This window comes from Bombina bombina, chromosome 8, assembly GCF_027579735.1.
Source record: "Bombina bombina isolate aBomBom1 chromosome 8, aBomBom1.pri, whole genome shotgun sequence".
NCBI classification, from domain to species: Eukaryota; Metazoa; Chordata; class Amphibia; order Anura; family Bombinatoridae; genus Bombina; species Bombina bombina.
Genome location: NC_069506.1, coordinates 257,290,788 through 257,434,966, shown reverse-complemented (window position 1 = coordinate 257,434,966; position 144,179 = coordinate 257,290,788).

Here is a 144,179-nt window from a genome sequence, read left to right as displayed (position 1 = left end):
ATCAGCCATTCCAATGAGCAGTCCTCATCAAAATCTCTAGCTAAGTTGATTTTGATGGGTGTAGGCAATGCTTCAAAAAATAAATTTACAAATTCTGAGCCATCAAATCTGGGATTATCTTCAGCCATACTGTACGCATTTTTCAATACAGAAAGGAATTCGACTGGACTCTGATTTGCACGACACTTTAAACCATATACCGCTATTTTCGCGGCAGTTTTAGTGCGATATTGCCCGAATTCTTTTCTACATTGTTGTTTTACCCCATTCCAGGAATGAATATTCATATCCTTTAGTGAAACAAAGAATTTGTGATGCTTACTGTCAAATACCCAAGGCAGAAATTCAATTTTCAATTTCTCACTTGTAACATTCATTATAGCTAACGCATTTTCAAAAGCCTGTAAATGATCAATTACAGATGTTGTTCCCTTATTGGAGAATATAGGTACTGCGCGTTGTACGAAGGTGATTATTTTATGGGAATCATAGACTTTATCAGACTTATTTTGGGATTCTCTGTTAGAGTTTCCCTCCCCCGCATCAGCTGCGCTACAGCTGTCCTCTGGATTTACATCCTGAGGGGATTGTCTATTTGGGAAATCTACTTCTGACCCGTTAGGGGTCATTTGTCTATGTTGTTCTATATATTTTCGTACCTCGTCCCTTACGCGTTCGCTAAAGGAGTTAGCATTATCTGTATTATTCTCATTGCTAATATAGGGGTTTTCATTATGGCGATATGACCTTTTTAAATCGCTTAATTCTCTCTGGCTTTGCGCAAGCTGTTTATTTAAATCTTGTATCTGCGCGATTAAGTCCATATTGTGCTTATCTAAGGTGGCTAGGTTTTGGGCAAATTCATCCATTTTATTTTTGGCTATTTTTAAACCCTCTTCGCGTCTGCGCGAGGAACGAATACTATTTTCTAGCTCCTGTATTTGCAATCGTTTGTCTGTGACACAAAACGACATTTCGTCAATTATGCATATTAAAAGGGGCCAGGATTTTAGTATTAGTTCATCTCGCTTTTTGGGAGCTTCGCATTGATTAATCATTAATAATTCCTGGAAGAATTCATTCTCTTCATTCCACATATTATTATTAACGGTAATATTTTTAGCCCTAGTTTCAAGCATATCCATAAAATCATTTAATTCACCCGCAATATTAAACTTCCCTTTAAGGTAACTTAAGATATCTTTCTTAAGGACCTGACCTTTAGTAATAGGTATGGTTATGGGACCAATTTCATTGCTATGTATAGAATTAAATGAGTCACTTCTGGCTACGGACATTATTATATTGGTTTAGTACTTAGTTAAACTAAAACGCTAATACAATTTTTGCCAATAAAAAGAGAGAAGGAAAATTTTTATATTTCAAAAAAAAAAAAAATATTATTAATTTTGAAATATGAAAAATTAATATTCCAAAATATGAGAAACTAATATTTTTGATTAACTTTGAAAATATGAAAAATCAATATTTTTGATTAATTTTGAAATATGAAAAATTAATATTTTTATTAATTTTTCAAAATTAATCTTTAATAATATTTCAAGATATTAATGTCAATCTCGAAATATGAAAATTAATATTTCAACTTTTCAAAAAAAAATTATATCTTCAAAATATTAATATCGAAATATGAATTTTTTTTTTTTTTTTTTTTTTCTCTTTTATAATAATTTCTATTTACTTACAAATATATTATATCAATTATGATGGAATATTAATAAATCTCAGCAGTGCCTCCAATTATTATGTCAGTATATTTATGAAAATCTTAGCAGTGCTATCCAAATAATATATATATAAGTTTATGGCAGGGTTATAAACACAATACAAAGAAATAGAAACCCTTATCAACCATGCACCTACTAGACCATACAATTAATATAAATATCTGAATTCTTTTATTTAGTTAATATCCATAAACATATTGAACTATATTTGCAGTAAAAGGAAATTAAATAAAAGTTTATATGCGTTAAAACCAACTCTTAAGATATGCTATCCTTCTTACAAAACCCAGAAAAATATACCTTCACAATTCAGCCTTATTTATTTAACACAATGGGACTAAAAACCTTTAACATCCAAGCAATACAATTCTAAACAGTGTTTATAAAACAATAGGATAAAATATATATTCTGCTATTTAACTGCAATTTATCCTAATACAAAATTAACCGACAATATCAGAACTTGTATAGTTGAGTTACTTAGCCAATTCAGACACAGATTTGAACAATACCTAGGCTTATAACTACCAATTTAAAATACAATATACTTCACCAATTTTGAACCAATTCATAGCGGTCTTTAGGTCATCTCATTTGAAAGAAGGTTTTTGCACAAATCAAGGATAAGTTTTAAGCTCCTTGCTGAAGTGAACTTTTTTTTTTCAGGTATATCGCAGCCAAAATCAGATCACTAATTTTCAACAAGTTACAGACAACTCTCCCTTGTGCATTCAACACTCCCATTATATAATCATTGATGACATCATGTGGGTGGCACTACGGGAGCTGACCTTCCCATTGGTTATCTGGGAAGTCTAAATCGGATTGGCCCTTGGAAATTTCATTTTTAACAGCCAGAAAGAACCTTCTGGCTGTAGTTCTCGCAACATAACACCAGGTGGCAGCATACAGTACAACATAGCAATACAATACAGCATTTCTGACATTTTTAAGCAAGTTAATTTTTTTTTTTTTTTTTATAAAATGGTTATTTAATCAGATTACACTCTCTGCATTAATCATATATAACCCCAATTACAGATGGTTAATATTAGGTTATTTTTTTTTTGATTATTCTGATACCAAATATGTTATATTATTAACATTTTATTATATCAAGGCAATTTAATACTGCTAATTAGTAGCTTAAAATGCATTACAATTTTATCGGTATCCTGGCATTTATATGTGAATAATAGCTTATTTTTAATTCAGTATTGTACTGTATTCCAAGTGAATCCTGTCTATGTAGATCTGAAATAAGAAAATAAATGTTAATAATCACTTCTCTTCAGGTCCATAAACATCTATTCATGTTTTTAAACACACAGAGGCTAAGTAAGATCTTTTATGTTTTCAAAACATATAAATATATATACACATATATATATATACACACATATATATATATATATATATACACACATACATGCACATTCACTTCTATGTAGATTTGAGATTATCTGTCTGATAAATATAAGCAAAAACAGAGGTTATTACACATTTTTGACTGACTAAAACAGTTACCTCCCAAGCTTAGCAAATACCCATGTAATAATAATATAGAATTTAGACAATTTCCCAAATTTCTATATTTAATACATTCTGGGGCATGTATTTAAACAGAGAGAGAAAAAAAATGTTTATTTGCTGTCTGCTTACGTGAACTTCCAGAGTCACACCTTAGCATTTGTCTGTGTTTTCCAAGGCCTTTATTGCTCCACATGGGGTCAATCCATGAGGAGTTGTAAGAGTCTTTAAAACAGCATATTTCCTGTTTAGCCAGCAGTGCAGATGTGTATTTGATTTTATTTGTGTCACCTTCCCCCAAGAGGGGTTTTTGCAGTAAGTCTTCAAATAGAGATTCAGTGAGATAGAACTGTTGTATCACACGTGTCAAATTCCAAAGGGGTCCTTGAACACATTCTTTTCTCACCTCACCAAATGTTCTGAGGTTATAAAATCTGCATATATAGTCAAATGAATAGGGTCACTGAGCTATTTCCTTTAGAAAAGAAATGTTTGTGTTTCAAAAAGGCTCTACTGATCGTCAATCCTGATAGACGTGTATTAGAAGCTGTGTTCAACAAACTCATGTTTAATTAATCCTGAGTTCTCATCTAACATATACAGTGTATAAAATATACATATATATATATATATATATATATATATATATATATATATATGTACACATATGTAATATTCATCATAATATTCATATACTCTGACACTATATATGCTTTTCAGCAAAGGATATCAAGAAAATTAAACAGATTAGATAATAGAAGTAAATTAGAAAGTTGTTTAAAATGACATGCTCTTTCTAAATCATGAAAGAAAAAATTTGGGTTTCATGCCAATGTATTTATGTTGTGTTTGGTGCACTTTTTTTTTTTTTTTTAACTTTTACTCTGTACCCTAGATCTACATTCACACAAAGCCGACGCAAGCTAATTTTGTTTGTGCTTGACTGAATGTGTTTACTTTCAACTTCTAATATGCGCGTAAGTTAGAGCGGTCTTGATATTGCTTATTGTGACTCGAGCTAGCAATAGCGTGCCACTTGTAATCCAGCCTTAAAGTGAAAGTAAATCCTAGCGTTTTACAAACACTAGGATTTACTATTGAAGCAAATAAAGGGGGACTTTCATTCATGAAGTATAAGATACTTCATGTAGAAAGCTCCTTTATTTGTTTCAATCGATCACCGTTTTTTAGCTGCTACAGCAGCCCATGGATAAAAAAAATTTTTGCTAAAAGGTGACGTTTTCACCTCTTAGCCAATAGCCGTGCAGTAAATTCAGCTCCCATGGGCGCCAAGGCGGATTTACTGCACGGCTATTGGCTAAGAGGTCAAAACGTCACCTCTTAGCAAAAAATGTTTTAGCCATGGGCTGCTGTAGCAACTAAAAACGGTGATCGATTGAAACAAATAAAGGAGCTAACTACATGAAGTATCTTATATTTCATAAATTAAAGTCCCCTTTATTTGTTTCAATAGTAAATCCTAGCGTTTGTAAAACGCTAGGATTTACTTTCACTTTAAGCATTTTCTTACTGAAGCTGCATATCCCTTTAACTTTTAAGCAGGGTCAATGAGCATGTGTTTAAAGGGACATTATACACTATTTTTTTCTTTGCATAAATGTTTTGTAGATGATCTATTTATATAGCCCATAAAGTTTTTTTGTTTTTTTTAAATGTATAGTTTTGCTTATTTTTAAATAACATTGCTCTAATTTTCAAACTCCTAACCAAGCCCCAAAGTTTTTTGAGAATACCGTCAGCTACCTTCTCCAGCTTGCTCCTGTTTGTGTAAAGGGTCTTTTCATATGCAAATGAAGGGGGAGGGGGAGTGTCTTATTTCCCACTTGCAGTGGGCTTTCCAACTACTTTTTCAACAGAGCTAAACTGAGAGCTTCTAAGTAAGTTTTTAAACGGTTTTATACTGGATTTTTATATCAGTATATGTGCATCTTATTCTTTATAGTAGTATCTATTACATGCAGCAGTTATATGAAAATGAGTGTATACTGTCCCTTTAATGCCATTTTAGCCTATAAACCTACAAATTTAACAGAGGGGTTGATACAAATTCCTTTAGAAAAAAGGTGTCTAAGGATTTTCAGAAGAAAACCATCTTTAATGACTATGAGGATTTTTTATAGATAAATAATTAGATAACTGTTATTAAAAGATTGTAACCAACTCTATAGGAAGATATAGGTAGTCTGTAGTTTACAACAGGGTTTCTGAGCCAAGCAAATCATAGCTACTACAGCATTATCTCCTAGACCCAGAGAATGCAGTACACTATGACTTAGGTAAAATGATCCTCAGCACATTTCTCTCTACCAGTTCGGATCCTGTATATTACAAGATGTATTTTGCTATAATTTTCCCTTGCTAATTTCAATCTCCAAAGCCATCAAAGCTCTGTGCTTTCGCTGAGTAAATTTAGCTATCATGTTCTAGGCAGGTAGTTCATTTTAATTATTTGCCTGCAGGAGAATATCACAGACTTGTAAAATATTTAATTTTGTAATTAAGCGGCACCATATTATAACAGGATTCAGGGCTTATTCTAACTTTTGTAATATATTCTAATAGTGCCACCCTTTTATGAAAACTAGCACTAACATTAATGTTGATTATGGATATGCAATTGTTGTTTTAACAAGACCTGAAGGGACATAATACTCAAACAATTTCTAAATGTATTACAGAATTTTGCCTTTTGAAAAATGGATGTTCCTGTTCTGAATAAATCTTTTTTGTATGTGGGAGGTGTTCCTGACAGCCTGTGAGAAGTAGAATCCCAGTACATAATTATGCACTTACTGTTAGTTTGTCTTTAAAGGGACACTGAACCCAAATTTATTCTTTCTTGATTTAGAAAGAGCATGCAATTGTAAGCAACTTTCTAATTTACTCCTATTATCAATTTTTCTTTGTTCACTTGCTATCTTTATTTGAAAACGAATGCATCTAAGCTTGTTTTTTTGGTTCAGTACTCTGGACGGCACTTTTTTATGGGTGGATGAATTTATCCACCAATCAGCAAGAATAACGCAGGTTATTCACCAAAAATGGGCCAGCATCTAAACTTACATTATTGCATTTCAAATAAAGATACCAAGAGAATGAAGAAAATTTGATAATAAGAGTAAATGAGAAAGTTGCTTAAAATTGCATGCTCCATATGAATCACGAAAGAAAAAAAATTGGGTTCAGTGTCCCTTTAAATATAAACACTTAAAGGGACACTCAAGTCAAAATTAAACTTTCATGATTCAGATAGAGCATGCAATTTTAAATAACTTTCTAATTTACTTCCATTAAGAAAATGTGCACAGTCTTTTTAAATGTACACTTTTTGAGACACCAGATCCTACTGAGGATGTGAAAGAATTCACAGAATATACATATATGCATTTGTGATTGGCTGATGGCTGTCACATGATACTAGAGGAGTGGCTATAGACATAACTTTGTCAGAAAAAATTTGTCAGAAAAAAAACTACTACTCATTTGAAGTTCAGACCCTTGTTCCCGCGTGAGCCTTCAGGCTTGCAGGAAACAGCAGTTATGAAGCGGTGGTCTAAAGAACGCTGCTCCATAACTTGCCCGCTGCCTCTGAGGCTGCGGTGTTCATTCTGCCCAATCCTATACAATTGGGCTGATTGACACCCCTGCTAGCGGCCGATTGGCCGTGAATCTGCAGGGGGCAGGATTTCACAAGCAGTTCTGGTATCAAGACAATGCTATTGCATTGTCTTGTTATCGTGCATTTGTTGAGTATGCAAATCTACTTTATTTACTGATCCTTTAAAGTGATGGTCAGCTTTAATTTTCTACAATGAAGCTTGTAGCTTCTTGATTAAAATAAAGTTGTTTCAGTCATTGATTTTTTTAATAACACATATTAATATGTTTATTAAGCATGTTAGTTGCTAACCTCTGTCTTTGTTCCTCCGCCCGTAGCCAAATTGTATTTTTTTTTTCTGACTTTTTTTTCCCAAACCAATCAAAATGCAGGCCTGTTGGCATCACGTACTGTATCAAGTACACCCCATAGCTGAATAGTGCATGTGCTTGTTCCTCTGAATCTTGGCATACTCCATGCTCATACATCGGAGCAGATATAGTTTGATTGCGCATGCGTATGGGAGAGGATAAAACATAATTTATGCTTACCTGATAAATTCCTTTCTTCTGTTGTGTGATCAGTCCACGGGTCATCATTACTTCTGGGATATAACTCCTCCCCAACAGGAAATGCAAGAGGATTCACCCAGCAGAGCTGCATATAGCTCCTCCCCTCTACGTCAGTCCCAGTCATTCGACCAAGAATCAACGAGAAAGGAGTAACCAAGGGTGAAGTGGTGACTGGAGTATAATTTAAAAGATATTTACCTGCCTTAAAACAGGGCGGGCCGTGGACTGATCACACAACAGAAGAAAGGAATTTATCAGGTAAGCATAAATTATGTTTTCTTCTGTTATGTGTGATCAGTCCACGGGTCATCATTACTTCTGGGATACCAATACCAAAGCAAAAGTACACGGATGACGGGAGGGATAGGCAGGCTCATTATACAGAAGGAACCACTGCCTGAAGAACCTTTCTCCCAAAAATAGCCTCCGAAGAAGCAAAAGTGTCAAATTTGTAAAATTTGGAAAAAGTATGAAGCGAAGACCAAGTTGCAGCCTTGCAAATCTGTTCAACAGAGGCCTCATTCTTAAAGGCCCAAGTGGAAGCCACAGCTCTAGTTGAGTGAGCTGTAATTCTTTCAGGAGGCTGCTGTCCAGCAGTCTCATAGGCTAAACGTATTATGCTACGAAGCCAAAAAGAGAGAGAGGTAGCAGAAGCTTTTTGACCTCTCCTCTGTCCAGAATAAACGACAAACAGGGAAGAAGTTTGGCGAAAATCTTTAGTTGCCTGCAAGTAGAACTTGAGGGCACGAACTACATCCAGATTGTGTAGAAGACGTTCCTTCTTTGAAGAAGGATTTGGACACAAGGATGGAACAACAATCTCTTGATTGATATTCCTGTTAGTGACTACCTTAGGTAAGAACCCAGGTTTAGTACGCAGAACTACCTTGTCTGAGTGAAAAATCAGATAAGGAGAATCACAATGTAAGGCTGATAACTCAGAGACTCTTCGAGCCGAGGAAATAGCCATTAAAAACAGAACTTTCCAAGATAACAATTTTATATCAATGGAATGAAGGGGTTCAAACGGAACACCCTGTAAAACGTTAAGAACTAAGTTTAAACTCCATGGCGGAGCAACAGCTTTAAACACAGGCTTGATCCTAGCTAAAGCCTGACAAAAGGCCTGGACGTCTGGATTTTCTGACAGACGCCTGTGTAACAAGATGGACAGAGCTGAAATCTGTCCCTTTAATGAACTAGCTGATAAACCCTTTTCTAAACCTTCTTGTAGAAAGGACAATATCCTAGCGATCCTAACCTTACTCCAGGAGTAACCTTTGGATTCGCACCAGTATAGGTATTTACGCCATATTTTATGGTAAATCCTTCTGGTAACAGGCTTCCTAGCCTGTATCAGGGTATCAATAACCGACTCAGAAAAACCACGTTTTGATAAAATCAAGCGTTCAATTTCCAAGCAGTCAGCTTCAGAGAAGTTAGATTTCGATGTTTGAATGGACCCTGTATCAGAAGGTCCTGTCTTAGAGGTAGAGACCAAGGCGGACAGGATGACATGTCCACTAGATCTGCATACCAAGTCCTGCGTGGCCATGCAGGCGCTATTAGAATCACTGATGCTCTCTCCTGTTTGATTTTGGCAATCAATCGAGGAAGCAGCGGGAAGGGTGGAAACACATAAGCCATCCCGAAGTTCCAAGGTGCTGTCAAAGCATCTATCAGAACCGCTCCCGGATCCCTGGATCTGGACCCGTAGAGAGGAAGTTTGGCGTTCTGGCGAGACGCCATGAGATCTATCTCTGGTTTGCCCCAACGTCGAAGTATTTGGGCAAAGACCTCCGGATGAAGTTCCCACTCCCCCGGATGAAAAGTCTGGCGACTCAAGAAATCCGCCTCCCAGTTCTCCACTCCCGGGATGTGGATTGCTGACAAGTGGCAAGAGTGAGACTCTGCCCAGCGAATTATCTTTGATACCTCCATCATTGCTAGGGAGCTTCTTGTCCCTCCCTGATGGTTGATGTAAGCTACAGTCGTGATGTTGTCCGACTGAAACCTGATGAACCCCCGAGTTGTTAATTGGGGCCAAGCCAGAAGGGCATTGAGAACTGCTCTCAATTCCAGGATGTTTATTGGAAGGAGACTCTCCTCCTGATTCCATAGTCCCTGAGCCTTCAGAGAATTCCAGACAGCGCCCCAACCTAGTAGGCTGGCGTCTGTTGTTACAATTGTCCAGTCTGGCCTGCTGAATGGCATCCCCCTGGACAGGTGTGGCCGATAAAGCCACCATAGAAGAGAATTTCTGGTCTCTTGATTCAGATTCAGAGTAGGGGACAAATCTGAGTAATCCCCATTCCACTGACTTAGCATGCACAATTGCAGCGGTCTGAGGTGTAGGCGTGCAAAAGGTACTATGTCCATTGCCGCTACCATTAAGCCGATCACCTCCATGCATTGAGCCACTGACGGGTGTTGAATGGAATGAAGGACACGGCATGCATTTTGAAGCTTTGTTAACCTGTCTTCTGTCAGGTAAATCTTCATTTCTACAGAATCTATAAGAGTCCCCAAGAATGGAACTCTTGTGAGAGGAAAAAGAGAACTCTTCTTTTCGTTCACTTTCCATCCATGCGACCTTAGAAATGCCAGAACTAACTCTGTATGAGACTTGGCAGTTTGAAAGCTTGAAGCTTGTATTAGAATGTCGTCTAGGTACGGAGCTACCGAAATCCCTCGCGGTCTTAGTACCGCCAGAAGGGCACCCAGAACCTTTGTGAAGATTCTTGGAGCCGTAGCCAATCCGAATGGAAGAGCTACAAACTGGTAGTGCCTGTCTAAGAAGGCAAACCTTAGATACCGGTGATGATCCTTGTGAATCGGTATGTGAAGGTAAGCATCTTTTAAATCCACTGTGGTCATGTACTGACCCTTTTGGATCATGGGTAAGATTGTCCGAATAGTTTCCATTTTGAACGAAGGAACTCTTAGGAATTTGTTTAGAATCTTTAAATCTAAGATTGGCCTGAAAGTTCCCTCTTTTTTGGGAACCACAAACAGGTTTGAGTAGAACCCTTGTCCTTGTTCCGACCGCGGAACCGGATGGATCACTCCCATTAATAACAGATCTTGTACACAGCGTAGAAACGCTTCTTTCTTTATCTGGTTTGTTGACAACCTTGACAGATGAAATCTCCCTCTTGGGGGAGATAATTTGAAGTCTAGAAGGTATCCCTGAGATATGATCTCTAGCGCCCAGGGATCCTGAACATCTCTTGCCCAGGCCTGGGCGAAGAGAGAAAGTCTGCCCCCCACTAGATCCGGTCCCGGATCGGGGGCTCTCGGTTCATGCTGTCTTTGGGGCAGCAGCAGGTTTCCTGGCCTGCTTGCTCTTGTTCCAGGACTGGTTAGGCTTCCAGCCTTGCCTGTAACGAGCAACAGCTCCCTCCTGTTTTGGTGCAGTGGAGGTTGATGCTGCTCCTGTTTTGAAATTCCGAAAGGGACGAAAATTAGACTGTCTAGCCTTAGCTTTGGCTTTGTCTTGAGGTAGGGCGTGGCCCTTACCTCCTGTAATGTCAGCGATAATTTCTTTCAAACCGGGCCCAAATAAAGACTGCCCCTTGAAAGGTATATTAAGTAATTTGGACTTAGAAGTAACATCAGCTGACCAGGATTTTAGCCACAGCGCCCTACGTGCCTGTATGGCGAATCTTGAGTTCTTAGCCGTAAGTTTGGTTAAATGTACTACGGCCTCCGAAATGAATGAATTAGCTAGTTTAAGGACTCTAAGCCTGTCCGTAATGTCGTCTAGCGTAGATGAACTAAGGTTCTCTTCCAGAGACTCAATCCAAAATGCTGCCGCAGCCGTAATCGGCGCGATACATGCAAGGGGTTGCAATATAAAACCTTGTTGAACAAACATTTTCTTAAGGTAACCCTCTAATTTTTTATCCATTGGATCTGAAAAAGCACAGCTATCCTCCACCGGGATAGTGGTACGCTTAGCTAAAGTAGAAACTGCTCCCTCCACCTTAGGGACCGTTTGCCATAAGTCCCGAGTGGTGGTGTCTATTGGAAACATCTTTCTAAATATTGGAGGGGGTGAGAACGGCACACCGGGTCTATCCCACTCCTTAGTAACAATTTCAGTTAGTCTCTTAGGTATAGGAAAAACGTCAGTACTCGCCGGTACCGCAAAGTATTTATCCAACCTACACAGTTTCTCTGGTATTGCAATGGTGTTACAATCATTGAGAGCTGCTAAGACCTCCCCTAGTAATACACGGAGGTTCTCCAATTTAAATTTAAAATTTGAAATATCTGAATCCAATCTGTTTGGATCAGAACCGTCACCTACAGAATGAAGCTCTCCGTCCTCATGCTCTGCAAGCTGTGACGCAGTATCAGACATGGCCCTAGTATTGTCAGCGCACTCTGTTCTCACCCCAGAGTGATCACGCTTGCCTCTTAGTTCTGGTAATTTAGACAAAACTTCAGTCATAACAGTAGCCATATCTTGTAATGTTATCTGTAATGGCCGCCCAGATGTACTAGGCGCCATAATATCACGCACCTCCCGGGCGGGAGATGCAGGTACTGCCGCGTGAGGCGAGTTAGTCGGCATAACTCTCCCCTCGCTGTTTGGTGAAATTTGTTCAAATTGTACAGATTGACTTTTATTTAAAGTAGCATCAATACAGTTAGTACATAAATTTCTATTGGGCTCCACCTTGGCATTGGAACAAATGACACAGATATCTTCCTCTGAGTCAGACATGGTTAACACACTAGCAATAAACTTGCAACTTGGTTATAATCTTTTTTAGCAAAAACGTACTGTGCCTCAAAGAGGTACTAAACGATTAAATGACAGTTGAAATAATGAACTGAAAAAACAGTTATAGCATCAAACTTTAAAACAACACAACTTTTAGCAAAGGTTTGTTCCCATTAGAAAAATAACAATAATTAAATTTGACATAAAAATTACAGAGCAACGTTTTTATTCACAGTCAATATAAAAATTCTCACAGCTCTGCTGAGAGAATCTACCTCCCTCCAAAGAAGTTTGAAGACCCCTGAGATCTGTCAGAGATGAACCGGATCATGCAGGAAATATAAGAGTAACTGACTGGAATTTTTTGATGCGTAGCAAAGAGCGCCAAAAACGGCCCCTCCCCCTCACACACAGCAGTGAAGAGAAACGAAACTGTCACAATTAAAACCAAACAACTGCCAAGTGGAAAATAATGCCCAAATATTTATTCACTCAGTACCTCAGAAATGTAAACGATTCTACATTCCAGCAAAAACGTTTAACATGATAAATACTTATTAAAAGGATTAGTGACTTTTAACAGAGTAGTTCCGGTGAAATACCATCCCCAGAATACTGAAGTGTATACATACATGTCATTATAACGGTATGGCAGGATTTTCTCATCAATTCCATTCAGAAAATAAAAACTGCTACATACCTCAATGCAGATTCATCTGCCCGCTGTCCCCTGATCTGAAGCTTTTACCTCCCTCAGATGGCCGAGAACAGCAATATGATCTTAACTACTCCGGTTAAAATCATAGTAAAAAACTCTGGTAGATTCTTCCTCAAACTCTGCCAGAGAAGTAATAACACGCTCCGGTGCTATTGTAAAATAACAAACTTTTGATTGAAGTCATAAAAACTAAGTATAATCACCATAGTCCTCTCACACATCCTATCTAGTCGTTGGGTGCAAGAGAATGACTGGGACTGACGTAGAGGGGAGGAGCTATATGCAGCTCTGCTGGGTGAATCCTCTTGCATTTCCTGTTGGGGAGGAGTTATATCCCAGAAGTAATGATGACCCGTGGACTGATCACACATAACAGAAGAAAGTGCTATTGCGCTTGCATTGCTTAATCCGGCACGTGAACACACAATCATCACTACATAGAGAGCGGGTGGGACTGCTCTCTACGCCACAAATAATACATTAAATGATATAAAATCTACTAATGAATATTTTTCAAAAAGGTAGCGGTTTTACTTGGCATATCAAGCATTAATGAAATGTGTGTAGTAAACAGGATTAATTTACCATCAATTTAATAGAAATAATTACTCTTTTTTTTTACACAATAAGTTATTTTAATACTTTTAATTATTGCTATTTTATATAGATGCTAGAAACAAAATCAAGTAATGTCCCTTTAAGTACAGTATTACTGTTGAAACCTTCATACACTTTAAAATGATATAGCAAAGCAATACAGAAAAAACATGATTGTACACAATAGATTGTTAGTCAAACAACACTGTAAATAAGGCGTGTACTTTTAGAAAACACCATTTTAAAAAGACATCATATACCAGCATTCAACACTCTCATTTTGTTAGCATAATTTACAAAATTTTGCAACTCAAGAGCAGTTTAGGGATAAACCTCTTGAAAAGCCTGAAGGAATCCATGTTCCTGGTCCCCTTTGCTGTGTCCAGTTAGTGTGCTCTGGTATTACAAATGATGGGGAGAATATTGCAGGCTAAAGGTCACCATTCTTAAAGTACATAAGCCCCCCACATTTTTCTTTCATGATTCAGATAGAACATACAATTTTACACAACTTTTTAATGTACTTCTATTATCAATCTTTCTTAGTTTTCTTGTTGTCCTTTGTTGAAAAGTAGGACGGTAAGTTCAGGAGCGTGCACGTGTCTGCAGGACTATATGGCAATAGTTTTGTAACAGTTATACATTAGCAAGAGCACTAGATCGCAGCACTATTTCCTGTCATTTAGAGCTCCAAACGTGCACTCTACCTATCTAGATATCTTCATCAACAAAACAATAACATGAGAACAAAGCAAATTTGATAATAGAAGTCAATTCACAACTTTTTATAACTGTTTTCTCTATCTGAATCATGAAAGACAATTTTGGGGATTCATGTCCCTTTGAGAATGATATTCTGAGGTATTTTACAGCAAAGAGGCAAACTGAATAATGAGTTTAAGTTTAAATATTTATGTAGATATATAGGTAAAGATTTTTATTTTTCATGAAATAATCATATTTATAGAAATATATATTGAAAAATAAAAAGAGCATTTTCTTCTATGTGAAGAATATAGTAATGTTAAAGGGACAGTCAACACTTCCGTTAACATGATTTGGTATTGAAAATAAAAAACGAAGACCTGCCTGCACTATACGCGCGTGCAATTTCTGTCCGAGGACTGGATTCTGATTTGCTTATCAGTTGAAGAAGAAGGCAGCTACGTAACGGTGGGGGGAGTTCGGCTGCCATATTTACCGGGTATTAGAGTAGTTAGCGACGCTGATTAGGACAGGCGGCCTTCAAGGTCTAAGAAATTAGCATATGAACCTCCTAAGTTAAGCTTTCAACTAAGAATACCAAGAGAACAAAGAAAAATTGGTGATAAAAGTAAATTGGAAAATTGTTTAAAATTACATGCCCTATCTGAATCATGAAAGTTTTTTTTGGACTAGACTGTCCCTTTAAAGATTCACACAGAACATGCAATTTTAAAAAAAGCTTTTTAATTTACTTCTATCAAAGTTGCCATGTTCTCTTGGTATCCTTTGTTGAAAAGTAAATCTAGAAAGGCTAATAGGAGCTCAGGAGCGTGCACGTGTCTTTAACAGTCTTTGGCAGCAGTGTTTGTAACTATGTCTAACATTGCTGTAAACAATGTTGCAAACACTGCTGTCAAATGGCTGAAGACACGTGCACGCTCCTGAATTTACCAAGGAATATTCTGTAAGTAAGGATACCAAGAGAACTAAGCAATATCGATAAAAGAAGTAAAATAGAAAGTTGATTACAATTTAATGATCTGTCTGATGAATTTAAAGGGACAGTATACACAAGTTTTCATATAACTGCATGTAATAGACATAACGAAGAATATGCACAGATACTGATCTAAAAATCCAGTGTAAAAGCTTATACAAACTTACTTAGAAGCTCCATGTTTAGAACTGTTGCTGAGGTTAGGCTGGGACAAACAGTAAAAGGTGCTGGGGAAACAGGAATAGCAAGACACTCCCCCCACCCCCCTCCCTACATAGAAAAAGACAGATTATACAAACAGGAACCACCGGAATCGGTAGACATCAGTATATATCTAAAACTTTGGGGCTTTGTAAAACTTAGTACTGAAAACCAGTACAATAATATAAAAAATAGGCAAAACTGGATAATCTACAAAACATTTATGCAAAGAAAAATCTTTAAGTTTAATTTTGACTTTCATGTCCCTTTAAATATTTTGCTGGTTTTATGTTCGGACATGGGTATAAACAAGAATTGTGGCTTTGTTGTACTTTTCAATCTTGTGAACTGTCCTACCCACTCAGACAGCCAGTGCCTTAATGACATATTTATATTTAAATGCAATTCCTGATTGAAGTGCTTTTTAAGAAGGTGAATCATATTATAGGCATTGTGCTGAAGTATCAGATACGTTACTTCAATATGAAAGCATTGATGAAAATTTATATTTATCACATCATTAGTTGTCTAAGGATTATACTTGCTTCCAAAACTGTAAATGTTTATTGAGTCAATGAATTTCTTATCTGAAGTAGAGAGTTCCAATTTCTCCTAAAAAAATAGGTTCTTCTTCTAGTTAAATGTAGATAACACAATTTGTTTGTAAATTAGATTGCAAGCTCCTTGGAGCAATAATTTGCTGACCATGAGTGCCTATGTATATTCATTATTTTATCATGATATGAACTTCATAATCCTGTGTGATACATTGGACGCATTGTGGCATGGATAATATAATCTCACAGGCTGCTGCTATGTACACCTCCTGAGGCTTACCCTGTTTCATTATACGTGTGGGGGAGCAGTGAAAAAAGGAACCTCTGCTGAGGGCCTGCGGCACAGGAATGTCATATGCGTAATGTTAGGTAGATGTGATGTCCCTGCAGCAATCAACGGCTCACAGTCGTCTGTATAATGAGCGCAGCTTCTGAATGCAGGAATAATGAAGGCATCAACTGCTGGAGAAACTCTGAACATTATAAGATAAAACGTGAACCATGAAAATAGGCTCAATACTTAGATCATTTAAGTTTATAACAGTAATTTTTAAATTTATCAACTGCTGATATTGGCTAGAAGGGGCATTGCTAGGGGCTAAAGCCCTGAGTGTTCTCCAGTATTGTCCTTTATTGGCCTTAATTGCCCTTACTGATTATTGATTGACTGATTGACTGTCTAGTATTTGTGTCAATATTTCAATGTGTGTGTATATATAAATATATATATATATATATATATATATATATATATATATATATATATATACTGCATATGTGTGTGTGTGTATGTGTGTGTTTGTAAGTATATATATATATATATATATATATATATATATATATATATATATATATGTGTGTGTGTGTGTGTGTGTGTGTGTGTTGTGGTAAGGTCACTGGAAGAACAGTCTCAATGACGTGGTAACTGCATTTTCAAACTGTTTTATTCAGAGAAAAAAAGTATTTTAACATAACAGGGGCACTGTCTCTTTAAATACAGCAACTTAAAAGCAGCCAGCAAAACAAAGCACACAAATAAAAACAAGAAAAAAGACAGATGCGCCACATGGCCCAATATTGTTTGTTCCACACGATGTGTATAGTATACATGTACAAGATGAAACTCACATGCCTAAAAGCACTCCAAATAGTGCCGTGGGAGCAGTCTGGGATCTATAACAGTCACCCAGCAGACCGACCTCTTGGGTGGAGAAGGATAATCTGTAGTATAGAGATACAAAAAAGACACAAGGTGCCTATATGGCCTAGTACAGTTTGGACCCAGGAATAAGTGGTATGTGTAGTGTGAAATATACTCACATTTGGTGTTGCATCTCCAATGATGCTAATCAAGCAGGAAGGGATCAATACAGTCACCCAACAGACTATAACAAGGCAGACAGCAATTGGCAAAGTCCCAGGATGTCCAGTAGGCCAGATAAATATAAATATATGTTGAACTAATAGTGCTAATACTGTCTTTTATACTATATCTTGTCTAAATTGGGCTCTGATTTGACCCAGATAATATATAGATATCCTATTCGAATATTTCTGTTTACTGTACAAATTGTATACATTTACAGTATATCCACTCTAGGGCGCCCCCTATCTAGTAGAATTACACAAATAAAAAGCCTACTTCCTGTCAGGAGCCTAACTATACATATAATTTCCCTTACTAATGATAAACTGGTCAGCTAACCAGAACCCAGTTTAGAACTTTATAGAAATGGCATAAGTAAAGTACAAAACAAATCAAAACAAGTTTATCTCACCAGTGTGTCTCTTTACAGGCAGTTCGCCATGCTAACGATTCTCCAGCCTCTCTTTCACTTTGGAAAACAGCCTGCTCCTTCCACAATACATGATAGTACATTTCAAAGCATTAGCAATCATGATAATTGTTATGTAATAATCTTGAAACAAATATCTTCTGTTACTTCACAGGATATTATATATATTTATACATAAAAAAAGAAAACCTCAACATTTTCCACATAGTATTAAACTCAAATAAACATTAGGGGGGGGGCTGAACGAGGAGGGGAAGAGAGAAAAAAAAGGGGGGGGAAGGGAAATTTTCTTATACTTTTCTTAATATTGGAGGAACCCAGAAGAGTTTTCAGATGTAGTCATATGTTGTTTCTATATCTCCTAATAAAGTCTAGCCACTTACTTTCAAATCTATGTTGTTGGTTTATTCAGTGGTTAGCACTATTGAGTTGTTCTATTAGATATTGAGAGTGGAGAAAGAATGTTAGGTTATTAATTGTTGGCTCCCTTGTAGTTTTCCAATTTTTCAAAATGAGTTATCTCCCTCCTAAGATTACTGTATTAATAAAGTCAATATTAGGGACATATTCCTCAAAATCTCTCAGATCCAACAAAAAATAATATGTTGTACCTTTAACACTATCTGAGTAGTCAGTAGCCTGTTCATCCAAAACTGTACCCGCTGCCAGAATTGCTGAATCTTCGAGCAACTCCATAACATGTAGACCAGATCGGCTGTAGAAGAACTGCAACGTGGGCAAAGATTTAACGAGTTCCTAAACCATCTATTTAGACTAGCCAGAGGTATATGCATACGGTTTAGGATTTTGAAAAGCGATTCTCGCCATGAGGCAGATAGGGTAGCGTGTTCTACTGCAATTATACTCTGTTTTATTTGATATACTTCCAATGTTTGTATATCTTTATTCAATTTTGTGCATATATCCAATAGGTTCGATTCTCCAGCCTCCAATAACACCAACCTGTACCAAAAGCTAATTGAGTGTTTACCTGCCTTGTAAAGAGCAAGCCCCATTTTAATGCCCAAGTGCATCCACTCCTTATTAAGATTTTTAATAGTCTCATTGTACCAGTGCTGCACTTGTAAATATGCGTAAAATTCTGTATTTTTAAGTTAAAATTGGTTTCTAAGGGCTGCAAATGTGCACACCCGAGTAGATTCCGGGTCCTTAAATTGAGATAGGTATTGAAGGCCTAACGAGGCCCATCTATTAAATGTTTTATTCTTGACGCCCGAAGTAAAGCAAGGGTTCCCTGAAATGGTAACTAGATTCGAAATTAGCGGATTATCGTTCATATTACTCCGGATGGACTGCCAAGCTTTAATGATATAAAGCATTGTGATCTTACGCGGTAGTTCCTTAATAGGACAATGCAATAAAGACTTCAGACTATATGGAGAGACCAATTTTTGTTCTATTTCAAGAGAGGCAACATGGCTCCCCTCAGTGAGCCAGTCCATGGCTACCTTTGCTAAACAAATTTTATTGTAGATAGAGAGGTTGGGGAGTGCTAAGCCCCCACATTGTCTGAGGTGTGACAGTTTCTGTAGGGCTATACGTTTTTTACCTGTACCCCAAATAAACAATCTAATAGACTTATCCAAACATTTAAGATCAAATTTGGTTAGAAAAATAGGAATGTTTTGCATTATATATAGCAATCTAGGTAGTGCAATCATTTTTATCAGATTGATTTTTGCCGTCAGTGATAGAGGGAATTGTGCCCAATTTCTAAGCTCTATTTGAATTTTGTTTAGAAGTGAGGAATAATTCAAAGAATACCATTCTGCCGGATTTGTGCTAATTTTAATACCTAGATATGTGATGTACTGATCCGCCACTTTAAAAGGTGGAGTGTAATCAACATTTACTGTTCTTTTCAACCATAAAAGATCTGATTTTGTTATGTTTATTTTGTAACCCGAGAATGATCCAAATTTAGCAATTAATTCTAAATTAATAGGGATCTCTGCTTCAGGTTTGTTGAGAAATAGCAGCAGATCATCTGCATATAAAAGTAACTTAAGATATTTATCTCCTAACAAGATCCATTCTAAATGTTGCTTCAGCAAGGCTGCCAGTGGTTCGATCGCCAAATTAAAGAGTAAAGGTGAAACCGGGCAACCTTGCCTTGTACCTGTCAAGATTTGAAAGGTTTCTGTAGGTAACCCATTTACCAACAATACTGAGGATGCATTGACATATAAGGCTTTAATACAATTTAAAAAATGGCCTCTAAAACCAAATTGTCCAATTGTAAAAAATAAATGGTCCCAGGTGATCGAGTCAAACCCCTTTTGGGCGTCTAATGATAGAATCGCAGGGTCTGATCGTCCATTTATCTTTTCTGAGCGAAAAAAGTCTAGGAGAAGTAAAATGTTACGAATACTAGCGGCTGGATTCCTATGTAGCATAAAGCCGATCTGGTCCACATGTATTAAAGAGTCGAGAGTTTGTTTAAGTCGGTTTGCTAGGATTGCTGTAAATATTTTGTAGTCTGCGTTAGGCAATGATATAGGATAATATGAATCAATTATTTCTGGGTCTTTATCTTTTTTTGGAATAAGTACAATTTTGGATGCTGCAAAATAGGCAGAGGGCACTTTACTGTTGCACAAATATTCGTTAAATAGCTTTACTAGCGCTAGATTAATCTCCTCTCTAAGAATTTTATAAAATTCAGCAGGGAGCATATTAGGGCCAGCCGCCTTGTCCAATTTAAGTTTGTCTATAGCTTGACTAACTTCTGTAAGGGTTATAAGTAAATTTAATTTATCTGCCTCACCTATAGGTAGTTTTGGGAGCGAGATTTTTTTCCAAAACCAATCTTTATTTTGTACATCTATCTGTGGAGCTGAGTATAATTTTTTTTTTAAATTAACAAAACCCTTTTTGATTGCCTCTGCCTCAGTAACTCTGATACCATCCACTATGATGGTTTTAATAGTTTTATGTGATTTATATACTTTTACGCAGTTAGCTAAGAGCTTACCTTTCTTACTGCCATGTCTATAGAAATTAGTTCTTTGATACAGGTCTTGACTAGTAGCTTTCTGCAGACTAAATGAATCCCACTCCTGTTTTGCTTTAATATATTTCTGCCAATTGCTCTGCGTGGATGTTGTTATATAGGTATTATATGAGTTTCTAAGACAGTTAGATAGTTCAGATTCCCTTAGACGCATTCTTGCCCTAAGCCTACATGCATATTTCTTGATTTCCCCTCTAATCACAACTTTGGCTGCTTCCCAAAAGATCTCTGGTTTATGACTGTACGAGGAGTTTTGGATTACATATTCATGCCATCTATCAGTAACAAGTTTCCTAAAATTAGGATTGTTGTATAAGTATTGTGGGAAAGAATAGCCTTTGTTTGGTTCATGTATATTGTTATCTAAGCCAAGCTCCAGTGAAATAGGGGCGTGGTCTGAGATAGTAAAATCACCTATTTGTGTTTTCAACCCAGATCTGAACAATCTATCTGAGCCAAGAAAGAAGTTGATGCGTGAAAATGATCTATATTGTTTAGATTCATATGTGAATGCGCAGGAATTAGGATATAAATGTCGCCATAAGTCCCTAATCTTAAGTACACTACAGAACGATTTGAGAATCCTTGCTGCTTTTTGAGAAACTTTGATAATTCTTTGCTTTGTGGTCTGTAGCCTGTCAATATTATTGAAAACCATATTAAAGTCACCAGCTACTACCATATTGGTATCCGTATATTCAAACAATTTTGTCTTCAAAGTTTCCCAAAAAGATTCATCCACTTTATTTGGCCCATATACATTACACATTGTAAAGAAAAGATGACCCACTTTTATTTTGAGAATAATAAAACGCTCATCTGGGTCTATCTCCTGTGAAATAATTTGACATTTTAACCCTTTTCTAATAAGAATTGCTACACCTCTTTTTCGAAATGCACATGGGGTAAATATCACTTCTTGAACCCAGTTAACTTGCAATTTTTTATGTTCTCTTTCTGAAAGGTGGGTTTCTTGCAAAAAAATAATGTTGGCCTTATATTTTTTAAGATGTGTTAAGATTCTTTTCCTTTTCATTGGGCTAGAAATACCCCCCCACATTTCAAGATACCACCTTCAATTGTGACATTTTAATTTAGGTAAGGTTAGCATAATATACATACATAAGAGGGGAAAAGAGAGAAAAGAAGGGAAAAAAAAATAAAAATAAAGGGAAACATTTCCCCTCCGCTCAATGCCCCCCCTCCCTCCCACCCAACACTGAACATGCTATACCATTGACTATGGATACATTTATTATAGCTGTTTTTCATGTAGTATATTAGGAAAAGACAGAGAAATACAAAAAGGAAACAAACATGAAAAGTAAAGCCACATCCCAACATTGTATAAAATAAAGGGAAGGGCCCAGAATCCTATTACCCATTTCCCTATCCGCTACCTAATGATCTTCTTCGTATTTATCTACAAATCTCTTAGCCTCTTGGGGTGTTCCTAGCACAATTAACTCACTATCAACATATAGTTTAATTTTCGCTGGGTATATTAATGTCTGATTTGTTTATATTTAAACAATTCATCTCTGGCCTAGGGGTCTGTATTAGTGTCCAAACTATTTCTTGACCTCCTGTCTTTCGTCTTCACTGGCATTATGTGAGATTTAGGTGATAGGAAATTGTCCATTAATTATATTCATATAGGTGTGGAAAAAAAATGGTGAAGTGCTAGAGTGAGGAAAGAGAAAAAAAAAAAAAAGAAAGGGGGTGCTACACAGGTACTACGATAATTATAGGGGATGTGAGGTGCAGGGGAATGAGTGTATTAGGGGGAAACCCCATGCAGGAACATCAATGTCAGCTAGGGCGAAACCAGGGAAAGTTAAACTCCACTTAATCAACAAACCTCAGGTTCAGAGATTGACAGGCAAAATAAGTGTAAATATCCTCTCAAATTAATAAACAGTTTTCTATCAAAAGACTTGCTACTTAGAGTCCAAAAAATTATAGTTTTTAGTGTATACCCAAGAAGATATCTTATTAAGGTGTCCCATAAAATATAAATTGCTTAGGTGCTTCATTCAGCACCGATCGCTTATTTGAAATTAGGACCAATGCGCCCACTTAATAATTGAAACCTCAATATGTCAATAATGTAAACCTAACCTGAGCCAGTAGGGCTTGTCCCAGAAATTGACCTACTAAATTGAAGTTATATACAGAATTTTCGTTAATCAGTGATAAGAAAATATAACTTAATTTGTATATATATCCCCTTATAATGTACTATGTATAGCCCCTAATGGGGTGAAGCTAAAGTGTTGTTCAGACTCTAGCTAATCAACAAGATAGTTAATGCACTATCTATATACTAAGGGGCTACAGTTATAGCCATATTACAATCAAACAGTGACTTAACTGAGCTATAGTCTTAATGTATGTAACTATTTGGCTACACCTACACAGTTTTTAAATTTATACGCAAAAAAAAGGGATTTTTTCTTTTCTCTTTTTGTTATTTTTAGCCCGTTAATACTTAATTATTGCATTATATATTTCTGCTGTTGCGTCATTTGATGCAATTTAAAAATCAAGTTTAATAGTATCCTAGGGCCTAAGTCACTGTTTTCATATACACATCATAAACGTACAGTGATAGCAAGATAATGAAAGGACCAACCCTTTTTCTATTGGATTGTGGTCAAAGTACCCAGGCATTACCATGAACCCAACATTGTTAAACCGTACCAAACAGGGTCTTCTGAATCTACTTAAAGCATAACATTTAACATACCAATCCTATATATGCTGTATGTAAGCTTTTAGGTAACAGAGAGAAAGTAAAGCATTTACGACCTTGTATCATAGTATACTATACTAATCTTAGACCAGACTTTTGTAACCTTTCAGTTGTTCTTTTGATCCAGTCCTGTGACCATAAATGCCTTATTAATAATTTTAACAATAATGTTCTAGGCATCTGTGTAGCCGATAGTCCATGGCCAGGTGGGAAGCTTTCAGCTGCTCCCTTGTGTTGTCTTCAGACAACAAAACCCCTAAACAGGGCCACTTTTCTGCTATTTTACACCTGTAACAGTCCCAGACACAGACACAGTTATGCCCCAAGTTATTCTATCATGCATACAAGCCGACCCCGCTGTTCAGAACCTGGATGCTGATTTTTCCTTTTAGGGGTGCTACTACATTTAACTTTTTTTTTTTTTTTTGAAATATTTTTTTATTGAGGTAATGGAAAATAATCACAAAACAGAGAACAGAAAATGTGTCCAGGCACGGATCATAAACATGAATAATAGTCAAGCATTTCTCATACAGAAATTAAACTGAAACTAAAGCATTAAGGTGCTAGTATTACAATTATTAATGTCACTATATTCAAACAAGAGCAGTGTCAGACGTATATAGATGAGAGCCATTATTAAATGATACATCAGGTTCAATAAACATATAATAGCTACTTACATGAATTAGCACATTAATCCTGAAACCAAGAACAAAAAAAAAAAAAAAATGCTAGAAAGTTTATGGTGACGGGTGTCTGGAACACATAACGAGAAAACCTCAGTTTTTTATATAGTTTATCAACTGATCCCTACCCTGGTGGAAAGGGTACTCAATAAAACAAATAACGGTATGGTGTAGGGAGTTAGCTTTTGTCTGGCCTCTCTTGGGCCAGTGTGTATATGGGGGAAATTCAGCGGGCAAGAACCGCTCGGTATAAGGGGGGGGTAATAATAAGGGGGGGGGTGGAGCCTTTAGGGATGGCTATAAAGTATAACAAAGTTGTCAAAAATGTTAAGTTTGCTAGTGTTGGTATATGCAATCTTGAAAATCTTCTAAGTAGAGTACTCTAAGATAAACCAACCTGGAGCAGATCAAACAGAGTATAGTCTTATATATATATAAGGGAAAATTTTGACCCATAGCAGAGTTAGCCCTCAGTTGGGTTAGGTGATGAGAAGCTTAGGATGGCACGGTAACCTTAATATACATGTCCCTACATCTTATGCACTACAGCTTAACCAATATACGGAGTTATCACTAATATTCTCCACTTAAGGGTTCTAACAATGCAAATACTGTAGTAGGACTGTGAGGGAGCTTCCTAGTATGTACAAAGAGGGAGTAGTTATAGAGAATATTAGATATTCCACAGAAGCAATGTTTACATAAGGCTATAACTGTATCATAGAATACATATCCAAAGTTTGAGATAGATGGCAAGTAATTTTACCCTAAGATAATCCTGATAACTACATGGCATGTTTAAACATAAATTGTAAGTAGTCCTGCAGGGATAAACAGTCACAATAAACTGTGCTGGGCAAGTTAATTTATATGGGAGATACAGTAAGTAGACCATGTCACTGTAGATAACGTAGTGGTGTCAAAGCAGGGGTGAGTTATACAGCCACCTTCACAGTAGGAGAACCTGAGAGTATCCAGTAATATTGCTGAATGGACATGTGATAGGTTAAAGTTAACATAAGGGCATAACTTAAGACTATAGGTACCTTTCCTATTATCAAATCTGCTTTCTAACCTCGACCGGCATCAGTTTTCAGGTACATAGGAGTTATGGAGCAAAGTAAACTTGAGAGCTCTGATACATCCAGAATGGAACATTAAAATACAGTATAATGCGAAAGAGACTAAAAGCTGAATGCAATAGGCCAACATAAGTCCAGCGTCTGATAGAAAATGTATGGTATAGTTCAACCACTGGTGCAAGACAAAGAAAAAAAAAACAAATAAGTGAAATAGGAAATTATGTTTAAATTAACAGAATGATTATAAGCCCATGACCATGTGTCTCATATACACTAGCTGGAGCAATATAAATGTTTATCAGTAATACTCCCCACTTAGGATACTATTTCATGTCTGTATAGTTCAATATAGTGTGTAAATAGAGTTGCTCACAAATAAAAAACAGTCATCATAGAAATACAGATAAACCTAGTATATATGTAGAAGCAACTATTCTTTGAGATATTCGTACAAGTAAACTATTCTACTCTATAGGAACTGCATTAAGGGAAGTAAAAAAGGTTGACAAATAGTAGGTTGGGAATAAAAAAACTAGGGTATATAGTCTATGACCCATGAGCGAGCCAGCATAGCACAAATGAAGGTTTCCAGAATAGATGAAATGAAACCGTGATATTCCATATAATGCAATGAGGCACAGAGACATAAGAATCATATAGTGTTGTGCTACACAGAGGGATAGTATGGCTTGACTTCTAAAGCTTAGTATAGTTAAGGGAGTGATACTGGGATAAAGTAGAAAGTATAAGATATGTTGTATATTTATGAATTTATAAGAGTAAACTTGTGGGGCCATTGTAATTTATGTTTTATGTGAGGGCTGCTAAATTGAGTCACTACGTATGTGAATACCTACTACCTCACTAGCTTAAGGTTGAAGATAAGTAGCCATGGGGGAGATTATCAATCTCCAAATATAGAATTTTTAGGGGAGCAAGACATATTTAACAGATAGTAATGGAGCAATACCTGATTAGTACTAGAAATTGTAAATAACAGTGATCATTAGTAACTAGCATGTCTATGTCTTTAATAGCTTGTCAAAAACTCTATGTGCATGTAGATCATATTGTTAAAAATAAAAAGAATGAACACGATATAACATTAGTGAATCTTGACATAAAACTCAGCAAGTATGTCTCCAGAGTGACAATAATCAAGCCCACATTAGATTTCTGCATTTGTCTGAGAAAATCTCTACCACTCTGGCAGTAGGGGTCAGCGAATCTTATGTGCAGCCCGGTCATTACTTTCCTTGGGATCGTTGTTTTATTGTAGGCTATGAACATAAGCGCTATAGATCAAGGGAGTTCACTAAGTCTGAAACAGATATAGGAATAACATAGATCTTACGCTAGCCAGAGGAATTCTGATGTCTGTGTCACCAGTTTTAGACTGTGTCACTAGTCTTTTGTTAACTAGATGAATATATATAAAAAACACAACAAACAGGTAAAAACTAATATATCTTTAAAGGTTGCCTTTAGACCTGCATGTTCTTGTCTGTACCGCGACACACTGGAGGAGTGGTACTTAGCCGCTACCCGATCCCAGCTCTTATGGAATCTAACTCGTAGCTGTGAAAGTAAGAGACAGATTTAGAGTGATGGCGCCGATAGTGAGGTTTCATCTTCGCAAACACCCCGTCTTTTGCGGGCACGGGAATAATGCTGGAAACCCTCCTGTCGTCTCTGTGTTATGGCGATCCGATCGTCTACCTTCCTTGTTTTATTGTTGTTGCTAGGATATGTTGCTAGGATATGGCAGAGGGTCCAGTGTGCTGTCTTGTATGGCGGCCAAAAGAGAGTCAGTGTGAGGTCCGCTCCTTTGTGTCTCAGCATCAGAATCAACTGTGTGACATAGATTTCCGAGGTTTTTCTTAGCTGGTGTGACCTGTAGCTCGATTTCTGTCTTTCCTGTCCTCAATAGACAGGACAGATTTGAATTTTCTGTGGAAGAGAGGACACCCGCATCTGTCTGTGGCTGCGTATCGTGTAAGGCAGCAGTTGCTCTCTCCGCCATTTTGGGCGTACAAAGCTCTTCGCTCCAGCTCGGGTTTCTAATTATATGAGTAAGATTAGCAAATTGTCTGTCCATTCGCTGTTCCAGCTTTATGAGGAGCAATAGTATCTGGTTGATCCCCTTCATAATGGAGTTTGTATGCTAGCGTTACCCTGAATAGGAAGAGTAGGTCCGAAGTAGGTGCTTAAAGCCGTAGTCGGCCAGGCCAGCTTCGTAAAGGAGAGTTATATCGGGTTTCTTTCCATCAATTTTATTCAAAAGTTCAATCCCTATGATCCCAGCAGTCCATGTCCTGTGCTGCTGTATAGATTTTGGCAAAAATCTCAGTAAAGAGAAAGTATAATACGGTTATATGCAGGAGCTATTAGAAAACGTGTCTGTCCTCAAGAACAGCTAGCTCCGCCCCCCACTACATTTAAATTTAAACAGTCACACACCAGCTTCTGACCACCTTATTGGCCTTTTAATTGATTTTATGCAGACACGGTTTTATTGCAAAAGAGGCAATATACGGTCTCAAGTTCTATGGCTTCATGTTCACGCTATCAGATGTATTCATTCACAACCTGTATGGCCGTTTTTTAGGGCCCTCCTGTACTCCACACACTCAACTATTTTGTTAGAAATCAACGTGGCCAAATACTGGTCCCAGGACACAGACATCCTCAAATTTGTTCTCTCAGCTTACCTTCACCCCGAAACCAGGTCAGGGACTTACGTTCCAACAAGCAGGGGACCAAAGCTTCCCAGGGCACTGTAACAGGTAGCTATGCGGCTCCAGACTTTTTCCGTTGCTTCCCACTATCATGCAATGCTTCTTAATGCGCCAAAAGAGAGCTGCCTTCGATTGGGACTTCCCCGACCACGCTCCGCCTTCTCCTAAGACGGTCACGTCCCGGGCCGTACAATCATTGTTTTCTCAGGTAGGCTCTCACTGTATATTTCCCCGACTTTGCCCAGATCCAAGCAAAACTTTTGGTAGTAAGGCGGAGGCAAGGCGGCCTCTAGAACCTTAGGGCTTCCTCATGCCGTATGGAAGATGTCTCACATCGGGCCAGGCTGGAGTAGAAAATCTCTAGCCTATGGCTGTTAGCATTTGGCGTGTTTGAAATCGCCACAGTCAGGTGAGCGTGGAGTGCGCTGCAGCTACACTTCATTACTCCTCCTACCGGAAGCCCTCTTCCGCCTGCTCCTTGAGAGACATACTGTTCCTATATAGCTGCTTATAAAGGCCTGAGCTAACTTAATAGGGAGCAGCCATGAAACTGACCCAAGAGATTTAACTCTTTAGTTGCAGGGGAAAACTGCTCTCTCTAAGCGCCTGCTAATGTACATACCTTCTCTCACCCTGTCACATATCCCCCTCCCCACTGGAACACTGTGGGGTAAAGCAGCCATAGCTGTAAGCACATGCACCCTGGATAGTGCGCCAGCATTACTATGTAACAGGCCAGCCCAGTGTTTTACCACAAGACTAAAGGGCTAAAGAGAAAAGAACCACCTTGTGATCCTTGAATTGCGGTCCCTGTTGTTGTGCATCCACCTCAACGGGGCATGGTCCGTGATCAGGGTAAAGTGCCTGCCCAGTAAATAATACCTAAGAGTTTCAGTAGCCCACTTGATTGCTAAACATTCCTTTTCTATTGTAGAATAGCGCTGCTCACGGGTTAAAAGTTTCCTACTTAGATAAAGAACTGGATGTTCCTCCTTGTCTATGTATTGTGAGAGTACAGCCCCCAACTCAATCTCAGAGACAACCGGTTACAAAAAGAATTCTTTGTTTAAATCTGGAGCCATGAGGTTAGGTTGTTGACAAAGTGCGGAGCGAAGATCTGCAAAAGATTCCTCAGCCTTGCTGTTCCATCTCACTGTACCAGGACTTTTTGCTTTAGTAAGATCAGTGAGAGGAGCAGCCCTTGTTGCAAAGTGAGAAATAAATCATCGGTAATAACCGACAATTCCTAAGAAAGCTCAAACCTGTTTTTTCCTGAGTGGCCTAGGCCATCTCTGTATCGCTCCTATCTTGTCTACTTGGGGTTTCACAACTCCCCTACCAACAATATAACCTAAGTATTTAGCCTCAGCCAAGCCAATGGTACACTTCAATGGATTGACCGTTGGCCCAGCCTTTCTAAGGGTTTCAATTACAGCCTCTACTTTTTGTAGATGAGAATCCCAATCTGGACTGTGTATTATGATGTCATCCAAATGTGCAGCAGCATATTGTGCATGAGGTCTGAGTAACTTATCCATCAATCATTGAAATGTTGCTGGAGCTCCATGCAAGCCAAAGGGCATCACTTTATAGTGAAACAAGCCATCTGCAGTAGCAAAGGCTGTTTTCTCTCTAGAGCGCTCAGATAACGGTATCTGTCAATAACTTTTAGTGAGGGACAAAGTTTAGAGAAATCTGGCCTTGGCTAGTCTTTCTACAAGCTCATCTACCCGCGGCATAGGGTAAGCATTAAACTTTGATATCTCATTTAGCTTTCTGAAATCGTTGCAGAACCTAATAGAGCCATCAGGTTTGGGTACTAACACCATTGGGCTAGACCAGTTACTGTGAGACTCCTCAATCACCCCAAGCACAATCATTTTTCTAACTTCTGCCTTTACAGCTTCCCTTCAGGCTTCAGGTATTCTATATGGTTTTACCTTAAATGTTATTCCAGGCTCTGTGATTATGTCATGGGTGATTTCACTAGTTCTACCTAGCATAGGTGAAAAGACATCCCTATTCCTTTCTATCATTTCTTTAGCTTCCTCTGCTGGGGAAATTCTTACGGAAGGTTCTATGTGCATGGAGTCAACTATTGTCTTTTCCATTACAGCTATACAAGCCTCTCTGTCTCTCTATGATTTTAGAAGATTAACATGGAAGATTTGTTCTTTCCTACGGTGCTCAGGCTGTCTAACTTTGTAATTCACAGGGCTTAACTTTTCTATAATTTCATAGGGACCTTGCCAACGAGCCAGAAGCTTACTCTCAGCTGTTGGGACTAAAACCATTACTCGATCACCTGCCTGAAACTGTCTCTGTGTAGCACTCTGATCATAGTTAAGTTTTTGAGTACCCTGAGTTTTCTCCATATGCTGGCGGACAAGGGGAACAACATGAGCCATGTACTCCTGTATCTGCTCTATGTGCTGTTACATATTGTTTCCTGGGACCCCTTGTTCTTCCCAAGTCTCTTTAAGAATGTCTAACATACCCCTAGGATGTCTGCCATACAAAAGTTCAAATGGGGAGAAGCCTGTTGAACTTTGCGGAATCTCCCAGATTGCAAACAACAAATAGGGAAGAAGTATGTCCCAATCCTTACCATACCTGTTAACAACCTTCCTTAACATTGACTTAAGGGTGCGGTTAAATCTTTCTACTATATATGTATACTGAAGGTTTTAAAGCCTGTATCTTAAACAATTGACATAGCTCCCTCATTAGGCATGAGACAAAAAGGTGTCCCTTGGTCAGTGAGTATTTCTTTTGCAATGCCCACCAGTGAAAACACTTGTACCAATTCTTTAGCTATATTCTTAGCAGTAGCTTTACGTAGTGGTATGGCTTTGGGATATTGAGTGGTGTAGTCTAGAATAACCAAAATATACTGGTGACCTCCAGCTGATTTCTCAAAGGGACCTACAAGGTCCATGCCTATCCTTTCAAAGGGAACATCAACAATTGGGAGAGGTATAAGTGGGGCCCTTAGTTTTGGCTTTGGGTATGACAGCTGACATTCTGGACAAGAGGCACAATATTGCTTTATTTCCTCATACACCCCAGGCCAAAAGAATCTTCTAAGGACCCGTTCCTGTGTTTTTTCCACTCCCAAGTATCCTTCCCCCCAAAAAAGATGTGAATGGACAAAATATAGTACCTTCCTAGCATAAGATGACAGTACTACACGCTGCTAAATCTCCTGACCCTCTTCTGAGGTTACTCTGTATAGAAAGTCATTCTTGAGGATGAAATATGGATATGAACTCTTTGTTTGGCCCTCCACTAGTACTCCATTTATTTCTATCCCTCTACTCCTTGCATTTTGTAATAATGGATCATTTGCCTGGTCACGCACAAAGCTAACATTAGAAATATCCCAAATACAGGAGTCGCTCTCACATGTCACCCTTTCTTTATCAGTTACAGGTTGTTGATGTACTTCTAATATCTCTGACTCGGTACACTGGGTTGCCAAACCTTTGCTAGAACGTTTTCCCCTTTCATTTAATAAAACTTCAGGTAAAGCTTTATTAAATTTATACCGGCAATGCAGGCATTCCCTTTTGGTTTTACCTCTTTTTGGATGGGTTACAAACAACTCAGGATGGGTAAAGGGAAAAATTTAATAGGTGCTTTTGTCCTCTAAATCACGTTTTGTTTTTTCCTGTTTTGAGTATTAGGGAATAGAACTCAGGAAAATGTCTTCCTATGACCAATGGATATGGCAACCAAGGTACAACCACTGCTGAGATTTTTACTTCTCTACCCATAACAAAAACCTCTATTTTAGCAGTGTGGTATTGTACAGTACACCCATGAATACATAACACCCCCATTGTTTTATGTTTTCTCAGTTGAGAAGGCTCAATCAATTATCCTTACACCAAGATCAGAGCACTGCCAGAGTCCACCAATGCATTAGTGTCTTTATTATTTAAACCGACTGAAACTTTGAAAGTATGATAGGCATATAAGTCCACAAAAGTCTGACGTTTTTTTCCCTAGTCCACACTGCATTAGTTCTGTGTGTATGTGTGTGTGTATATATACACAGTATATATATATATATATATATATATATATATATATATATATATATATATATATATATATATATAAAATAACAAGAGTATTGCATTGAGCAATGATTCTTTTTTATTGGACTAACTATACATTTATAAGATGACAAGCTTTTGGAAGAATGTCTTCCTTTTTCAAGTCTGAAGCACGAGGGTCAGTATTGCTTCAGACTTGAAAAAGGAAGACATTTTTCCGAAAGCTTGTCATCTTACAAATGTATAGTTAGCCCAATAAAAAAGTATCATTGCTCAATGCGAGTCTGCAGGGGGCAGCATTGCACAAGCAGCTCGCAAGAGCTGCTGGTGCAATGCTGAATATGGAGAACGTATTGATCTCCGCATTCAGAGATGTCTGTCGGACCTGATTTGCACTGTCATCAGGTCCGGACAGACATTTCATAAATAGGCCTCAATATATCTCATGGTAAAGCAGACAAGGGAGAACCTAATGAGGGTAAAATATAGAAATAAGAAGAGGTAATAAGATTTTGTCATGGGCTATAGCTCCAGGTATTTTTAAAACCTAACAACACCCCTGCCGGAAAAAAAAAATGAGTTCATATTGTTTTATATAAATGAACGCAGACAAATTAATGTAAAAATATGCTATATATTTAATTACAAATGGAGTTGGCAACATAATGCTATATACAGAATCCTTATAAAAAGCATAAAATTGCAAATAGTGAAATATCACTATGTATTATATGAATTGACTTTGCCAGGGTATTGCCACTTGTTACCATATTGTAAATCTCAAATATGCCAAAAAATGGAATACTGCAGAAAACATTTTCAAATTCATAACATTTTGCTCTTCGAAAGCATTGAAAATAAATATACCATATAATCTTCAGAATCAAGAATTAAGCAACACTTGCCCTTGCTCAGTATTAAAAATACCTTGTATGAAATGTTTTATTAGATTAATGTAGACCCACATTAATCTAATAAAACATTTCATACAAGGTATTTTTAATAATGAGCAAGGGCTTCATTACCATAGAGGATTGTGGGTATTGACACCAGGGTCATTTTACAAGTTAACTTATGGAAAGATAAATATTGGGGTTGTCAGTAGTAAAGATTGGAGTGAGAGTCTCACCTCTTTTTGGATTACTACATAGATAGATGATAGATAGATAGATAGATAGATAGATAGATAGATAGATAGATAGATAGATAGACAGAGAGAGAGGGCGATATATATATATATCTTACTACCTGTAAGGTAACAATGGCCGGTGCAGAGTCTCCAAACACACTCCAAAGAAATAACTTGCACCTGGTTTCTTCAATAAGGATATTACCACTTTATTCACATATTGTGGTACACGTCACACCCAAAAACATCAATATCTTTTTGGGTGTGAAGTGTACCACAATATGTGAATAAAGTGGTAATATCCTTATTGAAGAAACCGGGAGCAAGTTATTTCTTTGGAGTATATATATATATATATATATATATATATTGATAATAGATAGATAGATAGATAGATAGATAGATAGATAGATAGATAGATAGATAGATAGATAGATAGATAGATAGATAGATATAGATAGATAAACAGACAGATGGAGATAGAGAGAGACATAGATAGATAGATAGATAAACAGACAGAGAAAGAGATAGATAGATGATAGATTGATCGATCGATCGATAGATAGATGATAGATAGATAGATAGATAGATAGATAGATAGATAGATAGATAGATCGATAGATGATAGATAGATAGATAGATAGATGATACATAGATAAACAGATAGATAGATGATAGATAGAGAAACATAGATAGATAGACATTTGTTAATTTAGGTTTTTGCTTAAATGCAGAAAAGTTGGAAAATGTCTAGATTTATGTGAGCACTCAAATCCACAAAAATAAATAAATAGATAGCTTATATATATTCATTGCAGTAGACATAGAACGTAATGAGTTAAGTGGCTAAAATGCTGTGATTTGATACCCATAGCAAGCATTGTTCGTCTTTGGAAAGCAACTGATCACAGAAGACAGCTAAAGCCTCCCCTAAAGAGACAGAAATGACACTTCTTTAGTCCAGACAAAGCATGCAATTGTAAGTTTCTTTAAAGTTACTTCTATTATAAAAAATTTACTTATTTCTCTTGGTAAATCCATGCAGTGAGGTCAGAGGCAAGTGAGGCACTAGATATGATATGCCCGAGAAGCCAATATATGAACCATAGAGGTAGCTTAAATTGACGATTAAATTAGCAGGTTGCATAAGGTTGCATACAAAGCCCCCCTGCAATAAAATGATGCCCCCAGCACCCCTGCAAAAAATGATGCCCCCAGCAATAAAATGATGTCCCCAGCAATAAAATGATGCCCCCAGCCCCCCTTCAATAAAATAATGTCCCCAGCAATAAAATGATGCCCCCAGCAATAAAATATGCCACCAGCACCCCTGCAAAAAAATGATGCCCCCAGCACCCCTTCAATGAAATTATGCCCCCAAGCACTGCTGCAATAAAATGATGCCCCCAGCTCCCCTGCAATAAAATGATGCTTCCAGCAATAAAATGATGCCCTGAGCACCCCCTGCAATAAATGATGCCCACAGCAATAAAAATCAAGCCCCCAGGCCAGCCCCCCTGCAATAAAATGATGTCCCCAGCCCTCCTGCAATAAAATTATACCTCCAGCCATAAATGATTCCTCAGCCCACCTGCAATAAAATGAAGCCCCCAGGCCAGCCTCCTGCAATAAAATAATGCCTCAAGCCCCCCTGCAATAAAATGATGCCCCAGCCCCCCTGCAATAAATGATGCCACCAGCCCCACTGCAATAAATGATTCCCCCAGCAATAAAATGAAGCCCCCAGGCCAGCTCCCTGCAATAAAATGATGCCCCAAGCCCCCCTGCAATAAAAATGATGCCCCCAGCAATAAAATGATACCCCCAGCCCCCTGCAATAAAATGATGTCCCCAGCAATAAAATGATGCCCCCAGCCCCCCTTCAATAAAATAATGTCCCCAGCAATAAAATGATGCCGCCAGCACCCCTGCAAAAAAATGATGCCCCCAGCACCCCTTCAATGAAATTATGCCCCCAAGCCCCGCTGCAATAAAATGATGCCCCCAGCACCCCTGCAATAAAATGATGCTTCCAGCAATAAAATGATGCCCTAAGCACCCCCTGCAATAAATGATGCCCACAGCAATAAAATCAAGCCCCCAGGCCAGCCCCCTGTAATAAAATGATGCCCCCAGCCCTCCTGCAATAAAATTATGCCTCCAGCTATAAATGATGCCTCAACCCACCTGCAATAAAATGAAGCCCCCAGGACAGCCCCTGCAATAAAATAATGCCTCAAGCCCCCCTGCAATAAAATGATGCCCCAGCCCCCCTGCAATAAATGATGCCACCAGCCCCACTGCAATAAATGATTCCCCCAGCAATAAAATGAAGCCCCCAGGCAGGGCCGCCACTAGAAATTGTGGGGCCCCTGACTTAACCATTGATCAGGGCCCCCCCTTTGACATGTGCAATTTTTGACCAAGTGACTTAAACGTATATGCACTTTATTCTTAAAGTGTCAGTAAACCTAAAAAATAATGTTATATAATTCTGCACATAGTGCAGAATTATATAACTTTATTTTAGTGCTATAGTTCTGAATATCTTTTTGTAAAGGAAGATGAAAACTAAATGATGACAACAGCATGCAGTGGCTGAAAGGAAGGGCCCTGAACTGCCTAAACAATAATTTAAAGGTTAAATGTTGGATTGGTGACTTCCGGAAAGGTCTTATTAGTCTCAAAGTCTGTAAAAAGATGTGAATAATCAGTAGTAAGGTCAAAATGTCCTAAAAAGGAACAGACAGCTGCAGAAATTAAGAGATCACTTTTTAAAGAACCATATTTTTTAATGTGTAAACAAAAATAATTCAGTGAATTCAAAATTGTACATTAATGATCTGGGTAGATGGCTAGATGAAAAAAGTACTTTTAAAAGGTTGACATATGTTTGTGTTTCCCCCATTTTCCCCAACCAAGAGCACGACTTCAAATATTGTGTACAAATGTTCCCATCTGTCAGATGTACTTATGGATTTTGAAAATGCTGTACTCTATATGGTCTTGGGGAAACCATAAGCTGTGGTACTCATACCATTAGATCTGGTTAAATGCAGGATTTAGGCTTGTTGGTATGTATTTCAAAATTAAAGGGCCACTAAACCCAAAATCTTTCTTTCATGTGTCAGATAGAGAATAGAAATTTAAACAACATTACAATTTACTTCCATTATTTATTTTGCTTCATTTTTTAAATATCCTTAGTTGAAGAAAAAGCAATGCACATGGTGAGCCAATCACACGAGGCTTCTATGTGCAGCAACCAATCAGCAGCTAGTGAGCATATCTAGATATGCTTTTCATCAAAGAATATCAAGAGAATAAAACAAATTAGATAATATAAGTAAATTAGAAAGATGTTTAAAATTGCATTCTCTTTCTAAATCATGAAAGAAAAAATGTGGGTGGCATGTCCCTTTAAGTCAGCTGTAGTGTAAACAGAACAGTTTTAAGTTAACCTGTCTCATTTCAAACACTGAGCAATCTTAGTCTGAGAGTATAACATTTTATGCAGATGTAAAAATCTTAGATAAAATGCAAATGCTATATATATTTGCCAAAAGGGCACCTACCATTTGTATATTGAGGAGGAAACATTTCTGCATGGTTTTAAACATAGAATTTCTACAGCATTGTCAAATAATCATAAATACACTGCTGCTAAAAAAATGTTTTATGGACCCCTGGCCCCACCATACAACTACTACCACACTGAAGTTACAATCTGGAATTGCACAAAGAAATAAAAAACACTTGCTAAGTAAATTCTACCTGATCTGCCGTCTGACTCAGGCACACACTGTACAAACAAAGTGCCAAGTCTGCCTCACCCTGTGGTTTAGTGCACACTCAGAAATCCTCTCAAATGCTAATACTTTACTCCTTTTATTAACATTTCCCCTGCTCAATTAGCACTCTGCTGTAGTACCCACTGGTGGCTGCCAATATGTAAAAAAAAAAATTTTTATTTTTTTTTAGTTCTTGCCTCATGGGCCCCCCCTGGCCCATTGGGCCCCTGACAGGAGTCACCCCTGTCACCCCCTGATGGCGGCCCTGCCCCCAGGCCAGCTCCCTGCAATAAAATGATGCCCCAGCACCCCTGCAAAAAAAAGTATACCCACAGCACCACTGCAAAAAAAATGATGCACCAGCAATAAAATCCCCCCCCCCACGCCACGACCCGCGCCACCCCCACCCCTGCGACCCCCCCCCCCCCCCCCAAAAAAAAAATAATAATTAATTTTTAAAGAAAATTTTATTAAAACAAAACCTGACCTGGCTGTCTGAAGTTGGGCTTCCTGTGGGACCGTCAAATGCATCACCACCGGCACAGAGATAGTTCCGCCCCTGCTGCTACTCCTCATTGCTGTGCCACTGCTGCCTGTTGAAGCTTTTTCTGCTTCTCACAAGCCAGTGCGCCACACATGTGACTTCTCACCTCACCTCTCTCAGTTCCTGGTTAAAAAAAAATGGCGGCAAAAATATATTTAAAAAAAAAATTGGCAGCAAAAAAAAAATATTTTTAATAATTCTAAGGGCCTGGCTGTAACGGGGTCTGGGTCAGTCAGTCAGATGGTCATCAGAGAGTCAGTGACTGTGACAGTCAAAGTCAAAGCCCCTACCCGGCCTAGGCCACCTCCTCCTACCGGACCAGTATAATAAGCTGCCTTAGACTATTAAGTAGTGGCCGCCTCCTCTGATGTTTAAGTGTGACTTACTTGTGTGTCAGCTGATTGGCTCCTCAGTCAGGGCAGGGCCAGGGGGCAGCAGCTCAGCAATCCGGGCCGGATCACTGCTAACTTGATGGCTGTGACTCAGTCAGTGACAGTCCCAAACACAAACAGGCAGGAGTGAGTGTCACTGACTGTGTAGTTCCCGCCAAACTGGTGCTTCTTTGCGCATGCGCAGTGCAGAAGGGAGTCAAACAACTCTGGTCAGTAAGTTCTCCTGGTGCTGTCACTCACCAGGAGAAAAATACATGACCGGTGTTGATTGGCTCCCAGGGAAAATACGAGGCCTCATGAGAGATGCCTCTTTAATAGTTTTTTAAGCTGCTCTGTTGCTGCAAATCACCACCGGGTGGTGCAGCAGAGCGGCTAGTCATAAAAATCTATATTAAAATATTGTGCAATAGAGAAAAAGCAGAACTCACTGTCTCTATTGCGCAATATTATAGATTTGGAAATTTAAAAAAAAAAATTAACTTTTTTTTTAAAATAAAATTATATATATTTTTTTTTCATTTGTCCCAAATGGCAGGTGTGGCAGTGCCTCACCTGCCTCCTATGAGTGCACGTCACCCTTTGTTGAAAAGCATACCTAGGTAGGCACAGAAGCAACAATGCATTGCCAGGAGCAAGCTGAAGAATGGTGGCTACATATTTATGGGTTTCTTGTTATTGGCTCATCAAATTTGTTCAGCTAGGTCCCAGTTGTGTATTGCTGCTATGGAGCTCACAAAGACTATTGGCTTAATCCCTCTGCAGATGTTAAAAATGGGTAAATTCAAGCAATAGTGCAATCATAAAATGGTCTCCCAGATTCAGTCCTCAGCATCCTTGTCCCATCTGTGGAGTTCTGCAAGTGCTTGTTTTGTTGGGAACCTAAGTTGCATAATGTGCTTTTTCTGGGTTCTCTAGGAAGTTTGGGACAAGCTCAATTTTATACAAAAACAAGAGACATTTTAAAAATGTCCATTTAAACACAACTAGCCTAATTAACAAGATGAAGCTACCATTTCTTCTAATGTCGGATAGCCACAAATCCTGGCCAATTAGTGTTTCCCTGAGAGAAAAAGTTTAATGACTACTGTCCTACATCCTTATAAGTTACAAGCATGTTTATGAACCAGATATATGATTTACTCTTCAAAAAAAGAGGTAATAGCTTTCCTAGGTATGAAAATATGATCCTGTATTCAATGGAGTCTATCACTTCTAGAATTGTAACCCTTATCCATCAATGTAATTAATATATGTCATAAGCAGACATATATCCTGTTAAATGGGCATTGTATACTAGATTTTTCTTTGCATAAATGTTTTGTAGATGATCCATTAATATAGCCCATCTTGGAGTGTTTTTTTAACAATGTATAGTTTTGCTTGTTTTTAAATAACATTGTGCTGATTTTCAGACACCTAACCAAGCCCCAAAAGATTAGATGTATACTGATTTCTAAAGACTCCTGGTTCTGTAATGGGTTTTTCATATGCAGGGGGAATGTTTGCCTGTTCCTGCTTTCCTAGCCCCTTTCAGTTTAAACTGGGAGCTTATACATACATTTTTAAAAGGTTTTAGACTAGATTTTTATATCACTATCTGTGCATATTATTCTTTATAGTAGTGTCTATTACATGCAGTTATATGAAAATTGGTTTATAGTGTCCTTTATTACATAAAGGTTATCAAGCAATATTTTCAGTAGCATTTCAAAATACAGGCTGGAATTCTATTTTCAAACAGTCATTGTGTATTTAGTAGAAAATGATTGGCCCACAGGATACAATGAATCAGTGAACGAATATAAGCAACATTTTTGGCAGTGAAATGTACAATTTATATTGTTGAATTCATATTTGGAACACAGGTGAAAACTCTAATCCAGGTGTATAATGAGATTAATTAACAATGATGATTAAATAAAGGATTAACAAATGCTCACAGATGTGTTCGCTCTTTAAATAAACAAACATTGCCCACTCTAAATCATAGCTCATTTATTCATCAGGAAATTGCTTATGTAACATTTATCATGTTTAAATGAAATGGAAAAAAAACATAGCATTAATATTATTGTAATTTATTTATAGATATTTTTTTTTTCATTCGTCTGTAACAAAGTCTGGAACCGAACTTCCGAGTATTAGGGGATATGAGACTGACAGACTGTGAGACTGACAGAGCTTTGGGATCTGAGATCAAGACATAGGACGCATTCTGAAAACAACATTCAAGGTTGAAGGTTGTTGGGGGGGTTTTTGTCACTGTTTGAAGACTGAGGCATTGTACGTTTTTGACAGACAGAACAGGGACTAGTATAGACATTTTTTGCAAACCACAAAAAATTGGGAGATTGTAGTTTTATGTGCAGCTGTTTTTTTAAGAAACCAGCAGTATAAAATTCCATTTCAAAACTATAATTCTATTAAACTTTTCGGGGGGGGGGGGGGGGGTATGGTAATACAAAAGAGACCAGATCCAGTGAAAAGGCTATAGTCAGCTAGGCACACTGAACTTGTAGGAACAGGTCTTGCATGGGTGAAGTTGGGAGTATAATATACCCCACTCTTGGGAAAACACAATTGCATATTCTCATTCGCCCTATCCCAACATGAAAATATTAATATTTCAAATTCCAATGTTCTGCACATAACAAAATATGTTATTTCTACATATATCTAATGTTTTTTTGGTACAATATATATCTATACCCTGCGCTTCTCTCTCTCCTTCGATATACTGTATATATATGATTGTTTATAGGTATAGCTATATACAGATATATAAATAAATATCTATTTAGCATAAATATGTTTTTACATGTTTTCATCTACTTAAAGGTAAAGTGCTCCAATGCACTTCTATATAGGTCTTTATATGTGTACATATATGATATATATTTATATGTGTATATATGTCTGTAAATATATATATATATATATATATATATATATATATATATATACATACATACATATCCATCTTTAGACACTTTAGACATGTATGTCTATGTTAAAGCCCTTTGGCTGCCTTTATTTTTCTAACACCTGAGATCTCATATATTAGATTGCTTATAACTTTTGTGTGCAATATTGTTTTTAATATTTTTTATTAGATGGTGTTATTTTAAGTGTAAGTGTACTTTGTAATATGTTTTTTATGTGTTTTGTGGTTTGAATTGTTCTCCAATCAGTGCTCTAGATACAACAAAAGTGTCATGTGGGGACATTGCTGATTGGAGAACAGTTCAAATCGTTAGCTCATAAAAAAAATTGACTTTTAAAGAGGGTGGCGGAGCTTGGGGTATTTAAATTTCATATCTATATTAAAAAGTAAGTTTTAATGCATCATCTTTACAACTGATTAATTAAACTCCATCTAAAATATCACTAACATTCCAGATCTGTTTTTATAAAGGGCTAAGTTTACCATCACTTTAAAAAAACTGTAAAATAAGAAGGATTTTTAAATCAAATTAAATTGTTTAGAAATGTGTTTGAATAGTATCACAAGATACTACATGATAGCAAATGGAATACACTTTAATGGAACTAAAGCAAATATTGTGTATATCTGGATATAATGGAACTACAGAAGACAAAGAATTATTGTTCCACAATTGTTTTATCCAATAAAATTTGGTTTCCAGTAGACCAAAAGTAATTTTCTCTTAAGCTTAAAACCTGGAATAGATCATTACACCAAGCTTGGTAAGGGTTTTACAAAGCACAACTAAGATGTAGAACAGGATATGTAGAAAGGTTCATTTTTCATTTAAAAACAGCAAAGCTTAGAGCAATATTGCTAAGGAAAGTGACAACTCACGCAGACGTTTCTATGATGTTTTAAAATTTATATTAAAGTCATTTTTTATACAGTGTTTATCAGAAATTAAATATTACATAAAAAAAAAATACTTTAAAGGCAGGTGAAATTGTCATTTTGCAAATCTAGATTTGACCACAAATTCTCCCCATAAAAATCCCTTGAGTGTGTTTACACTTTTCTATAGCCATTTTGAGGACAGACAAACATGAGGCTGTGTGATCTATGTGATAATTATGTGGCTAGGTCAGGCAATCTGTAGAATACTTAAAGGGATAGTCTAGTCAAAATTAAACTTTCATGATTCAGATAGTGCATTCCATTTTAAGCAACATTCTAATTTACTCCTATTATCAATTTTTCTTTGTTATCTTGGTATCTTTATTTTAAAAAGCAAGAATGTAAGCTTATGAGCTGGCCTATTTTTGGTGCAGCACCTGGGTAGCGCTTGCTGATTGGTGTCTAAATGTAGCAACCAATCAGCAAGCGCTACCCAGGGTGCTGAACCAAAAATGGTCCGGGTCCTAAGCTTACATTCCAGCATTTTCAAATAAAGATACCAATATGCTTTATCTTAATCATAAAAGTTTAATTTTGACTAGACTGTCCCTTTAAATTAATATTAAAATGTAGATATATTTTTTACAATTATATTAGTTGTCTAAATATTGAAAATATTTTGTATGAATTGATATTCAATGTATGAAATGGCGGAGGATAGGGATTTCACAGATGCGCAATTCCATTTTAGCTCTGTGCCGCATATTTGTGAGAGCGTTAGCCTTAAAAAGCAGCGTTAAGGGGTCCTAACGCTGCTTTTTAATGCCCGCTGGTATTTAGAGTTTGGTAGGTACAGGTGTACCGCTCACTTTTCTTCCGCAACTTTTGGTTACCGCAAATCCCCTTACGTCAATTGCGTATCCTATCTTTTCTATGGGACTTGCCTAACTTGGAAGAAGTGAGCAGTACAGCCTCTACCTCCAAGTCTCCTACCGCATAAAAAAGTCAGTAATTAATAGTTTTATGGGCTAACGCTGGAACATAAAGCTCTTAACTACAGTGCTACAAAGTACACTAACACCCATAAACTACCTATGAACCCCTAAACCGAGGCCCCCCCCACATCGCAAACACTATAATAAAAAATGTTAACCCCTAATCTGCCGACCGGACACCACCGCCACCTACATTATAGCTATGAACCCCTAATCTGCACCCCCCAACGACGAAGCCACCTACCTACACTTATTAACCCCTAATCTGCCGACCGGACATCGCCGCCACTATAATAAATGTATTAACCCCTAATCCTCCGCACTCCCGCCTCGCAAAAAATATAATAAATTTAATTAACTTTTTTTTATTAAATTATATTAACCCCTAATCTGCCTTCTTGAATACCTCTGGCGCGGAACATCCAGATTGACTGATTACATCAGCCAATCGGATTTTTCCTACCTTAATTCCGATTGGTTGATAGAATCCTATCAGCCAATCGGAATCGAGGGACGCCATCTTGGATGACGTCATTTAAAGGACCAGTCATTCGTCAGGTAGTCGTCGGTAGAGCTGGATGTTCCACGCCGGAGGTCTTCAAGATGGAGCCGCTCATCGCCGGAAGGATGAAGATAGAAGATTCCGCTTGGATGAGGACTTCTGCTGGATGGAGGACCTCTTCTGCCCCGATCGGATGTAGACTTCTGCCCGGCTGGAGTACCACTTGTGCCCGCATCGGATGAAGAGTTCGGCCCGGTTGGGTGAAGACGGCTCAAGGTAGGGTGATCTTCAATGGGGTAGTGTTAGCTTTATTTAAGGGGGGATCGGGTGGGTTTTAGAGTAGGGGTGTGTGGGTGGTGGGTTGTAATTTTTTTTTTGTATTTTTTTTTTACAGGTTAAAGAGCTGATTACTTTGGGGCAATGCCCCACAAAAAGACATTTTAAGGGCTGGTAAAAGAGCTGATTACTATTGTAATTTAGTATAGGGTAGGGAATTTTATTATTTTGGGGGGCTTTTTTATTTTATTAGGGGGCTTAGATTAAGTGTAATTAGTTTAAAATTCTTGTAATATTTTTTTATTTTTTGTAATTTAGTGTTTGTTTTTTTTGTACTCTAGTTTAGTTTATGTAACTGTATTTTAGTTTAGATAATTGTAGGTAATTTATTTAATTCATTTATTGATAGTGTAGTGTTAGGTGTAATTGTAACTTAGGTTAGGATTTATTTTACAGGTAATTTTGTACTTATTTTAACTAGGTAGCTATTAAATAGTTATTAACTATTTAATAGCTATTGTACCTAGTTAAAATAAATACAAAGTTGCATGTAAAATAAATATAAATCCTAAAATAGCTACAATGTAACTATTAGTTATATTGTAGCTATATTAGGGTTTATTTTATAGGTAAGTATTTAGTTTTAAATAGGATTAATTTATTTAACTATAGTAAATTTATTTAGATTTATTTAAATTATATTTAATTTAGGGGGGTGTTAGGGTTAAGGTTAGACTTAGGTTTAGGGGTTAATAACTTTATTATAGTAGCGGCGACGTTGGGGGCAGCAGATTAGGGGTTAATAAGTGTAGGTAGGTGGGGGCGACGTTGGGGGGAAGATTAGGGGTTAATAAATATAATATAGGTGTTGGTGACATTGGGGAGGGGCAGATTAGGGGTTAATAAATATAATGTAGGTGTCGGCGATTTAGGGACAGCAGATTAGGGGTTAATAATAAAATGCAGGTGTCAGCGATAGCGGGGGCGGCAGATTAGGGGTTAATAAGTTTAAGGTTAGGGGTGTTTAGACTCAGGGTTTATGTTAGGGTGTTAGGTGTAGACTTATAAAGTGTTTCCCCATAGGAAACAATGGGGCTGCGTTAAGAGCTGAACGCTGCTTTTTTCGTGCACAAGCATGTTTTTCCAGCTTAGCGCTACCGTAAGCAGCATTGGTATTGAGGGTTGAAGTGGAGCTAAATTTGGCTCAACGCTCACTTTTCTGAGGCTAACGCAGCCATTCAGAAAATTCATAATACCAGCGTTGGCTTAAAGGTGCGCTGGAAAAAAAAGGAGCATTAGAGCCGCGGCTTTTTACCGACAAAACTCTAAATCTAGGCGAAAGTTTCTATAAAGTTATGGGTGCCACTATGTTTAAATTTAAAGGGACACTGTAGTCAAATATTCACTCGTGTTCTAACAATAGTATACCAATAAATAATAACTTTTTTAAAGTACATCCTATTTCAAATCTTTGTCGTTTGCAATATATCAGTTTAATAATTTTCACCTTTTTCCAAACCCACGTATTTATACTCCCTAACTGTATTCCAATCCTGGAGGACAACTCCAGTTGGAACATGGCGACTAACGGACACAATGCGCATGCGCGACTACACGCAACATCATCGGCAACGTCACAGTCTTAGGGCTAAGAAGACACTCTCTGTTGATCCAGCTTCAGATGAGTATGCTGTGCAGTGTGCGCATGCGTTATTTTCTTTGCTGGCGGTGATGTCGGCTTCTATGCCGCAATATGCGCATGCGATACTAATAGAAAACGATTGCGCATGCGTTTAATGACGAAATTATATTTTAATTACATGTTAATACTGGGGATACGATTGGCCAGAATGTTATTGCTTAGACTGCCCACATTTGAGGGCTGGTTAACGTGACGTCAGTGACATGAAATAAAAGTTTATTTTTCGGCTAAAGGGAGCTTCGTTTTTGAAAATGAAAAGGTAGATTTTATTTAATTTATAATTGCAATGTTTAATGTTGGGTGAGTTTTGCCTAAGAAAAGCTAAAGACAGTAATCCTTTAAGTTTTCTATTTACCTTTCTCTTCTGCTGAGGACACTTAGGGATAGATATAAATCAGTTAATACAATTACGTTTATTAACGAGGCTGTGTGGAAACACTAATAGAGACTTACTTTAACAATCCTATTCTTCACACAGCCTTCTTTGCACATCCTCTTTTATTGCCTGCTTTATATCTGATTCCCAATCTTTCCTCAGCAGGAGAGATAGATTAACAGAAAAATTAAGTTTAAACATGGTGGCATCAATTACTTTATATAAACTCAGTGGAATTTAGAAAACCAACATTTTTAAGTTATATTACTGGAAAGGGGGCAAAATAAATAATGAAAATGTATTGCTACACATTACTAAATATTTTATATTGCAATATCATACTGTTTAAATGTTCCTTTAAAGAGACATTACACACTGTGAGAATGTTAATTTAGTAACACATTTATAACTGTCTCTTAATGGCCTCAACAAATCACATAAGAAAAATGACTTTAAACCTAGGTAGAACAAGAAGGCATCTATTATTTATAGAAACTAAAACAAGGTATCTGAATCATGACATGAAGAATAATTTTGACTTCTATATTCCTTTACATATGTAGGGTAAGCCTCAGGATATTTGGGGGGTGTAAAAGGCACAATGTGCAGGGGCAAATTATATGACAAGAGGGTAGATTTTGATCTATCAGAACACAGAGCTGAATAGTAGGTCTATAAAGTGTTGTGTAAAGTAATTTCCTATGTACCTAACAGTGAGTAGTAATAACGCTAAACATCATTCCTTCACAGACTTGCCATAAAGTTCTGAATATCTGTTGCTACAAAATCCCTCCCTTTTGCCTGTAATACTGTAAATCGAGTTTCTTCCTTTCCTTCCCCATTACACGCTTGGTGTATCTTAGAAATTGCTTTCACTCTTGTGAGACTAGCTGGATATTGTAATAGGAAAGGGAACTTGTGATTAGCTATAAAACTACTGGAGGTTTCCTCTGTGTTCTGTATCCCATACAGCATTTCTCTACATCCAAATGTGACAACTTTACTACTGTATTTATAAGATTGTTTTTGTATTTTTATATGACCATTACACTATTTCCTGACATACACTTGTTTATCATTTATAGTTTTAATTAAATATTATGTCTTTTACCTTCTGTCATTCCTGTGGCTATAAATTGTGGGTTCTATTATATTATACATATTTATATGTGGTCTATGCTATCCTTATTTTAGGTCAGTGCTTCCTAACCTCTGAGTATCTTAGGTGTGATTTTATAGGGAATTACATTATTTTCAATTGCTTATTTAGATTTTAGAGGTGCAATGTTGTCATATTTGTTCTCACTAGATAAAGCTTTAGGGCCTGCTTAAGAATGACTTGAAAATACTTACGCACAAGCGATATCGGGTTTATTGCGGCTGTTTGTGCGCGTCGGATGTATCACTTGAATTTAACAAATGAAATCAAACGTCTTCGATTGAGCGTAATTGAATTTAAAACGTGTCAGGATAGCGCAACCTCAGAGCTCTGGTTAACTGTTTTGCAAAATGAAAAAGTGTCACAAAACACATAAAAAATAAATGTAAAAGTACATTTACACTAATAATAACACTATCTAATAAATATTATTTTTTTTAAATATTGCACAAAAAGTTATAAGGGCTTAAAGCTATGAGGTCTCAGGTGTTAGAAAAAAAGGACTGCAAAGGGCTTTAGCATAGAGATACATACATATACATGTCTAAATATGCGTGTGTATGTATTTTACAGACATACTGTATATATACATGTTAACACATAAATACATAAGTACACACACACACATATATATATATATATATATATATATGTATATATATATATATATATATACAATATATACAGTAATGCCAAAAAATATTGGCACCCCTGCATTGCTGTCAGATAAACACTTCGCTCAGAAAATTGTTGCAATTACAAATGTTTAGGCATTCTCATGTTTATTTCTTTTGTTTGTATTGGTATGATACAAAAAAGTGGACTTAAAAAAAAATCCAAATCTGACACATTCCACGCAAAACTCCAAAAATGGACTGGACAAAATTATTGGCACCTTCTAAAAATTGTAAAAAATTGATCAAAGATTGCAACGAAGGATTGTTCGAATGGTGGATTAAGAACCTCAATCAACTTCCAGAAAAATTCAAGCTGACCTTCAGACACAGGGTAAAAATGCGTCAGCTCGCACTATACGTTGCCATCTCAATGAAAAGGGATGCTATGGTAGGAGACCCAGGAGGACTCCACTGCTGACACAGAACCATAAAAAAGCAAGATTGGAGTTTGCCAAAACTTACCAGAGGAAGCCAAAATCCTTTTCAGAGAATGTGCTGTGGACATGCGAAACAGAATTACAGCTTTTTGTTAAAGCCCATCATTCTACTGTTTTCAGAAAAAGAAATGAGGCTTCTAAAGAAAAGAAATACCAAACATCATGGAGGTTCACTGATGTTTTGGGGTTGCTTTGCTGCTTCAGGCACTGGATGTCTTGACTGTGTACATGGCATTATGAAATCTGAAGACTACCAAAGAATTCTGTGGTGCAATGTAGGGCCCAGTGGCAGAAAGTTGGGTCTACATCAGAGGACATGGGTCTTACAGCAGGACAATGACCCAAAGCACACGTCAAAAAGCACCCAGAAATGGTTTAAGACAAAGCACTGGAGAGTACTGAACTAGCCAGCAATGAGTCCAGATCTCAATCCCATAGAGCACCTGTAGAGAGATTTCAAAACAACAGTGTGGATAAGGAACCATTCCAATCTGAGAGACCTGGAGCAGTTGGCGAAAGAAGAGCAGTCCAAAATTCCAGTAGAGAGGTGTAAGAAACTCATTGATGGTTAAAGAAAGCAATTTATTTCAGTTATTTTTTCCAAGGGATGTGCTACCAAATATTAAATTTAGGGTGCCAATAATTTTGTCCAGTCCATTTTTGGAGTACTGTGTGAAATGTGTCCGATTTGGCTTTTTTTTCTCCACTTTTTTGTGTCATACCAATACAAACAAAAGAATAAACATGAGAGTGCCTAAACATTTGCAATTGCAACAATTTTCTGTACGAAGTGGTGCATTATCTGACAGAAATGCAGAGGTGCCAATATTTTTGCACATGACTGTATATATATATATATATATATATATATATATATATATATTCAGCCCTTTTCAGTCAAGTAGATCAAGTAGATGAAGACATGTTAAAGCATATTTATGCCATTTTCATTTTTAATAAAATGTTATACTGTGTATTTACTGTAAATATTTCCCATTCCAATGTTCTGCATATAGCAGAATATGTTTTTAAATATATATTACTATATATTTCTGTATGTATCTATACCTATAAGCGCACAGCTACACAAACGGTCCGTAAGGATGTTGAAATGCAGCCCTAGTAATATTCTCCTGGATGAACCAAGGCTGAAGCACAACAGGGAAGCAGCAAGCAGCAAGGAAATAGCTTTGCTCGCCACTCATTGAATGTGGGTCTGTATTCACTAAGGTAATCTAACCTGCAACCGAGGAATGGGATAAGGAGAAATGATGCAGGCAACACAGTGAAGCGTCAAGAACTAGTATGTATTGGAGCCAAGAAGCATCTATCCTGTGAGTACAGTATGGTACTGTTTACCATCTCGGGTTGGTGAATTATTAATACGGCACAGTAAGTGAGTGAGTATTATTCTTTGAATTATCTTAATGGAAGCAGTGATGAACCAGGAATGGCTTGGAAAAAAGGATTGTGAATCAGTTATAAGGAAATATCAATGGAAAAGAAGGGCTGAGTCCATCATAAGTTTGATTCCAGTATTTGTTTTGGATTTGAGCCAAAAAGTAAAGCGGTGTGCTCCCTACAGTCTGATTCGCTTTGTGCATGTGCACATGCACTTCATCAGAGTAATCTTAATGGAATCAGTGGTGAACCAGGAATGCCTTGGAAAGGAGGGTTGTGAATCAATTATACGGAAACCCTGATTTAGACTTTCCCATTATACTGATATCTTGATACATGAGCTTTATATTTGCTTCTTGGAAGCTATTTATATGGAGCTCCATTTAATATGTTGTTAACCTTTTCATCCTTAAAAGACCATATGAACTGCTACATCTGATTTTTGATGGACGGCTTATATGAGTTATTTTGAATCAATTAAAACAAATGTTAGCACGATCTGCACTAGTGCCCTGTTGAAAGTCCTACTGTTTTTTTTAATTGTTACATTAAGATTTTGTGCCAGAGATATATATTGTAACAAAATACCATCAGATATATGTAGAAATATGTATTTATGAATAAATATAACATATTCTGCCATATGAAGAACATTGGAATGGGAAATATTAATATTTTCATGTCAGGTTAGCGCATGAAAATATGCGATCGAGTTTTTTTCCCACTTTTCTTGCTTCATTGATTTCTATGGGGGAATACATTAACACAGTTGTGACATTCTAACTTTGTCTTTTTGCGCGCATCAAGGTAGCACAGGTTAGCGCGCAAGCAAAAACTTTTTACTTTCAACTTGAAATACTAGCGCTACCTGACGCATGCAAAAAGCTTACTTCTAAAGGAGTTAGTGCAAGAGCAGGAGCGATAAATACTGCAGTACTCTTAATCTGGCCCTTAGATAGCAAAAACTCTTAGCTGTGTTAAACAGGCCCTCAGATGTAATGTTTTTTTCCTCTTTTTTTCTTGATAATTATTTATTCCTGGAGTTTTAGGACTCAGATGGATGTCAAAGTATTCTTGTATAATAACTTCTTTATCTTCCTTTATTTTCATGTCTTAGATATTTTTTTGTTTGCCTCTTCTAATGTATCCAATGACTTGTTAATATGGCTGTCTAAATGTTGGTAATAAACACCACTTTTAATTTGCTTTCAACCTTTTTCATGTCTATTGGTAAATCTTCCCCATTCTTTTCACTATATTGTATCAGTAATTTTGCAGAACACTCCTCTGAGGTACTCTCCTATTCTGTAAGCCCTACTGATTGAGTTAAAATAGGAACCTTTTTTAATTTATTTATTAATGAACATTTTGGTATTAATAATCCTTTTAAATACCTTTCTAGTCCCAGTATGACTACCCATTTCAGCATGTATAATCTAATGAGTTTTTCAATATTCCTAAAAAGAGCTTTGGGAAATATCTTCTGTATCTGTTATAATATCTCCTTCATCTAGAGAAATTGTTCTGATTATTTGATTAGGATAAAATATCTACCAAACACTCTTTATGATATTATTATCCCTCGTAGTGTTTTGTATATAGGCTTAGCTACTTTCAAAGCTCTTGAGATAACAGATAGCTCTCAGATACCTGTTTTAATAGTCTACCCATAGGAACAAGGGTAATTGTGTCCAAAGTCTTATACAAACAGATTTAGAGGCCTTCTATAAATCAGTTCAGTCCCTTCTTTAATGTAGCCAGGCACCACAAGAAAACTTTGTATGAGACAATTGTACGAAATGATTACCCTTCATTTAGGAACAGGTAATAAAATCAAGACATATACCCAAGTGATCTGATCAATAAAAAATATGTTATATTGTGTACGGAAACTAAAACATTGTTACATGAGTTGTGTAAAGGAAAATTAACATATAAAATATGAAACTTGTAAAATAATATATACAACTATATACCATAAACAAAAATATTTATATGATACCTTAAAATACAACACTTCAATAAGAGTCCAATATATAAATACTAATACTAAACCAATATCTTTTGTGGTCTCGCTATCTGATGGGCAAATTCTCCCAGACTTTCTAGTAGTGGACTTGTCTCTCAATTCCTCTTGTGCAAGATCCTCTGATGATCTTCCTAGACTGATGCCCTCCCAAGGTTCCACTCTGCACTGTCCAGGATTGCTTCTCCTCAAGCATCCCTGTCTCCACATCCACCAGAACCACTGCCTCTCCAAAGTTCCATTCTCAGCAGCCTATATAAAACTAGTTTTTGCTATATTTATGTAAAACTGGTTTGACCAGACCCTTTTTCAGGTAATCCAGGATGTGTTTTGGGGTACCTTGCAGTTTAATAGCTAACCATATACTTGTAAAATTAAATTCTCACAGGATTGTGAGACCAACAGTATATATTTACATTTCTAACATAAGTACCCATTGTTTGACTTACTTTCTAGCATATGAAGGTACATAAATAAATTGAATACATAACTATCAAAACCAATGTTAAACTATTTCATAAATGTTAAAAAAAAAATTACACAATGTAGGGAGATTTGGGGGTGTACACAAGAGAAAAAAAGCTTTTATAAGGTAGTATTTAGCATTTAGTTCAATGTCAAAATTTCCCTCCTGTACATTCCAAGGTGTTGTGTTCACTTGAGTTCACCTCAAGCAAATATGAAGTATATAAAGCTCATAAATCCAAATACAATGGGCTAGATTACAAGTGACACACTAAAGTAAGAATGGGTCGGAATAAGCAATTTTACAGCCACGCTAACTTGCGCATGTATTACAAGAGGAAAGTAAATACTTTTGCTTGAGCTTAAAGTAAATCAGAGCGTGTCAGGAAGACATAGGGGCCTATTTAACAAAGGTCTGTCTGACCTGATCCTACAGTGCGGATCAGGTCCGACAGACCTCGCTATATGCGGAGAGCAATACACTCTCCGTATTCAGCATTACACCAGTAGCTTTTGTGAGCTGCTGGTGCAACACCGCCCCCTGCAGATTCGTGGCAGCAGGGGGGTGTCAATCAACCCGATCGTACTCAATCAGGTTGAATTGCGGCGATGTCTGTCCGCCTGCTCAGAGTGGTCTTTAGACCATTGCTTCATAACTGGTGTTTCTGGCGAGCCTGCAGGCTTGCCAGAAACACGGGCCCTCAAGCTCCATCCGGAGCTTGATAAATGGACCCCCTAGTGTAAAGTGTAATAGCTAAAATAAATGTGCACTAAGCACAGCATAAATATATTAAAATAAAGTGTTACACTTATATATACACTACCTGATAACAAATTATTCATAATTATTAATACATTTTTTAATAAGGGTTAAAAGGTATATGTTATATTACATGGTATTTGACTGGAAAGGGCTATATTGTGTGTGTGTGTGTATATATATATATATATATATATACAGTATATCACAAAAGTGAGTACACCCCACACATTTTTGTAAATATTTTATTATATCTTTTCATGTGACAACACTGAAGAAATGACACTTTGCTACAATGTAAAGTAGTGAGTGTACAACCTGTATAACAGTGTACATTTGCTGTCCCCTCAAAATAACTCAACACACAACCATTAATGTCTAAACCGTTGGCAACAAAAGTAAGTACACCCCTAAGTGGATATGTTAAAATTGGGCCCAGAGTATCAATATTTTGTGTGGCCATCATTATTTTCCAGCACTGCCTTAACCCTCTTGGGCATGGAGTTCACCAGAGCTTCACAGGTTGCCACTGCAGTCCTCTTCCACTCCTCCATGATGACATCACGGAGCTGGTGGATGTTAGAGACCTTGCGCTCCCCCACCTTCCATTTGAGGATGCCCCACAGATGCTCAATAGGGTTTAGGTCTGGAGACATGCTTGGCCAGTCCATCACTTTTACCCTCAGCTTTTGTAGCAAGGCAGTGGTCATCTTGGAGGTGTGTTTGGGGTCGTTATTATGTTGGAATACTGCCCTGCAGTCCAGTCTCTGAAGGGAGGGGATCATGCTCTGCTTCAGTATGTCACAGTACATGTTGGAATTCATGGTTCCCTCAATGAACTGTAGCTCTCCAGTGCCAGCCGCACTCATGCAGGCCCAGACCATGACACTCCCACCACCATGCTTGACTGTAGGCAACACACACTTGTCTTTGTACTCCTCACCTGGTAGCCGCCACACACGCTTGACACCATCTGAACCGAATAAGTTTATTTTAGTCTCATCGGACCATAGGGCATGGTTCCAGTAATCCATGCCCTTAGTCTGCTTGTCTTCAGCAAACTGTTTGAGGACTTTCTTGTGCATCATCTTTAGAAGAGGCTTCCTTCTGGGACGACAGCCATGCAGACCAATTTGATGCAGTGTGCAGCGTATGGTCTGCGCACTGACAGGCTTAAGCCCCCACCCCTTCAACCTCTGCAGTAATGCTGGTAGCACTGATACGTCTATTTCCCAAAGACAACCTCTGGATATGACGCTGAGCACATTCACTCAACTTCTTTGGTCGACCATGGCGAAGCTTGTTCTGAGTGGAACCTGTTCTGTGAAACCGCTGTATGGCCTTGCCCACCATGCAGCTTGATTCCACCACTGCTAGGGCACTCCTAGCTGAGCAGAGGATTTGGGTGACCTTTCCTAGCGGGTTCATTTCCGCCACTTACGGTACTGAGGATCAAGAGACGCAGAGATCGGGGGACTGTGTGTTTGCTTCTATACCGAAAATTAACAGTTCTTTGCAGACATCAGAAATTTGCTCTACAGATTAAAGGGACATGAAACCCAAATTTTTGGTTTCATGATTTAGAAAGAGCATGCCATTTTAAACAACTTTAAAATTTACTTCTGTTGTCTAATTTGCTTCATTCTATTCATATCCATTTTTTTTTAAATGCATATCTAAATAGGCTCAGTAGCTGCTGATTGGTGGCTTCACATAGATGCCTCATGTGGTTGGGTCAGCCTGGTGCATAACTATTTCTTCAACAAAGGATATCTAAAGAACCTTGGTTTGGAATGGTGGTTTCTTGATTAAACTACTAGACCTTTTCTTGCCATGCCACAAGACTGTGTGATCTCCCCCGAGAAATGAGGCCCAACTTCATGGCTATTCTGATGCATTTCCTGTGTTTTGGATAATTTTAAAATGTTGATTTGATTATGCTCAGGATTACTCAGAATTCTGCCATAAAGGCAAAGTCTTAAATAATTAAAATGTGACCTTTCCATTTTCCACCAAAACTGTGTCTTTATTCAAGGGGCAATTGAACTATGGTGGGTTAAGTTGGATTGGTTAAGAGTTATAAGAGCATATAAATGAGCCAGTGGGTAGTGGTGGCTATATTGGGTTACAATGGGACTGTATACATGATTAGGTAATATAAAGTAAATAAATGTCTTATAATTATCATATGATAATGGAACGTTTCCCCTGACAAGAGCTTGAAAATGGTGATTCAGTTCCTAGAGGCAAAGTAATGCTGAAAAACAATGGTGTCCTGTTGCCCTTCTGCCACTTTTTCTCCACTTAATTGTTTTTGTTCTGCTGTACTGCTTCATCTATGTAAATATTTGTCCACGAGTAAGCTTCAAACATCAGAGCTTTTTTTTCAAGTAATTTTCCTGTTTTTCTTATCAGATATTTACACACACACATATATATCATATATATGTGTGTGTGTGTATATATATATATATATATATATATATAGAGAGAGAGAGAGAGAGAGAGAGAGAGAGAGAGAGAGAGAAAGAGAGAGAGAGAGAGAGAGCCAAGATGAGCACTCTCACTTCAAACTTCAACAGCCAGGGTGCTAGTAGGTAATAGATATATGTGGCAAGAAACTTGCACTCACTGGACTTTTTTTAAACACCAAAATGTAATGTACATTAAATTTTGGTGTTTAAAAAAAGTCCAGTGAGTGCAAGTTTCTTGCCACATATATATATTGTTAAAAGAATTAGAAAAAGATATAAGAAAAGAGAAGTTGCAGACGGAAAAACCAAGAAACGTAGCCAATCTTATCCAGCACTAGGGCAGAATGTAACAATTTGAACTCATTCCTAAGGGTCTAAGTGTATCAATAACACAAGGTCAACAAACAGTTATATGCAATAGTTACCAACCAGTAAGATTGATATTTAATTCATAAATGTTAAATGAATATAACACATTGGCCCTACTTAGAAATCACACATCATACAATATATAATAAACAAGTGTATATTAAACACAAATTATGTGTGCATATAATTATAAAGTCCTAATCGGATGGGGATCCCCAGAACTGTTATGAATGAAGAAAACAGCTTACAAAAGCCAAATATTATGTTGTCCCATTCATAAATGAATTGTAGTGGCTTGAAATTCTAGTGCACTTTCTTATATCATTATTTGTCAGATCAAGGTTAAGAATTGGTGTCCCCATATATTCATGGTGGGTTTTATGCAGGCTGTAGGATAGATATCCCCAGGAAAAGTTCTTAGGCAAAGGACGGAGTCAGTTACAGGGAGCCAGGTTCACTAATCCATTTCAAGGAGATTATCCGATCAGTGAACCTTGCTCCAATTTAGATTTGTCCCTATAGGGTTGATTGTATACTTGCTGGGTCTTGGATTGTGTGGGTTCTTTTAAATTGTAAATTTCTAGTTTAACATTTTTTAAATTCTCAAAATGATGTGGGAGAATATATTGGTCCTCTTATGATAATAATAAGCCTTATATATAAAGGATTCAAATTTGGATTGTTTTTATAAGATTTTATATTAATTTATAGATTAGTAATATAGTATATCTTACATATATGTTGTTTGTATATGCCATATTAAGGTTTTGCATATAAATTGCTGATAAGTACATTTTTTGTATAAATATGGGGGAATAATTTTGATAATATTAGCGCAGATGATTACCAGAAATTGGAGCGGCACATATAGAAATCTAAGGAAGTTTAATATGACAAATCTGGCATCCGTGGTAACCAGTAACTAAGTCTGGTCAGGACGTGCATAAGTCATGTGACCGATTCAACTTCCGTTACTCGTGGGATACCGCCCCCTTCTGCATACGTATCGGCGCCTCCAGCTGTGGCATTTAAACAGACTTGGGCGATGCTGTAAGAATACCTCTGACGAAGAAGGGAATTTTTATTTATTGATACTCCTTCAAAACGCGAAAGGTTTTAGGGGCAACTGACCTCACCTGGTTGGGACTTTTTAGATGTCTATTATTTCAGTTTGATACTGTGTACATTGACTGCTAGGAGGAGAATACTGCCTTGTACATATCTCATATTGTTGAGGTTGAATAGTGTGAGTTGAATAACCCTCCTTTTTATTCTGTATTCATTTCAATAAATGGTATAACGCTATGAGAATCTCTTGGCTTGTGCTTCTGTCTCCCTACCAGTGATACTATTTCTTAACACGGAAGGATATTTGGAGCACGGATGTTTCTGCCTGAAAGTGTCTGAAACCGCAAGTCACGGAATCAAAGAGGTTTTCGTTTATAGACATCTTTCACTATACTCTGGGAGGTTCCAGACTGATACGATCTACTTACCTCATATCGATTGAGGGTTCTTGAAGTAAGTGTACATCTGGTTGGGAATGAGGAGATCCCACCTTGGCTTGTCACTTGTTTTTGGACTGTTTTTCATATACACATTGCTTATAAACTTTTTTTTTTTTTTAATATATTTTTATTGAGGGTCTTTCGAGAATATAACAAAAAAAATGATTACATTACACAAATTACAAAATACCTTTGCACTAGTAAAAGGTTATATAAAGGTAATAACAACAATAATTCACTTTTGCACTGATACATCTTAACACGAATAGGACATCCTCACTTAAGATACAGTACAGATTGGTAGTTTGAGATCTTCATTTTATATTAATTACTCGGTTATAATCAGCTTAATATATAAACAAACATTCAGCTCCTTCGTTAAATTAAAAGATACAGTAGGCCTTTAGTAAAAATTCTGTAATATAAGCTCTATATCTACACAGCAAACTTGTATGACATACATTAGAATGACTGTACAGCTTCTATACCACGAATTCCAAAGAAGCGTTAACTTAGAATGTGCCTTTATGATTTAAATGGGACAACAAAATCTGGCAGGCCGTGAAGTTTTGGAGAGGCCGAATATTTATTATTATTAGTATAGAATCTTAAAACAAACTAAAATTTGAGCACATAGAAGTAGGGGTAGTAGAGGGGGATAGTCAGCGGGTAAGCACCGCTTAAAGTTTAGGAGTATAAATATAGCTATAATTCTAAAATATATAATCTGATGGTTAAGTAATTGGAGCCGTCTGAGGGGGGGCGGACAGCTCGCTTTTACATGAAATAGTAATGAAGAGAGTTAGAAGGCACTTTAAAGAGGGAGGTGAGTGCAAAAAAGGGGAAGAAAGGTAGGATGAACAGTAGCAATAAAGGAGAGGGGAACAAGGCCAAGGAGATAAAGCAAACGATTGGGTAAGCAAAAATAACTTAACAACTAATAGATACATAGAAAGGAGACAGGACTGTCCCCAATTCGGTAACGATTAACAGTAAGTAAACCGTAAAGAAGCTGCTAAAGAAAGTGCAGCTTAATAATTAATAACAAGGCTAACAAAACATAAAGTACTTAATGTACACCTTGATAAAGTATTTTCTAGGATCTCCAACCTCTGTTATTTCAGTCACTAAAATATCACTTCCTTCTTCCTCGTATTAGGTCCATAGAGAGAGCAAATGACTGTTGGTGGTACTCTATATATGGAAGTCTATTAGCCTATTCCTACATAATTCTATGTTACGCTGAAACACTATGACATACATCTATTTTATATAGTTAGAAACATACGCTTTTAGATATTTGTAGATTGTGTACAATGGAGGATCATATAGCCATTAATCCTACTCTTATCCTTACATCTGTGTAATAGTATAGCTTAATGCTGTGCAGTGGGACTGTTCTAGAATAGCAGTGCATAATTAATTCCCACGGTAGCACAGTACATGGCAAGGTTCGGTGTTGGTGGTAGATAAAATGGTTAAGATGCAATTATTGTTAATCTCACACTGACATAAATGCTATAAGATCATGATAAGATTGCCCAGGTACGCCTAATATTGAATAGGAAATAAGCTATATTACATATATCTGCTTTGATCCATATATCTGCCTGTAGGCTATGCTCTTTTTCGGCCTTTGTAGTTTAGCCAAAACTGGGGGCCACACATCCATTGACCCCAATCTTGTCATACCTACGGGACAGAGAAACATTATGGGAATTAAAAATAGAGAAAGGGGAGTTGACTATTAAGTTTTGTGTGTAATATAGTTTACTCTCTGTTTCCTAGGGTAAGTCAGATCGACCAGATGAAGTTGCGAAGCAATAGTAGTGACACATTACTGATTTTGATTAGTACACATAGTAATAAGATACATGTCAAGGTTATATTCAGATGATATATAAATGAGTTGGCATAAAACTAGGGTTAGGCTGTAATTGTCAAAAAGTAACAGGAATGTATATATATCATTTGCTTAAGTATACCCATTATTGCATAATAAATAGAAGTTATTGCATAGTAGTTATATAGTCCACCAGTCAATGTTCAATCTGTAAGGAGGAAAGAAGACAACCTAAAAAGAGAAGTACGTAGAACAAAAAGGATACGTGGAGCAGATGGCTGATTCTCCGGACATCAAGGATACAGGCTTGCATATGCATTGCAAGGGACATGGTGCACAATTATACAGTTAGCTGTTCAGAGGTCCTGTTGGTTGACGTTGCGCCTCTTAGAAGCAGGAGACGAATGTCTTGGTTTTGGAGTCCATTCGGAGGCGGCTATCCTGAGAGAAGTAGAGTTCAATTGTGAAGAGGCTTGAGTGATGATCTCTCGCTGGAGAGGTACTGTATCCCGCTGAACAGAGGGCTCAGTAGAAGCAATTTGCAGCAATTTCAAATTACTTAACAACTCCATTCCTTGTTGTAGGTTGGTTATGGTGTAAGATATGTCCTCATGCTGGAAGAAAAGTTTCACAGGAAACCCCCACCTATACTTAATTGAATGCTTGCGTAGACATTGGGTTATAGGTTGGAAAGATCTTCTCTTAGCTAATTTATGGGTTGATAAGTCTGGGAAGAATAGCACCTCTTTGTAGGGATCTGGCAAGTCTTTATTAGTGAAGGCCGCTTTCAGTAGTTTTTCCTTATAGGTTTAATAGTTGAGTCTGACGATGACATCCCTTGGCTGAGCTTGGTTGGAATTCCTGGGCCTGATTGCTCTGTGAGCTCTGTCTATTTTAGCCTCGGGGTCTTGAGGATTGCTTAGAAGGATCCCAAATAGATCAGAGAGGTATGTAGGGAGGTCGGCAGCAGCTATACTTTCAGGTATTCCCCTGAGTCTCACGTTGTTGCGCCTTGACCTGTCTTCAAGGTCAGCTAGTTTCATCTCAAGGTCTGAAATCAACTCTGCAAGAGTTTGGGAATATGCGAGGAGATTAGAATGATCTGTTAGTAGGTCTTCGTGCTTGCGTTCCAGATTATCGGTCCTCTCTCCCAACGTGGAGATATCTCTTTTAAGGTCAGCAACTGAGGTTCTAATTTCCTGCTTCAAAGAAGAATGGTGTGAGTCCATTTCTCTTGTAAGGTGTATCCAGTCCACGGACACCCACAGCAGAGCTGTAATATAGCTCCTCCCCTAACTGTCATAGCCAGTCATTCTCTTGCAACTCTCAACAAGCTAGGATGTTGTAGGAGAGAGTGGTTAAATATAGTTAGTTTATTTTCTTCAATCAAAAGTTTGTTATTTTTAAATAGTACCGGAGTTGTGCTATTTTATCTCTGGCAGTAAATAGAAGAAGAATCTGCCTGAGGTTTCTATGATCTTAGCAGGTTGTAACTAAGATCCATTGCTATTCTCACATATTTCTGAGGGGATTACACAGATGAGGTAACTTAAGCGAGAGAATGGCGTGCAGTTTATTCTGCTATCAGGTATGTGCAGTTATAATTTTTTCTAGAGATGGAAAACACTAGAAAATGCTGCTGATACCGGATTAATGTAAGTTAAGCCTGAATACAGTGATTTAATAACGACTGGTATCATGCTTACTCCCAGGGGTAATACCCTTATGATATTGCAATATAAACGTTTGCTGGCATGTTTAATCGTTTTTATATATGCATTGGTGATAAAACTTTATTGGGGCCTAGTTTTTTCCACATGGCTGGCTTAAATTTTGACTAGAAACAGTTTTACTGAGGCTTTCCACTGTTATAGTATAAAAGTTACAGTTGGTGCAGTTAAAATTACAAACTGTGACATCCAGCTTCCCTCAGGAGTCCCCTGTATGCTATAGGACATCTCTAAAGGGCTCAAAAAAAACAAAAAAAAACAAAAAAACAAAAAAACACGTCTATTTCGTTTTTTTGATCCGTTTTTTGAACTAAGGAGTTAATCATCCATTTACAAGTGGATGCAATGCTCTGCTTGCCTATTACATACACTGTAAAAATTTCGTTTGATTTACTGCATTTTTTCACTGTTTTTCAAATTCTGACAAAATTTGTTTCACTTAAAGGCACAGTACCGTTTTTTATATTTGCTTGTTAACTTGATTTAAAGTGTTTTCCAAGCTTGCTAGTCTCATTGCTAGTCTGTATAAACATGTCTGACATAGAAGAAACTCCTTGTTCATTATGTTTAAAAGCCATGGTGGAACCCCCTCTTAGAATGTGTACCAAATGTACTGATTTCCTTTTATGCAATAAAGATCATATTCTGTTTTTAAAAAAAATTATCACCAGAGGAATCTGACGAGGGGAAAGTTATGCCGACTAACTCTCCCCACGTGTCAGACCCTTTGACTCCCGCCCAAGGGACTCACGCTCACATGGCGCCAAGTACATCTAGGGCGCCCATAGCGTTTACTTTACAAGACATGGTGGCAGTCATGGATAATACACTGTCAGCGGTATTAGCCAGACTACCTGAACTTAGAGGTTAGCGAGATAGCTCTGGGGTGAGACAAAATGCAGAGCATACTGACGCTTTAAGAACCATGTCTGATACTGCCTCACAATATGCAGAAGCTGAGGAAGGAGAGCTTCAGTCAGTGGGTGATGTTAATGACTCAGGAAAGATACCTGATTCTAATATTTCTACATTTAAATTTAAGCTTGAACACCTCCGAGTGTTACTTAGGGAGGTTTTAGCTGCTCTGAATGACTGTGATACCATTGCAGTGCCAGAGAAATTTTGTAGACTAGATAAATGCTTTGCAGTGCCGGTGTGTACTGATGTTTTTCCAATACCTAAAAGGTTTACAGAAATTATTAATAAGGAATGGGATAGACCAGGTGTGCCGTTCTCTTCCCCTCCTATTTTTAGAAAAATGTTTTCCAATAGACGCCACCACACGGGACTTATGGCAGACAGTCCCTAAGGTGGAGGGAGCAGTTTATACTCTAGCAAAGCGTACTACTATCCCTGTCGAGGACATTTGTGCTTTTTTAGAGCCAATGGATAAAAAATTAGAAGGTTACCTTAAGAAAATATTTATTCAACAAGGTTTTATCCTACAGCCCATTGCATGCATTGCCCCTGTCACTGCTGCTGCGGCGTACTGGTTTGAGTCTCTGGAAGAGGCTTTACAGGTAGAGACTCCATTGGATGACATACTTGGCAAACTTAGAGCACTTAAGCTAGCCAATTATTTTATTTCTGATGCCATTGTTCATTTGAATAAACTAACGGCTAAGAATTCTGGTTTTGCTATACAGGCGCGCAGAGCGCTATGGCTTAAATCATGGTCAGCTGATGTGACTTTAAAATCTAAGCTACTTAACATTCCCTTCAAGGGGCAGACCCTATTCGGGCCTGGTTTGAAGGAGATTATTGCTGATATCACGGGAGGAAAAGGTTGTGCCCTTCCTCAGGACAGGTCCAAATCTAGGGCCAAACAGTCTAATTTTCGTGCCTTTCGAAACTTCAAGGCAGGTGCGGCATCAACTTCCTCTAATAATAAACAAGAGGGAACTTTTGCTCAATCCAAGACGGTCTGGAGACCAAACCAGACCTGGAAAAAAGGTAAGCAGGTCAAAAAGCCTGCTGCTGCCTATAAGACAGCATGAAGGAACGACCCCCTATCCTGTAACGGATCTAGTAGGGGGCAGACTTTCACTCTTCGCCCAGGCGTGGGCAAGAGATGTTCAGGATCCCTGGGCGTTGGAAATTATATCCCAGGGATATCTTTTGGACTTCAAAGCTTCCCCCCCAAAAGGGAGATTTCACCTTTCACAATTATCTGCAAACCAGATAAAGAGTGAGGCATTCTTACACTGTGTACGAGACCTCCTAGTTATGGGAGTGATCCATCCAGTTCCAAAGGAGGAACAGGAACAGGGTTTTTACTCAAATCTGTTTGTGGTTCCCAAAAAAGAGGGAACCTTCAGACCGATTTTGGATCTAAAGATCTTAAACAAATTCCTCAAAGTTCCGTTGTTCAAGATGGAAACTATTCGTACCATCCTACCACTGATCAAGGGGGTCAATATATGACTACAGTGGATCTAAAGGATGCTTATCTTCACATTCCGATACACAAAGATCATCATCGGTTTCTCAGGTTTGCCTTTCAAGACAGGCATTACCAGTTGTAGCTCTTCCCTTTGGATTAGCTACAGCCCCAAGAATCTTTACAAAGGTTCTAGGGTCGCTTTTGGCGGTCCTAAGGCCGCGGGGCATAGCAGTAGCCCCTTATTTAGACGACATCCTGATACAGGCGTCAAACTTCCAAATTGCCAAGTCTCATACGGATGTAGTACTGGCATTTCTGAGGTCGCATGGGTGGAAAGTGAACGAGGAAAAGTGTTCTCTATCCCCACTCACAAGAGTTTCCTTTCTAGGGACTCTGATAGATTCTGTAGAAATGAAAATTTACCTTGACGGAGTCCAGGTTATCAAAGCTTCTAAATTCCTGTCGGCTTCTTCATTCCATTCCGCGCCCTTTGGTGGCTCAGTGTATGGAAGTAATCGGCTTAATGGTAGCGGCAATGGACATAGTGCCGTTTGCACGCTTACATCTCAGACCGCTGCAACTATGCAGGCTCAGTCAGTGGAGCGGGGATTACACAGACTTGGCCCCTCAACTGAATCTGGACCAAGAGACCAGGGATCCTCTTCCCTGGTGGCTATCTCGGGTCCATCTGTCCAAAGGTATGACCTTCGCAGGCCAGATTGGACTATTGTAACAACAAATGCCAGCCTTCTAGGTTGGGGTGCAGTCTGGAACTCCCTGAAGGCTCAGGGATCGTGGACTCAGGAGGAGTCTCTCCTTCCAATAAATATTCTGGAACTAAGAGCGATATTCAAGGCTCTTCAGGTTTGGCCTCAGTTAGCAACTCTGAGGTACATCAGATTTCAGTCGGTCAACATCACGACTGTAGCTTACATCAACCATCAAGGGGGAACAAGAAGTTCCCTAGAGATGTTAGAAGTTTCAAAAATAATTCACTGGGCAGAGATTCACTCTTGCCACCTATCAGCTATCCATATCCCAGGTGTAGAGCACTGGGAGGCGGATTTTCTAAGTCGTCAGACTTTTCATCCGGGAGAGTGGGAACTCCATCCGGAGGTATTTGCACAACTGATTCTCCGTTGGGGCAAACCAGAACTGGATCTCATGGTGTCTCGCCAGAACGCCAAGCTTCCGTGTTACGGATCTAGGTCCAGGGATCCCAAGGCGACACTGATAGATACTCTAGCAGCGCCCTGGTCTTTCAACCTGGCTTATGTGTTTCCACCGTTTCCTCTGCTCCCTCGACTGATTGCCAAGATCAAGCAGGAGAGAGCATCGGTGATTCTGATAGCACCTGCGTGGCCATGCAGGACCTGGTATGCAGATCTAGTGGACATGTCATCCTTTCCACCATGGTCTCTGCCTCTGAGACAGGACCTTCTACTTCAGGGTCCTTTCAACCATCCAAATCTAATTTCTCTGAGGCTGACTGCCTGGAGATTGAATGCTTTATTTTATCAAAGCGTGGCTTCTCCGAGTCAGTTATTGATACCTTAATACAGGCACAAAAGCCTGTCACCAGGAGAATTTACCATAAGGTATGGCGTAGATATCTTTATTGGTGTGAATCCAAGGGTTACTCATGGAGTAAGGTCAGGATTCCTAGGATTTTATCTTTTCTCCAAGAATGTTTGGAAAAAGGATTGTCAGCTAGTTTCTTAAAGAGACAGATTTTTGCTCTGTCTATTCATTTGCACTAGCGTCTGGCAGATGTTCCAGACGTTCAGGCATTTTGTCAGGCTTTAGTTTGAATCAAGCCTGTGTTTAAACCTGTTGCTCCACCATGGAGCTTAAACTTGGTTCTTAAGGTTCTTCAAGGAGTTCCGTTTGAACCTCTTCATTCCATAGATATCAAACTTTTATCTTGGAAAGTTCTTTTTTTTTTTTTTTTTTGGTAGCTATTTCCTTGGCTCGTAGAGTCTCTGAGCTATCTGCCTTACAATGTGATTCTCCTTATCTGATTTTTCATACGGATAAGGTAGTCCTGCGTACCAAACCTGGGTTCTTACCTAAGGTGGTATCTAACAAGAATATCAATCAAGAGATTGTGGTTCCATCCTTGTGTTACACAATCTGGACGTGGTCTGTGCTTTAAAGTTTTACTTACAAGCTACTAAAGATTTTCGTCAAACATCTGCTTTGTTTGTTGTCTACTCTGGACAGAGGAGAGGTCAAAAGGCTTTGGCAACCTCTTTTTCTTTTTGGCTAAGAAGCTTAATCCGCTTAGCCTATGAGACTGCTGGACAGCAGCCTCCTGAAAGGATTACAGCTCGTTCCACTAGAGCTGTGGCTTCCACTTGGGCCTTTAAAAATGAGGCTTCTGTTGAACAGATTTGCAAGGCGGCGACTTGGTCTTCGCTTCATACTTTTTCAAAATTTTACAAATTTGATACTTTTGCTTCTTCGGAGGCTATATTTGGGAGAAAGGTTTTACAGGCAGTGGTTCCTTCCATTTAAGTTCCTGCCTTGTCCCTCCCTTCATCCGTTTACTTTAGCTTTGGTATTGGTATCCCACAAGTAATGGATGATCCGTGGACTGGATACACCTTACAAGAGAAAACACAATTTATGCTTACCTGATAAATTTATTTCTCTTGTGGTGTATCCAGTCCACGGCCCGCCCTGTCATTTTAAGGCAGGTAATTTTTAAATTTAAACTACAGTAACCACTACACCCTATGGTTCCTCCTTTCTCGGCTTGTTTTCGGTCGAATGACTGGCTATGACAGTTAGGGGAGGAGCTATATTACAGCTCTGCTGTGGGTGTCCTCTTGCAACTTCCTGTTGGGAATGAGAATATCCCACAAGTAATGGATGATCCGTGGACTGGATACACTACAAGAGAAATAAATGTATCAGGTAAGCATAAATTGTGTTTTTAGCAGAGAGGGAGTTAATGAGGGGCTTGAGAAAGGCATCTTCAGAACTGCAGGTAACATTTTTACCTAAAGGGTGCGTTCCCTCTTCCCTTTGCTCAGATTGAGAGTCTCTGGAATCATCGTCTGACATATCTCTCTCTACCAACAATTTACTATGAAAGTGGTCTGCCACAGTCCATTTAGTGCCTACATTATGTTTGTTATTATTTTTCTTTCTGTTTGAGTGCGACATATTTTACTGCTACCACCTCTCAAGCTGCCCGCTATGTGTCACCAAAAATCTTTACAATCCTGCTTCTTATAGTATGAATGAATTGGGGTGAGGTCCTACCTCCAATTTAATGTCTTAGCCTCTCATTCTGGGGTAAGGGTCAACACAGTAGAGAAAAAGAGGAGACTCACTTCTCAAGTAAATTACAATGGATTTGCCTATGCACCACTTCTCGGGGAGGCTGCCCTCACAGGGCGATCACGGAAAAAGGCACTTTGGGTATGACCCACTGCCACAAAGGACAGCAGGAAAAGGGAGAGAAGGGTGCACTGCAAATAAACTTAGACCATGACAGAGTGTTTGTGCAATACTGTTAATATCTACACAGTGCAGTGAGTAAGTGCTTGTTTACTAACTTACAGGAGGATGCAGTGGATAATACAATGTTACATAGCAATAAGTTCTGTAATGAAACTTAAGTGAAACTGACGAAGAGGGAGTGAAGACTTTCACTGTATTAGTAGAGCTCCTCTGATATCTTCAAAGTACTGCAGTTAAGGGCCTTTTTGCCAAGTAACAGAAAGATATAGTTGCCAGTGCCACAGCGATTAGTGATACATTCCACAGTTCATATTAAAGTCAATAGATGAACACTGCAATCTCAGAGACTCTGTGTTTCAAATTGAGGTCATATATGTGCAGTATTTTATCCCATTTGTCTGTAAGTAAGTTGCAATTGTTCAGGCAGAAGCCTTAATTATAACAAATATAGGAGAGAAGCCAGACCCCAAGGTGTTAACTTAGAGATGGAGCCTTTAAATGAATGCTGAAATTCCCCTGACAGTCCAGCTCACCAAAAATGTGTTTCTAAGCAGAGTGTAATGACAACAAGCCCAAACCTGCAGTTTTATATTGAAATAAAAGCAAAACAAAATTGGCTTAGAGAAACTAGTGTCCCAAAACAATATAAGGGTGCTTAGGTAGATAGAGCAGGGACCGGTATGTTGTGGGCTATTCTTATAGTGAAGGATTGTGCAACTGCTAGTATAGCTCCGATCTATTCAGGTGAAATGATGCCTATATTAGAGAGGGCAAATTGTGGAGCAGATCGGCATGGTTGTGTCTTACCCTCCTCTCTGTATGTTGAATGGAAGTCGGCACTGGTTTACTTCTCCTAGGGCCCAGCAGCATATCACCGGTCTAGGCCGCAAAATGGCGATGGTTCGCGCCAAAATGAGTGGCGCAGTGCTATGTCCTTGCCTCTCTGAGGGGCCCCTGTGAGAGCCGGCAAAAACTGGGCTGGGACCGGACTGATCCCCAATTCGATCTGCTCCACAGAAGACAAGGTAGGTCCTAGAACAAGGGTAATCCCTCAGGGGAGTAGCTCTGCACCACTGTACTTAGGCAAACTGTTGTGCGACACTAAGCTGCTGCTCCGGAGCGGAGCTCCGACCCTCCGGGCAGCAGTGATGTGCAATCAAGGGGATGGATAAAGTTTAGTCCGGAGATTAGTATTAATTGTGGTAGCCTGAACTCAGTAAGCTTTTACCTCCAGTTACTGCAAGGCACCGCAGCCGTAACTGAACCGGGTCTGACAAAAGCCCGCCTGCTTTTCCTCCTTCTTACTGTTAGAGTAGCGTGATCTCTCACAGTCACAGTAGTACTATCTGTCAGCAAATGTTCTTATGTGGAATAAATTAATATATTCACAGTAAGGTATGCACCTTATATAAACTAAATTAATCTTAATAGGAGAGAGCTCCCTCAATGTGCGTCTCTCTAGTTTGCTGGCTAGCTCCGCCCCCTGCTTATAAACTTTTTACTGAACTTTTATTTGATTTTATTTAGCGCTATCCCTATTCTTGTTGTTGTTTTTATATATACATATATGTATACATCCTTCTCAGTAAACATACTTTATATTTCATATATATAAGTATGAGTGTAAAATTTTATTTAAATATATTCTGCATGTGTTTTGTTAGACTTTTATTCTAGCACTATAATTTTACTGCACTAGAGCGCAGTGGTCACGATATCTATTGAAGATATAAGGCTAAAGGAATGTCGGCTGCACTAAACTTTCTGTGGTTATTCTGTTTTATCATGGATCTGTAATACCAGATTGTGCGCTAATCCTAGCACTGTCCAGCGATATTGATAGCGCACACTACATTATCAATAAGCTCCACTTTCTCTCCTTTAATTTGTTCCTAATGACCCATTTTACCTGCGGGAGTGTATTAAATTGTTTACAAAATAGCTCCTTAGCCTTTATATTGGCATTTTAAATAGCTGATTTAGCCTGTAGTATCTCTAACTATACTGAAAGTTTCTATACCTAGGTATACGCTATTGAGAAGCTATGTAAACACAGCCAGCAGAAGAAATTACACTCACAGTGGGAGGTGGAAGAGATAAAGCTCTAAAATGTTCATTTTTGTTATATGTTTTTTGGTTAGCCAAACTGGGTCTGTTTTCTATAGAAAAAATGCGCTTGAGAGGTGACATGATTACTTTATATAAATACATTCAAGGCCCATATACAGAGATGGCAGAAGCTCTGTTTAGTCCAAGAAATTTGTTTGTGACAAGAGGTTACAATTTAAGGCTGGTTGGAAAGGAGATTTAATTTCCTATAAAGGAAACATTTTTTCACTGTAAGAGCAATACAATTGTGGAACTCATTGCCAAAGGAGGTAGTGAATGTTAATAACTTAGATACATTTAAATATGGTTTGGAAACATATTTTACCTTTAATGGGATTAATTTAAGCTCAACTAGAGCTTTTTTGTAAGTATATCTGTCTTTTTTTCAACCTCATCTAATATGTTACTATGTATATTATTAATTGTTCTTTCTAAGTATTGTAGAGAGACAGAGACAAGAAAGGGAAGCATTTGAGTGATAAGATAATGAGATCTTATCTGTCTGCAAGTGTAGCCTATTTTGATGGGCTGTGGTTTGAAAGAGTGAATCCAGCTTTTATTTTGCAAAAAAAGAAGCATAAATGAGCAAATTATCATACATTGTATACACTGCAGCTAGAATAGCAAGTCATGGGGAACATATTCAGGGAAAAACAATTTTACAGTAAGCTGTCCCTTTAATATTAACATATATTTGCAAATCATTATACTGTTTGTGGTGGCTGTTTTAGTAGCACATAGAAGGTGGTAATTATTTTGTATTTCTTTTTATAAATAGCAACCATTTTAACCTCCTATTTAAGGGTTTTAGTAGGGATGGGTGAATATTTTGCAACATTAAAAAAATTAGAAAGATTTTAACACATTTATTAATTTCAAAATTTTGAATGTTTGTACAACATGCTAACATTCATTCAATGTAATAGTATTTCTAATGCTATTAATAAATTCAATATTTGATTTAAACTTTTCTAATTTTAATATTTCATAATTCAAGTCGAATTATCAATATATACGAAATAGAAAATTTTTAATCTATATATTTGAATCTATTATGTATCAATTTACTAAATTCCCTACTACATGAACTATAGAACTTCTGAATAGTATTTGTTAAATTGAATGATACATTCGAAAATTACTGTAAATATTGAATCTAATTATGAACTTTAAAAAATGAAGGTAACATTCAAAAACCGGAAATAACATTTGATTACCGAATTTTAGTGTCTTTTTTGTTCAAAACAAATATCCACAGGACTATTTGATCTACCAAGCAAATTGCATTTTCACCACATTCGTCCATCCTTAGTTTTTAGGTCTTGTTAGGCCTTTTATGAATTGTTGAATCCCCCTCTATGATGGTTTATTTGTTTTTTGCACACACATTATTAATTATCCCCCACAATGCTACCATGCACCGTACTTTTTAAATTTGATCTATCTAAAGCGACATTGAATTCGAAATGAAACTTTCATGATTCAGATGGAGTTTTTAAAAAATATACCTTTATATTGTCTTGAGAACTATATGACAGCAGTGCATGCAGTAATATTTGTAACAATATTATAATTTAGTGTTCATCTTAGGAAAGGTGCTGCATTTCAACATAAGATACTATGAGAAAGAGAAAAGGGTAAATTAAATAATAAATGTTATTTAAAATTGTATTTTCTATCTCAGTCATGGAAGCTTCATTTAGGCTTCTATGTCCTTAAAGACTATTGATTTTCTATGTGCTGTTAATCCCTTAAATTGATATTCTCAAAGATGCAGTTAGAACTCCCACGATATTTATGCTGGGTATCTTTTTCTTTGTGTTCTTCAAAATTTTCACTAGATATTTGCTCCCAGTAGAGTTGATTAATATTGGCAATGCCCTTTAAATTCTGTAGGAAGTTTTTTTTTTTAGGAATAGAAGATGAGAATATTTCTTTGCAGGTGTTCTTGGCTGCCATTCAGGAACATTCATAACCTCTTTTTTGTACTTCAGGCTGTGGATGAACTAGTTTCAAGTATAGTGTCAGCAGACACACTTCCTCCTCCGTTAGGTGGTTAATCATCAACACTCTCCCAAGGCTTAGCTGTTCTAGAAATCTGCAGAGGTTAATGATACATCACCCTCAAAGTGCCACAGGCCATTAAATGTAGATTTATTATTTATTCTTATCAAAGTCACATTTGTATTATTTTGTTCAGAAGCAATACTTTAAGCTGGATAAATACATAATCAATAACTTCTGCTACATCTGTGATGAACAGCAATGTGTTTTAGACTTATAACTAGAGCATGGATTTTATCTTAGATTTGGGTACATGAATAAATATGAACAAGCTATGCAGGCTGTTGACACTCAGACGTTTCCTTTTAGGGTTATGTATGATCCATGTTGAGTTTTACCAGCTAATCATGGCTATTTTCTTTTTCTTCAGGATAACTCTAACATTACTATATGCACAGGTATAACTAGATAACACTGCAGCCTGGGGTCGAATTTGATCTATGGTGCCCTCAATTTATGTTAAGGAAAGTAGAGTTTATTTGTCTTGCTTTAGTTGCTAAAATTCATAGCTCAGACTGATGGTGGAAAATAAGTAACATGATGCCGCTGCTTGGCAATAAATAGACTCAAAGGTGAGTGCATCGGTGTGAAGAATATAGGACCAAATGTAGACTCCCCTATGCACTACTCTTATGCTTATATTTTATAAACGATGCTAGTGGATGAATTAATACAGCCACCCAAATTATGGTAATTTGAAAAGAACATTGGGGTTGATCATCTATCGGCTGATTTGTTTTAGATTTTCTACATTTTTTTATTTCAAGGCGATAACAATGACAAGATTTTAGGTTTTTCTCTTAGACAAAAGTGTTTATGGTTAGCTGAAAATAGGAGTCAAAATCTCAATCTTTCAAAAGGTTTTCAATATAATTTTACACTTATGGAATTCGACAACTACAGCATTTTGTAGAACCTCGGCATGCAATGTTCTTAAAGTAATAAAAATTGTGCAAGGACAAACTTGATACACAGATATGTTTTTTTCAGTTTTGCCAAAATGTTTGCAATTTTCATCGCAATAGGGTAGGTTAAACCTCATCATTTAGCAAGTTTACAATTTACAGTGTAAGAACTGTTAAAATCTTTTTCTAGAAGAGGAAATAAGGTGCAGATACTTTTTTTCTAATAGAATTTTTTTTCAGTGTTCTTCCTGATTTCTGATGGAAATCTTGCTAAACTGGAAAACTGTGCTTTCTCAATCAATGATTAGAATTAACGGAAAAATATAAAAAAAAAATTAAATATTTAAAGTGTCAATATAATCATTGATGTTATTAGGAGCAGATATTGTAAAGATTGTGATCAACACATTTGTGTGTCATGGACCTGCCCGGAATTTAACCTGGGACTCCTGATCTCTGCGCCATCAGAGGGCTTTAACTTGTGCTGATGCTTCCCGGAGACCTGTTGCTTGCACTGGTTGTGCTCTTTACCGCCACCTGCAGGCAGTAACCTGGTAAGCACTGCTATAAAAGGCAGCCTCACAGACCACTCCCTGCCCTGTTATTGTGGTTCTGTTAGTGCATCTGAACTTGCCTGAGTTTTTTCTCTCTGCAGAGGGTATCTGCCAAGTGCCAGTCTCCAGCTACTGCACTCAAGCTCTGCAGAGGGTATCTGTCAAGTTCCTGTACCCAGTTCCTCTACCCAAGCTCTACAGAGGGTATTTGCCAAGTGCCAGTCTCCAGTTCCTGCTTCCAAGTGCTGCAGAGTGTACCTGCCACATACCAGTATCCAGTTATTGTACTTAAACTCTGCAGTGGGTGTCCACCCAGCTTCTGTGTCCTATTCCAGTCTTCGGCCTCAAGTGGGCATTCCAGTCTTCGGCCTCAAGTGGGCATTTCAGTCTTCAGCCTCAAGTGGCCATTCCTGTCTCGGCCTAAAGTGGGCATTTCAGTCTCAACCTTATAGAGGACATTCCTGTTTCTGGCCCTATTGTGGGCATTCCTGTCTTCAGCCACAAGTGGCACTATGGTCTTGGCCTTAGAATGGACATTCCTGTCCCTTGCCCTATAGTGGGCATTACCTCCGATTTCAGTTTTGGAGTGGGTAACCAGCTCACCTATCCTGCTTCCAGTATTCGATCCTTTAGTGTCCTGTACAATTAACTTGCATTGACTGTCAGTTTCTTCAGCTATGCCTAAAAGGGGTAGTTCCATTAAGAAGTCCATCTCACTGGCCCCTTTTACTGCATAAGACAGCACTAAGTCTGACACCTCTAAACCGCTGAACCAGATCCTATGAGCATGACAGTTAGGTTACAGAACATAGAACATATATAAGTGCCATAAATACTTGAAAGATTATAGGCAGATTGGGGTTGGTGTTAGTTATTAAAACAGTGCACCTTGAACATAAAATGAGGAACTTGTTTACGGCAACAGAGGAACAGCTGGACATCAGCTTAAACTTAAAGGAACACTAAAGTCAAAATTAAACTTTCATAATTCAGATGATCAGGGGTTTTAGGAGACTTTCCAATTAGCTTCAATTATCAATTTTTTTCACACTATTTTTATATACACACTTTCTGGGACACCAGCTCCTACTAAGCATGTGCACAAGTTCACAGTGTATACATATACTTGTCTGTGATTGGCTGGTGGCTTTCACATGATACAGGGGGCCAGCAATCGGGGAAAATACATTTGTAAGAGAAAATCTACTGCTTATTTGAAAATGAGTACGCGTTAATGCATTTTATTTTTATTCTGCACTTGTTAGTTACGCAATTCTACAGTATTTAATGGTCTTTTAAATAAAATTAAAGTCACAAATATATATATATTTTTCTTACATCTTTTATTCACTCATGGAGAAATTTAAAATTTGCTTGTTAATGAAAAGCTGTCCACTCTCTACTATCTATTTTTTCTGGGGAACACATTCATGGCAACAACTTAAACTACAAGCCAGCAGAGGAACAAAAAAGATCTATTTAAAATCTATATATTTATGAGGTCAGGATTGACAAGAACAGAAGTAAAGCTTACATACTGATTGGCTGACATAGGAACCAATCAACTGACAAGGAGTGTAAATAACACGTTTTTCCCACCTTCAGAGTATCGGTTTTAATCACATAAATGTATCAGCTATTTTTTTTGTTCTATGCATTATTATTTTTTATTATTTTTTTGGCTGTTTGTTTATCGTCTGTGGACGAATGTAACAAATAATGAAAATGTGTTGTGTTTATCCATTCATCTAAATCCAAATGCACATATCTAATAAATAGTCACAACAAATAGCTTGCTCATGTGATTACACATGAATCCAAAGTCATTTGTAACATTTTCAAAAGTAAAAAGTGCCCTACTGCAAACAGCTTGTTTCTGGAACAGTAAAAATCTAATTCTTCTTTTCATTATTAAATGTATTTGCATTATTGTTGAGAAAGCTGATTACTGACTGCAACTGATTGATGAGTTTCTCTGTTGACTGCACTCTGGAAACTAATTAGTGGACTTCTTCACAGATAAAGTTTCAGTTTGTTTTGCAGAACTATTGCAGTGTCGCTTTGTAGCCCAGACAAGCCCACATCAGAAAGCTAATTTACACGTCCTCTGCTTCGTGCCACTCATCCAAATCCCTCAATGTATAAATTCACCGCTGAAAGAATCAAGGGACTGGCATTTTATTTCCCATCAGAATACAACTCTTCAGCTCAGACTACAGACACCAATTAGTAGTTGATAAGGACACAAAGCTGTGTGGGAATAAAACCTATTGATAATTAGCACCAAAGAATGCATTTCCCATTTCAATTACCATGTGTTAGCCAGACTCAAGTGGGCACTAGCTAATCATTCCCTGGCATTTGTGTATAAATCTTAGGAACTGTAGATCTTCACAATGCTTCACAACTATAGACATCAGGTATATTGTGTAGGTTTTAGAATAATCTGTCACTTTGCGTTTCATATAATATAACTTGCAACACATCAATTAAAGGCAAAACATGTAAGAACTTGGTGAATCAATCAAATTTTTTTAGTGATAAAACAAATCTCTAATGTTTAAAATAGATATTTTAAACAGGTACTTACATGAAAAGGCCTTTTTTGGAACTTTTCTGTTGAAAAGGCATTTGAGGCTGAAGACATATAACACACTACCATTTTGTATTATGATCATTTGAGAAATTCAAAAACCAATTCAGGGCTAGATTACGAGTGGCGCGCTAACTGTTGCCGCAAGCAAAAAGGGCTTTATTGTGGCTCTTAGCGCATGTTGGAAGTAGCGTGCATATTACAGGTTGAAAGTAAACACGTTTGCTTGAGCAACAGTTTTATTGGTTTAGCAGGAATATTAAAGTAGGACTTTTATTAATCATCCAGTTAAAGAGACAGACAAGTCCAAAAAAAACTTTCATGATTTAAATAGGGAATTTAATTTTAAAAATGTTTCCAATTTACTTTGATCACCAATTTTGCTTTGTTCTGTCGGTATTCTTAGTTGAAAGCTAAATCTGTTGGCGCTCTACAAATACCTGATAATAATAATAATAATAATAATAATAATAAGCCTAGGAGGTTTATATGCTAATTTCTTAGACCTTGAAGACTGCATTTTAATCTGAATGCATTTTGACCACTAGAGGGCATTAGTTCATGTGTTTCATATAGATAACATTGAGCTCATGCACGTGAAGTTACCCTGGAGTGATCACTGATTGGCTAAAATGCAAGTCTGTCAAAAGAACTGAAATAAGGGGGCAGTTTGCAGAGGCTTAGATACAAGGTAATCACAGAGGTAAAAAGTGTATTTCTATAACAGTGTTGGTTATGCAAAACTGGGGAATGGGTAATAAAGGGATTATCTTTCTTTTTAAACAACAAAAATTCTGGTGTTGACTGTCCCTTTAAATAGAAAAAATATGCATTATACTTTATTAGGCAATATTCAATTTTTTATAGATGAATTTATATTTTCAAATATCCCCTTTTCCTTTTGCTGCCATATTTACAAATGATCATCAGTCTATACAGTGAGAATATGAAGCCAAACAACAAGTTATGCTTTCACAAGGTAATTATTTGGGTAAACAGAAAATATATGTTCCTGGTGCTTGGTGATTGCTTTTGCTTATATTTAATAAAAGTGCCCTCTTTAATGATCCTTTCTTTTTCTGACTACATATTGATGGTGTAATAAAATATGACAGACAAGGTTGGGGAAAAAAATGACAGAAATCCATCAACTTCAACAATTTCACATCTCCAACGATCCATGATTTTACACCAAAACATTTGTCAATTACTCATATAGGAAACTATTTGTCATGCTGGATCTCATATCCAGGAATGTTTCAGCTGAATGTGCATCTAACAATATTTTTTCCATTAACTCTGCCGTCAATTTCAGTGATCTCCTGTTTAAATGCATTTACCATTTTCTTTTTAATGAGGGTGGAACCTTTATCTTCTAACCACAAGAGGAAAATACCTTTATAATGTATTTAATATCAATATCTTGATAATCAGAGGAAAATAACATTTGTTAACAAAGAAGTTTGAATTCTCACTACAAAGCCAAAAGCCAAAATCCAGACAAATCCTGTGTTTATGTCCTCAATTACAAAATTAAACCCTATTCCCCAGCTACATGTATCTTTGCATAGTATAGTTGTCCATAGGGACACATAAAATAGTTTTGTAATTTTATTTAAGTGATATCATTAGCCCAGTCACTAACTGGTTTTGTATTTAAAGGGACACTGTACTGGAAAATTGGTTTCTTCTTAATGTGTTCTCAGTTACCTGTTATACCAGATGCAGAATTTAAAATGTATGGGGAATTGTTCATTTGGGTACATTTTTGTATATGTAATAGCTATTTCTGCTAACTGAAATCACAACCTAATACAATGAGCTGATCATATAGGGAGAGAAATACCTTTGTATGTTATCTAATTATTTTCACAAAGTCCTCTTTTTTTTATTATTACTGTCACTCAAAGGCCAATACTTAGTAAGTAACAGCGCCACGGTGGTAGCATTATTTTATCTAAACATTCTTGTTTACATGTTTTTTTTGTATCCTGTACTTAAGTTCAGAAATATTGTGTATAGGTTGGATACAATTGACAAAATCAACTATTTCAAATGAGAAAATAAAGGTGAAGGATATATTTGTAAACAATGTAATACACTCCAGTAGGTAAAATGGATAATTAGGAACACATTAAAAAGAAGAAAATATTAGAGTACACTGTCCCCTTTTAATGATAATTTAAAGGGACACTAAATTAATTTCAACTGATTCCTTTACAAATTAACTATATAATACCTCTTTAAATATAATTCAAGTTCACAGTATTTTATAAGTAATGTATTTAAAACTTCTCTATCGCAGGTTCCCACATTTCCCCAATGTCTGCAGTCCTTTATTATAATCAGCAGTGAGCAGTTCAGCGCACCTGAATTCAAGGTACTGCAGCGCATGCGCAGTATCCATGTGCAAGCTTTCAGAACCGTTAATTGGGGCAGTTGGTTGCCTTCTCTGCTGCTGAACTGCCCACTTGCTGATTGTAGTAAAATAAAAAACGTGTGCAGAAGGACATGATGTAGAGAAAGGGTAGAGGTAAACTAAATATAAAATAATTACATTTTGAATTATATTTAAAGATGTTTTATATATTTAATTTGCAAATGACTATATTTAAATTAATTTATGTATAACCTTTATTATCCCTTTAAGCTTTAACACTAATTATAGTTTTTTTTAATTATTAACATGCACGTAGCTATATCTATCTATCTATCTATCTATCTATCTATCTATAACAGTGTTTCTTAATTCCATGACCCCTAATAGATCAGATTTTCATGATATCTGAACTAGAGCACATGTGAAATAATCAGCTGATCAGTTACTATGGCTACCAACCTAGGATCAACCATCAGCTGATTATTTCACATGTGATATCATGAAAATCTGACCTGTTAGGGGTCCAAGGACTGGAATTGATTGAGTAACACTGATCTATACGAACACCCACACACACATACATATATACAATTAAAGGGACATATGACCAATAATTTTACTATTGTGATTCAAATAGCACATATAATTTTAAACAACTTTCCCATTTTCTTCTAATATCAAATTTACTTTATTTGCTTGGTATCCTTTATTGAAGGAGCAGCACTGCACTACTGGGAGATACATGAATACCTGGTAAGCAACAGGCATATATATGTGCCACCAATCAGCAGCTAGCTCCCAGTAGTGCATTGGTGCTCCTGAGCCTAGTCTCTTTATTGTAAAATTAGTATCTCTGCCTCTGCTAGTGAGCTGAACAGGGGCATTCCATGGGTGTAGCTGACATTTCTCCTCCATATTCTGTAAACATTTTCCCGCTGCAGTTATCAACTGAAAGGTGGCAGTATTGTATCAAAAACACATGTATATACATTATATCAGATATTTAAACAAACTCAAAATGTAAATAAGTGCGCCCTTCACTGTCAAGTCAAAATTTGTCATTCAAGTAGGACATGCAATTTTAAACAAATTTCCAATTTACTTTTATCATCAAATCTGCTTTATTCTCTTGGTATTCTATTTTGAAAGCTATTCCAATCAGCCAATAGAATGCAAGCTCAATCATATTGGCTGATTGGATCAGCCAAAAGGATGAAAGCTCAATCCTATTGGCTGATTGCAACAGCCAATAGGATTTTTTCCCCCTTAATTCCTATTGGCTGATAGAATTTTATCAGCCAATTGGAAGGTAAGGGACGCCATCATAGTTGACGTCATTTAAAGGGAAACTTCATTCTTCAGCGAACATCATAAGAAGAGGATGCTCTGCGCCGGATGTCTTGAAGATGGACCCGCAGTTTAGTGTAGGCTAGGGTTTTTTTATTTTGTGGGGCTATTAGATTAGGAGTAATTCGTTTTTATTTTTGATAAATTATTTTTTATTTTGTATAATTTAGTGTTTATTTTATTTTGTAATTTAGATAATTGTATTTTGTTAATTTAATTTATTTCATTTTATTGTAATGTTAGGTGTTAGTGTAACTCAGGTTAGGTTTTATTTTACGGTAAATTTGTATTTATTTAAACTAGGTTGCTAGTAAATAGTTAATAACTATTTACTAACTAGTCTACCTAGTTAAAATAAATACAAACTTACCTGTGAAATAAAAATAAAACCTAAGATAGCTACAATATAACAGTTATATTGAAGCTAGCTTATGGCTAGATTTGGAGTTTTGTCGGTAACGACCTGAAAAGCTAAAGCCGGCTTTTTTCTGGCCGCACCATAAAAATAACTCTGGTATTGAGAGTCCACATAAAGGCTGCGTTAGGCTCCAAAAAAGGAGCGTAGAGCATATTTAACGGAGCTTCAACTCTCGATACGAGAGTTGCTTACGCAAGCAGCCAGCCTCAAAAACGTGCTTGTGCACGATTCCCCCATAGGAAACAATGGGGCTGTTTGAGCTGAAAAAAAACCTAACACCTGCAAAAAAGCCGCGTTCAGCTCCTAACGCAGCCCCATTGTTTGCTATGCGGAAACACTTCCTACGTCTGCACCTAACACTCTAACATGTACCCCGAGTCTAAACACCCCTAACCTTACACTTATTAACCCTTAATCTGTTGCCCCCGCTATCGCTGACCCCTGCATATTATTATTAACCCCTAATCTGCCGCTCCGTAAACCGCTGCTACTTACATTATCCCTATGTACCCCTAATCTGCTGCCCTCACCTCGCCGACCCCTATATTATATTTATTAACCCCTAATCTGCCCCCCACAACGTCGCCTCCACCTGCCTACACTTATTAACCCCTAATCTGCCTAGCGGACCTGAGCGCTACTATAATAAAGTTATTAACCCCTAATCCGCCTCACTAACCCTATAATAAATAGTATTAACCCCTAATCTGCCCTCCCTAACATCGCCAACACCTAACTTCAATTATTAACCCCTAATCTGCCGACTGGAGCTCACCGCTATTCTAATAAATGTATTAACCCCTAAAGCTAAGTCTAACCCTAACACTAACACCCCCCTAAGTTAAATATAGTTTACATCTAACGAAATTAATTATCTCTTATTAAATAAATTATTCCTATTTAAAGCTAAACACTTACCTGTAAAATAAATCCTAATATAGCTACAATATAAATTATAATTACATTGTAGCTATTTTAGGATTAATATTTATTTTACAGGCAACTTTGTAATTATTTTAACCATGTACAATAGCTATTAAATAGTTAAGAACTATTTAATAGTTACCTAGTTAAAATAATTACAAAATTACCTGTAAAATAAATCCTAACCTAAGTTAGAATTAAACCTAACACTACACTATCAATAAATAAATTAAATACAATTCCTACAAATAACTACAATGAAATAAACTAACTAAAGTACAAAAAATAAAAAAGAACTAAGTTACAAAAAATAAAAAAATATTTACAAACATAAGAAAAATATTATAACAATTTTAAACTAATTACACCTACTCTAAGCCCCCTAATAAAATAACAAAGACCCCCAAAATAAAAAATGCCCTACCCTATTCTAAATTACTAAAGTTCAAAGCTCTTTTACCTTACCAGCCCTGAACAGGGCCCTTTGCGGGGCATGCCCCAAGAAGTTCAGCTCTTTTGCCTGTAAAAAAAAACATACAATACCCCCCCCCCCCCAACATTACAACCCACCACCCACATACCCCTAATCTAACCCAAACCCCCCTTAAATAAACCTAACACTAAGCCCCTGAAGATCATCCTACCTTGTCTTCACCTCACCAGGTATCACCGATCCGTCCTGGCTCCAAAATCTTCATCCAACCCAAGCGGGGGCTGGCGATCCATCATCCGGTGGCTGAAGAGGTCCAGAAGAGGCTCCAAAGTCTTCATCCTATCCGGGAAGAAGAGGCGATCTGGACCGGCAACCATCTTGATCCAAGCGGCATCTTCTATCTTCATCCGATGACGACCGGCTCCATCCTGAAGACCTCCACCGCGGACCCATCTTCTTCCGGCGACGTCCAACTGAAGAATGATGGTTCCTTTAAGGGACGTCATCCAAGATGGCGTCCCTCGAATTCCGATTGGCTGATAGTTGGACGTCGCTGGAAGAAGATGGGTCCACGGTGGAGGTCTTCAGGATGGAGCCGGTCGTCATCGGATGAAGATAGAAGATGCTGCTTGGATCAAGATGGTTGCCGGTCCGGATCACCTCTTCTTCCCGGATAGGATGAAGACTTCCTGGACCTCTTCAGCCACCGGATGATGGATCGCCAGCCCCCGCTTGGGTTGGATGAAGATTTTGGAGCCAGGATGGATCGGTGATACCTGGTGAGGTGAAGACAAGGTAGGATGATCTTCAGGGGCTTAGTGTTAGGTTTATTTAAGGGGGGTTTGGGTTAGATTAGGGGTATGTGGGTGGTGGGTTGTAATGTTGGGGGGGTATTGTATGTTTTTTTTTACAGGCAAAAGAGCTGAACTTCTTGGGGCATGCCCCGCAAAGGGCCCTGTTCAGGGCTGGTAAGGTAAAAGAGCTTTGAACTTTAGTAATTTAGAATAGGGTAGGGCATTTTTTATTTTGGGGGTCTTTGTTATTTTATTAGGGGGCTTAGAGTAGGTGTAATTAGTTTAAAAATGTTGTAATATTTTTCTTATGTTTGTAAATATTTTTTTATTTTTGGTAACTTAGTTCTTTTTTATTTTTTGTACTTTAGTTAGTTTATTTCATTGTAGTTATTTGTAGATATTGTATTTAATTAATGTATTGATAGTGTAGTGTTAAGTTTAATTGTAGGTAATTATAGGTATTTTATTTAATTAATTTAATGATAGTATAGTGTTAGGTTTAATTGTAACTTAGGTTAGGATTTATTTTACAGGTAATTTTGTAATTTTTTTAACTAGGTAGCTATTAAATAGTTCTTAACTATTTAATAGCTATTGTACCTGGTTAAAATAATTACAAAGTTGCCTGTAAAATAAATATTAATCCTAAAATAGCTACAATGTAATTATAATTTATATTGTAGCTATATTAGGATTTATTTTACAGGTAAGTATTTAGCTTTAAATAGGAATAATTTATTTAATAAGAGTTAATTTATTTCGTTAGATTAAAATTATATTTAACTTAGGGGGGTGTTAGTGTTAGGGTTAGACTTAGCTTTAGGGGTTAATACATTTATTAGAATAGCGGTGAGCTCCGGTCGGCAGATTAGGGGTTAATAATTGAAGTTAGGTGTCGGCGATGTTAGGGAGGGCAGATTAGGGGTTAATACTATTTATTATAGGGTTAGTGAGGTGGATTAGGGGTTAATAACTTTATTATAGTAGCGGTGCGGTCCGCCCGGCAGATTAGGGGTTAATAAGTGTAGGCAGGTAGAGGCGACGTTGAGGGGGGCAGATTAGGGGTTAATAAATATAATATAGGGGTCGGCGGTGTTAGGGGCAGCAGATTAGGGGTACATAGCTATAATGTAGGTGGCGGTGGTGTACGGAGCGGCAGATTAGGGGTTAATAATAATATGCAGGGGTCAGCAATAGCGGGGATGGCAGATTAGGGGTTAATACATATAATATAGGGGTCGGCGGTGTTAGGGGCAGCAGATTAGGGGTACATAAGTATAACGTAGGTGGCGGTCGGCAGATTAGGGGTTAAAAATTTGAATCGAGTGGCGGCGATGTGGGGGGCCTCGGTTTAGGGGTACATAGGTAGTTTATGGGTGTTAGTGTACTTTAGAGTACAGTAGTTAAGAGCTTTATGAACCGGCGTTAGCCCAAAAAGCTCTTAACTACTGACTTTTTTCTGCGGCTGGAGTTTTGTCGTTAGATTTCTAACGCTCACTTCAGACACGACTCTAAATACCGGAGTTAGAAAGATCCCATTGAAAACATAGGATACAAAATTGACGTAAGGGGATCTGCGGTATGGAAAAGTCGCGGCTGAAAAGTGAGCGTTAGACCCTTTTTTGAGTGACTCCAAATACCGGAGTTAGCCTAAAACCAGCGTTAGGAGCCTCTAACGCTGGTTTTCACGGCTAACGCCAAACTCCAAATCTAGCCGTTAGGGTTTATTTTACAGGTAAGTATTTATTTTTAAATAGGAATTATTTAGTTATTAATAGTAAGTTTTATTTCTAATTATTTAAATTATGTTAAAGTTAGGGGTTGTTAGGGTTACGTTAGGGGTTAATATATTTATTTAGTGTTAGTGATGTGGGAGGCCAGAGGTTTAGGGGTTAATAACTTTAGTACATTGGGGCAGCAGATTAGGGGTTAATAAGTGAAGGTAGATGGCGTCGACATTGGGGGCGGCAGATTAGGGGTTAATAAGTGTAGGTATGTGGGGGCAACATTGGGGGCGGCAGATTAGGGGTTAATAAGTGTAGGTAGGTGGTGGCGATGTTAGGAGCAGCAGATTAGGGATGTTTAGATTTGGGGTTATGTTAGGGTGTTAGGTTTAAACATGCATTTTCTTTCCCCATAGACATCAATGGGGCTGCGTTACGGAGCTTTTGTTTCCGCGCTCGCAGGTGTTAGGCTTCTTTTTTGCCAGCTCTCCCCATTGATGTCTATGGGGAAATTGTGCACGAGCACGTCTAAACACCACTTGTATTTGGGTGCGGTATGGAGCTCAACGCAACCATATCGCCCGCACAAGCCGTTTTTTTGCAAACCTGTAATAGCAGCGCTATGAAAGGTGAGCGGTGAAAATAACGTAGAAGTAATTAGCGAGCCAGCCATAATGCAAAACTCGTAATCTGTCTGACTGTTAGTTATGCACAACTGGGGATTGGGTAATAACAGGGATTATCAATCTTTTTAAATAATAAAAAATAGTCAAGTGAGCTGTCCCTTTAAGTAATCTTTTCTTTTTTTTTTTTGCTTTTTTCTGACTGTGTAAGTTTAATAATGTGTAGTTTCATTTACAGTATACTGAGTATAAACACATTTACAGAGACATTTTTTTGCATCATGTAACATTTATATGAGTGGTTTTCTTGCCATAAAGATTCATGTAAAACAAAACGACGAACCATACTCAAATTGACAGTTGTGCAAAGAGTGGTAAGAATGTCAGAAAGGATTGAGAAAAAAATGATTCAAATTAATACTAAGTAGTGCTCTTGAAATACCACAAATCTATGTTAGGAATAAAGCTTAACTTTTTTATTTTCAAAATGTAAAACATTTCTATGTGTGACAAAGAATATCCACCTGAATAGTTTGGGAAGTTTGACCAGACGGTTAATGAAGGAACATGAAAGTGATTACAACATCTTTAGAATTGTAAAATTACAGTTTATTGATTTATTTTCATTTAGCAAATTAATGCATTTGATAGAAACAACTAATTTAAAATATGCCAGGGATCTGGAAGTCAAAATTTATCTTTGATGATTCATTGAGCTTACAATTTAAAAAAAAATCAAATTTACTGCCTGTATGTGTATGACGACATATATAAGCATTCTATGGGGACGCCAATCCAATGCTGTTCTCTCAGATCCCCGCACTGCAGGCTGTGGTTTGTTATGGTACAGTGAGCGGCACTACCAATGCTTCATGAGAGTGCCCATGATGTAGCCACACATATTATAATGGTTTATTTTGTATCTGCAGGTATTGCTGGGAAAAATAAACATCATTTGTGTGGATAACTCTCTAAGATATGAATTACAAAAGTTTTATGCGAACAGCAAAAAAAGGCTTAGCAGCAAAGGGATTAAAACGTAGCTCCTTTCCATGAAAGCATAGGCACAGGAGTGTGTAACAATATTTGTAAAAATGTTATACAATGGGAACGCTCCAGAGCTTGACTTAGTATGCTCTCATTGTAAGGAGATAATGATGCTTACATCATTTTATATAAAAAAAGGAACGTTGAAAGTTTAATAAAAGTGTATGCCCTGACTGAGTCATGAAAGTTTAATTTTAATTTTGATTTTCATGTCCTTTAAAAATGTCTCACCTAAAAAGGCTTTACTAGATCCCCTCTAGTTCTCTATTGCCTATATGAGTTAATTATTAATTAAGATATATCAGTTTTGCACCTGTGAGTATAGATTAGCCTAAATATCAATAGATAAGCCACATAAGAGATGCGAGATCAGAACAGAAACACCTGACCTTGGCAATTAAGATGCCATTATGCACTTAAATGTAGTTTCGCAGGTTTTGGTTATACAGAGTGAAGCTACTATGACCCATACCAGATGTTAGATCAGAACAGAAACACCTAACCTAGGCAACAAAGATACCATTATGTGCTAAAATATAGTTGGTAGGTTCTAATTACACAGACTGAAGCTATTATGATTACTGTGATCCTTCACCATTTTCTCTCGCATTTATGATTGAAAGATATTGTTTTGATCAGATAAAGTTTTTACATGACCTTCAGGACAGCACACTGAACCATTAATATCTCATTTTTCTCTCCTTGACATCTGCACTTTTAATCATTTACGGTTAAACCCTATACAGGAACACCTTTTTCTTCTTTCCTCATGACCTATAGAATGATACTAATTTATACAGTTACACCTCGATAAATATACATAGAATTGACCCTGCTTATCAGGGAAGTGATGCACATTACTGTTTCTCTTTCCCCCTCCCCCCCCCCCCCCTGCTTACAGACTTTGCCTCGGCCCGAACCCCATCTCCTCTCTCCTCTCTCCGATTTTCAGTTTTTCTTTCTCTTATTTCTTACTCTTTTGGACATTGGTTAATGCAGTCGTAGGACTGTATCTCTCCACCCCCCCCAAGGGTAACACCATAGCTTACCGAAAGTAAGCACAAGAACACAGATTCAATCGCACTCAATAAGTGACCTACTTTTCATATTTTCATAACTTATAAACAGACGATAACCACCAGCCCACACTCATTACTGCTCTCAGACTACTAACAACGGCTATTTAACTTCCCTTCTTCCTCCTTCCTCACCCTTTAGATCCCCCCCCCCCTTTTTTTTTTTTTTTTTTTTTTTCGCGATGAACCCTGGTCTTAAATTTGTCTCCCTCAACACGAAGGGACTTAACTCGCCAGAGAAGCGAAGCATGGTACAAACTTACTTAAGGAAGCTCCAGTGTGATGTTTCCTTCCTTCAGGAGACGCATTGGTCTTCAACTAATACTCCAATATTGAAATCTAGACACTTTCCGGTGGTCCTTAATTCGACCTACCATGAAAAAACCAGAGGTGTCTCAATTTGCATCAGTGCAAGAGTTGCATTTCAACCACAACATATAGAAATGGATCCAGAAGGGAGGTTTCTTTTGGTGGTTTGCAAACTGAATTCACACCTCTTCACTCTAGTAAACTTGTATGCCCCTAACCAAGGTCAGATAACCTTCCTCCGCACAATGCTGCATCTTATCGATGGCCTGAAGCAAGGCACATTAATTCTAGGAGGAGATTTTAATCTAGTCTGGGACCCCCATACGGACAAAAAACTCCCGAAAGATAGAGTTTTAGACAACTACTCTAGATCTACAGCTCCTAAATTTCAAAACCTGATATACCAGTCTGAGCTCTATGATGTGTGGAGGGCATGTCACCCTGACTCACGAGATTACACGTATTTTTCTCCCCCTCACCGATCATACTCGAGATTGGACTACTTCTTTGTCGACTCCTGGTCTATGAACAACATCACAAACTCTAGCATATGCAGCTGTCCATGGTCAGATCATGACGCTGTTACAATGTCTATTGACATTGAGAGATCCGCACTGGCTAGACCGTCATGGAGGCTCCCGAGGTTTCTCTGGGAGGACATCTCTTTTGTCACAGAATTGGTCGACAAGGTCGAGGAATTTTTAGGCACTAACAGACCCAATCAGACTTCGCACCAAATCAGGTGGGCAGCATTAAAGGCGTACATCAGGGGATTCTGTATTGCAAAGGCATCGAATATCAAAAAAAAATGGGGGGCCCCGCTAGGCAAGCTCACTTGCGACCTACGGGCGAAAGAAAGGCAAAACAAACTAATGCCTACAGCTAGCCTATCCACTGAGATTTTGAATTTGAAATCACAGATTAAAAACCTGGAAGTGGAAAAATTTAAACGAGCCCTTTTGAGATTCAAAATGATTATGTACTCAAAAAGCAACAAAGCAGGCTCGATGCTTGCAAATAAACTGAAGCAGAAACTAGCTAGCTCCCGAATACCATACCTCGTCCTTGAAGGTCAAAAAGTACATACTCCTGAAGACATAGGAAAGGCTTTTGCCGACTTTTATGAACGCCTGTACAACATCAACTCTCATGAGACACCCAGAGTGATGTCTCCTCCGGATATCTCCTCCTTCTTACAGAGACTAGGCCTACCCAAACTCTCAGAGGAAGACAAGGTTAAGCTAACTGAACCTATTACTGAAATGGAACTCGGAATAGCAATTAAACAGTTGAAGACTGATAAAGCCCCGGGCCCGGATGGGTTTCCGGGGCAATTGTACAAAAAATTACAAACGCAACTCAAACCTGTACTCTGTCAAGCGTACAACGAAATCAGAACTGAAGGACAGATACTACAAGAATATCTTGAAGCAACTATAGTTGCGATCCCAAAGCCGGGTAAAGACCCGACCCTTTGCGGCAATTTCCGTCCCATTTCACTTATTAATGTAGACACAAAATTATATTCTAAAATTCTCGCGGAAAGGCTGTCTCCCCTGCTGCCGGGATTAATCAACACAGACCAGGTCGGATTCGTGAACGGCCGGCAGGGCCCGGACAATACGAGACGACTGATTTCCGTCTTTTCCGAGGCGAAGAGACGAGCTGTCCCCCTTCTGGCCCTGTCACTAGACGCTGAAAAAGCGTTTGACAGGGTCAGATGGGAGTATATGTGGAGAGTCTTGGACACGTTTGACTTCCCACCCGAAGCCATAACCATGATCAAAGTCTTGTACTCTAATCCAAGTGCCAGAGTAAGAGGGTTGGGCTTCTGCTCTCCTCCCTTCAATATTTCCAATGGTACCAGGCAAGGCTGTCCACTATCCCCCTTGCTATTCGCCCTGGTCATGGAACCATTGGCAGAACTGATTCGGATGTCGCCTGTCATTGAGGGATTACCAGTAAGCACCAGTCAGGAAAAGATTGCTCTGTATGCGGACGACGTTACTCTCTTTCTCACAAACCCCCAAAGTTCAGTCCCGGCAGTTTTCACTGCCCTAGAACAGTTTAGCCTTCTGAGCTATTACAAAATAAACGTCTCAAAAACAGAGGCATACAGTATTAACTTGCCCGAAGACCAACTCCTGAGCCTACGTGAAACGTATGACTTTCACTGGTCTACAACGTCCCTCAAACATCTAGGTGTTCACCTAAGTGCAGACCTAGACGTCATCCTCTCTTTAAACTTTGACGCCCTCATCATTGAGTTGCGATCCTTAACACACAGATGGGATTTCAGAGAAATCTCTTGGATGGGCCGCATCGCCACGGTGAAAATGTCACTGCTTCCTAAAGCGCTGTACCTATTCCGATGTCTCCCATTGAACATCCCGCATGGCACATTACAACAAATTCACCGAATTTTCTCTAAGTATGTATGGGGGAAAAAGATGCCTAGGATTGGCTACAAAACCATGCAGAGAGAGTTCTCCAAAGGTGGAGTAGCTTTTCCAAATATATTCCTTTACTATGAAGCCGCTAGACTATCACAGATCACGGCTTGGGGCCCGACTAGAGAGGAACCGAAATGGTTCAAAATAGAGGAACTACACCTACCTGAAGGCCTAGACTTACCAAGTATTCTCTGGGTTCATGAGCACAAGCAGCTGCTAGATAGAGTTCCTAACCCCATAGTACAACAAAATATCAAAATGTGGCATGTACTTAGACATCATAAGGAGATTGCCCCACATCCCTCACCGATTCACCAGATAAGGGGTCTTCTCTGGGACCTACCGAATATCCATCTTGAGTTTTGGATACAACACAACATAGACATGGTGGAACATCTGTTTTCAAACGGTAAACTTATGACAGTTCATCAAGTACTCGACTTACTAAGCGGTTCTCCCTTATGGCTCTACTTTGAATGCTGTAGGGTACTCAGCTTACTTCGCTCCTGGAAATTTGGCACTCAGGCTCTCAGACCCCATTCTAAATGGGAAGAAAGATGGCTGCTTGAGATGGGGACGTGGAAACCCCTCACATTCCACTACAAAGCCATGCTACAAGACCACTCAGAAGGCCTCCCAAGCCAAATCAAAATGTGGTGCAAGGAGTTGGCTTTAATCATATCAGATATAGAGCTGAAAGCAGCGATTGAATTGACAAAAAAAACGATCCATTGTATAACGATCTTCGAAAGTTATATGAAACTAATGCTACAATGGTACAGAGTGCCCACCAAACTGTTGAGAATGTTTCCTAATGTATCTCCCGATTGCTGGAGATCGTGCGGAAGGGTAGGCTCCAATTCCCATATATGGTGGTCATGTCCTAAAATAAAGGACCTATGGAAAGATGTTGAGACACTCTTGCATTCTATGAATCTGACTATACAGCTAACGCCAAGGGTGGCACTCTTCCACATCATGGATAATACTCTCCCCAAATGTAGCAAGCAACTGGTGATCTATGTGATGGCGGCCACCAAACTTTGCATTGCTAGAGCCTGGAAACAGGTTACCTCACCCACGATTTCGGAAGTCTGTGAGGTAATACAATACTTAGCCAACATGGAAAAATTTGCATATAGCTCGTTAGAGCGAATGGAAGTTTACTGGGCAATTTGGGGTGACTGGATTCAGATCCAGTAGACCCATACGGACTCCCGTACCACTCTTCCTCTCCCTAGGCAGTTGGGACAGGAGATACCGCGCACAAGTAGTTTTACCCCCTTTTTTTTTTTTTTTTTTTTTTTTTTTCTCTTTTCTCCCCTTTCTCCCCCACTCACTCTCTTCATGTCTCCATCTCCACTACCGCGTTCTTTACCCTAACCCCTTCCCCTTTCCTCACCTCTTCTTACCTGAACTTCCCCTCCCCCTCCCATGTGATGACTCCCTCCCTACTAACCCTATAACCTACCCCTTACTCCCAATGCCACTGAATGACCATGTTAAAATACAGACCGACAAAGTAATTGAGAAACGTGGTTACAACTGTCACTTCAACCCTATCACTACGACTCTGGAGTTATACTCCGCTATCCGTGACTTCTAGATACATAGTAGACTCCCCGCATTGACTGAATAGAAGCACAAATATTGCTTACAATATATATGGATGTATATAACTCTGCAATACGCCTAATTGTTATATGTTAATGCTATGTAATTGTTTTGATGTACTTGTGGAAAGTAATTTCTTTCTTTGGTTATCTAACTGTATGTACCTTTTGTTCTTAATAAAGAAAAAATTTAAAACTTAAAAAAAAAAAAAAAAAAAAAAAAAAATGTCTCACCTACTATGGGTAGAGCAGTAATTACGGCTCCCGCTCAAGCATTAACATCGCTAGAGGTTAACTTTTTGCGTGTATCAGGTAGCACTAGTATTACAAGTTGATATTAAAAATTTTGCTAATGCACGAAACCCCGACGCACTAAAAGTTTGCCAGAGAATATATTGTTCGTGAAATCACAGTAACCACATAGAAATCAATGGAGCAGCGATGTTAAAGAGACATAATACTCATATGCTAAAGCCCTTGAAACTGATGCAGTATAACTGTAAAAAGCTGACAGGAAAATATCACCTGAGCATCTCTATGTTAAAAAGGAAGATATTTTACCTCACAATTTCCTCAGCTCAGCAGAGTAAGTTCTGTGTAAAAAGTTATTGCTGCCCAGCTGCAGGTAAAAAAAAAAATTAAAAATGAAGAAATGAACAGCAGCCAATCAGCATCAGCAGTGCTGAGGTTATGAACTCTTTTACTGTGATCTCATGAGATTTCACTTAACTCTCATGAGATTTCATTGAAAACTTCCTTACACTGAATAGGGAAATAAGATGAGTGTGCACGAATGCTTGCTCCTTCCTCTGTCCAGGGACAGACATACTGATTTGTTGCTTAGAAGTCCTTTACAATGGGATGTGGCTACTGAGAAACTTTTGAGGTAAAATAACTTTCTTTTTTACATAGAGATGTTCAGGTGATATTTTCTAGTCAGCTTTTTGCTGCATCACTTTCAAGTGTTTAAACATTTGGGTATTATGGCCCTTTAAATAAAACCTAACACCGACACTTGTGTGTTAACCCTCATCGCAATAAGACCCCTACTCTAATAACCCTAATCCAAAACATACCCCCACCGCAATAAACTCCCTACACTAGTAACCCCTAAACTGCCAATACCCCCATCGCAAACTACCCCATAACCTATTAAAAAAAATAAAAAATCCAAACCAGTAAGACCTATCCTATAACTAAAGTCCACCCCTAAAAAAAAACTAAACTAATTCTTAAACCTATTTTAAAAATTCCCCTGTAAAGGGCAATTGTCGGGCACTGCCGTAGTTGAAGCGATTAGCTCTTTTGCATAAAAAACCCTATTCTAAAACCAAAGTAGCCCACAACAAAAACACCTATATTTAAAAAACCCTATCCTAAAAAATATGAGCTAGGGTAGGCTATGAGTAGGTTTTAGTGTTAGTTTAGGTTGTTTTTTTAGTTGTGTTCATTTTTTTTGTTTTTGTAATGCTAGTGTTTTTATTTTTTGAAATGTTTTTTTTTTTTTTAATTGTTTGCAACTTAGGGGGTCTTAGGTAAGGGGGTCTTAATAGGGTTAGGGGGTATTTTGCGATGGGTGGTTGTGGTGGTTTAGGTTTTACTAGTGTAGCGGGATAATTGGCAGTTTTGGTTTTACTAGTGTGGCTGGGTAATTGGTGGTATGCTATGTGGCAGTTTAAGTGTTAATAGTGTAGCACGGTAATTTGCACTTGCCTATGTGGTGGTTTAGGGGTTAATAGTGTAGTGGGTCATTTGCGTTGGGCTATGTGGCAGTTTAGTAGTGCTTAGTGCATTATTATTCTCAGCCCAAACTCTTTACCTGGTGATGTGGTGATGTAAAAAGTTTGAGCATAAAATGCTATTGCGTTCGAACTATCACAACTTGAAAAACAAGTGGACATTGCCGCTTAACGCCGCCCAAAGAAAATATAGGGAGCTTAAATTACCTCAAGTTTGTGCAAACAAATTTGTGGTAATTTAAACGGACAGTCAAGTCCAAAAAAAACTTTTATGTTTCAAATAGGGCATGTCATTTTAAATGACTTTCCAATTTACTTTTATCACCAATTTTGCTTTGTTCTCTTAAACCTAGGAAGGCTCATATGATAATTTCTAAGCCCTTGAAGTCCGCCTCTTATCACATGCTTTTTTATTTGCTTTTAACAACAGGGGAGAGCTAGTTCATGTAAACCATATAGATAACATTGTGATCACGCCCATGGATTGTGGCAGACACTGCACTAATTGGCTAAAAATAAAGTCGATAGTTAACAAATAAATTGTCATGTGATCAGGGGGCTGTCACCAAGTTAATCTCTTGGTATCCTTTCTTGAAGGAGCAGCAATGCACTACTGAGATCAAGTTGAACATAGTAAGCCAATCACAAGATAAAAATATATGCAGCCACCAATCAGCAGCTAGCTCTGAACTCCTGAGCCTAACTAGGAATGCTTTTCAACAAATGATACCAAGTGATTGAAGCAAATGAGATAAAATAAATAAATTGGAAAGTTGTTTAAAATTGTATGTTCAATTTAAATCATGAAATATTTATTTGGGTTTCATATCCCTTTAACAATTTAATACAAACTTCTGAACATTGGAGGCTGAGTATCTGGGACTAAGAAGACTAAGGGACTGTATCAGGAGGGGATGGGTCATGTGTGAGTAGTGGGCAGAGTTATGGGGGTGTCTACTAGTCGGTGGGCATGTCCCGGTGGTGCATGGGCCGGGCTAAGGGAAACCCTTAAATAGGACAATATGGCTGTCTCCAAGGAACAGCAGGACAGAGCTCAGAATTAGGGACTGTGCCTCTAAAATTAGAATAGTTGGGGGGTCTGTTAATATTTCGATCTATCACACACTGTGCATTCCTCTGTTCACTATATATGGAAAAAAATAATCTAATACATGAACTGAAAATGAGGTATCCATTGTCACAGCGGGGAGTTAGTTGTACAGTTTCCAAGCAAAGTAAATAGCTGCCAATTCTGTGCAACAAACAATGTGATAATTATCTACACTGGTCTCTCGTTAGCTCTGAGATTTAATTGCACAATCATTAATCAAACATGAAAACATATACAGCCCCAGACTGGGATTATCTCAGATATAATCTTGTTGACATCTGCACTCAGATTCGGACAAGTATATAAAAAACAACTATATTCTTTGTAAAACTATAAATGGTCCCTTTAACCAAAAACAAAAACAAATACACGCGACAAAAACACTTTCTTGACTTATTCATAGGTTAAAACTTTTAGACTAAATCAGGGATGGGGAGCCTTGGCACTCCTGATGTTTCAGATCGACATTACCCATGATGCTTAGGCACTCTGAAGTCCAGTTGAGCATCATGGGAAATGTAATTCTGAAACATCTGTAGGGCCAAGGTTCCCCATCCCTGGTCTAAATGAAGGAAAGACTCATCCACAGCACAAAGTAAAAGGACATTAAACTCTAGCTGGGTTACTTCACATCAAGCTATTGCTTTTTGTCCTGTTCCTGCAGCTCTTTAAAGCTGTTCTTTTATTTTAGCCCATTACAGAGGCCAGTTGATAGAGCTCTGCATTTTTATACTGGACGCTGCCATCTTGGTACATATTGCTGCATCCTGTGCACTTTCACAGGTCAGTGACGTTGCTTTTTGACAGCTGTAGCTTGCACAATAGAAAAGAGTAGCCACTGCAATAACATACATATCCTGCACTGTATTATGCACTCTAAACTGAAATGCACAATATTTCTTGTTAAATAGACGTCACTGATATGCAAAAGTGCACTGCTTCTGTCGGAGCATGCAAGAATTTATTAACTCCAAGATGGCAGCGCCCAGTAAAAACAATAGGCGGTAGCAACAAACCCTATGCATTATCCGATTGGATGTGCATCCGGTGACCTCACAGAGACACGGGCCAAACAGATCATGCATTAACGCCCTAGGTTAGATACTCTCCAGAGATGTCCGAGAACCTTTAAAAGCACGTTGTGGGGGGGTGGGACCCATGGTTAGGTTCTCAGAGGCAGTTGCAGGGCCGGAGGCTCTGATTAGAACAGAACTCTCAGGAGCGTATCTGCCCTCGGGCATTAATGCAAGATCTGATTGGCCCGTGTCTCTGTGAGGTCACTGGATGCACAACCAATCGAATAATGCATATGGTTTGTCGCTAGCACCTTGTGTGAAAAGATGAAGCACTTATAAGGAGTTAAAGTAACAGAACAGCTTTGAAGAGAGCTAGGCACAGGAGGAAAAATAATATCACGATGAATAGTAACCATGTTATCTTAGTTGTACACAGCAGTTTAATGTCCATTTAAAAAATATAGTTTTAAATCTTTATTTAAATAAATGAAATAACTGACAAATTAAATGAATTAGAGAATGTGATTTTTTTACTATTATGGCCCTTTAAGTTTGTGTAAAATTAATAAAATCTAAATTCTTTTTATAAAATATTACACTGTATATATATCATCTTTTTATCCAGAAATATAACAAATGCTCCTTAGGGATCTACAGAGCCTGCAATAGAAGTCTTTACTTTTATGACCTTGTAGACCTCACACATCTCAAAACATCATCTCATTTTAAACATGAGCTTTAAGGCATCTGTCCATATTTTTTGTTTTGAGACAAAAACCACAGGGTGCATTACAAAAAGAAAAGCTTATTCCAGAAACTATCTGCATATATACATATGCAATTTGACCATGAGCAAGTCACGTTTATCACTTCTGTAGATTGTGATATAGAGAAGAGCTAGGTAAAGGGTAATAATGTTGATAATTTCTGCTACAATTCCACCATTGCTAATGTAAATAGATCTCTTAATTCACAAAGCGTCTTTCATCTGATTTTCCTATCTTAGGGATGCATGAAAAATAGCAAAACAGAGACTGCATCGAAACAAAGCATCCTTCAAGTTAACATGGAAGATTTAATGAACACTTAACAAAGCTTTTCAGTATGCTGGCAAGAGTAATATCTCCCTTCTGTTTTACATCCAGATGGTCAATCAGAAATACTGAAAACATTTCCCAGTGGCCCAACTCTTGTACAGAAAAACAACAAAGGGGGAGACTGATCATGTACAAAACAGAAAATCTTATCCAGCACAATATTATTATGCTATTAGAGCCTTCTTAAAGAAGACTAAGGGGCCGATTTAACAAATGGCAGTCGGACACGATTCGATTCAACAGCTCGGTGCGAAACATTTTCTGAATAGAGAAACACTGTTGGCAGCAAAAAAATTTTATGAACAGTTTCCCCTGACTACTTAACTTATTTGGAAAAAACAATTTGGACTTGTTACTGGAGTAGACAAGGCTTGCCACTGCCATTTTGTTCGTTAAACTTTCATTGTTTTGAAGTTGTTTATCTCATCACCACAGCTAAGGCTTATTAGAGACGGAGAAAGGGCAGGGCTTGCGAAGTCTGCAATTTGCATTTCCAGTTCTCAGTATTGGAAAACACTCAGTTATAAATTAAATAGAAAATTAAGGTGGCGCAAAAATGCTGATTCCAGTGATGCCAGTAAATGTATTATGTATATAAAGATGTATGTGCATATATATGTATATATAGGTGTATGTTAATATGTATGGATATATATCTCTGTATTTTTAAACTAATATTTCCTCATTTCCCATTAATTCTCCTTAGACGTTGATGAACCTTTAAAACTCAAATTGTTTAAATAAAGAATTTATTCTGCTTGACTTTTTAAAAAAATAATTCGTTAGAACATCAAATAAAACATCAATAAAACCATCAATAAAAAACCATCAATAAAAATGTATCTTGTTTCTAATTCTAAAATACTATAATGACACCGGTGTCTGTTTGATTATGGTACACTAAGATACAAATAGTTCTGGTACTTGGCGTATCCTTTTCCACTAGATAAAATGAATAGTGAATGTAATACAATGTACATACATATTTCACAATATTTGACAAATTCCCAATTATCGTTCTATATTTCAATGCTCTTATTGTTCTAATAGGTAGTGCAACACCCTCTTGTTAATAGATAGAAATCTTCCTTCTTTATAGACTATTTTAAATGCAACTCTCTTGGCACATATTCTCAAGATCTTGAGAAAGGCTTACAGCCGAAACGCGTAGAAACCTGAAAGAAATATCAGCACTTGCACGCTGAGACTACAAGGAGAAAGATCAACCAGCAAAGACAAAATACCTAAAGGGGAGAAAGAACAACCGGCAAAGACAAAATACCTAAAGGGGACGCCACCCGCTATGGTTACCTTGCTAGTTGCAAAGATTGAATATACTGACAAGAAGTCCGTAAGTTTACTTTCAAGCGAATACAAACCGGCTGAATCAGACCAGCATCACCTGCACAGGGATTGAAGCAATCCTGTGCGGTCAATGGAGGATCAATAAAAGTCACCCCCACGGAACCATCCACCCACTAGGAGAAATTCAGCAAAACAGTGCACTGTTTACACAAAGAAAGAGAAGGAAGAAATAACAGCCAAAAAAACGTATGCAACTAAGATCTTAACACCATAAATCAGCTACACACTGTGTTAAAACAAAGAACTTCCTATACCGTAGAGACTTAAGCTGCAAATTCACTGGAAAAACTACTATTCTGAATATGTGCCAGGAGAGTTGCATTTAAAATAGTCTATAAAGAAGGAAGATTTCTATCTATTAACAAGAGGGTGTTGCACTACCCATTAGAACAATAAGAGCATTGAAATATAGAACGATAATTGGGAATTTGTCAAATATTGTGAAATATGTATGTACATTGTATTACATTCACTATTCATTTTATCTAGTGGAAAAGGATACGCCAAGTACCAGAACTATTTGTATCTTTGTGTACCATAATCAAACAGACACCGGTGTCATTATAGTATTTTAGAATTAGAAACAAGATACGTTTTTATTGATGATTTTTTATTGATGGTTTTATTGATGTTTTATTTGAAGTTCTAACTAATGATTTTTTTAAAAAGTCGAGCAGAATAAATTCTTTATTTAAACAATTTGAGTTTTAAAGGTTCATCAACGTCTAAGGAGAATTAACGGGAAATGAGGAAATATTAGATTAAAAATACAGAGCTATATCTCCATACATATTAACATACACCTATATATACATATATATGCACATACATCTTTATATACATAATACATTTACTGGCATCACTGGAATCAGCATTTTTGCGCCACCTTAATTTTGTATTTAGTTCTATAAATGCTTGGGAAAGTTTATTAAAGGTGAGCAAGATTTCACCCACGGACTAGGATAGATAATACACCCTTTTCTAACTCAGTTATAAATTTACATGAAAAGGGTACAAAATAAACAACAAATACTATAATTTCTTTGACTATATAATTAAAGTGATAGGCCAATATGAAGCAATATACCTAGCTTATCTAGATTTTACTAAAGCATTTGACTCTGTCCCATACAACAAATACATAGGTGCCCATTTAACAAGCTCCATAGTGAGCTTCTGGGCCCGTGTTTCTGGCGAGTCTTTAGACTCGCCAGAGACAGCAGTTATGAAGCAGCGGTCACAAAGACCGCTGCTCCATAACCCTGTCCGTCTGCTCTGAGCAGGCGGACACACATCGCTGGAATTCAACCCGATCAAGTACGATCGGGTTGATTGACACCTCCCTGCTGGCGGCCCATTGGCCGCAAGTCTGCAGGTGGCGGCGTTGCACAAGCAGCTCTTGTGAGCTGCTGGTGCAATGCTGAATACGGAGAGTGTATTGCTCTCCGCATTCAGCGAGGTCTGGCGGACCTATTCCGCACTGTCGGATCAGGTCCGCCAGACTTTGTTAAATAGAGGCCATAAACTGTATTGCCTTTGAACAGACTCAAGGATAGGTGTGTGGTATAATGTTGGCTTAACAACACATGACAGAGTGTTTTAATTAACAAGGTGGATGTTTTAATTAACAAATGACTTCTAAGGAGAGTAAAGTCATCAACTGTGTGCCCTCCTAGCGGTCAGTTATTTCACTTATTTTATTTAACATTATGTTCTTCAGTGATACCAGTAGCAGGCTGCAAGGGAAGGTGTGTGTTTCTGCAGATGCTACAAAATAATAACATTTACTATTCCAGGAGGGGTAGATCAAATGAGTAGTGACTTACAAATAGTAATAATAAAAAAAAGGAACATCGGACAAATGAGCGGGATTTAAATTTAACACAAAAAAGTGCTAAATTTTACTTTTAGAGTCAGATAACAGGTGGAGCATTAAATATTGCTGACACGCAAGCATAATACGGAGTAATACTAGCACACACTAATATGTGCTGGTATTACTAGTTAAGCGCAATGCTCATGCAAGCTCACGTTCGCATTGCTAGGAAGCATTGCGCTCACGCAAGCATGCTTCGATAGGCTCCAATGGGAGCCTTGTTCTGATGCCATCAGAACCTAAGCGCAGGGTAAGTAGCACAGCGAGGGTAGCAAATATAAATATATATTTATATGAATATATACTTATATATGTAAGTGTTTATATGTGTATAAAAATATATGTATAAAAACATTTACATATATATTTACAGATCCCATAGACCGCAATGAAAAGGTAAAATATACTACACTGTATTTTGGAAGTATTTTGGCACATTTATAAAATTAACCAGCGATTTGATATCTGGTTAATTTTATAAGCGCTAATTGCAACTGTGAGCTTGCGGTAGCAATAACCAGTCACTTGTAATGGCTGGTTATTTATTGTGCACCCGCAAACGGGCAAATTTGGTGCGCTATAAATTAGTCATCCACTTGTAATCTAGCCCTTAGGATGCAAACAGCTTTCAATGATGGATTATGGCCTCAATGGCATTTTACTGGCAGTAACAAAAAAAGCAACAGGATCTGAAGATTCTTATGTTATGTCATTTTATAGAAAATGGTACACAGTCTTAAAAATAAATCTTGCAAGGAAAAAACTGCATGAGCTTGAGGTATAGCCCTGATCTATATCATACAGTATATTATTTATATATATATATGTGTGTGTGAGTGTGCGCGTGCCCATGCGTGTGTGTGTTTTAGGGAAAAAGAAGTGACATGACAGAAGCCTTCAAGTACGTGAAAGGGTTAAAGAATGAAAGCATTTCATGCTCAGAGTAGCAGGTTCTTGAGTAATTTGCATAATAACTTCTTTATGGAAAAGGTGTTTGATTCATGGAATAAACAACTCATAGAGATAAGGACAAACACTGTATGGGAATTAAAGAAAGCCTTGAATATGCATAATGTTACCATAAATAATAATTACACTTAGAAGGACATTTCTGATTTAGAAGATAAACAATTAAAGTGACAGTCAAAATTAAACATAAATGGATTGGATACAAGATTGCATTTTAAACAACTCTCCAATATACTTTTATTATCATTTTTTCTTAGATCTCTTGGAGTCCTAGGTGAGCTCAGGAGTGTGCATGTGTCTTTAGCTATCTGGCAGCAGTGCTTGCAACAATGTTTATAGTAATGTTATACATAGTTGCAAAAGCTGCTGCCGTAGAATGCAAAAAAATGAACACTCCTAAGCTCCTATCAACCTTGCTAGGTTTACTCTTCAACAAAGGATACCAACAGAAAAAGGCTAAATTTAATAAAAATTAAATTGCATGCTCTATCTAAATCAAGAACTTTTTATATTAACTTTACTGTCCCTTTAATGGGATATGAGAAACATATTTAATGATTACAATAGAGCGTACAATTTTAAACAACTTTCCAGTTTACTACTATTATTTAATTTACTTTGTTCTCTTGATGGCCTCTATTTATCAAGGTCTGTCGGACCTGATCCGACAGTGGGGATCAGGTCCGACAGACCTCGCTGAATACGACGAGCAATTTGCTCGCCGTATTCAGCATTGCACCAGCAGCTCACAAGAGCTGCTGGTGCAACGCCGCCCCTGGCAGACTCGCGGCCAATAGGTCGCCAGCAGGGGGCTGTCAATCAACCCAATCGTACTCGATTGGGTTGATTTCCGGGGCATCAAGCTCCATTCGGAGCTTGATAAATATGCCCTGATATCTCTTGTTTAAATACATACCTAAGTATGCTCATAAGCTGCATTTATATGTCTCTTATCAATGGTTTACCAGTCATGATCATCTAGCTCCCAGTAGTGCATTGCTGCTCCTTAAATAAAGGATGCCAAGAGAATGAAACAAAATTGATAAAAGAAGTAAAATGTAAAGTTGCTTTAAAATGTCATGCTCTATCTGAATCGTGAAATAATATTTTTAGGTTTCAAAATATATAAAGAATATCATACACTATGCGGCCGATTTATCATCAGTCTGTCTGACATGATCCACTCAGAGGATCATGTCCGACAGTCATCGATGAATGGCAACAGCATAAGCTGTCAGCGTTTATCACTGCACGAGCAGTTCTGGTGAACTGCTTTTGCAATGGTGCCCCTTGCAGACTCGCGGCCAATCGGCAGCTAGCAGGGGATGTCAATCAACCCGATCGTATTCGATCAGGTTGATTGCTGTCCGCCGCTCAAAGCAGGTGGACCAGTTAAGAAACAGCGGTCTTAAGACCACTGCTTCTTAACTCCTGTTTCCGGCAAGACTGAAGGCTCGCTCGGAAAACAGGGCAAGTTGGCCCCATTGGGGGCATAGTAAATTGGCCCCTATAAGTTTACTTTGAGAAGGGACTGTTTAAGGAGCTTCAAATGTTGTAAGGAAAGTACAGTCTAAAATCTGCTCCTGCCCAAAAGGTCACTAATATATACGAGCCAACTATCTGGATATAGATGAGGCAAGAGTCAGGTTCGTAAACAAGGTAAAGGTAATGGGACCAAAACAAAAGAGTGATATGTATCTCTTATACTATAGTATGTTAAAGAAAAAGTAAATTGTATTCCTTAGAAATGAAGGTAGCTAGATTCAACGGGGTATTTCTCATAGATATGGGTATCAGGAAGGGCAAAATGTCCCTAAAACATTATCACAATAAATTATTTTTAAAAGCACATACAGGAAACTATTGACCTGTGAGCTTTGAATCATTGATAGGGAAAATATTTTAAATATTATTAAGGGATAATAGTAATATTCAGAAATACATTTTGAACAACAATTTCATTAGTAGGACTTAAGATGGTTTAATGAAGAACAAATTGTATTAACCGAACCTAACTGCATTCTTTGAGGTATTTAAGATGATATGTATCAGAGTGCTGCTGTGGATGTGATCTATTTAGATTTTAATAGAATTTTATACCGTTCCCCATAGAAGATTATTGTAGTAATTGAGAGCTATAGGTTTGGAGGAAAATGTTTGTACTTGGATTGAAAACTAATTCAACAATAGAGTTCAGAGAGATGTTGTTAATGGAAAATGCTCAAGTTGGACAAAAATGGCAAGTTGAGTACCTCAGGTTTCTGTCCTTGTTCCACTTCTCTGTAATCTAGATTTTTGATTTTGGAAGGGACATCAGAAGCCTTGAGTCAAAGTCTGCAGATGATACAAAATTAAGTAAGGTAATACAGTTTGAACAGAATATTAGTTCTGTAGGGATTTTGATAAATTGGTGGATTGGGCAAGCAAATGCCAGATGATATTTAATTTAGATAAATAAAAAGTTATGCATTTTGGCAGCAAACAAACATGCAACTCTAAATTGTGTGGAGCTAGAGATATTGTTAAATGACCTTGGAGTTATTGATAATAGACTTAACTTATTGATAATAGACTTAACAACAATAAGCAATGTCAGTCAGAAGTTGCAAAGGCCAGTACGTTCATGTCATATATAAAAAGGGAAATACATTCAAGTGTTAAAAAATCTAATTATTATTCATCATCATAATAATCATAATATTGAATCTTTATAAATCAGTGGTAAGACCCCATTACGAATAAGCAGTGCAATTCTGGACACCAGATTTAAAGAAGAACTGGAAGAAGTGCTGAGTGATGCAGATGCTTTGGGGCTGATTGTTCTATGTAGGTTAAGGGAACAGGGGGAGGAATGGGGAGGAGTCAGGTTCCTTGTGTGAGTGGGCTAGGTGTGGTCTGGTGGGGGGTGACCAGGATGGATGGGTGTGGGCATCCAATGCAACTGCAGTCTTAACTGGGGTTGTACACAATCCTTTAGAAAAACTTATCTAATTATTATTAACAGAAAAACACCATAAAGGTCTATGGAAAGTTTGTAGATAAATCATTAAATACATTTTTATAGAGGGTTGCAATTGACCCCACTGACTTTATTTGGGTTTTGGATTAGCAGGTATAGCAATAAGATCAGATTGTTTTTTGCATTCTTAATTACCTGTGTGTGCGCTATTTCCCTTATGCACCTATAGATAGGTTTATAAAACTGGAAGTTGCTTGCAGGTACTCTGATTACTGAGAGAGGTACCTGGGTGGGAGAGGTTATTACAGGGTTACCTAAGTCCCATAAGAATTTCATATCTTCTTGGTGCTGTGTAACAGGAAAAACAGTGCACAGGTAGAAAAATATTATATTTCCTGTAAAAAGTGTTGCACCTAACAAACACCGAAAAAACTTTTTGCAAGAGACATTGTTTTTTTTAGCAACAAAATAATATTGTTCATGCCCTTTTTGTGATGTTAACCCGATTTAAGGTATTTTGGGGAATTTTACCAGACTGAATACTGATACGGTTTCCAAAGCATGGATATCCAATACAATGAGACTGCAAATGGAAAAATAACCTGTTTTTTCATTTATTTCTGAAATTGCTAAAACCATGTTGACAAAACTGGAAAGGGCAATGAAAGATATGAGTTATGAAGAAAGGCTGGAAATGGTGTAGTTATTTAAACTCGAAAGAAGCCATCTCAGAAGGGAAATGATTACATTATACAAAAATATATTAGACCCATATGGGCAATTCTCAGTTGACTTGTTCATCAATAGACTGTACAATGGACAAGAGGTCACCCATTAAAGCTTGAGGAACAGAGATTTTCCCTACAGCTGCAAAATGAGTTCTTTACTATAAGAAAAATAAGGATATGGATTTTTTTTTCCTAGTGAGGTTGTTTTATAAAATTCAATAAATGTTTGTTTTTTTAAAAGGACGTGTTGCTTTTTTTGCAAAATAGGATTACAGGGATATAGTAGGATTAATGGTTGTTTGTTGATCTGATTAACATTTTGGAGTCAATAGGTGTTTCCCCATTTTGAGACAAAATTGGAAATCATTTTAGTTTAGGGTTTTGTCTTCTTTTGGATCAACAGTAAAATCTTGGATGTGTGAAATGTAGAACTTGATGAACTATTTTCAACCTATAAAACTATGTAACTATGTAACTTTGTAACATTAAATCCAGTGAGTGGGGTTGTTCTGCATAAATCATCAGTTACTTTGATTCGGTCACCCTGATTGCTCATTTATTTACACATAAAAGTGACAACTAGAGATGGCATCAAAGAAATTTTCGTTTTGGACAAAATTATCGTTCTGAATATTCAGGTAAATTCTTTTCCCCGAATATTCGGTGGCTGCACTATTCGGTATTTGCTTAGTTTAGGACGAAACGAAAACTGAATTTTAGTTAAACATTTACATTATTTTTTTTAAAAGAAATGTAAAAGTGTCAAAGCTACAGGTGAAAAGTTCACCTGTAGCTTCAATACTTACCTTAATGTGCTCTGGAGAGCATGGAGTGCGCGCTAAGGTAAGTGTTAACCCCTTAAAAGAATAAGTCATGAATGTGCATTTGTTTGAAAATGAATGCACATCTCTAGTGGCAACCTCTCATGATTTTTAATATCTATATTTCTTTATAATGTATCTATGTATTAATCTATCAGTCTGTTCAGTTAGATGAATTGAGATCTGAGTATCTATAATAAAGTAAATAAATGTGTTAACTGCAGTTTAAAGGGACAGTCTACATTTATAACTATTGTTTTAAAAGATAGATAATCCCTTTATGACCCTTTCCCCTGTTTTGCATAACTAACCAGTTATATTAATATTCTTTTTACCTCTGTAATTAACTTGTATCTAAGCCTCTTCTGACAGCCCCCTGATCACATGACTTTTTATTTATTATCAATTGAGTTGCATTTAGTACTGTGTTGTTCTAGATCTTAAATAACTTCTCGGGCGTGAACACAATGTTATCTATATGGCTCACATAAACTAGCAGTCTCCTGTTGTGAAAAGCAAATAAAAAAGCATGTGACAAGAGGCTGTCTGTAGTGGCTTAGAAACAGGCAGAAATTTAGAAGTTTAAATGTTATAAAGTATATTAATATAATCAATGTTGGTTGTGCAAATCTGGGGAATGGGTAGTAAAGGCGTTATCTATCTTTTTAAACAATTACAATTTTAGTGTAGACTGTCCCTTTAAAAGGACATACAAGTGCAAAAATAACGTGTTAGAGCATTTATTATAGTACTTTTGCTCACATATAACTGTGGGGTTGATCACAATCCTTTACAAAAGTTTATCTAATGAATCCCAAGTCTGTTGGGATTTGTGTAGATACATCATTTAATTATACTACTAAGAATCACAAACAAGGGTGCCTCTTTGTGTAATACTGATGATATGTAAAAGTGGTACACACTAAAGAAACATACTCACAAGTATAGCAGCACCCAACTGTGCTTAGTGGGGCATTCTGGGAACTCTGTGTCCCAGCTCACTGATCCATAGAGCAGGGATTCACCTCTTAATGCTGTGAGCTGGATAATAAAAGCTCAGACTTCTAGATATCTCAAAAGATAAAGAATTTTTATCATAAAATACCCATAAAAACATAGGGCATAACATATACCCAATGTATATTTAAAAAAGTTGTGCAACACGTTTCTCAGCTCTCCTCGCTGTTTCCTCAGGCTTCTGTTTGTGATCTGGAAGTGCTGACTTTTAAATGTATGAATATCCAATAAAAAAACACATTTTGGCAACCCCACCCCCTTATACAGGGGTATTGCATTCATTGGGGCATATTTATCAAGCTCCGAATGGAGCTTGATGCCCCATGTTTCTGGCGAGCGTGCAGGCTCGCCAGAAACAGCAGTTATAAAGCTGCTGTCACAAAGACCGCTGCTCCATAACCTGTCCGCCTGCTCTGAGCAGGCGGACAGACATCTCCGGAAATCAACCCGATCAAGTACGATCGGGTTGATTGACACCCCCCTGCAGTCTGCAAGGGGCGGCGTTGCACCAGCAGCTCTTGTGAGCTGCTGGTGCAATGCTGAATACGATGAGCGTATTGCTCGCCGTATTCAGTGAGGTCTGTCGGACCTGATCCGCACTGTCGGATCAGGTCCGATAGACCTTGATAAATAGAGGCCATTGCCTCTAGTCTTTCATTTAACCTATCATATTTTTAGTTGGTACTAACCAGGGGCGTATTATGGCCTAGGCCAACAAGGCCGGTGCCTAGGGCAGCAGATTTAGGAGGGGCAGAACATCTGCCCTATCCTCCCTCTAAAAGCCAGCACACAGTACAGTGAGCAATAAAGTGCAGGCTTTTACAGAGAAGACAAGGCATGTGCGCTGATTAAAGTGGCTCTTCACAGGCAGTGCTCCTTTAAACCGTTGATTCATTTAGAGCCGCCTGCATTTTTGCAGTGGAAGCGTTCTTGGTGAGAAATTTGCCTGTGGATATGCCATCAAGGTGAGGCTGGAGGAGAAGAACTTGTGCCGACATGCTGCATCTCCTTGTCAGCTGTAGTGGGTCTGCGAGCGCAGTGCTTATTGCAGGTCTTAGTAACTAACAGACTGGATATGTCTGTGCACTGCTCAGATCAGCTAGTGATGTCTAATCATAAACTCTAATAGCTAGCTTACGCTGCATTCATGAACACACGGAGTAAATAGTAAACGGACACTTAAAAAGTTTCTTTACTTGAATGATGATAATTACTGTATGTTGTTGCATGTGAAGGGCAGTGATTGTTTCATAGTGTATTCTTCTTTCCCTCCATTCCTCTTCTCTATCTTCTTTCCCTTTCTCCCTTCCATCCTCCCTCAACTCCCTTCCTCAACTCCCTCCCTTCTTTCTTTCCCTCCCTCCCTCCCTCCCTTCTTTCTCTCAACTCCCTCCCTTCTTTCACTCCTTTCTTTCCCTCACTTCTTTCCCTCCCTCCTTTCTTCTCTCCCTCCCCACTTTTCTCTTCTCTATCTCTCTCCCTCCCTTCATTCTTTCCTTTCCCTCCCTTTTCTCCCCTCCCCTTCTTTTCTCTCCCTTCTCTCAGGGAGAAAATGGTATAAGACCTGTATGCAAGTGTTTTGCTGGCCCATTTTCTTTTGTATTCTTATGGGGGGAAAAAAACATTTTTCATACGGATCCATACAAATATTAAAGGAAAAAAAGGCCTAAAACCTTTTGGGGGGCAGCAGAATTTTGAGTGCCTAGAGCAGCATAAAACCTAAATACGCCGCTGGTACTAACAGAACTTTGCAGCTAGGTTTCTTTATAAACAATATGATGAAAACATTTAGTAAAAAACACATTGACAACAATATAAAATCAGTTTGCAACAAATTGACCACTTATTAACTGTAATGTATACATACAAATAAACCATTTCCTCTGATGTATCGAACGTGACCCCTAAGATGTAATAATTATTTGTCAAATGAGAACCCCTTTAATTAATTATCAGATAAAACATAATTTATGCTTACCTGATAAATTTATTTCTCTTGTAGTGTATCCAGTTCACGGATCATCCATTACTTATGGAATATATTCTCCTTCCCAACAGGAAGCTGCAAGAGTCCACCCACAGCAAAGCTGCTATATAGCTCCTCCCCTAACTGCCATATTCAGTCATTCGACCGAAAACATGCAGAGAAAGGAAAAACCATAGGGTGCAGTGGTGACTGTAGTTCAAATGAAAAAATTACCTGCCTTAAAGTGACAGGGCGGGCCGTGGACTGGATACACTACAAGAGAAATAAATTTATCAGGTAAGCATAAATTATGTTTTCTCTTGTTAAGTGTATCCAGTCCACGGATCATCCATTACTTATGGAATACCAATACCAAAGCTAAAGTACACGGATGATGGGAGGGACAAGGCAGGTACTTAAACGGAAGTTACCACTGCCTGTAAAAAACCCTTTCTCCCAAAAATAGCCTCCGAAGAAGCAAGGTATCAAATTTGTTAAATTTGAAAAGTATGAAGCGCAGACCAAGACTCTGTCTTGTAAATCTGTTCAACAGAAGCCACATTTAAAAAAGGCCCAAGTGAAAACCACAGCTCTAGTAGAATGAGCTGTAATCCCTTCAGGAGGCTGCTGTTCAGCAGTCTCATAAGCTAAATGAATTATGCTTTTTAACCAAAAAGACAGAGAGGCTGCTGAAGTCTTTTGACCTCTCCTCTGTCCAGAATAGACAACAAACAAGGTGAACGTTTGATGAAAACTGTAGTAGCTTGTAAGTAAAACTTTAAAGCACAAACCACGTCCAATATTGTGTAATAGACGTTCCTTCTTTGAGGAAGGATTAGGATACAAGCATGGAACAACTATCTCTTGAGTGATGTACTTGTTAGATACCACCTTAGGAAAAAACCCAGGTTGGTACGCAGGACTACCTTATCCGTACGAAGGACCAGATAAGAAGAATCACATTGTAACACAGATAACTTGGAGACTCTATGAGTCGAGGAATTAGCTACCCAAAAGGAACTTTCCAAGATAAAGATTGATATCTATGGAACAAAGAAGGTTCAAACGGAACTTCTTGAAGAACCTTAAGAATCAGGTTTAAGCTCCATGGCGGAGCAACAGTTTTAAACACAGGCTTGGATCTAACCAAAGCCTGACCAAATGCCTGAACGTCTAGAATACCTGCCAGACGCTTGTGCAAAATAGACAGAGTAAAAATCTGTCCCCTTTTAAGGAATTAGCTGACAACCCTTTTCTCAAAAACATCTTGGAGAAAAGATAATATCCTGGGAATCCAGACTTTACTCCATGAGTAACCCTTGGATTCATAACAATCAGATATTTACACCATATCTATGTTCAATTTTCCTAGAGACAGGCTTTCATGTCTGTATTAAGGTATCAATGACTGACTCGGAGAAGCCATGCTTTGATAACATCAAGCGTTCAGTCTCCAGGCAGTCCATCTCAGATTGATTCTATTTAGATGGTTGAAAGGACCCTGAGGTAGAGGGACCTGTCTCAGAAGCAGAGACTGTGATGGAAAGGATGACATGTCCACCAGATCTGCATACCAGGTCCTGCGTGGCTACGCAGGCGCTGTCAAAAACACCAAAGCCCTCTCCTGCTTGGTCTTGACCTCCGGAGGAAATCCCACTCCCCCGGAAGAAAAGTCTGACGACTTAGAAAATCCACCTCCCAGTTCTCAACACCTGGGATATGGATAGCTGATAGACAAGAGTGAGTCTCTGTCCAGTGAATTATTGTAAGACTTCTAATATCGCTAGGGAACTTCTGTTCCCCCTTGATGGCTGATGTAAGCCACAGTCGTGTATATTGTCCGACTGAGTATGATGTACCTCAGAGTTGCTAACTGAGGCCAAGTCTGAAGAGTATGGAATATCACTCCCAGTTCCAGAATATTTATTAGAAGGAGGGTCTCCTCCTAAGTCCACTATCCCTGAGCCTTCAGGGAGTTCCAGACTGCATCCCAACCTAAAAGGCTGGCATCTATTGTAACAATTGTCCCATCTGACCTGCGGAAGGTCATACCCTTGGACAGATGGACCCGACATAGTCACCAGAGAAGAGAATCTCTGGTCTCTTGGTCCAGGTTTAACAGGGGGACAAATCTGTGTAATCCCCGTTCCTCTGACTGAGCATGCATAGTTGCAGCGGTCTGAAATGTAGACGTGCAAACGGTACTATGTCCCTTGCCGCTACCATTAAGCCGATTTCATTCATGTACTGAGCCACCGAAGGGCGCGGATGGGATGAAAAAAACACGGCAGAAATTTAGAAACTTTGACAACCTGGACTCCGTCAGGTAAATTTTCATTTCTACAGAATCTATCAGAGTCCCTAGGAGGGAAACCCTTGAGATTGGGGATAGAGAACTCTTTCCTTGTTCACTTTCCACCCATGTGATCTCAGAAATGCCAGTACTACGTCCGTATGAGACTGGGCAATTTGGAAGTTTGACGCCTGTATCAGGATGTCGTCTAAATAAGGGGCCACTTCTATGCCCCGACCGCCAAAGCGACCCCAGAACCTCCATAAAGATTCTTGGGGCTGTAGATATCCCAAAGGAAAGAGCTACAAACTGGTAATGCCTGTCTAGAAAGGCAAACCTGAAAAACGATGGTGATCTTTATGCATCACAATGTGAGGATAAGCATCCTTCAAATCCATTGTAGTCCTCTATTGACTCTCCTGGATCATAGTTAAGATGGTACGAATAGTTTCCATCTTAAATGACGGAATTCTGAGGAATTTGTTTAAGATCTTTAGATCCAAAATAGGTCTGAAGGTTCCCTCTCCTTGGGAACCACAAACAGATTTGAGTAAAAACTCTGTCCCTGTTCCTCTCTTGGAACTGGATGGATCTCGTACACAATGTAAGAATGCCTCCTTCTTTATCTGGTTTGCAGATAATTGTGAAAGGCGAAATCTCCCCTTTTTTTGGGGGGGAATCTTTGAAATCCAAAAGATATCTCTGGGATATAAATTCCAATGCCTAGGGATCCTGGGCATCTCTTGCCCACGCCTGGGCGAATGAAAGTCTGCCCCCTATAGGATCCGTTACCGGATAGGGGTCCGGTCCTTCATGCTGCCTTAGAGGCAGCAGCAGGCTCCTTGGCCTGCTTATCTTTCTTCCAGGTCCGATTGTCTCCAGACCGCCTTGGACTGAGCAAAAATTCCCTCTTGTTTTGCCTTAGAGGAAGAGGATGCCACACCTGCCCTGAAGTTTTTAAAAGGCACGAAAATTAGACCTTTCTTGGCCCTTGATTTGGACCTATCCTGAGGAAGGGCATGACCTTTTCCTCAAGTGATATAAGCAATAATCTCCTTCAAACCAGGCCCGAATAGGGTCTGCCCCTTGAAGGGAAGTTAAGTAGCTTATTTATTAAAGTCACGACAGCTGACCATGATATAAGCCATAGCGCTCTGCGCGCCAGTATAGTAAAAAACAGAATTCTTAGCCGTTAGTCTAGTCAAATGAACAAGGCATCAGAAAACAAAGGAATTGGCTAGCATAAGCTTGTCAAATATATTCATCCAATGGAGTCGCTTAACTGTAAAGCCTCATCAAGAGACTCAACCCAGAACGCCGCAGCAGCAGTGACAGAAGCAATGTATGCAAGGGGCTGCAGGATAAAACCCTGTTGAATAAACATTTTTTATCCATTGGATCTAAAAAGCACAACTGTCCTCGTCAGAGGTAGTGGTACGCTTAGCTAGAGTAGAAACTCTTCTCTCCACCTTAGGAACTGTCTGCCAGAAGTCCCGTGTGGTGGTAACTATTAGAAAACATTCTTCTAAAAAATAGGAGGGGAAGAGAACGGCACACCTGGTCTATCCCATTCCTTATTAAAAAAATTTTAGTAAACCTCTTTAGGTATTGGAAAAACATCAGTACACACCGGCACTGCATATTATTTATCCAGTCTACACAATTTCTCTGGCCCTGCGATTGTACACATTCATTCAGAGCAGCCAAAGCCTCCCTGAGCAACAAGTGAAGGTTCTCAAGCATAAATTTTAAATGTAGAAATATCAGAATCAGGTTAAATCATCTTCCCTGAGTCAAAAAAAAAAAAAATCACCCACAGACTAAGCATATTGTGAGGTAGTATCATACATGGTTCTTAAAGCGTCTGTATGCTCTGTATCTACCCCCAGAGCTAACTGCTTTCCTTTAATTTCAGGTGTCTGACTAATACTGCTGCCAGAATATTATTCACCACCTTTGCCATGTCTTGTAAAATAAACGCTATGGGCGCCCTTGATGTACTTGGCGCCATTTGAGCGTGAGTCCCTGAAGCGGGAGTCGAAGGGTCTGACACGTGGGGAGAGTTAGTCGGCATAACTTTCCCCTCGACAGAATCCCCTGGTAAAAGAAACGCTATGGGTGCCCTTGATGTACTTGGCGCCATTTGAGCGTGAGTCCCTAAAGCGGGAGTAGTCAAAAGGTCTGACACGTGGGGAGAGTTAGTCGGCATAACTACCCCCACGACAGAATCCTCTGGTGATAATGTTTTTAAAGACAAAAAATGATCTTTATTGTTTAACATGAAATCAGTACATCTGGTACACATTCTAAGATGGGGTTCCACCATGGCTTTAAAACATAATGAACACAGAGCTTCCTCTATGTCAGACATGTTAGAACAGACTAATAATGAGACTAGTAAGCTTGGAAAACACTTTAAATCAAGTTAACAAGCAAATATATAAAACGTTACTGTGCCTTTAAGAGAAACAAATTTTGTCAAAATTTGAAAAACAGTGAAAAAAAGGCAGTAAAACAAACGAAATTTTTACAGTACATGTAATAAGGTAACAGAGCATTGCACCCACTTGCAAATGGATGATTAACCCCTTAATGCAAAAAACAGATTAAAAAAAAACGACATAGACGTTTTTAAAAACAGACACAACAAACTGCCACAGCCAACAGTGGGAAGCTTCAGTTAACTGTTTCTATGCAAAATTTAAGCCAGCCATGTGGAAAAAACTTAGGCCCCAATAAGTTTTATCACCAAATATATGTTAAAAAACGATTAAACATGCCAGCAAACGTTTTAAAACACATTTTTACAAGAGTATGTATCTCTATTAATAAGCCTGATACCAGTCGCTTTTACTGCATTTAAGGCTATACCAACATTACAGTGTTATCACCAATGTACGTTAAAAAACGATTAAACATGCCAGCAAACGTTTTAAAACACATTTTTATAAGAGTATGTATCTCTATTAATAAGCCTGATACCAGTCGCTATCGCTGCATTTAAGGCTTTACTTACATTACTTCGGTATCAGCAGTATTTTCTTAGTCAATTCCATTCCTAGAAAAATATGTTACTGCACATACCTTATCTGCAGGAAAACCTGCACGCCATTCCCCCTCTGAAGTACCTCACTCCTCAGAATGTGTGAGAACAGCAAATGGATCTTAGTTACGTCTGCTAAGATCATAGAAAAACGCAGGCAGATTCTTCTTCCAAATACTGCCTGAGATAAACAGCACACTCCGGTGCCATTTAAAAATAACAAACTTTTGATTGAAGAATAAACTAAGTAGAAAGCACCACAGACTCTCACGACCTCCTATCTATGTTGAGGCTTGCAAGAGAATGACTGAATATGGCAGTTAGGGGAGGAGCTATATAGCAGCTTTGCTGTGGGTGGACTCTTGCAGCTTCCTGTTGGAAAGGAGAATATATTCCATAAGTAATGGATGATCCGTGGACTGGATACACTTAACAAGAGAAATAACCCCTTTATTCAAGGGGTTCAAACTATATAAGTACAAAGATTATGTGCTGATACCTGTATGTGACTCTCTGCTGAAATCTGTTCTATACCGGGGGCGCGATTACATATACGGCGCAGGTTTGGGCGCAAGCATGGAAACCCGCGCCGCCCATAATTTCACCTAGCACATCGGGGTATTACATATACTGCGCCGTTAAACTGGGGTAAGTAGGACAAACTGGTGATCTTCTGAAATGTGCGCAAATACACATTTTAGTCGCCGCGAGTAACTTACACCAGTATTTTGTCCAGGGAAAAAAGAGTAGTTTTATGCAAATTAGGCTAAAACTCGTAAAAATGAACAGATTTCAAATAAAAATGTGACACGTAATTACGCTATTCAAAATTCATATGTAAACTCATGCGCAGCCGCTATTTTCTTCAGTGTGTTTGGATTGTTCTTTAAACTACAACACACTACACTGGAGTGGAGGATTAGTCAGAGTAGAGAGAGAGGCACAAACAGAGGATTTAGTTAGGTCGCATTGTTGTTTGATTAAGCTTGTACACTTACACATATTTTTACATATTGCACACATTTTGCATACATACATACATATACAAATACATCACACTTTTTTTTTAACACCTCACACATTTTATTTGATTTTTACAGTGTGATAGGCTGAGTGTTTGGTTGTGATTGTGTGTGATTGAACTGGGATTGAGTGGGAGTGTGTGTAGTGTGATTTAGTGTGAGGATGGCAGGGAGGGGTAGGGAGGAGGGGAGAGGAGTGGCAGGGAGAGGAGTATAGGAGAGGACAGGAGGAATAGTGGGCCCCCCGTCAGGGAGTAAGTGGAGTGGGGAGAGGTAGAGCTAGAAGGGATGATGGTAGGGGAGATGCCCGAGAGCCTCAGAGAGCAGGCACATCTAGGAGAGGGACAGAGGGTGCACATGGGGACAGAAGGAGGGAGGAGGGAGATGATAGGGAGGAACCCACACCAGGGACATCACAAAGAGGAAGCCAAGTGTCCATGGAGGATGAGAGGCTGAGATGTCCCAACTTCTCATTTGATGAAAATGTTGCCCTTGTCCAGGCCATCATGGACTATTACAGTGACCTCTTTGGGCAGGAGAAGGGCAAAGGCATTGCCAAAAGGAGAAAAACAGCATGGTTGGCGGTAGAGAATGCCGTCAACAGTGTGGCCCTGCAGGGGAGGACTGTTGAGGGCCTGAAAATGCAGTGGAATGACTGCAAGAGGCGGGTCAAAGAAAAGATGGGGCAGGAAGCTATGCACCAGAAGGGAACAGGTGGTGGTCCATCCCTGGATATTGAGTATAACACCTGGCAGGAGATGATACGCAGGTCCCTGAGTATCACAGCAGTCCGTGGACTTCCAGGGGCTCGTGACTCAGGTGCTGCAACAACACCACATTATGCTAGTGAGTAACATCCCACAAACCAGTATTATATGTATTTGAGATATAACATCCTTTAATATCACACATTCATGTACACAATGAGGAGCATGGTATTTGGCCTACTAACAAAAACATCTACAATTATATTTGACCTTACTGCTACTTAACACAATGCAATTCATGAAATGAGGTGGAATAGTGCAATACTAACATGTCTCAGAATAACACAGGACACATGTTATAGAGTTTGACATGAGAATCAGTATAGGTCCTAGCATGTATCAATGTATATTGTATGCCCACGTGGACATATATCTGACTGTACTAATCCCTCTCATCCTTTGACTCCTTCACAGAACCTCCTGTCACAAGGATACAAACATCCATGCCACCACCACCACCACCAGTCTTCAGGCAACCGCAAGAACAGTATGCTCCCAGGCATGAGCATGGTTGGATGGTTTCAGTTGAGGACCCGGGAGTACCATATGACCCCTGGCAAGATTCCTGGCCAGAGGAATATCCTCCCTTTGGCTTTGAGGGGGAGCCAAGACAGCCACAAAGGGTCCATGTATTTCCCTCCCCCCCCCCCCCCCGCCCCCACAACCCAATATCATGGGAGTCAGGGATTTTACCCACAGATAATGTCACAGGAATTGCAAATTGGACAGGCTGAGTGGTCACACACTGGTCATCAGTGGGACTATCAAACCAACCATGAGAGCTCCACCATCCTCATCAATTGGACGAGCTCCACCATCCTTATCAATTGGACGAGCTCAACCATCTGTAGATGGAAATATAGCAGAATCTACAGCTGCACCTCAAGCACCATCAGATGTAGCTGACCCTGCCCCACATGAACCAGCAGTTGTAGCTGACCCTCCCCCACATGAGCCAGCAGTTGTTGCTGACCCTGCCCTACATGAACCAGCAGTTGTAGCTGACCCTGCCCCACATGAACCAGCAGTTGTAGCTGACCCTGCCCTACATGAACCAGCAGTTTCATCTGACCCTGCCCCACATGAACCAACAGTTGTAGCTGACCCTGCCCCACATGAACCAGCAGTTGTAGCTGACCCTGCTCCACATGAACCATCAGATAGCTGACCCTGCACCTCAAGCACCAGCAGATGCAGGTGACCCTGCCCCACAAGCACCTAGAAGCCCTGCTGCTCATGATCCTGTGGATGCATTGTATTCTCCCCTGGGTGAGGAATTCATTGCACTCCAGAGGCGGCTCATAACAAGCACCGAGAGCATACAAAGAGACCAAAAGAGGTTCTTCAGGAACCATGAAAGGTTCATCAGGAGCTAAGAGAGGATACAACAACGTAGCATAGAGATACAGAGGGACATGGCAGCATCATTAAGTGCAAGTGTTCAGAACCAGTCACAGATTATGCAAATTCTGTCTGATATGCAGATGCAAATGGACAATAGATGGAGAGAACAAAATCAACTCTTGGGTGTTTTGGTTGAGCACTTTACACACCAGCAGGACACTGCATCCAGCCTATCATCTGTGGCCAGCACACCAGCAGAAACACCAGAATCTTCTCAAACCAGGAGAACAAGGAAATCCACTACACCTCAGCTCCCTCATCCAAGAAGCCAAAAAAGAAATAAATATTATTATAGTTCACCATAAACCTTGCCCTCTGTTATTTACCATGTAATTGTCATACATATCCATGTGAGGTGTGTTTTAGTACACTAACGGCCAGATTACGAGTTGTTGGTAAGGCTGTGCGGTGCTAACGCTCCTTTTTTTCTTACCGCTCCCTTAAGCCAACGCTGGTATTACAGGTTTTCTGCAAGCCGGTGTTAGCCTCAGAAAAGTGAGCATTGAGCAAAATTTTGCTCCACATCTCACCTCAATACCAGCGTTGCTTACAGTAGCGGTAAACTGGCAAAACGTGATCGTGCACGATTTCCCCATAGGAAACAATGGGGCTGAGCTGGCTGGAAAAAAAACTAACACATGCAAAAAAAAGCAGCGTTCAGCTCCTAACGCAGCCCCATTGTTTCCTATGGGAAAATGATATTTAAGTCTACACCTAACACCCTAACATGAACCCCGAGTCTAAACACCCCTAATCTTACACTTATTAACTCCTAATCTGCCGCCCCCGCTATCGCTGACACCTACATTATATTATTAACCACTAATCTGCCGCTCCGGACACCGCCGCCACCTACATTATACTTATGAACCCCTAATCTGATGCTGCCAACATCGCCGACACCTACATTATATTTATTAACCCCTAATCTGCCCCCCCAATGTCGCCTCAACTATATTAAATTTATTAACCCCTAATCTGCCGCCGCAGCCGCCAACGTCGCCGCCACTATAATAAAGTTATTAACCCCTAAACATAAGTCTAACCCTAACCCTAACACTCCCTAACTTAAATATAATTTAAATTAAACTAAATAAATTTAACATAATTAAATTAATTAATCCTATTTAAAACTAAATACTTACCGATAAAATTAACCCTAAGATAGCTACAATATAACTAATAGTTACATTGTAGCTAGCTTAGGATTTATATTTATTTTACAGGCAACTTTGTATTTATTTTGACTAGGTACAATAGTTATTAAATAGTTATTAACTATTTAATAACTACCTAGCTAAAATAAGTACAAAATTACCTGTAAAATAAACCATAACCTAAGTTACAATTACACCTAACACTACACTATCATTAAATTAATTACCTAAAATAGCTACAATTAATTACAATTAAATTAAATAAACTAAATTATGAAAAAAACAACACTAAATTACAGAACAAAAAAAAAGAATTACAAGAAATTTAAGATAATTACACCTAATCTAATCCCCCTAATAAAATAAAAAAGCCCCCAAAATAATATACCCTATACTAAATTATAAATAGCCCTTAAAAGGGCCTTTTGCGGGGCATTGCCCCAAAGTAATCAGCTCTTTCGCCTGTAAAAAAAAATACAATACCCCCCCAACATTAAAACCCACCACCCACACACCCAACCCTACTCTAAAACACACCAATCCCCCCTTAAAAAAACCTAACACTAACCCCCTGAAGATCACCCTACCTTGAGACGTCTTCACCCAGCTGGGCACAAGTGGACCTCCAGAGGGGCAGAAGTCTTCATCCGATCCGGGCGGAAGAGGTCCTCCAAGCGGCAGAAGTCTTCATCCAGGCGGCATCTTCTATCTTCATCCTTTCGGAGCGGAACGGGTCCGTCTTCAAGACATCCGACGCGGAGCATCCTCTTCATCCGACGGCCGACGACTGAATGACTGGTCCTTTAAATGACGTCATCCAAGATAACTAGAATCCTATCAGCTCACCGCTCACCTACAAACAACACTGGTATTACAGGTTTTTTTCAACCCGGCGTTAGCCTCTAAAAAGTGAGCGGAGAGCAAAATTTAGCTCCACATCTCACCTCAATACCAGCGCTGCTTATGGTAGTTATTTTTTATTATTATTTTAATAGCATAGTTTTATCATCATCTTCATGATCCAAAACTGAACTCCTTCCAGGAAAATTTTAGATATTACAGCATTCCAAAACATAGAAAATTTTTAGGACCTGCAATAAAATTATGCGTCCAAAAAAATAAAAAAACCTCCATTTTTGCTCCTTGTAAAAGACGAATATGAAACATCCCTATAAAATCAGCGTGAGCTGGCTAAACGTGCTTGTGCACGATTTCCCCATATGAATCAATGGGGCAGATTTGGCTGGAAAAAAAACTAACACCTGCAAAAAAGCAGCGTTCAGCTCCTAACGCAGCCCCATTGATTCCTATGGGGAAATAACATTTACGTCTGCACCTAACACCCTAACATGAACCCCGAGTCTAAACACCCCTAATCTTACACTTAACCCCTAATCTGCCGTCCCCGACATCGTCGCCACCTGCATTATATTATTAATTCCTAATCTGCCGCTCTGGACACCGCCGCCACCTACATTATAGTTATGAACCCCTAATCTGCTGCCCCCAACATCGCCAAACCTTACATTATATTTATTAACCCCTAATCTGCCGCCCCCAATGTCGCAGCCACCTAACTACACTTGTCAACCCCTAATCTGCCGCCCCCAACGTCGCTGCCACTATAATAAATATATTAACCCCTAAATCTAAGTCTAACCCTAACCCCCCCAACTTAAATATAATTTAAATAAATCTAAATAAAATTACTATTATTAACTTCATTATTCCTATTTAAAACTAAATACCTATAAAATAAACCTTCGTAACAGAAAGAGAAAACCAATGGCACTACTTGTTAGGATGAAAAAATTATTATAATAAGAAGCTCTAGATCTCTATATATGACGGACTTGGGAATATGTCCCGGATCAGTACTGTATAATATAAGAGTCTGTGGTGCTGTGTACTGTGTGTAGACTATGAAGGCTGGATGTGGTTAAAGGGATAACCACAGGAAAGAGTACACTTGTAGCACTCAAGAGCTTAATATGATATAGTTATATTAATCACAAGGCTCAAAGTGGTGCAATAATTACAGAGACAACACTAGTCTCCAAATATACTAGACCTAACTAAATTAAAACTTAACATTTATTAATACACAGTGCTAAAATTTGCAGAAAACAAAAAAGATTAAAAACACTAACCAAAATATGTGCTAAATGACATAATGTAGAACAGTGGAATAGGCTAATAATACCAGGGTAAGGGTCTCTATATATTAGTCTCTGAAAGGGAGGCCGTGTAGTATAAATACAACCAACAGGGGATTAAATGTATTTATGAACAGAGTCCTAATCTGTGTTCAGTGTTTAATACGTATAGTACCCCAGTGTTTGTATGGCAGTGCGAGCAACAGCTCTCCTGAGATGGATTTACTAAGTGTAACCTGCCTTAGGATTCAATATCCCTCCATTCAAGTTAGAACCGTTCAAATAGTATTATAGCTATGATGTGGTTACTGATGGTGGGATTTATAAAATTAACTCAGGAAAGTTAACACTGTTGTGAGTTCTCACAGTGCTAATCTAATAAGCACACTTTATAGTGGTACTAGGTTGATTGAGATATACCATAAATCCTGTCCTCTTTGCCTACTCAAGAATTATGCCACCTATGGGTGCAATGTATCATAAGGTGTGGACACCAGGGTTGATAGGTGTTAAATATTACTGACCTGTTTTTGTAACAGGGCTTACATAAAGAAACGTAGTTTGTTATGTTAGTTTTATTACAATATTAATTGTCAGATTCTCACAAACTGCGGTTGTATATTAATATCACCCAGTGGAGGTAGTTTCATACGCATACCTGATTGTAGCTAAGAGTTTGATTGTATAGTGTGGTTGATAAAGTTATTTCTATAGCTGGAAGTTCAGTTATATAATGTAACTTATTGGTTGTGGATATTTAGTTCCAAGTTCAATTGATGCAGTGATGTGTATTACATATTTTATTACATTGTAACAGTTTCAAATGTGCTTATGTAAACATTGATTGCATCTGGTATCACAGCTCATCTATTTAGGGTACAATCTTGCAATTTTATTTAAAGCACGTCAGACTTTAAATAAATATGTGAGTTTAATTGTTGTGTCACCATATGAAGATGAACCGTTTTTTATTGGCTTGCATTCACATATGAGTGCTTTTTCGATTGTGTATTATAATTAATAGTGTTAAATGACCTGTTTGTATCAGTAGCTGTATTCTGTGATTCAATTACTAGAGGAAGTGCCTGCAACCCTTCAGTTAAAGTTGTATGGCTTTTTAACTTGCAATAGAAAAATTCTGGTTTCCCCAGTTAATCATATAGTTTAATACTGTGTTAGCTATATCTCAATTGCGAAATAGCTAAGATTCCATAATTTATGTACATGTGAAAATCACAGTATTGATATTATTTAGTACATCACACACTAGTACTCTGCTAGTACACGATATCTAGATTTTGGATGATTTAGATTCAATAATATTTATACATTCTAGTGTCACGGTGTTACTATCCTGTGAAATGTCTCACACTAATGCTACGTTAGTAGGCGTTATCGTTATAACGGTATAAAGCCGGTCTTTTACTGGTTATTAGCTGGCGGGTGGTGCCCGATATCTGTCTTATCTAATTTTGGCGCTTTCGTATTTAAATTCTCTAACCGTTAGTGCAGTCTCGCACACAAGCGGTGATTATAATTTAGAAAGTAGCCAGTATTTCATTGACCTTACGCCAGCCTTTTATACCAATAGTCTCCCTTACTTACATATCAATTCAATAGAGACACATGTATATAGCCTAATTAAAGTAACTGGTTTAAATATTTAGCACTAATGATGGTTAGCTTCTAAAAATACAGGAGCTCGCAATGACTCCTCACCATTTCCCTAAATCCCTAACATGTTTCGCCGTCTAACACGGCTTTTTCAAAGGGTTATCGCGATTGCACTGTTTGCATATGCCTTATAAACCCGGTTGATAGTTAGCTCCACCCAATGGGAAGTAACATTGATGTTACGTGCTGGTAAAATAATTGTCATTGAGCCAAGAGTATTCTGGGTAATGTAGTTTTTCGAGAGACGTGTGTTTAACACTGGGTTTTACCAGTGCCTATCTGGCTAGAATAATTTTCATTTAACAGTTAACAGTAACCCTAATAGAAGCAGGATTGATATCATGGATAAACTACACGGTTGATATTCTTAACTTGCCAAAATATTATTGTTAGTTTGAACTCAGTAAGTTGACTCCATCAATACTTCTGCGAACAATGAAATGTTGTTATTTGTCAATAGAAAAAGAAATCATTAGAAGAATACAAATTTTATTATAGGGACCTGAGCTTTGAATAGAGAATTAGAAATTGGAAGCTGTATACCTTAGGTTTCTTATTTGTTATTCTGATAACAATATAGACTAAAAGGTGCTGTTATTGTACTTGAGTAAATCCTTGAAAAATAAATAAATAAACCTTATATACATATTTATTTAACTAAATGTGATGGAAATAGTGCTTTGTGTAAATTCTTATTTACTATTAGTGAAATTACTCGAATAAGATAAGAATTGTATGAGTGTCAAAACAGGGTGTCAGGTAAAAGAAACTCAAATGAATTATACATTAATATAACCTTAAATATAGAATGAACTTAATATAGTTCTGTGATCATGGTCTGTTCTGAGATAATGAAAATGGGAGAAATCCAGACGTCAAAGAACTTAACCAAACAAGAATTAAAAGCTTTGGATGAAATGAAGAAATGGGAGGATGTCATCATTAGAAACTCTGACAAGGGCGGCAATGTAGTGATTTGGCCCATTACATTATACCTCCATGAGGCAGAATCACAACTAAATTATAAAACGTGTTATCAAAAATTAAACTTTAATCCAACACAAGAATACTTGTTAAAATATAACCAACTTATTGATTCTGCGAAAAAACAAAAAATCATAACAGCTAAGGAGCATTCCTTCCTAAAAAATTCTGAACCAACAACACCAACTTTCTATCTCATTCCAAAAGTGCACAAGAACATCAAACACCCTCCTGGACGCCCAATTATTTCAGGAATAAATAGCATCACTGAAAAGGCGAGCCAGTATGTAGATTTCAGGTTGAGAGAATATCTACCACAACTAAGCTCCTATGTACAAGATACTCGAGATGTCTTAAATCAATTACTTAACATCCAAGTAACTGCCTCCACTTGGTTAGTGACCGCGGATGTCGAGTCACTTTATACTTGCATCCGTCATGATCTGGGCTTACAAGCAATTGATTATTTTCTGAAAATGGGATCTGAAGAAAATATTGAACATGACAAATTTATTCTGGAACTACTAAACTTTGTCCTTACTCACAATTCATTTACATTCAATCATCAATTCTTTTTACAAATCCGCGGAACAGCCATGGGGACGGCCTGTGCTCCCACGTACGCCAACCTGTTTTTAGGTTGGTGGGAGCACAGTACGGTTTTCTCTGATACCAATGATCAATTTCTTAAGCATATACCCCTGTGGCTGCGGTACATTGACGATGTGCTGTTCCTTTGGGAGGGTTCAAAAGAAGAATTAGATGCATTCCTCCAGGTGCTGAATAACAATAAATTTAACATTAAATTGACACATGAAGCTAACTTAAAATCAATTGCCTTTTTGGACCTTTTAATAACGAAAGACGATCAAGGAAATCTATCTACAGATGTTCATCGTAAAAAAACTGCGACGAATAGCCTTTTGCAGAGTGTTAGTGCACATGCACCAAACACCATAAGAGCACTCCCAATTGGAGAATTTCTGCGAATGCGTAGAAATTGCTCAAATGAAGCTAACTACAATCAAAGAGCAAAGGAACTCAAAGAAAGACTAATAATACGTGGATACAGTAAAAGGTCTATCAAAAAGGCAGAATTCAGGGCAAGAATGACAGAAAGAACTTCTTTACTTGAAACCAGACCCAAAAAAATCTGATAATAAAGTAAGGTTTATAACTACCTATAACCCCAGCTCTAGAGCAATTACTAATGTGATTAATGAGCACTGGCACATTTTAAAATCAGATCCAATTTTGGGAAAATTGTTGGAAGACAGAGTACAAGTGGGCTACAGACGAACAAAAAATCTAAAAGACTTGGTTAGTCCAAGTCATTTTCAAGGCCCCAAAACAAGAAATGCCTTTAAACCAGGTACATACAAATGTGGAACTTGTAGTACCTGTAGCTTCATGTTGAAGACGGATACTGTCATTGACAGATTTGATAAAAAGCACAAAATTAACAAATATATAAATTGCCATACAGAAGGGGTCATCTATGCCCTCCAATGTAAATGTAAGAAATATTATGTTGGAATGACATCAAGAAAAATAAGAACCAGACTTCAGGAGCACCTGAGGAATATTAAAAACGCTGATAAGGACCTCAAAGAAGGCAAAAAAATCACTTCTGTGGCCAGACACTTCCTCAATCATCATCAATCAAGACAAAACGAAGTAAAATGTTTTGGTCTACAGAAAATCTCCTTAGGCATTCGGGGAGGTGACCTGGAAACAAGATTATTACAAGCAGAGACAAAATGGATATTCTTGCTTAACAGTGTTCAACCACACAGACTTAATGAACAAAACAACTTCAGTTCTTTTCTTTAAAGTGTAATAATCAAATCTATACAAAATCTTTTGAAAATTCAAGAATCATTAATAAATACAATCTTGAAACTCAAATTCCAACAAATAATATAGGTAGAAGACAATTACCAATATAAATTAGAAATAAAAAACAAAAAGTAAAATATCAATAACAGTAAATATCAATCATACTATTCCATATCAAACATAATATCCTCTAGTAGGCATAAAATAAAATAAGAACTTATAACAATAGATTATAACAAGCACAACAGCTTTAATAATGAATCAAACAAAAGAAGATCAATTAATTTGAGGAGCCATGAGCTATGACATAATTCAGAAGGAACCATTATGGCCACAATGGACCAACATATTCAATATAGATATAAAGTTGTAATAAATAGGGTTCTAATGGAATCATAACCACCAAACACCTGACTACTGTAGCCAGTGATAACTAAAATAATATAACTTCCCAAATGGCATAAATCTAAAGACAACACAAGTATCGTAATTAGGAAATGCAAATTCATGCATTATCCTTAGATACAGTGGTTTACATTACCAAACATAACAATGACGAATTGATCTATAACTGAGATACCGTAACCCAAACATACCTATGTTGCACTTTTTCTTCTATGATCACTCACTCTCTCTTTTTTGAATTTTTATTCTTTCCCTTCTCCACTTCTCTATTATTCGCCCTTTCGACGATTTGATCACCCCTTTAATTAATTATCTGAGATTTTCTTGACATTGACACCAATCACCAACACACACACCACACATAGGGGTACCCACTAATAATAACGTCACATTTTCCCCATCATATACAGGGAGTGCATAATTATTAGGCAAGTTGTATTTTTGAGGATTCATTTTATTATTGAACAACAACCATGTTCTCAATGAACCCAAAAAACTCATTAATATCAAAGCTGAATATTTTTGGAAGTAGTTTTTAATTTGTTTTTAGTTTTAGCTATTTTAGGGGGATATCTGTGTGTGCAACTGACTATTACTGTGCATAATTATTAGGCAACTTAACAAAAAACAAATATATACCCATTTCAATTATTTATTTTTACCAGTGAAACCAATTTAACATCTCAACATTCACAAATATACATTTCTGACATTCAAAAACAAAACAAAAACAAATCAGTGACCAATATAGCCACCTTTCTTTGCAAGGACACTCAAAAGCCTGCCATTCATGGATTCTGTCAGTGTTTTGATCTGTTCACCATCAACATTGCGTGCAGCAGCAACCACAGCCTCCTAGACACTGTTCAGAGAGGTGTACTGTTTTCCCTCCTTGTAAATCTCACATTTGATGATGGACCACAGGTTCTCAATGGGGTTCAGATCAGGTGAACAAGGAGGCCATGTCATTAGATTTTCTTCTTTTATACCCTTGCCAGCCACGCTGTGGAGTACTTGGACGCGTGTGATGGAGCATTGTCCTGCATGAAAATCACGTTTTTCTTGAAGGATGCAGACTTCTTCCTGTACCACTGCTTGAAGAAGGTGTCTTCCAGAAACTGGCAGTAGGACTGGGAGTTGAGCTTGACTCCATCCTCAACCCGAAAAGGCCCCACAAGCTCATCTTTGATGATACCAGCCCAAACCAGTACTCCACCTCCACCTTGCTGGCATCTGAGTCGGACTGGAGCTCTCTGCCCTTTACCAATCCAGCCACGGGCCCATCCATCTGGCCCATCAAGACTCACTCTCATTTCATCAGTCCATAAAACCTTAGAAAAATCAGTCTTGAGATATTTCTTGGCCCAGTCTTGACGTTTCAGCTTGTGTGTCTTGTTCAGTGGTGGTCGTCTTTCAGCCTTTCTTACCTTGGCCATGTCTCTGAGTATTGCACACCTTGTGCTTTTGGGCACTCCAGTGATGTTGCAGCTCTGAAATATGGCCAAACTGGTGGCAAGTGGCATCTTGGCAGCTGCATGCTTGACTTTTCTCAGTTCATGGGCATTCATTTTGCGCCTTGGTTTTTCCACACGCTTCTTGCGACCCTGTTGACTATTTTGAATGAAATGCTTGATTGTTCGATGATCACGCTTCAGAAGCTTTGCAATTTTAAGAGTGCTGCATCCCTCTGCAAGATATCTCACTATTTTTGACTTTTCTGAGCCTGTCAAGTCCTTCTTTTGACCCATTTTGCCAAAGGAAAGAAAGTTGCCTAATAATTATGCACACCTGATATAGGGTGTTGATGTCATTAGACCACACCCCTTCTCATTACAGAGATGCACATCACCTAATATGCTTAATTGGTAGTAGGCTTTCGAGCCTATACAGCTTGGAGTAAGACAACATGCATAAAGAGGATGATGTGGTCAAAATACTAATTTGCCTAATAATTCTGCACTCCCTGTATGCTCACTGAGGTTAATCTTGATCACAGAACTATATTAAGTTCATTCTATATTTAAGGTTATATTAATGTATAATTCATCTTAGTTTCTTTTACCTGACACCCTGTTTTCACACTCATACAATTCTTATCTTATTCGAGTAATTTCACTAATAGTAAATAAGAATTTACACAAAGCACTATTTCCATCACATTTAGTTAAATAAATATGTATATAAGGTTTATTTATTTATTTTTCAAGGATTTATTCAAGTACAATAACGGCACCTTTTAGTCTATATTGTTATCAGAATACAAATAAGAAACCTAAGGTATACAGCTTCCAATTTCTAATTCTCTATTCAAAGCTCAGGTCCCTATAATAAAATTTGTATTCTTCTAATGATTTCTTTTTCTATTGACAAATAACAACATTTCATTGTTCGCAGAAGTATTGATGGAGTCAACTTACTGAGTTCAAACTAACAATAATATTTTGGCAAGTTAAGAATATCAACCGTGTAGTTTATCCATGATATGAATCCTGCTTCTATTAGGGTTACTGTTAACTGTTAAATGAAAAATATTCTAGCCAGATAGGCACTGGTAAAACCCAGTGTTAAACACACGTCTCTCGAAAAACTACATTACCCAGAATACTCTTGGCTCAATGACAATTATTTTACCAGCACGTAACATCAATGTTACTTCCCATTGGGTGGAGCTAACTATCAACCGGGTTTATAAGGCATATGCAAACAGTGCAATCGCGATAACCCTTTGAAAAAGCCGTGTTAGACGGCGAAACATGTTAGGGATTTAGGGAAATGGTGAGGAGTCATTGCGAGCTCCTGTATTTTTAGAAGCTAACCATCATTAGTGCTAAATATTTAAACCAGTTACTTTAATTAGGCTATATACATGTGTCTCTATTGAATTGATATGTAAGTAAGGGAGACTATTGGTATAAAAGGCTGGTGTAAGGTCAATGAAATACTGGCTACTTTCTAAATTATAATCACCGCTTGTGTGCGAGACTGCACTAACGGTTAGAGAATTTAAATACGAAAGCGCCAAAATTAGATAAGACAGATATCGGGCACCACCCGCCAGCTAATAACCAGTAAAAGACCGGCTTTATACCGTTATAACGATAACGCCTACTAACGTAGCATTAGTGTGAGACATTTCACAGGATAGTAACACCGTGACACTAGAATGTATAAATATTATTGAATCTAAATCATCCAAAATCTAGATATCGTGTACTAGCAGAGTACTAGTGTGTGATGTACTAAATAATATCAATACTGTGATTTTCACATGTACATAAATTATGGAATCTTAGCTATTTCGCAATTGAGATATAGCTAACACAGTATTAAACTATATGATTAACTGGGGAAACCAGAATTTTTCTATTGCAAGTTAAAAAGCCATACAACTTTAACTGAAGGGTTGCAGGCACTTCCTCTAGTAATTGAATCACAGAATACAGCTACTGATACAAACAGGTCATTTAACACTATTAATTATAATACACAATCGAAAAAGCACTCATATGTGAATGCAAGCCAATAAAAAACGGTTCATCTTCATATGGTGACACAACAATTAAACTCACATATTTATTTAAAGTCTGACGTGCTTTAAATAAAATTGCAAGATTGTACCCTAAATAGATGAGCTGTGATACCAGATGCAATCAATGTTTACATAAGCACATTTGAAACTGTTACAATGTAATAAAATATGTAATACACATCACTGCATCAATTGAACTTGGAACTAAATATCCACAACCAATAAGTTACATTATATAACTGAACTTCCAGCTATAGAAATAACTTTATCAACCACACTATACAATCAAACTCTTAGCTACAATCAGGTATGCGTATGAAACTACCTCCACTAGGTGATATTAATATACAATCGCAGTTTGTGAGAATCTGACAATTAATATTGTAATAAAACTAACATAACAAACTAAGTTTCTTTATGTAAGCCCTGTTACAAAAACAGGTCAGTAATATTTAACACCTATCAACCCTGGTGTCCACACCTTATGATACATTGCACCCATAGGTGGCATAATTCTTGAGTAGGCAAAGAGGACAGGATTTATGGTATATCTCAATCAACCTAGTACCACTATAAAGTGTGCTTATTAGATTAGCACTGTGAGAACTCACAACAGTGTTAACTTTCCTGAGTTAATTTTATAAATCCCACCATCAGTAACCACATCATAGCTATAATACTATTTGAACGGTTCTAACTTGAATGGAGGGATATTGAATCCTAAGGCAGGTTACACTTAGTAAATCCATCTCAGGAGAGCTGTTGCTCGCACTGCCATACAAACACTGGGGTACTATACGTATTAAACACTGAACACAGATTAGGACTCTGTTCATAAGTACATTTAATCCCCTGTTGGTTGTATTTATACTACACGGCCTCCCTTTCAGAGACTAATATAGAGACCCTTACCCTGGTAATATTAGCCTATTCCACTGTTCTACATTATGTCATTTAGCACATATTTTGGTTAGTGTTTTTAATCTTTTTTGTTTTCCGCAAATTTTAGCACTGTGTATTAATAAATGTTAAGTTTTAATTTAGTTAGGTCTAGTATATTTGGAGACTAGTGTTGTCTCTGTAATCATTGCACCACTTTGAGCCTTGTGATTAATATAACTATATCATATTAAGCTCTTGAGTGCTACAAGTGTACTCTTTCCTGTGGTTATCCCTTTAACCACATCCAACCTATAAAATAAACCCTAAGCTAGCTACAATATAACTAATAGTTACATTGTAGCTATCTTAGGTTTTATTTTTATTTTACAGGCAAGTTTGTATTTATTTTAACTAGCTAGAATAGTTACTAAATAGTTATTAACTATTTAATAACTTCCTAGTTAAAATAAGTACAAATTTGCCTGTAAAATAAACCCTAACCTAAGTTACAATTACACCTAACACTACACTATAATTAAATTAATTCCCTAAACTAACTACAATTAAATTAAATAAATTAAAGTACGAAAAAAAAAACACTAAATTACAGAAAATAAGAAAATAATTACAAGTTTTTAAAACTAATTACACCTAATCTAATCCCCCTAATAAAATAAAAAAGCCCCCCAAAATAAAAAAAATCCCTACCCTATACTAAATTAGAAATAGCCCTTAAAAGGTCCTTTTGCGGGGTATTGCCCCAAAGTAATCAGCTCTTTTACTTGTAAAAAAAAATACAACCCCCCCCCCCCCAACATTACAACCAACCACCCACACACCCAACCCTACTCTAAAACCCACCCAGTATCCGCTTAATAAAACCTAACACTAACCCCTTGAAGATCACCCTACCTTGAGACATCTTCACCCAACCGGGCAGAAGTGGTCCTCCAGACGGCCAGAAGTCTTCATCCGATCTGGGCAGAAGAGGACCTCCAGACGGGCAGAAGTCTTCATCCAGGCGGCATCTTCTATCTTCATCCATCCAGAGCGGAGCGGGTCCATCTTCAAGCCATCCGACGCGGAGCATCCTCTTCCATCCGACAACTAACACTAAATGACGGTACCTTTAAGTGACGTCATCCAAGATGGCGTCCCTTCAATTCCGATTGGCCAATTGGTATTAAGGTAGAAAAAATCCTATTGGCTGATGCAATCAGCCAATTGGATCAGCCAATAGGATTGAAGTTCAATCCTATCAGCCAATAGGATTGAGCTCACATTCTATTGGCTGATTGGAACAGCCAATAGAATGCAAGCTCAATCCTATTGGCTGATTGGATCAGCCAATAGGATTTTTTCTACCTTAATTCCGATTGGCTGATAGAATTCTATCAGCCTATCGGAATTGAAGGGACGCCATCTTGGATGACATCACTTAAAGGTACCGTCATTTAGTGTTAGTCGACGGATGGAAGAGGATGCTCCGCGTCGGATGTCTTGAAGATGGGCCCGCTCCGCTCCGGATGGATGAAGATAGAAGATGTTGCCTGGATGAAGACTTCTGCCCGTCTGGAGGTCCTCTTCTGCCCGGATCGGATGAAGACTTCTGGCCGTCTGGAGGACAACTTCTGCCTGGTTGGGTGAAGATGTCTCAAGGTAGGGTGATTTTCAAGGGGTTAGTGTTAGGTTTTATTAAGGGGGGATTCGGTGGGTTTTAGAGTAGGGTTGGGTGTGTGGGTGGTGGGTTGTAATGTTGGGGGATTGTGTGTTTTTTTGCAGGTAAAAGAGCTGATTACTTTGGGGCAATGCCCTGCAAAAGGCCCTTTTAAGGGCTATTTATAATTTAGTATAGGGTAGAGCTTTTTATTATTTTGGGGGGCTTTTTTATTTTATTAGGGGGATTAGATTAGGTGTAATAAGTTTTAAAAACTTGTAATTATTTTATTATTTTCTGTCATTTAGTGGGGGGTTTTTTCGTACTTTAGTTTATTTAATTTAATTGTAATTATTTGTAGTTAGTTTAGGGAATTAATTTAATTATAGTGTAGTGTTCAGTGTAATTGTAACTTAGGTTAGGGTTTATTTTAGAGGTATATTTGTATTTATTTTAACTAGGAAGTTATTAAATAGTTAATAACTATTTAATAACTATTCTACCTAGTTAAAATAAATACAAACTTGCCTGTAAAATAAAAATAAACCCTGAGATAGCTACAATGTAATTATTAGTTATATTGTAGCTAGCTTAGGTTTTATTTTATATGTAAGTATTTAGTTTTAAATAGGAATAATTTATTTAATTGTAGTAATTTTTTTTTAGATTATTTTAAATTATATTTACGTTAGGGGGTGTTAGGGTTAGGGTTAGACTTAGATTTAGGGGTTAATAACTTTAGTATAGTGGCGGTAACGTTGGGGGCGGCTGATTAGGGGTTAATAAATGTAGGTAGGTGTCGGTGATGTTAGGGACGACAGATTAGGGGTTAATAACATTTAACTAGTGTTTGCGAGGCGGGAGTGCTGCGGTTTAGGGGTTAATATATTTATTACAGTGGCGTCGATGTCCGGTCGGCAGATTAGGTTTTAAAAACTGTATTTAAATGTTTGCGATGTGCAGGGGGGCCTCGGTTTAGGGGTTAATAGGTGGTTTATGGGTGTTAGTGTACTTTTTAGCACTTTAGTTAAGAGTTTTATGTTACGGCATTAGCCCATAAAACTCTTAACTACTGACTTTTAAATGCGGTAGGAGTCTTGACAGGAGAGGGTCTACCGCTCACTTTTTCCAAGACTCGTAATACCGGCGTTAGGAAAATCCCATTGAAAAGATAGGATACGCAATTGATGTAAGGGGATTTGCGTTATTCTCGAGTCGCGGAAAAAAAGTGAACGGTACACCTGTACCTACCAGACTCGTAATACCAGCGGACATTAAAAAGCAGCGTTGGGACCTCTCAACGCTGCTTTTTAAGGCTAACGCAAGACTCGTAATCTAGGCGAATGAATGTCTCAGAAAAGCAGACATTAGTTCATCCCTGACCTTTGCCCTTTTTGATATATAGTAAGACACAAGAACACCTACTACTCTGATGAATAGAACTTAGTGACTTTAATTTTGTGGAACTGTTATTTACTTATGTTGTAACCATATTTGGAAAACCCCTTGAATTTGTTAGCTAGCCAATCATGAACTGTATTAGCCTAGATATGGAGTTCAGGAGAAAATCTTGTATTCTTTCTCTCCTCGCTGCAGTGTGTGTTTTCAATAAATAAACCCTCTTTAACCTGTCATGGTCTGAAGAGTTTTTCAGTCCAGGGTGAATATCACCAACAATGTGTATAGCTGCCAATCCCCAGATAGCTCCCAGGAGCGCATTGCTGCTTATAAGAATACTTTTCAACAAAGAATGTTAAGAGAAAGAAGTATATTTGACAATAAAAGAAAAGTAAAAAGGCTAATAAAATTGTATGCTCTATCTAAACCATGGAAGTTTAACGTTTTCCTAAAGTTCTCAATCAAATGTGAAAAAGCAGGAAAATTCCAGATGTAAGCTCCTTTCAATTCTATAAGAATACTCTTGCAAAGTTAAATTAATTGATTTTTTTGTGAGATTTTGGAGTTTGAATCTATTCTAAATCTTTTGAAATCCTATGTGATAACCTGTTTATCTAATGCTTTTTAAATCCATTTGTAACATGAAAATTCCTCTTATAACTTGCAAGATCAATCAATAAAACAGTTTATTGAAAGTTTGCCACTGTTGATACATACAAATAAATACCTAAAAACCCCTTTGTTTGTTTCAGGTGTATTTTCTTGGCCCTGTTGGGCTATTTTTTCTAAGGGACAGCAAACATGTTGTAATTACTAGACATTTCTGTTGTGCTGCAATAGTTTAAACCTTTTCAAAACAAATTAACCTCTTAAGGACATATGACAGAATTTTTCCGTCATAAAACAATTGAGCAAACAGAAAGCTGTGTCCTTAAAGGGTTAACATCTTGTTTGCTGCAATTTAGCCAAGCTCCACCGAGCACTTGCCTTTTTTGGGGGAGCCAATCAGGGCTTTAGTCTGCAGACCTCAACACTAATCACGGTCATAATATTAGTATAAGTGTTTTTCAGTTGTTATAAGTTAAATCAAGTTAGGGTTTCATTATGAATAACAACATTTTATATAAAATTCTCAAGGCGTTTACTGTCCCTTTAAAGGAACAGTAAAGTCACAATGAAACGTTCATGATTCAGATAGAGCATGAGGTTTTAAACACATTTACAGTTTACTTCTATTATTTAATTTTCTTTGTTCTCTTGGTATTCTTTGTTGACACGCATAACTATATTGGCTCAGGAGCAGCAATGCACTACTCGGAGCTAGCTGCGGATTACAATACAAGCCTATTAATGTGCAACGCCGACTCACATTAATAGTATTTATTTACATTTCCCTTTAATAGAGAGACAGAGAGAAAAAGTAAAATACATAATCTGCTCTATCACAGTGTTTCACGATATACCTTTACGTTAGCGTAACACAATCACTGATGTGAGACTAAGGGGTATATTTATCAAGCTCCAAATGGAGCTTGATGCCCCGTGTTTCTGGCGAGCCTGCAGGCTCGCCAGAAACAGCAGTTATGAAGCAGCGGTCACAAAGACCGCTGCTCCATAACCTGTCCGGCTGCTCTGAGCAGGCGGACAGACATCGCCGGAAATCAACACGATCGAGTACGATCGGGTTGATTGACACCCCCCTGCTGGCGGCCTATTGGCCGCGAGTCTGCAGGGGGCGGCGTTGCACCAGCAGCTCACAAGAGCGTATTGCTCTCCGTATTCAGCGAGGTCTGTCGGACCTGATCCGCACTGTCGGTCTGACAGACCTTGATAAATAGAGGCCTAAATGTAAGTTTGCAAAAGCCAAATAAGGGTCTTAGGCCTCTATTTATCAAGGTCTGTCGAACCTGATCCCACAGTGCGGATCAGGTCCGACAGACCTCACTGAATACGGAGAGCAATACGCTTGCCGTATTCAGCATTGCACCAGCAGCTCACAAGAGCTGCTGGTGCAACGCCGCCCCCTGCAGACTCGCGGCCAATGGGCCGCCAGCAGGGGGGTGTCAATCAACCCGATCGTACTCGATCGGGTTGATTTCCGGCAATGTCTGTCCGCCTGCTCAGAGCAGGCGGACAGGTTATGGAGCAGCGGTCTTTGTGACCACTGCTTCATAACTGCTGTTTCTGGCGAGCCTACATGCTCGCCAGAAACACGGGGCATCAAGCTCCATTCGGAGCTTGATAAATATGCCCCTTACAGTGCACTCTAGGGTGGCAAAACAGAGTTAGCCAATGCAACAGATCAAAAGAAGAGAAATTGCCACCAACTAGAATGCATGTGCAGCACTCTAAGCCCAGACTGTTGGGCAGGATTAACTGTATCGGATTAAAACATAACTTTTATTGCAGTTAAATATTAAAATAGGGTTACAAACCTTTAAAAACCCAGGACATTAGCATAGGAAATACTATAACGTGGTATATATCGATAATCAATATGGTCTTTGTGTATAGGTTCAGAATATACCACTAAGTAAACAACAATGGGGGAGCAATCTCACTTTTACTAACTCAAATGCTTCTGCAGTGTTGGAGATTGCTACCTGTGCACATGCGATCAACTATTGTTCACAATTGTAGCTAACTATTCAGCATCAAAGGGTAGGGTTAAGTACTCCAACATAGAAATAATCAAAATAACGTTAAAGTCAGTGTGTGAATAGACCTCTTCCCTTATCCCGTGATTGTACGGGATTAACAGCCAGTTAGGTATGTAACTTTGACTGACTCCAGTCTAGTATGGCACTAAGGTTTACTAAATCCACAGTGATAATGTCCCCTTGTGGGGTAAAGTGTGTGAAACAATCTATATGATGATAGTGCCCATGAGCTCACCCTTAGGTGAGTTAAAGGGACAGTATACACCAAAATTGTTCTTATTTAAAAAGATAGATAATCCCTTTATTACCCATTCCCTGTTTTTGCATAACCAACCCAGTTATATTAATATACTTTTTACCTCTGTGATTACCTTGTATCTAAACCTCTGCAGACAGCCTCCTTATCGATGTGCTTTTGACAGACATGCAGTGTAGTCAATTAGTGAAGACTCCTAAATAACTTCACGGGAGTGAGCACAATGTTATCTATATGACACACATGAACTAACACTGTCTAACTGTGAAAAACTTTCAAAATGCTCTGAGCTAAGAGGCGGTTTTTAACGGTTTAGAAATCAGTTTGAGCCTAGCTAGGTTTAGCTTTTCAAAAATACCACCAAGGGAACAAAGCAAATTTGATGATAAAAGTAAATTGGGAAGTTGTTTAAAATTGCATGCCCTATCTGAATCATGAAAGTTTAGTTTTGACTTTACTGTCCCTTTAAGTATAACTGTATCGATAGTAACAATAAGGCAACTAGGTCAATGAAAAATAATAGCTCTGTTGTCACTGTTTTGCTTCCCCACTTTTATGAGATAGTATCATTGGTATGTTCCTATTTTGAGACTACCATCAAGTCTGTAGATATATGTATTTTATACAGTACGATTCCCATTCAATAGGGGATTATCCAATAGCTAGAAACACTCGGATAATCAAAGAAAATATAAAGACAGTTTGCACGCTCTATTTTGAGCAGTGCTGATGGTTATTATTAGCGATTGCACAGTGCACATCAATTGACTGCAGACAAGGATACAGTGTATTCAGTCTTGAAAGCTTTATTAAAGGGACAGTCTAGTCAAAACTAAACTTTCTTGATTCAGATAGGACATGCAATTTTAAACAACTTTCCAATTTACTTCTATTATCTAATTTGCTCAATTCTTTAGATATCCTTTGTTGAAGAAATAGCAATGCACATGTGTGAGCCAATCACAGAAGGCCTTTATGTGCAGCAACCAATCAGCAGCTACTGCGCATATCTAGATATGCTTTTCAGCAAGTGATATCAAGAGAATGAAGCAAATTAGATAATAGATGTAAATTAGAAAAGTTGTTTAAAATGACATGCTCTTTCTAAATCACAAAAGAAAAAAATTGGGTTTCATGTCCCTTTAAGTAACAATCAATATATATAGAATGTATCTGCTCCAGCAATTATAGCTACTCAGCCCATTGAATTTCACCTGTATGATAGAAGGTGCAATATTCATTAAAGCTTCACTATATGCAATAAATTTGTACGCATTATTTTACAATCTATAAGAGGATAGAGTCTGGATATCACTACTACTAATTTTATTCCAGCACTGAATGTATAGATATCACCCCAAACAAAGGGTCAATCATTGAGCAGTTACTTTAAGTATAAGTACCGTGTTCTAATATGCGCCCAACAAGCGATCACATCATTGAACTCAATTTGATGATTCAGTAGGTGGTGAAACGTATACTTTAATATTCTATTCATGTGTTGAAGCATAACATACATATATCTACAGACTACAGAGGTCTATTTACACACTGTCTTTAACGTTATTTTGATTATTTCTATGTTGGAGTACTTAGCCCTACCCTTTGATGCTGAATAGTTAGCTACAATTGTGAACACTAGTCGATCACATGTGCACAAGTAGCAATCTCCAACACTGCAGAAGCATTTGAGTTAGTTAAAGTGAGATTGCTCCCCCATTGTTGTTTACATAATGGTATATTCTGAACCTATACACAAAGACCATACTGATTATCGATATATACCACGTTATAGTATTTCCTATGCTAATGTCCTGGGTTTTTAAATGTTTGTAACCCTATTTTAATATTTAACTGCAATAAAAGTTATGTTTTAATCCGATACAGTTAATCCTGCCCAAGTTAGGGTTGCCACCTCAACCATGTTTTCTGGACACTTATGAGTTACACATGCTGCAGGGTGTGCAGGGAGGAACATGTATTGTGTTTCTGGACAGCACTATTCATGTTCCTCCCTGCACACCCTGCAGCATGTGTAACTTATAAGTGTTCTGTATTTTAAGGGACAGGTGGCAACCCTATGCCCAACAGTCTGGTCTTAGAGTGCTGCACATGCATTCTAGTTGGTGGCAATTTCTCTTCTTTTGTCTACTTAGTTTTCTAATTGAATGTATTGCCTAAGCACCACCCCCGGTACAATAAATTTAATTTAAGCAGTATTAGCTACTCTCTCATTTTCTAATATATAATTAAAGTACATATAATTATATTTTGTCTCTATCCCAACTTGTTTTATGTCCCTTAGGAAGAAATATTTATGATATCAGGAGGTGTAATATATAGTGTTATTTAGACATGTGCACGGGCAAAATTTTCAGTTCAGCCGCATCTTTCCTTGTAAATATTTGCCATTATTCCTTCATTTTCTTAAAATTTCTGCTGCATTCATTAAAATGAGACAACTATTTGTGTTTCGTTACCGAGTGCACATTTACAACGAAACAAATGCACATGTCTAGTTTTATTGTTCACACTGACTGTTGGGACCGGAGGGGGCTGTAAACATGGTGATGGGAATGTGTAAAAGGTGTCAATAGCTGAGTAAAATTAAAGGGCCATTATACACCAAATTTTTCTTTGCATAAATGTTTTGTAGATGATCCATTTATATAGCCCAACAATGTATAATTTTTCTTATTTTTTAAAAACATTTTGCAGATTTTCAGACTCCTAACCAAGCCCCTCAGTGTCAGAAGTAGACGCGCTTTGTGCTGGCTTCAGTTTGTATAATCTGTCTTTTCATATGCGGGGGGGGGGGGGGGGATTGTCTGCAATTTAGCCACTTTCCCTGGGTGTTCCTTCTTATCTAATCAACAGTGCTAAACTTGGAGCTTCTAAGTAAGTTTTTAAAAGGTTTTATACTGAAATCTTAGATCAGTATCTGTACATATTATTCTTTATAGTAGTGCCTATTAAATGCAGTTATATGAAAATTGCGTGTATACTGTCCCTTTAACATGAAAGAAGGCTTTTTAAAAATGTCATGCTGGGGTTAAAAGACCCATTTTTATTTATATTAGAGTGTTGCTTTTTAATTCCCCTTGTAATTGCTGGACAACCATATTAAAAAATATATATATATTGAGCAATTAATAAAGCTCTTTGATTCCCCTCAGTGAGTGACAAGTTCAAAGAGAAAATAATTGGAAGAAAACTAACTCAGCTTGTTTTTAGGTTACACATATTTTTGTGTTGAATCATGAGAATATGTGTATGATTGTCTCCAGTCTCCATGTTACTTTTAAAGCAACGGCAATGTAATAAAGTTCCCAATTCAGTAATGATACAACTACTTTAAAAAAACAACACAATTTGAATGGATGGTCTGTTTAACCCCTTAGTGACCAGACCATTTTTCAATTTTCTTACCGTTTGGGACCAGGGCTATTTGTACATTTCTGCAGTGTTTGTGTTTAGCTGTAATTTTCCTCGTACTCATTTACTGTACCCACACATATTATATACCGTTTTTTCTCGCCATTAAAGGACCAGTACACTCAGTGAAATAAACCCCAGTATCTACAATTGCGCAGTTGTCATGACTATAAAAATGTATATTGATGAATACATTTTGTAAAATTATGTATCAATTTTACCTTTTTTAACACTGCTTGTAGTTGCAGCTTGACAATTGTGGAACACCCAAGCAAAAGGGCTGTACTTCCATGTTACTTTACCACGCCCCACAGCCTATCCAAACCACTTATCTAATGATATGCAAATCATTTCCCTTAGAAAGGCTCATGCACAGTTATTCACGTGCGCCTGCACTGACACTTGTGCACATGCACGTGCACGCTCATTGGTTGCAAGAAAGAAAGTGATTGAAGAAGCAGCATCCAACTTGGAAAATTGCACTAGCGTTTTCATTGAGGCTGGCAGGACCAGTGCAGTCCCTGCTAATGGTTTTCTATACCCCCTGCTTGTTGCTTGGAGATTGTGGCTGAATACAGAATCACATAGAAAATGTGGTATATATTGCTGTACAGGTGCACATCAATTCATGTGTATGTGCTATATAATTGTATATATACTACTTCATAATTATATAGCATATATAGCACATAACCATGAATTGATGTGCACCTGTACAGCAATATATACCACATTCTCTATGTGATTCTGTATTCTGCCACAATCTCCAAGCAACAAGCAGGGGGTATGGAAAACAATTGTATTTTCTGTGTGATTGTATGGGTGATTATTTATAAATAAAATAACCAAATTATCAGTACTAAAAAAAATATTACCATCAAAATTCATAATTTTTTTCTATAACCCCTGTTTGTGTATTCAGCCACAATCTCCAAGCAACAAACAGGGGTTCTAGAAAACAATTATCAATTTTGATGGTAATATTTTTTAGTGTGAAATAAAACTGAAATATAACCAAAAGCAGAAATAAAACCAAGATTAGAGCATTGTATAAATTCTAACAGCTAGATGTATTGACATACATTTGCAATGTAAACAAATTTGATGTTGCTATTTCAACTCCAAAAATAAATTTCAGGTTTCTATTTCAAAACCAAAAATAAAATTTTAAATTGTATGTTATTTCCACACCAACTCTAACAGCTAGATGTGTTGGCATTCATTTGCAATGTAAACAAATTTTATGTTGCTATTCAAACTCCAAAAATAAATTTGATGTTGCCATTTCAATACCAAAAATAAATTTTAAATGTTATGTTGCTATTTCAACACCAACTCTAACAGATAGATGTGTTGGCATACATTTGCAATGTAAAAGTTGAAAAATTGAAAACAAAATTTATGTTGCTTTTTGAACTCCAAAAATAAATCTGTATGTTGCTATTTCATCATCAAAAATAAAATTTTCAGTTGTATGTTGTTATTTCAACATCAACTCTAATATCTAGATGCATTGGCATACATTTGCAATGTAAAAGTTGAAAACATGAAAAAAAATGTATGTTGCTAATTCATCTCCAAAATAAAGTTTTAAATTGTATGTTGTTATTTTAACACCAACTCAAATGTATGCCAACACATCTAGCTGTTAGAGTTGGTGTTGAAATAACATACAATAGAAAATGATATTTTTGGTGTTGAAATAGCAACATAAAATTTGTTTTCCTTTTTTTCAACTTTTACATTGCAAATGTATGCCAACCCATCTAGCTGTTAGAGTTGGTGTTGAAATAACAACATACAATTAAAAAAAATATTTTTGAAATAGCAACCTGAAATTTATTTTTGTAGTTGAAATAGCAACTTAAAATTTGTTTTCATTTTTTCCAATTTTATTTTGCAAATGTATGCCAACCCATCTAGCTGTTAGAGTTGGTGTTGAAATAACAACATACAATTTAAAATTTTATTTTTGTTTTTGAAATAGCAACCTGAAATTTATTTTTGGAGTTGAAATAGCAACTTAAAATTAGTTTTAATTTTTTTCAAATTTTACATTGCAAACATATACCAACACATCTAGCTGTTAGAGTTGGTGTTGAAATAACAACATACAATTACAATTTTTATTTTTGAAATAGCAACCTGAAACTTATTTTTGTAGTTGAAATAGCAACTTAAAATTTGTTTTCATTTTTTCAAATTTTACATTGCAAACATACACACACACATATATATACATATATATATATATATGTTTGTGTGTGTTTATATTATATATATATATATATGTATTTATATATATATATGTGTGTGTGTGTGTGTGTGTGTGTGTGTGTGTGTGTGTGTATATATATATATATATATATATATATATATATATATACATACACACACATACAACAGGATATGTATCCTCAAAAATTGTTGTTACATGTCAGTAAACTATTGTGTTGGCTGATAAGGTATGCATGTTTTTTTTTGTAAAAAGGTGAAATAAAATTTTGTTGTTTGTGCATTTACAACAATGTAGCTATTTCTATGTTGCAGTAGCAATTATCATTTATAAAAAAACACATCAATTCTATAAACTTTATTATTTCAATAAACTTTAATATTTTAATACTTTAAAAATCATTTCCAAAAAATAAAATTATATTTTTCTATTAAAATATAGTAATACAAAGATAACCTAAAAATGTGAACAACCAAAAATACAGCATTCAAAATAAAGTGCAATTCGTTATGTAACTTTCTATAATTTTTAAATACATAAATAATATTTATCTACTCATAAAACATTTCTGCAGCTGGCCCGTCAACATCTGCAGTGTGGAAGCCTAAGTATGTATTGTCAGGTGCTGGATAACCATCTCTTATTGTCTTCACGCTGGAATTGGTCTTCGGTTATAGGGACCAAGATAGCCGTGGGCAGTGAGTGTAAAATCTCTGTAAGCGATCCGCCTATAGTCCCTGTAAGGAAAAATAATTCTTTATTGTTCACTCAATAACAGATTACAAATTCAATATTGCTATGTATTATGTGTAATATAATTTATGTAACCAATATATTACATTTCAAAATCGAAGAGTTGGATACACCTACCTTTCAAGCAGTTCCTGCTCATTTCTGAGATTAAGAACACGGTACCCAGAACTGTGTCGTTGAAGCCTTCGTAGATGATTACGATCCAGCAAGCACTGTTGTAAGTAATCACTGTCACTCACACACAAGTGATTTCCTGCTAATAGAGGCTCAACTGCTCTCATGGTAATTTCATGACAGCATATACATTCCCGCACTGTTGGCATCGCAACACACTTGTTGCAGGTACACCACTCAGTGTTGTTCAATCGCTCTGTGTTCTCCGAGTTCTGAGGTAAAGAGGTTGTGTTTCTGGTGTAAGTGGTCTTCTGATGACAGGGTCCCATCGATTACTCTGTGATGGTGGCACAGGTAGTGGTCTGCTGTGTCTTTCTTCATCCAAAATGGCACGCTATTGTAAAATAACAACAATATTAGAAAGATACTCACACTACATGAAATTATAAATCGAATAATACTATATAGTAACATCATTTTAAATATGGAACAAACTTACAAGTATAGGTGGAGTAATCAAGCCATATGTGTTCTGAAAGAGACATTGATCTAATGAGTGTGATAAATAGGATAACTATATTGTGCAAAAGAAAACGTATAGTAATAGGAAATAGAATACTAACCAAACGTTCTGCTTCCTTCATGGCCTCGTTGTCCAACTTTCTTTTTGGAGCCATTGTGTCTGTGAAGATAAACAACACATCATTTACCAAATACAGTACATTTGCTTCATAAAAGAGTTGCAAGCGAGTTTAAAATCGTTCATATGTTTTTTGACTATATATTACCTTATTTCCTCTGCACAACACTTGTATTGTGATTTCTTCATTTTATTAGAAGCCTTTGCAAAACTGAACAAATATATATTTTTTTGTACATACTTTTAATCAATCAGTGCTTACTCCTAGCGTGAGCTCTAGATTATCTATATGACACCCATGAACAAAGGGACGCTAGTTGGGAAAATATTGAAAATTGATCATTTGGTAAAGTAGGTTGTTGTATCAATGATATAACAGTAGATATTTGTGAATTATCTTTATCTCAATCAAGAATAGAAACAATTATAGTTATAAAAAGAATTCGGAATATTTATTTTTGTTTTTGAAATTTTGCTACATATGTTCTGGATCCTAAAATTATTATTAAATTTTTTTTGGTAATGTCATAATCCAACCTAAAGTTATCGAAATGAAGATTGTTAGATGCATAACGCCAAAATAACAAAACAGTGCTAAACAACAAGGCAAGAAATAAAATAAAATCACTTTTGAATTATAGACTTTCAAGATAACAATTGACATAATCAGATGTGTCTAACAGCACATGATATATATGCACATATCAGTCTATTATGAGAACTGTACCACCAAATTGGTTGGTTTGAAACAGGATTTGTGTTCATCAACCAAAGTGGACGTTGGTGGACGCGGTTCTAAAGCGATATTGGCAGGCATCAAAGCTGACCTTGATTGCCATTCATGAGTTAACTCACCAGTTAACATTTTTATGACGTCCTGCATAAGAACGTAAACATATGGCACATTGATTCGAAAATTGCTTTCACTTGCCACTTTTTCTTGAATTTCGAAACAAAAGGCTTGTATCTCAACTACCCTCGTGGTCCACTAGCAGATGTTTCTCGCTTCACAACAGCCTGTTGGAGTTATTTGCTTATTATTATTAGGCTTTAGGGATTTCTGTAGGGAAATAGCTCCAATTTGTAAGTGTAACAATTATTACATTTTTTTCCTGCTACAAATGAGAAAGTAAATCACTTGCACACAGTTAGGGATGGCTAATTGTACATTACTATATTATAATTCTGAAGAGCAATTCGTTTGGGTAAGATTTACAAACTATTTATTTCTCAGGTACAATTATCCATCCCTGACTGTTTATAAGTGGTTTACTTTTTTATTTGTTAGCAGGAAACAAATGTTATAATTTGTACATTTAGAAATGGCAGAACCTTTTTAAAAAGAAAACCCCCAATCCTTAGAATAAGCAAATAGGGAAATAGCTGCAATTTGTTAGTGTAACAATTATTACATTTCGTTCCTGCTACAAATGAGAAAGTAAATCACTTGCACACAGTTAGGGATGGCTATTGTAATACACAACCCAATTGTTCTTCATAATAAAAACAAAGTAATTTACAATTAGCCATCCCTGACTTTATAGCAGGAAAAAGTTTTAGAATCGATACAATTATAAAGGGGAGAACATTCTGACAGTTTTTCCTGCTACAAATTATTAAAGTACAATACATAAGAAAAGTATATAGTAATCCCTGTACACAAATCCCTGCAAATAAAAAACATAATTACAACAGAAATCCTGAAAAAAAAGATTGATTCAATAATTCTGAAAAGAAACATTACTTACCTGAACAGCAGAATCCAAAACGAATATGTTGTGAATAATATCTGGAAGGAGGTCAGATGATGATGAATCCGATATTATAAAACAGCAGTGAGAATCCAATATAGGATAACTGATGAGGAGAACTGCTATGACACGTGCACCAAGCAGAATAAAATCAGATCTACCTGCTGAACACGGACAAGCTTTTTATTGAGAGCGCATCCGTGTTCACACTAGCAGTGACGTCACCATGGGGGTTGGAGCATGCGCACTGCAGAGAAGGGATTGTGCTCCAGTGGCCGCGCGGCCAAAAAAAAAATCAGAAAGGGTTTTGTTCTAATCATTAAAAATGGAAGGTTGCAAAAATAAAATATAAAGTTATATAACATTTCAGTAAAAAAGCCACACACACATAGGCTTAGTTTTAATTGATCATTCTATTAAAAATATGTCTTTATTTGGGTGAACTGTCCCTTTAAATGGACTTTCTAAAAATACCATCATTTTCATCATATCTTTTAATTTGCTATATAAAAAAAAAATTAAATTAGCGATAGTTACATTGTAACACTGATATCTGTCAGGAATATGTATATTTTTTTTTTTAGTAGACAACCCAAACTATCGATTTAGGCCCATTTTGGTATATTTCATGCCACCATTTTACCACCAAATGCGATCAAATAAAAAAAAATCGTACACTTTTTCACAAACTTTAGGTCTCTCACTGAAATTATTTACTAACAGCTTGTGCAATTTTGGCACAAATGGTTGTAAATGCTTCTCTGGGGTCCCCTTTGTTCAGAAATAGCCGACAAATATGGCTTTGGCATTGCTTTTTGGTAATTAGAAGGCCGCTATATGCTGCTGCGCATCACACTTGTATTATGTCCAGCAGTTAAAGGGACACTTTCTAATTTTCTCCTATTATCAATTTTTCTTCATTCTCTTGCTATCTTTATTTGAAAAAGAAGGCATCTAAGCTAAGGAGCCAGCCAATTTTTGGTTGAGAACTCTGGACAGCACTTGTTTATTGGTGGGTGAATTTATCCACCAATCAGCAAGAACAACCCAGGTTGTTCACCAAAAATGGGCCGGCATCTAAACTTACATTCTTGCTTTTCAAATAAACATACCAAGAGAATGAAAAAAAATTGATAACAGGAGTAAATTAGAGTCACGAATGAAAAAAAAATTGTGTTCAGTGTCCCTTTAAGGGGTTAATTAGGTAGCTTGTAGTGTTAATTTTAGCTTTAGTGTAGAGATCAGCCTCCCACCTGACATATCCTACCCCTTGATCCCTCCTTGACCCCCCTCAAACAGCTCTCTTCCCTCCCCACATCACAATTGTCACCACCATCTGCCAGTACTAAAATTAAAGGCATTTTTATTGTCACCAAGTCTGCCAGTACTAAAATAAAAGGCATTTTTAATATAAATATATATATATATATATATATACATATTTTTTTTTTTTTTATTTATTCTGCAGTGTTGGATCCCCCCTTAGCCCCCAACCTCCCTGATCCCCCCCAAACATCTCTCTAACCCTCCCCCTCTACCTATTTGCCACCATCTTGGGTACTGGCAGCTGTCTACCAGTACCCAGTTTGCCTCCCCTTCCCAGATCCCTTTCTTTATATTTAATTACCCCCCTTTCCCTCTCCCTCCATCCCATGCAATGCAATATGTTTATGTTCTAGCGCGCGTGGAACCGTCCGCTCCCCCCCCCCCGCGCATGTTCCCAACTACTC